This window comes from Eublepharis macularius, chromosome 6 (assembly GCF_028583425.1).
Source record: "Eublepharis macularius isolate TG4126 chromosome 6, MPM_Emac_v1.0, whole genome shotgun sequence".
Classification (NCBI taxonomy): Eukaryota; Metazoa; Chordata; class Lepidosauria; order Squamata; family Eublepharidae; genus Eublepharis; species Eublepharis macularius.
In genome coordinates, this window is record NC_072795.1 from 23,389,771 (window position 1) to 23,533,949 (window position 144,179).

Sequence of the window (144,179 nt, forward strand, 5' to 3'; positions counted from 1 at the left end):
AGTGGCTTGGCCTAACTTGACTGGGAAAGTGGAGCAAATGTGCCTGTGTGTGAATGAATGAGGCCTCTTTAAGCATAAGTAGATTTTCAAAAATGGTAATGCATTTTATAGGCCTTTAATATACTGTTTATTGCAAACGGAGGAGTAAAAGAAATATTTAGAGGGGAAAGTCTTGTTCCTCTTACAGTCATTTCTACCCTGCCCTTCTGCAGAATGTGTTGGCCTGTTTGCATGGAGGCCTGAGTTTGTACAAAGAGTACCTCCATCTGATTTGGGTCATGAACCTGCTGTTGGCCCTTCATACCCTCCTCAAAGGCAACTGCATTGAGCTGCCAGACATACATTCTTCCTTCTAATCAGAGCCCTCGTTAGGGGAAATTACCTACTGGAAAAACAGAGTTTAAAAAAAGGCCCCAACATGTCTTGCCTCAAACTCGAAGACAAAAGGAAGTTCTTAACAATGGGTCACTGGAGATGCATTTCCGCCGCATTCTTGAAAACAAGCTACTGTCCAGTGATGAGTGGGATAAGCAAGCCAGCGTCTTTGATGAGACATCTCCTGCTTCCTGAGATTGTGACCCCCTTCACAAACGCGGCAAGCTAAAATCAGCAGGCCTTCAGAGTACCACCTATCTGAGACGGGCTATCTAAAGAGATGCCTCATTCTCAGGATATGGTTGAAATCCTGTTTTGAGTCAGGTTTACATCCTTGCCTCTGAAATAATATTTTCTTACTGCAAATGCAAGCGGTAAGAAACCTGTGGGCAGGTCTTCAAAATGTGTACACAGTTTAACTTTTGATGTAGTAATCTTCAGCTGGCTTTGTCTGAAGGCACAGCCGAGGGCTTGGGTGTTTGATTTTTCATGTAGGCCTTTTTTCAATACTCCAAAAGGCTTTTTAAAATAAAACAATATATATGATGGGGATACATCATGGCTTTCAGGTCAAATACTTTGTTTTAACTTCTTTCCTAATGGAGCAAAAGTGTTGATCAAGAGGGCAGAGAGTCCTGCAAGAGACGGTGTTGGACTAGGGTTGCCAACTGCAAGTTGGGCTATTCCTGCAGGTTTAGAGGTAGAAAATGGGGGGGGGGGGGGGAATGGAGTTTGAAGAGGAGAAGGACCTCAGTTTTTTCTTATATTCTACGTTATACCATAGATTCCACCCTCCAAAGCAGCTGTTTTCTCTAGGAGGACATGATCTCTGTAGTTTGGAAATCAGGCCTAGATCCTGGAGATCTCCAGGTCCCACATGGAAGTTGGCAACCCTATGCTGGTCTCGCCAACCCCTAATATTGCTGTTAGTTCCCATTCTTCTCCTAGCCTGTCACCCATTTTACTAGCCTTTCTCATCACCAAACCTGACAAAATGTCTGTATGGGCTAAGAATGAAGCAACATCTGGCAGTGATTGCAGTGGGAAGCTTGAAGGGAGATTGAAATGAATTTTTTGGGGGGGGGGGAAGAGTGGGCAGAGTAAAACTGTGGCTCTGTTTCAGTTGGACCTAGGAGGGACCTCAGTGTGTGAATATGATCTCAAAACTCATGGATGGACAGATGATATCATGATGACTGATTGGAATCTACAGTTTCAGAGCTTCCGGTGTTTGCTATTTTATATAGCTTTCTTCCCTCTCACCTCTCCCACTTCTGGGCCAATAGTAAAGAGGAGGGGTCATCAGAGGGCACTTGAAGGTGACACCCCCCCCCACATAACCCTGAACCTCATAGTGGGTAATTCCTGGTATGTATGCTGGTTCTTTTTGTTAGCTGAGTGCAAACAGAGCAGAGAAGTTACGCTGTGCTGATTAAAGAGGCAATAAAGTTTATTTGGGGAAATACATACTTGATAGTGAAGAAGAGAGATAGAGATAGGTTCCTTGCTATCTGATTACATCTTGCAGAGAGAGTGAAGTGAAGCAGGATATTGCCTTTAGCCCAATAGGAGACAAGACAAGGAAATGACCCCCAGGAAACAAGAGAGATGCTGCTCTCACTGTCCTAACTAAGTGATCCGTGTGGCCCCCTGCATAGAAGGCTCATCTTCCCATTGCTGCTGCAGTACACCAGACATTGCTATTTCCAACACTTTTGTGCAGTACAATAAAAGAGGTGGTGCTGGATTTTTCAGGCTCCACCATGGTTCTCCCTCTACAACTTCCCTGGACCAGCATAGTTATAGTCCTGTGTTTTTTGCTGGAACACATGAAGCTACATTATATGGAGTCAGACCATTGGTCTATCAAGGTCAGGATTATCTCTGACCGGCAGCAGCTCTTTAGGGTTTCAGGCACAGGTCTTTCACATTGTAGTGCTCCTTTTGTAATGCATACAATAAATACACCACACACATCAACTCTTACTTCATCTCTTTTGACTGGAGATGCTGGAAATTAAACTTGGGACCTTCTACACGCAAAGCAGATGCTCCGCTGCTAAGCTACAGCTGCTCCCTTGGGCTACTTTAGTTTAGGCCTTGACTGTCTGGCCTGGCAGCTACCATTCCCCGACTTCTCTGCCATCTCCCTGCGTCCCACATTCCACTGAGAGCTCAGCATTGACTTTAGCAGGTGAACAACCTCCTCGAGGCAATGGTTAGCGAACATTACAGGAAGCGGTGCTCCTGGATCCTCCTAATATTTCCGCTTGGCTGTGCCTTGACTAATTACAGTCCAGTACGGAGTGCTGTGAGTTATAAATTATTTGGAATCCTCTATAAATTCATCATGGAGAGATGTCCAGTTATTCTTTTTCAAGTAGTTGATTCCTTCTTCAGCACATGGCCACACAATTTAAAGATGCCTTCCAGAATTCTTCATGAGAATCCAGCCCGGGAACAAGGTGCCGTAGAATGATTTTTTTAAAAAAATATGAAGCTGCCTTTTAGGAAACAGTTTGTAAATTGGGTTGCTTTGTGCCGATCTAAATTGAAAAGGGAGAGCAAAGGGTGGGGAGGGGGCAGCTGAGAGGGGAAAATGTTGATTAGCTGAAACACAACTGCACATAACTCGGATGTAATTATGTTTGCAATACATCACAGGGTTATGGGGGAGGCTGATGCTTTCCGATTTGCAGCCTATGTACCTGGTAGCATATGGCTGTGCAGAAAATGTTTTGATTCAGCGCCCGCAGTAGCATATGGCATAAAAACCGCCCCTAAAGTCAAATTGAAAGTGTAGGCCAGCCTTGGTCCCCCCCAGGACCTCCCGTCTACTGCCAGCCAGCCAGGCTGGAATCTGAATTGGTGTCACTGTTTCACTCATCATGAAGAGTTTACATTTGGTTTGGGACTCTGGTGCGTGAGGTTATGGATGTAAAAGTCAGAAGAGATATGGCTCCTGCAATGTCTGCGGAGATTCTTGTGTCGATAAGGTCAGCAGCGAGTTAATAGATTTTTATCTTCTCATCACATGAACTTAATATAGTGCAACTGTGCGAGGGAATGAAGTCCCCCCCCCTCCCATTTCTCCTCCTCCTATTGTTTCCCAATATGTTTAGGGTGAGCCTTGTATTTTAAGGTTTCATTTCTTTAGAGTGCTTTTGTGATTAAAACAAAAATCAATAACTTAAATATTAATCAACGCTCAGAGGATGCACATCTAGCCAGTACTGGAGCCAGCAAGATTATTTAGCTCTCTGATGTCTGAGCACCAGATCAGTCATGTATGTCCGCCATCCTTTTCCCACAATGCTTTGCAATTATGGCCACAAGTATCACCTCTTTTAAACTGACATTGCCCAATGGCAACAACAGATACACAATGGCAGAATTTGATCCATAAACCACTTCAGGGGCACCATTTCAAAGAACGCTAAAGTGGAGTTCAGACTCTCATGGTATACAGGATATAATCCTTGGAGGTAGTCAGTTTTTGGGGGCCAAACCGGATATGAAGGGAAAGAGTCACTGGGGGAGGAAGTGAACATATAGTCCTTTCTTCTTCCAGGATTCGAATAGCGCATGCTAAGGTTGTCAACTCTGGGTGGGGAAATGCCTGGAGATTTGTGGGTGTAGCCTGGGGAAGGCAGAGCTTGAGGAGATGAGAGACCTCAGCATAGAATCCACCCTCCAAGGAGGTCATTTGCCCCAGGGGGATTGATCTCTGTACCCTGAAGATCAGTTGCAATTCTGAGAGATCTCCAGCCCCCACCTAGAAGTTGGAGATCATAAACCCTCCAAACTGTAGAGGGACAGTTAGAAGTGTATGATCCTGTATTTTGTCTACACATGGAGAGATTTACAGCTTCAGAAGGGCTATTTAAATTTTGAAAGTCATGAAAGGAGAAGGTTACAGGGACCCTTCCACAGGCCTCAAAGCAGTCACAAGGTTAGAGAGGTTTTGTAAAGAAAAAACCCTGCAGATCTTTCACACTGTGTCCCATTTGGACCGAAGCAAAGACAACCATAATGAAATCCAATGTATTTTAAGAACATTTGTTACAGCAGCTTTGAAAATACCTGACCGCAAAGCTACCAATGCCAATCACCTTTTCTTTTAAAGAAAAAAAAAGCTTTTGACATGCAGACCTAATGTACAGAACAATTAAAATGTTTATAATGATTGTCATTTTCAAATGAGCTACTTGGCCAGAAATGTGGATGCTCGTCTTGACACATAACCACAAAAATCTGAGAGACAAAAGGGAGGAGGACAGAGATTCCCCTTGCTGTACCCAAATGACTGCCCTGGTCTTGCTTCTTGCCAAGAACTCCAGCTTCACTAATTATGCAGGATCCAAATTAGCTTATTGCCATGTGAAGATCTCCTTTTGCATATACTATATACTGCTTAAAGTACCTCTGCATAATATCACTTTATTAAAAGATACACCCTGGAAGACAGAACTGTGTAGAGGTTAGAGCACTGGACTACAATCACGTTCCAATCCCTGCTCTACCACGGCAGCTCAATGGGTGACCTTAAGGGCAGTCACTTTCTCTCAGCCTAACCTGCCACACAGGGTTGTTGTTGTTGTGAGGATAAACAGGAAGTGGGGGGAATGAAGTAGTTTGCTTTGGGCCTCCACTGGGGAGAGAAGCCAGGCATAAATATCTAAATCTGCATTGACTGCCCATTTATTTCTGGGCACAACTCAAAGTTTTGATTCTTACCTTTACTGGTGTACAGGGCACAGGACTAGGGCACTTGAAAGACCTTGGTCGAATCCACATTCACCCATTACCCGCATGTTTATCGGATATCTTCCGTTTGCCTCCAATCCGCGATTTTTTCCTCTTCGTTCACATTCCTGCTTCCAATCCGTCTTTCTCGCGCGTCCCTCCAGTCACACAGCCGCTTGAAAGCTGCTTTTTTGGGCGGGACCTTTTTTTCCCGCCCATTTTTTAAAATTTTTTTGAACTGACTTTTCCGTTATTTTGATCTTGCCTTATAAGGAAACATCAATGTCTTGTCTCTCTGATGCATTGACGGAGACCCAACAGTGTGCCCGCATGTCTCGCGCCCCATTTTCCTTGTGTGAGGTTATAGAACATCATCTCTGACAGTTTTCGAGGAAATGTAAAATGTCATTGGGGACCGATTATAACTTGGGGGAAACATGGAGGAGTGATGGAGGTCCTGCTCTGTGTTTTCTTTATTTCGAATGATTGATTCACCGTAATTTCGATATTACAGTAATATAAAATAAGAAAATAAAAAACAGTTAAAAAGGAAGTTTCGCAAGTCCATTCTGAGGATGGATTCACCCCAAAATGATTTTTCAAACTACCAGATTTGATTCAGAAACAGCATAATCAATAAATCCAATGCTATGAAGTCAAAACAGTCTTTTGCAGACTACGGAGCACTTGCAAGTTGAATCAGCCAATAGGAACTCTCGGAACGGCCGGAGAGACAGGAAGGGGGGGGGGTTAAAAAAACCGCGTAAATTGTGCATTGGCCTGTTCACGGCCACCGTGAAACTCCTGTTGAAAACCTGTGACCACATATTCGGGAGAAATGCGAATGAAATGCGTCTGTTTAATGAGGTAATGTGACCGGCACTCGGGATTGCGTGGGGAATGCGGGGAACATGCGACTTAGAATGAGTAACGTGGATTCGCCCCTTGTCCCATGCCTGCCAGTTAAGATCTTCACCCCAAGAGCTGTTTTGTGTGTTCCCCATCCACGGAAGGAAGTTGGATGGAAACTAAAGATTGGACTTTTTGGATAGTGGTTTTCCCATCTGTGGAATGCTTTCTGCCTTGAATCTTACCTACCACTGACTGGCTTTTATGTTTCAGATTTAGACCTTTTTATTTGGCCAGGCTTTTACTTGTGTGGATTTTTTCCCTCTTGATCATCTTTTAGTGATTTTTAGTGGCTATTAAAAGTTTGTTTGGGGTGCTGAATATGATTCTTTTTTTATTTTACAGTTTTTCTGCTTTGGGATATGGCTTGGATTTATTGGGACTGGTTACATTGTTGCTTTATTGAGTTCTCTGCAGATGAATTCTGATTTTATTTGGGCTGATCTTCGTTTTTCAAAACTTACTGCTGCTGGGTTTGGGTTATTTAGGGAATGGTCATTCTAATTGTTGATTGCCTTTAAAATTTGGTATTGTTTTGTTCTCGAGCGAGGCAGTTTGATCAGCTGCAGAAAGCAACAAAAGAAATATACTAAATAGCTTGATGCTCAAAGCACCCAAGTTTTACAACGAATCCCAGGTTCACAAGGCACAGCAAGAAAAAAGCGAGGTTAAACTAGGCACCACTGTTGGTTAAAGACTTTGAAGGAGCAAAGATATCATTGTGCTTGTTCAGTCAAATGTTTTCACATTAATGGTCGGTATGTAATTGACAAAAGCTGTATCTTGATTTCCCTGTTTTGTTTTTAAGAACAGCAACATGTACAGTTTTCAGAATGGCTGCCTGAACAGTTTTCTGGGTTAACCTAGCACCTTCCAGTATCTTTAATCAATCACCTGCTTCTATGTAACTTTCCTTGCAAATGGACGTAGTAAGTTCATTTTTTTGTTTATTAATTTATTTGTTGAATTTTGTATCTTATGATGAACCCTCAGGGCTACTTAAGACACTTAAAACCTAGAGCCGGTGCGATTTAGTAGTTAGAGTGTTGGACTAGGATAGGATATGGGACACCCAGGTCTGAATCCCCACATCTACCATGGAAGCTTGCTAGGTGACCCTGGGAGAGTCAGATCTTCTCATCCTAACCTACCTCAACGGTTTGCTGTGGAGGAGAAGAGAACAATGTAAGTTGCTTTGGGTCTCTACTGGCAAGAAAGACAGGGTATGAGGTTTGCTATAGATCTAATTTTGGCTACAGTTGGGAAAAAAGGATAATCTCTGTTGCCATTGGTTCATCAGGTATTGCTGCAACTCTTTAGTCAGGAGTCAGAACTGCTAATTCAGTATTCAAGCTAATGTTAAATATGGAGATTGGAGTGAGTGGGTGCATCTCTAGTGAGCAATGAATAAAAATACACATCAATAAAAATCACATTGCGCAAGAAGAAAAAGCATCATTATAGTATTAATTGAAGAAATATGCAGCTGTTTGAATAAATATACAACAGGCTCTGCTGCACTCTGTTTGCACCAAAGAAAGCAACCTGAAATGGATATCCAGCAAACCCCCCCCCCCCCCAGAACTTTATGGGGAAGAAAGCATCTTTGGGAGTGAAAGTGGACTGAGCTAGGTTAGGAAACTGGTGCCAGGAAAGGGATTAAAGGTTCCTTCCCCAGTGCATTTTCCCTGCCCAGGTCCTCCTCCTGTAGTTGCTTTGAACTTCAAGACTAAAAAAAGCAAGCCTTCATGATGATGATTAGGGGTCTTCTGCATTATACCTAGTTAAATCTTGAACCATTTGTTTCAGGGCAGGATATATGTGTTCAAAGTACTTTCACCCGAATGTCTGTCCGTCTTCACCCTCAGAAAGTATTTCTGTCTTCAACCATGTGGATTTTTGAGCAAACTTTAGCTGCCTGCTTTCAAGAGCTAGTTTGGTGTAGTGGTTAAGAGCAGCAGGACTCCAATCTGGAGAGCTAGGTTTGATTTCCCATTCCTCCGCTTGAAGCCAGCTGGGTGACCTTGGGTCAGTCACAGCTCTTCCAGAGCTCTCTCAGCCCCACCCACTTCACAGGGCAATTGTTGTGAGGATAATGATAACACACTTTGTAAACTGCTCTGAGTGGGCATTGTTATCCTGAAGGGTGGTATATAAATTGAATGTTATTATTATTATCTTCTCAGTCATAAGTGCTAGAAAGGTTTTGTGTGTGTGTGTGTGTGTTTAAATTTTTAAGTAAAAGATAGATTCTTGGGAAGCTGAATTCTGTCACCAGCGCCACATTCTGCAACTTCCCTGCACTCCCACAAAGATTTGTTTGTTTGTTTGTTTGTTTGTTTGTTTATCTGCATCACATCTTGCTGAGACTCAAGGTGGATTATATAGAATAAGTCAATACGATAAATGGCTGGGATGTTCAATAAACAATATAGTAGGTAAAGATAGCAGAAATTTGATATCCAGCAGAAATAGAGTTGTGATATACAACCTTTCCTAAAGATGGACTTCAGGTCATAAATCTTCCATCCAAAATGTAAGATTCTATAGCTCATATAGTCTTTAGCCAAATAGCCAATTCTACATTTCCCTTTTCCATAGCTGGGCCGATTCCAGACGGCCCTCCCCATCCCGAAACGTTGCGCGTCGTCACGCGGAAAACGCGAAATATCGCGACGTCGCGCAAAACTCGCGTGAGAAAACGCGATATTTCACGTTTTCCGCGCGACGACGCGCGACGTTTCGGGATGGGGAGGGCCGTCTGGAATCGGCCCTGGTCTATACAAGAAAGCAAAACAAACATCACATTTACAACTTCCAACAAATACATTTACAGTGCAATCCAATGTAGACTGAGATGGACTAAGAAGTAGCAATTTTGCTTTGGACTATACTGGCATTGAAGAGGTGCCAAGAAAATATTGAGTCTTCTGCTGTTCTATGTACAAGCCCAAAGCACAAGCTTCAGTGGTGAAAAACAAAACTATCAATGTTTGGTTCTTTGTGTGCTGGCACATGGGAAGAAACTGAGGACCTATGTGAGAACTGGCACATGTCATACACACACACTGTTGGCACAAGAGAGACAATGGTGATGAATGGGAAAGCAACTGGCTAGGGTGAGAAAGAACACAGAAGAGCAAGGGAGATGAGAAAAACGGAATAGACAGAAGCCTTGAGGCTGAAAAGAGCATTTGCAAATCCAGTTTTGAACCAGTAGAGAGACATTAATGCAGGACTGTTCATGTTGACATATTTTAGTTGTTTCAGTAGTCTGACTGCACCAATTGGTTGATTTCATTCAAATAAATGATAAGTACTATAAAAATATATAATTGCTTTTATAATTTCATTGCTTTTCTAAGAATGACTGGTATGACTTACAACCAAACAAAAGTTTTCCTTCATTGACAGAAGGGAAGCACCACCTTTTAAAGATTTTCTTTTTCATTTGTCATACACCTGTGGTTGCCATCTGCCTGGAGAAAAATGCCCTGTCCCATTAACAGAAGCTTAATGAGCTCTTATTTACCAGATAATATTATTTATCTCCACGTGAAAAGGCTCACTTAAAGGAACAGGACATTTTTCTCCAGGCCTGTTAGCAATCCTAGACTCACTCATCACAGACAAAATGGCTTCCCAAATGAACAAATGTTCCTTTCATCCTTGGGGCAAAAAACATGTTGACCAAGACCGCAGTCGTAAAATATCAGTTGCACATTCATGCTGCTGTGATTCAGATCAGGGCCATATGGGAAAGCGAGCTGGGGTGGGTCGGTGGCGGGTAGGTCTAACGCTTCAGGTCTTGCTTAGTTTTTCTGACTGAAATTAGGCTTCGTATGGTTTTTATTAGCATATGTGTTTTTTTTTAAAAGGGACACTTCTTTTTGTCTTTAAAATGCTAACAACACTGTGGCAAAATAACTGTTCATAAAGATTTCATGGGAAACTTACCCCAAACTGTACTCCCAAGAAAGTATTCTCAAGATTGCACTGTTAGAAGTATGAATGCCTTAGTTTCCACAAGCACAAACTGTGAATATACCTGGTCAGGGCTTTTTTTCAGCTGGAACATGGTGGAACGGAGTTCTGGAACCTCTTGAAAATGATCACATGGCTGGTGGCCCCGCCCCCTGATCTCCAGACAGAGGGGAGTTTAGATTGCCCTCCATGCCACTGAGCTGCGCAGAGGGCAATCTAAACTCCCTTCTGTCTGAAGATCAGGGGGCGGGGCCACCAGCCATGTGATCATTTTCTCCGAGGGCAACCCACTGAGTTCCACCACCTCTTTTCCCAGAAAAAAAGCCCTGTACCCGGTACTTAAGAGAGAATGCAGCAAACTGCTGTACCCTATGCTACATTAGCAAGTATACTGTAGTTTTTGCCACTTGGAAGGTAGGGAAAATAAGTTGAAAATATGAAACAACTTTTTATGGCACTATTAATTCCATGAGCATGCCAAATATTGAAATTGTGCAATTTATGCCATTAACGCAGTAAAATTAAGTTTAGATTTGATTAAAAAAAGTGTTGCATAAATTTGATTTTTCTCCAAAAAACCCCCCTTACTTCATTCCATGGTTTTAAAATTTCCAGAAATTTTACATTTCTTGTATAAGCTAAAAAGATGTAATGTGTTAATTGAAATGGGTCCCCTCCTTTTCCCAGTCTAGACTGTTCCTGAGATCTGCGCCTTCTCTTTTCACTGTCCATATTCCATCTTGCTTTTCTGCCTCCGGTGGCAGCAGTTGGACAGTTTTGCTAGGCTGAGATGGCCAAGAACATCTGAACGACACTTTCTTTTTTCCCTCTTGTATCAATTGGTTGTTATTCCCTTGAGACAAAGTCTTCTTTTAGCCCAAGGATGGGCTGAAGAACATAATACGGATAAGGTCCCTCCTCCTCTGTTTCCAGCAGATCAGATACATCCCAAACTTTGTGGCAATCAGTGCTTGGTGCATTTCAGACCCAGTGCTGAAATCCACCATCTCTTGTCATCAGTAAAATCCATGAAAGGGACACTGCTGGGTCAGACTGACTGGTAGGCCTCAGTGATCAAACGTGTCACACCTGTCTTGGCCACTAGTGCAGGTGTTCTAGGTCAGCTCTCACTGTGGTTATCAATCGCTGACAGTTGACAGTTTAATTTTACACCACAAGTACCTCATTACTTGTGTAGGCACTTGAAGAACATGTGGGCACTGGATTGGATCAGTGATCAATGACAAAGGTTGCAGAGGGTGCAAGTGGTAGCTGTAAAAGTGAAGGTCTCCGTGCATGAGTTGGCAGTGGTAGGGATACATGACAAGGGGAGTTTAACTGACAAACAGTCTGTCAGGGAGAAAGGAATGGAGATTTGCCAGAGAGCTGGCTGCACATTATAAAATACAACTCCGTGTTTTCAAAGGAAGAAGAAAGAGAAAGGCCTTGCTTGGGGGTGGAGGGAATGGGACGATCGTGTTAAACAAATGTAATGTGATGGAAAGGTCTGCATTTCCCCCCTTAAATTCAACCACCATCATTCATTTTATGACATGGAGGCATCCAGGTGTTTGAAGGATTTTGCTTGCCTGCTGGCCATTTTTATAAGGAGCTAGATGATCTGGAAGGAAATGGAACTTGTGTTGTTTGGGGACAGGACAAGAAGCCACAGGGATACCGTAAAAAAAAAATTCTTTTGTGACTACTGACTCCCATGCCCTAGAGATTTTGCGGTGAACACGTTTGATTCTCAAACATTCCTTATTCGACAGCCACTCTAACCTGTAAGCCAAATGTCTGATCTGTCTATCGACTGCTTCAAACAGCTATTGAACAGCTTTACAACTGCACAGTTGGGGTTTCATGAATCCTGGCACTGGGATGGATCCTTCCCTTAACCACCCACTCCAGTGAGCAAAGTTGGAAGCCTCCCTTCCCACTAAGGAACCTCCTTCCAACTTAAGTGGCTCTTCTGCTGCAGTGGAGGAAAGCCCCTTGGAGGATGGTTGGATCCACTCCATGGTTACACTGGATCAATTCAGAAGTTAATGGTAAAAAAGAGACATTAATTGAAACATAGGCTGTTTTCACACTGCTTACTGGCCACAGAACATTGCGCTGAGCTCCCGGAATGTCGGCGTCTTCTGTTCACCCGCGAAATCACACAATTTCTGTTCCGTGAAATTGCACCAGAAAGACGCTGCCGTTCCGGGAGCTCGGCGCGATGTTCTGTGGCCGGTAAGCAGTGTGAAAACGGCCATAGTTTAATTAAACCAGCTATGGTCAGTGTGATCCTCTGAACATGGGCCACCCCACTATAAGGTTGCCAATCTCTGTGCAGGGCTTGGAGATTTCCCTGAATTAAAATTGGTCTCCAGACAACAAAGATCAGCTCCCCTGGAGGAAATGGCTGCTTTGTAGGGTGGACTCCATGGCATTATATCCCACTGAGGTCCCTTCCCTGCCCAAACTCCTGCCCTCTCCAGGTTCTGTCCCCAGACTTCCTGGAATTCCCAACTTGGAATTCCCGACCTCTGTAAGTATGGTTAGTTCGGGTATAAAAAATTGTAACAGACATTTTGGCCCAAGCAAAATCCAAAAACAAGAATTAAATCTGTGTAATCCTTTATTAAGACCAACCAACGGGATACAAAGAATTGTGTAAACTTTTGAGCTTTTAAGCTTGTGGTATTTCATGTCGGTTTGGCTGGTCATTCTTGTCAGCTAGGATCCAAAACCATGGTATCATTAACCATCATTAATCTTAACTTTTTCATGGCAGGCATATAGTTTTGTATGTAGACATCCTTGCCACTGTCACGGAGTACACTGCATTTGCTTGAACCTAGATCCTAGATATCATTGGCTTTCCATTGTCCTCTGCAAGAGGAGGATGCTGGATAGGTTTTTGGGGGGAGGGGCTTGATCCATTCATTCATTGTCACATCACTTTTCTTCCCTATTGGGACCCAAAGTGGCATAAAGCATCATTTCCCCATTTTCCATTTTATCCTCAAAGCAACCCTTGATTAGAGGCAGTTCTGTGGAATGTTTGGGTCAGTTAAGACTCTTGTACATTAGGGAGCATCATAGAGGAACATAACATGAATGAGAAATAAGATAAAAAAAAATTGTTCCTAAACATATAGCTATTCGTTATGTATCCAGGATAGTTTATGTAAAATGTCTTCCTCTACACACTTTGGCTATCTTTGGGCACATATGTGCATGTTCAACCATAATGAGGGAACCAGAACATCACTGTTTATGGCCACCTTGGGTCAGTTTACATATACATGAACATTATCCTTGGCAGTGCCATCCTAAGCAGAGTTTCACCTTTCCCAGTCCACTGAAGTCAATGGGCTTAGAAAGGGCTAACTCTGTTTAGGATGGCATTGTTAATTACTCAAAATTTAGGCCAAGTCTACAAATGCTGTCAAATAAAACAGCAATAAAGTAGAAGAACACATGATGCGAGTGGTTCTCAACCTTTTTGGTATGGTGACCCACAAGTCCAAATTTACTTCATATGGTGACCCATCCAGGGCTGGCCCAAGAGATTGAGATGATGTGGGGGGGGGGCACTGGTTTGAGGAGATGTGGGAAGATGGCAGATGTCGGCAAAGAGGTGGGTTGCAAATAGTGCATTACATCTCCCACAGCAGATAGAAGGCAAGAGGTTGGAATGCTGAAGGAGCAGCATCAAGATTAGAGATGGGCATGAACAGAAAAAAACCCGAACATGATGTCCGTTATTCGTTGCCATCCACGAACAGGGACTCACGAACAACCACGAACATGGCCCTGTTCACAAACATGTTCATGGTTGGCTGTTTGTAGGGGCTAGCAGGCTCTCCTCCAGCCATCATCCAAGTCAAGATCCCTACTGCACCACTCCCAGAAACCTGACCTGAGCAGGCACCAGGAAAGGTACCAATAATAAATAATAGCTTGGCCCCAGAGCCTGGCAGCAGCCCTGGAACTTGAAGGGGTAGAGCCCTACCGCATCACACACAAAGAAAATTCAAGCTCCAATGCACTCTATCAAAATGCCAACAGCAACTGTCTCTCTCTCTCTCCACTGTCTGCAAAGTCAGAGCTGGGAGACCCCTCCCCCCTGCTCTTTGCTCCCTTGTTGTAACAACTTTGGAGCTCCACACTTGAAAGGAAGACCTGCCTCTCAAGCTAAATTGGTCTTAGATTGGGGTTTCCAGGGCAACAGCAGGAGTTCAGACAGAGTTCAGACAATCCCTCCCTAAGTTGCCAAGGGAATTGATTGCAGGTGCCAGACTGTCTGGCTTGACGAACAGCAAGACATACAGCAACGAACGAGGCTTGCGACGACCACCTGTTCATTTAGAATGGGGCCTCACAAACAGCTTGTTCACAAATAGCAGATTGGACTGCTTGTGGCTTTTTTTTTGTTCGTATTGCTGTTTGTGCCCATCTCTAGTCAAGATACAGCTTATGAACACACATGCCCTTTCCTCTTCTTTTCACACTTTTCCATGTGCTGAACAGCTCCCACCCACTCTCCAGCCTTCCTCCCTTTTCCCACCTACTATTGTAAAGTTACGAGAGTCAGTTTTATGTAGTGGTTAAGAGTGGCAGAACTCTAATCTGGAGAACTGGGTTTGATTCCCCGCTCCTCCGCTTGAAGCCAGCTGGTCGACCTTGGGTCAGTCACAGCTTATCGGAGCTCTCAGCCTCACTCACCTCACAGGGTGATTGTTGTGAGGATAATAAATAACATACTTTGTAAACCACTCTGAGTGGGGCCGATTCCAGACGGCCCTCTGCATTCCGAAACGTTGCGCGTCGTTGCGCGGAAAACGCGAAATATCGTGTTTTCTCGCACGAGTTTTGCGCGACCTCGCGCAAAACTCGCGCGAGAAAACGCTATTTTTTGCGTTTTCCACGCGACGACGCGCAACGTTTCAGAATGCAGAGGGCCGTCTGGAATCGGCCTGGGTGTTAAGTTGCCCTGAAGGGTGGTAAAAGGAGCCCCATTACTCCCGCTGGAGCAGGAGGAGGAGGAGAACGACCACTGGAACCGGCTTCCCCACTAGTCCCTCCACCCACGACACAAGCGAACCAGCCTCCAAGCCTACCGGTAGGGACCACACCGCAAGGAGCGGGCAGGCCTCTCCCAACGCCGCGAGGGGATACAGTTCCTCTTCAACCCATCTCTCCTCACCCATCTCCGTTGCGGCCGGCTCCCACTCCCCGTCAACCAGTGCCCAGAGGCCCACCGCGGGGGGGGGGGCGGCACCTTTGCGGCCAATGCAACCAGCACCGAGAGGGACTCCCCAGCCGATTCCGAGAGCGCCTCCACCGCACCAACCTCAACCCTACCCTCAGCAACCTCCGCCACATATAAATCAAATGTTATTGTTATTATTATTACTAGTTGCCAGATAGCTGTTTCCCCCTTATTATTGTCGCAAAGGGAGAGGGTGGGGCAAGATTGTGAGAAGCTGGAAAGGAAGAAGAGGAGAGAAAGAGAAGGGTGCAAAGGCCGGGAGCCACCATTAGGGATGGCTGACCTGTGACTCGCTTTCAGAGGCTTCTTGACTCTCTTTTGGGTCCCAACCCACAGGCTGGGAAAGATTGGACTATCCGGCTTCAGATTGCAGGGGAGGAATTACATTTTTCAAAGCTCTCCTGTGTTAATAATTCCCTGTAAGAGGAAAAGTAGCACAGCATGGAAAGAGGTGGACCTTAGCTCAACCTTTCACCCTGATGTGTTTTTTTTTAAAAAAAAAATTCCAGGGAGTTATTTACATGGGGGAGAATTTAAAAATGACCTTTCCCACAAACCTGGGACTGAAGCAGTACAGCGCATCCTACCAGTTCAGGATTCTCCTACCTCATTCGGCTACAAGGATAAATGAGACCTCTAGGGACTCCCATGTGAACTGTGCCATTGAAAAGGCATACGCTTGAAGTGATTTGGGATAGTATGAAAGCATATGTGGCGTACAAACTGTGGCAAAACCTGGCGAAAGCTTTCAAGTGAGGGTTCTGCATCAGGGAAGATGATTGTGGGGAATGCTGCTGTTTGTGTGTAGAATTTCCCAATAATAACTGTCTATTATGCTCTGACCTGGATAGCCTAGGTGAACCTGTTTCTCAGGTCTCAGATGCTAAGCAGGGCCGGCCTTGGTTAGTCATTAGATGGGAGACCTTCAACAAAGACCAGGGTTGCAGAGGCAGGCAATGGCAAACCACCTCTCTTAGTCTTTTGCCATGAAAACCTTGACAGGAGTTGCCATAAGTTAGCTATGACCTGAGGGCACTGTCCACCAACTGTCCATTATAAATACAGACTTTGGAAGAAAAGAACAACTCAGTGGCTGGATCCTGTCAACTTTTCTGCTGTTGCAAGAGTAAAATGGGGGTATTGTTGACACTCATTGTGGAACTCATGTGGATTAAAAGCCATGGGGAATAGTTCTGCAGAAAGGAGAGGGATCAAGTGAGTTTATCTTTCCTCCCTCTTGTACCAGCCAAAAAACTGGTAGGATTCAATCCTAGGTTAATTTGTCATATCTATCTTGCATATTTTTATCCCACCCTTGGTTCAAGGAGCCTAGGGCGGTATACATAGTTCTCTGAACCCTAGTTTATCTTTACAACAATTCTGTGAGGTAAGTCAGGCTGAGAGAGAGAGAGAGAGAGAGAGAGAGAGAGAGAGAGAGAGAGAGAGAGAGAGTCCCTGATCAAAGGTCACTCAGGCAGGTGCAGGAATGGCACCTGCATCTGCCTGGTTTTAGTCTAATGCTGCTTTCACACGTGTTGGATAATGCACTTTCAATCCATTTCCAATGCACTTTAGCCATTATTTGCAACTGGATTTTCCTGTTTCATACTGGAGAATATACTAACGCTCTGCAGGTCCATTGTAGATAAGAGTTCTGCAACATTTCCACCATAAACCACATTTTTCTTTCTTTTAAAAATAATATTTATTGATTTTTTAAGTATACATTTGAAATAAAAAAAAAAAAGAATTTCACAAGTTAAAGGGGCGGAGGGGGGGAGTCCAGTAGATCAAAGTAACAAAATTACATGGAAGAACACAGGAGGGAAGTTCTGTATGTTGCTCTGTTTACAATAGCATCTAATATATCCTTCAGTCTTCTTGATAAGTACTTATAATAAAACATATACATAAACCACATTTTTCAAGGGATATTCTTGGATGCCAATGGAGCACACAACTTCTTCAACTGGAAATGCAGAAGGGGAGGAAAATCCAGTTGCAAACAATCGCTAAAATGTATTAAAATGCATTATCCAATGCATGTGAAAGCAGCCTAACACTCTAACCACTACGCCACAGTGTGATGTGTTGGCCTTTCTGACATCCCATTCAACATCATGATTGTGTGAATATGGGAGAAGCGATTGTTTTAACTTAATGTACACTTTGACTTAGCAGTGAGTGTGGAAGCAGAATGGTCATTTTTCCAACTGAAATATCTCAGCTGTTACTCTAAATAAATGGAATTTTATGCTCATTATTCAAAGAGAAAAAGTGATTTTTTCCTCGGTTGTAGCTTTTCCCCTCCCTTTCGCAAAAGTTTGCAATTTCTGCTCAGCAGATCTATATATCTCACCTGGAATTTTGAGAACTTTATGTGTTTTGCACAAAGAAGCCAAACTGATTAAAGGTGAGGGAAAGGGACCAAACACCCCCTCCCCTTCTTCATTTCCAGTTGAAGAAGTTGTGTGCTCCATTGGAATCCAAGATATCCCTTGAAAAATGTGGTTTATGACGGAAATGCTGCGGGACTCTTAGCTACAGTGGGCCTGCGGAGCTCCAGTATATTACTTGCTCCAGAGCACTTCTCCCTTTATAAGGAGATGACATGTTAATCATTAAGTTGGGGCAATTTATGCTTCCTAATGTTTGAAATTGGAGATAGCCTTCTGGGCATTGAAAGAATGTGCTTGTGTGAGTGTGCGCCAGTGATATGCCAGCAGTGAGTGTGAAATATTTTCTTAAATATAATCTTTCAGGTTTTCCCGGAGCTGGCTTTGTAGCCAAGGTAAAGCATTCTAGCACCACCAGTTCCAGTACTGTTTCGGCACCCGCAGAAAACAAGTTTTGTTTAAAGTAATAGTGCAAAAGTAGCCCCGTCCTCCAACATATCTCAAGATTGCAAATTAGGGATTGTCAGCTAGAGGCCCCGAGGCCAAATTGAAACTTTCCCCGTGGGTAATATTACTCCCTCAGTAACTCACATTGAAGAAGAGAACTATGTCAAAGGGATGGTGGCAGAACTTGTCACATCTTCACTGTGGCCTAAAACGAATAGCCAATCAGAGGATTCATGATAAATCATCAAACAAGCTAGCAAAGGGTGGCAAACAATGTACGAGGTCCCCTAAAATGTGAATTGCTGTACTGTTCATGTGTACTATAGTCAGGGCTTTTATTTAGCTGGAATGTGGTGGAACGGAGTTCCGGAACCTCTTGAAAATAGTCACATGGCTGGTGCCCCCACCCCCTGATCTCCAGACAGAGGGGAGTTTAGATTGCCCCGGCGCGGAGGGCAATCTAAACTCCCCTCTGTCTGGAGATCAGGGGGCGGGGCCACCAGCCATGTGACCATTTTCTCCAAGGGCAACCCACTGAGTTCCACCACCTCTTTTCCTAGAAAAAAAGCCCTGACTATAGTACTATGGGGCTAAGAGAGCAAGCGGTGAGAAGCTTTTGGTTCCAGTCTCCCCTCTGCCATGAACTCACTGGGTTGCTTAGGGCAAGTGTATATTTCTGAATTTCAGCAATATCTGCAATATAGGGATAACACTGGCTTACCTTAACGGAGTATTATGAGGTTTACTAATGTAGTACTTTAAATACTTGAAATGTGCTACATAAATTTTGAGATTTATGATAAAATGTGAGATTTATATGTATGCAAGACATCACATTTCTACCATAGCATTCTGGTTTTGATTTTTTAGATCTCTTGCTGTATAAAAATCAGACAATATAGAGATTAGATGGTATCATATACACTACATAAACACTTCGCAGGGGAAATCTTGGCTTGAATCCCCTATATAAATAATTCTGTGGAGAACAGAATGAGAGGGGTGAATTGAATTGCTTGAAGTTCAGCAAAATTACATTTAGCAACAGAAACGGGGAAGAGACCCCTTAGGCCCCTATCCAGAACGCACACTGGATCACAGTTGTCACGCATTCCTGCGGTGACAATCATTGTGTTTGCCGCCCCAAGGAAAGCGCTAGCCTCTTTGTTTTTAGATTGTACAGTAACCTCTGGTCTCTTTCCCCCACAGCAACAGCACCATCTTATTTATAGGAACCTAAAGCAATAAATAAGAGTCCCAGGAAAAAAGAAGGAGTAAAGTGAGGGCAGAATGAGGATTGGGGAGTGTTCAGTGGAAGCCTAGCAAGCAAGAATTGTGCTCCTTTAAATCAATGGCTTTCAAACTGTGTTCCAAAAAATCCTGGGTTTCCTAGGAAATGTATCAGAGGTATCTCAAGGAGAAAATGGGGAATGGCAAACAGATGCCCCTGAAAAACAAACTGCCTGTCGCTGCAATTTCCCCCTGCCATACACAGCCACTGAGAAATGTTTTCTAGGTGCTCGAGGGGTCACGGGGAGCAGTGGTGAGGCCTTACAGGACATGACATGACAGAGGTTTATAAAATTATGCACAAGGTGGAGAAAGTGGAGAGAAAACTTTTTTCTGCCTCTCCCATAATAGTAAAACTTGGCGGCACCCAATTGAGATGATAGATTCAGGACAGGCAAAAGGAAATATGTCTTTACTCAAAGAGTCATTAACTTGTGGAATTTACTGCTGGAGGATGTAGTGATGGTCACGACCGTGGTTGGATTTAAAAGGGAATTAGACAGATTCATGGAGGAGAGGTCCATCAATAGATACTGGCCATGATGAAGAAAGAGAAACTTCACATTCAGAGGTAGCAAACCTCTGAATACCAGTGGTAGGAGTAGGGTTGCCAAGCAACAGTAGGAGTTGAGGGGGGGGAATGGAGAAGGTGATGTTGGGTAATGCATTGACAGTGCTTCCAGGTAAAGACCTGGAAGTGACATCACCGTGTCAAGCAACACTCTAGTAATTTCTCTGTTTTAAAGACCATAGAGATTGGAGGAATTCCTAGCACATAGCTTGACGTGATGATGTCACTTCTGGTTCTTCACCTAGAAGTGATGTCATGCATTAAGTGATGTTGCTTCCCCCATCCCCTCCATCCACAGCTCCATGGAGCGAAGATAGGGGATAAAGACTGCTAGCTGTGGTTTGCCTGCTATCACAGGCAAATAACAACCCTAGCAAAGACAAAAAATCAGCGGAAGGCATTTGCCTCTATGCCCTGTCTGTTGGCCCTCTGGGGCAACTGGTGGGGCACTGTGTAAAACACGATGCTGGAATAAATGAACCACTGGTATGATACAATAGGACATCTTTTAAGTATTTACGTACACTGCCCTGAACTCCTTATGGGAAAGGTGGTAGACAGATTCAATTTTTTATTTCCTGGCATTTAAAAAAGCTCAAAAAACAGAAGGTATCAACTGTGATTGCCAAGCAAAACAATTTAACGTGCCACTGTTTGACATGCAAGCTGGTGGCTGCCTACACTTGCTTTAGATTTTTTTTTTTAAAAAGTTCTGCCTTGGGTAGTATGGACCAAAAGAACTCTGTACACTCTCCAAGATACCTAGTTCTCTATGAGTGACATATATTTCATAGGCCACTATGGAAAGGTGAGATATAAAATTAACAACAAACACTGTTGCCAGAATGTTGAGAGGGGGACCACTTTCCCCCTTAGGGGAGCCAGGTGTCAGGGAGAGATTATTTATTTATTTGTTTTGTTTTACAAAATTACATTTCCTGGATGGGGGCTCTTTCTTATCATAGCCAACTCTTTGGGAACTATAATGTGGATGCTAAATTTGAGTGCAGGATCCAGAACAGAGGATTATGTAGTTATGGATTTGCAAATGTCATGCCACCCCACGAGTCAGGAGAAAGGCTGTTACTCCAGTGGCTGGCTTCCTCTTTTCATGCTGGAGTTTCTAGAAGTGGGGGAAATGAATTTTATGATGCCAGGCCCATCCATAAAAGCATCAGGAATGCCAGCATCTTGAGAAAGAGGACTGCCCTCATGTAACAATTTAGATCCACTTCAGTCTGGCTTCAAGCCAAGTATTGGAATGGAAATTGCATCGGTTGCCTTAAGGGATTACTTATACTAGGAAAGCTTGATTCTTCTGTACCTCTTTAGTGCTTTCAGTCCATTGGTCATGGTATCCTTGTGGATCACCCAGGAGAATCACATTACTGTAGATCCAGTCACATTTACACTGGTTCCAAGAAGTCCCGTGGGGAGCTACAGGTCTACTACATGGATACTGTCCTATGGAATGTTACAAAGTTCTATCCCTTGACCATCTGGTCTTTAACATATCCATGAATATGTAGAGAAAGGTTATCAGAAGGCTTGAGGTCAACCTCATGCTCCGTGGTGCTGGCATTGCTTCAAGAGAGCCAGTTTGGTGTAGTGGTTAAGAGCAGCAGGACTCTAATCCAGAGAACCAGGTTTGATTCCCCACTACTCTGCTTGAAGTCAGCTGGGTGACCTTGGGTTAGTCACTGCTTCTTGGAGCTCTCTCAGCCCCACCCACCTCACAAGGCGATTATCTTGAGGATAATAACTAGACACTTTGTAAACCACTCTTAGTGGGCATTGTCTTGAAGGACAGCATATAAATTAAATGTTATTATTGTTATATTATTAAGGGGCCCTTGACTCAGATCCATGACAACAATGGCCAAAAGGTGAAAACCTATTGTCTTCTCATGTGCCTAGGGTTGCCAGCTCCTGGTTGGGAAATTCCTGGAGATTTGGGGGGCGGGGGTGGGGTGGAGCCTGGAGAGGGCAGGGTTTGGGAGGGAGTGAGACTTCAGCTGGCTATAATGCCATAGAGTCCACCTTCCAAGACAGTGATTTTCTCCAGGGGAACTGATCTCTGTCACCTGGAGATCAGTTGTAATCCTGGGAGATCTCCAGCCAACCCTACCTGTGCCATCACTGACCAGTAGAACATCTCCTGTGCAGGAACCACTCGGATACAACCTGGCCAACAGGTAATAAGCAACCCATCCTCATCATCGTCACTGCAAGCTGAGTCTTGAGCTGAGTATATGCTTCTCGGCTTGGCTTCTCAGGTCATTTTTATGGTCATTTCCCTGCTCTGCTGCAAGCTCTTTTGTATTTGGAAATCAGAAAGTAAAAGTGTTCTTTCGTTTCTTTAAACATTTATACCCTGCTTTTCCCCTTGAGGTTCAAAGTGGCTTACAAGTCCAAGATTTAAAAAACAACAACCAGATACAATAAAACCCCATTAACCCAAATGCCAAGAAAATGCACTCAGCTTAAGTCTTATTAAGCCCTTGCATATAAAGCAGTACTACAGAAACTCCTGAAAGCTTCTAAAGATGCCTCTCTCCTCAATAAGCTTGTTCTTCAAAAGTGGGAGCCTCTATAGAAACGGAGTCAGCTCAGGTAGATGCCCTGACTGAAAAAGAGGGCTACACAGGAACCAAACCTACCCCAAAGGAATCCAAAATGCTCAGCAAGCCTCCTTAAGTGGGGGAATGGCTAAAATTTGGCAACCAGGAGATCATACGTAATGCATGTGGACACATAGAGAGCAACAGTTTTCAGCTGGACTTTGCAGCACTGGGTTTTAAGAGTTGCTCATAACTCGATACGTTGCGATAGGCTTTTTATGCTGGTTGGCTACTGATGCATTGTTTTCTCAATATAAATGTGTGTGTTTAAATCGATACTGTCTTTTATATATTGTTATTGCTATTTTTATCACATTGTTAGCTGCCATAAGTGCTCTGTAGAACTTCATATACATTTTGGATATAAATTCAAAAAAGAAAAATAATTCAGCGCTTCAACAACAATGGCAAAAATCTTTTTATGTCACAAGACATGGCACATAAACTGCCAGCAACACCCCCCCCCCCAAACCAGAAGGATCCTTGGCAAATCCTCCTTCCCCTGCACTTGGGGAGTGGCTGATTCACACATGCATGTATGTAACTTGAGCACTATCATCATTCATTGACTTGCAATTGAATTTGTGAATTGCTTCCATTCAAAATAAATATTGCGTTTAAGGCACCATAAATTGCCATCTGTGGCATCTTGATCTGAGACAGCTGTTTCATTGACAGAAGTTATCATTTGACTGCGCCATCCTGCTGAGCGATTCATACTGGTGTGTGAAATTATCTTTGTTGCTAGGGCTGCAGAGACATAATCAAGGGCCTAGGGAAAATCATAATGTTCGACCTTTTCTCCTGCATTTCTTACCAAATGTTGACGTTTAATAACATGGAATATTTAAGTGCATGGGGAAAAAAGGAATATATTATACAATTTAGTAATTCTCATGTTTGTTAAGAGCCATGAATGACAATTCACTAGACAGGCAAATAGGCAATGTAAGCCATTGCTCTGAAGGTCAAAGATCAGATGGGTACAACCTTAATTGGTCACTAATCTTCAGTAGCACAAACCGGTATGCTGTGGTCCCTCAACCTTGTGGGTTTTGGGCACCATAAACAAGGGCATCGCACTGTGACAAACTAACAAAGAGAATACTGAAAAATATCTTTTTAAGGGTTATTCTAGTAACATTCCATATGGAATTCCATATGGAATGTTACTAGAATAACCCTTAAAAAATATTTTTCAATGTACTTTATTCTAGTTACAATTTTTTTCTTTTAGTTAGTTTGTCACGGTGGCAGTACGCTTGTTGTTGGTGTCTTTACTGTGACTTTCTCACGTTTGTTGTGGGTTCTGGCAGCAATTTGCACCCCTCTCTGCCCCCTTGTTTGTTGCAGCGCCGGATCCAGACGCGCAGGCGCCCGGGGCAAACCTTGCCTGGGTGCCCCGCGCGCGCTCCCGGCTCTGCGTGACGACGTCACTTTTGCGACACCATCACGCAGGGCGGGAACCACGCCCGCCTGCGCAGCAAGCCGGCCACTCCAGCGCCCGGTGAGCTGAGGAACTAGCGGCGACGCTGGAGTGCACTGGGGCGGCTGGCTGGCTTGCCGTGCGCGCAGGACCTCCCAGCCCTGCGCTCAGCCACCCGCGCGACAAGCCAGCTGCTCCAGTGCATGCTCTCACTGCCGCCAGCTCCGTGGCTCACCAGGTGCTGGGGTGGCCGGCGTGCTGCGTGGCTAGCTGAGCGCAGGGCTAGGAGGCCCTCCGCGCAGTTAGCGTGCCCCACTGCCCTGTGCTGCCCACGCAGCAAGTTGGCTGCCCCAGTGCACGGTGAGCTGTGGAGCTGGCGGCAGCAAGGGCGTGCGCTGGGGCAGCTGGCTTGCCGCGCTGGTGGCTGAGTGCAGGGCTGGGAGGTCCTGCGCGCGCGGCAAGCCAGCCAGCCACCCCATTGGCGGGGCTGGCGAGGGTCTCCCAACCCTGTACCCAGCCTCCCGGGAGGCTTGCAGCCGCACCCGGCGCCCCCTCTTTGGCGGCGCCGGGGGCAGGCTACCCCCCCTGGCCCCTCGATCCGGCCCTGGTTTGTTGCAACATGTGATGTGATAGAGACATTGTCATGATAAGAATAGCAACATAATAACAGTGTGCTTATATAGATAGATGAGTGCCCCACTCAGAGCTGTGAACAAAATATTATTATTATCCCCACAATACAGCTGGGGAGCTGAGGCTGAGAGGAGTGGCTTACCCAGGACTTTTTTTCTGGGAAAAGAGGTGGTGGAACTCAGTGGTAGAACTCAGGAGGACTGCACAATGACGTCACTTTGGGTCAGCTGGAACAAGGGGGGAGTTTTTAAAAGTTTAAATCGCCCTCAGTGAAAAAGGTCACATGGCCAGTGGCCCCGCCCCCTGATCTCCAGACAGAGGGGAGTTTAGATTGCCTTCCGTGCCAGAGTGGCGCGGAGGGCAATCTAAACTCCCCTCTGTCTGGAGATCACAGGGCGGGGCGACCATTTTCAAGAGATGCTGGAACTCCGTTCCACCACGTTCCAGCTGAAAAAAAGCCCTGGGCTTACCCCAGGCTGCCTACTAAGCTTATGGCAATAGTGGGATATGAAAACCAGTCGATCACCTGTCTCTCTAACACAAAAGGGCATATGCACAGGTCCCTTTAAAAGCCTGAAAGTCAAACAAAGACATTGTAGTCGTTATAGTAAAAGAATTGGAGATTAATTTTAGTTAAAGCGTCAACGGAAGCTGAATTGCCAGGTAATATTAACTAGAAGTTGAGAAATCCCATTGGAGCAGGATGATCAAGAACTGACAAGATGTTAAAAATGGCAATAAGAAAATGCAATCACAATCCATTCTTGATCATTTAATCTGTTGTGGTGCTACTTGGCGTACCATAAAACAAAATGGGCTTGTGAATGGCAACCTTTTGATTTGACAGAGGCAGAAAAAGCGAAGATCTGGGTGGGGGCAGCAGGGCTGGAGTGTCATCATTATGCTTTCATAAGAACTGTTGGTTTTAATTTGTATCCACCTTCTCTGTTTTACAGCTTTCTAGATTCCTTCTGCCCCTGAAAAATGCTTTTATTGAAGCTTTCATTGTTGAGACATGTTTAATGTTTTGCACCATATTGATTGTATTTATAAAGTTAACAGCATACAAAAATACAACTTATCTTAAAAAAACTCCCATTAAAAATATAAAGATCCTCTTGTTTTACTTGTATACAATCGCTTTATCAGATTGCCAGCAACATTCTGTGTTCAAAAGGCAGCAAAGGCCTTTGAAACGAATCACATTTTGAAAGAAAAAAAAAAAGAGTAAGATCCAAGTCCTCAAAGGGTGGTCAGTAAAGCTCTGAAGCAGACGGCCCCGTGGCTGTTCCTCCCTCTGAGCCCCCCCCCCCACTGCATTTTAAAAGCTCAAGTTGTAGAGAAGAACAGTGATTTGAATTGCAAGGCAAAGTGGTCTCCTGAATGTGGCAAATACATCTGACCTGCAGTTGCTCTGATGCTGCCCATATTTGGTGGTCTTTAATTTGGCATTACATACACTGTGCGTGTCTTTAGCTCCTCTGCTTCAAAATTCTCCATGGGGTCTAATGTACAAGGCTTGGCCTGTTTTCCTTGCGTTTCCTGAGCACTCCTTCATTTTCCCCCGTGTCGCAAATACAAAGACACTTTTGTCAGCCGAGGTTGGACTCTCCTCAAAATCCAAGCTCTTTCAGGAAAGGACTTGGAAGTCTATCTTCTCAGTTTCCACATCCCTTTGCCCTCTGCTCTGGCATTTCAGTTTGATTGGTTGTAGAGCCCCCCCCCCACTTTTTTAAAGAAGTTAATCTGTCTGTTTCAGAGTCTGTCTTAAAAGAAGTGTCAAAAATCCACCGGACATCTTTTGCTGAATTGGGGCGTGTTTGGAGAGCCTTTAACTCTTTCTTACTCCTCTAAAATAAGGTCTTAAGACAAAAAAAAAGCCGTGATAGGAACGTCAACCGATTATTACTATATTTTATGTTCTTTGCCACAAGTCTAGTAAGAAATTTAATCCCTCCAGGGGGAAAGAAAAAAGAAGCTGGCAGAAAACCTTCCATTTGTCTTGGCAACTTTTAAACTCCTGCAATCTGATATACTATACTTGAATGTGTAATGTGCTAATGTTTCAGAAGAGGGTGGCTTTGTATTAATAAAGCATTGTGTGTGTGTGTAACATGCATTGCTATTAAATGGTTAGTTCTGTGAAGTTGTAGCTTATTTAGAATTGTAATGATAGAGTGGAATGTAGAGGTTTAATATTGGAAAATATATTTGGTTTGATGTGTGAAGGATGCCAGGAAATACTCCTGTTTATGAAGCTATACAGCTGTTCAAAAATTAAGAACAGAGGAGGAAAAAACCCCTAATAATCAAATAAGGAAATCCAGCCACTAAATTCAGACTGGAATCCATTTTTACAATATAGGGTAGTCATTTCCAAATTGTATGCACACAAATGTAACTTGAGAGAAGTGTTAGCGTGCTTTGAGAAATAAGTTGATTAAATAATTAAAGATCCCTCTAAGGTTGTGAGCATGGCTGCTAAGACAGGAGGTAAATCCATTGTGTGTCTGCACTGGGAGTGACTGATTGAGCCTCACCTGATGAGGAGACATACCAAGTAATACTCGCTTCCATATGAGGTCATGAGTTGTGACTCTGTGTGAGTCACTACTTTGGATATATAATAGTGAATTTCGGGGTGTGTGAAATGTGCTTCCAATTTTAACTCAGAGAAATAGTATGCCTCCGGTATCGGAAGTTTTGGAAACACAGCTGTTGGAGCACATTTTCCCAATATTTTTGTTTATTACCACATTGCATGCATATGTGACAACAGTTGCCAAGATTTTGTGTGAATATTAATAGGCATGCGTTGAATTCTGATAATCCTGGCTGAATTTAGTGAATATTCAAAAACAGGTATCTTTCCCCCAACTGCTTGGACATACATGGGAATACTGACAGTTACATTTATTAGTAGTCACCATTTCATTTCTGAGTTGGCAGACATTTACCAAATTTGTCTGAAATTGTCAGCATTTACACACAAATTTAATGGTCAAAAGATTTTGAGCACGTGCTGCAGCATGTACAGAAAAGCTTACAGAATGTCAATTTTAGACAAAATTGTTATTTACTGTTTTCCAGGAGATTGTCCATTACTTTTAAAAAGTTTTTTAAAAAAATCTTTGTTGTATCTATGGGAAAAAACAGATTATTTTGATAGCCACTATAACACAATCTCAGTGTTTCACTTCATAAAATGCTCTCAGGGATAGTAGTAAAGTATACTAGAAGGTGGATTTCTAGCTTCACTCTAGCTTCTGTTCTCTGTTGTTTTATTTTCCTGTGTAATACAGTAGGTTCTCTTTGTACAGTTGTCAAGAGATCAACATTCAATGAAAACAGTGGATTTTTGCATTGATTTAGTTGATTTTAAAGGCACCTGCCTGGGCACTTCCTCTCCTTTTCTCCTTGTAACATTTCACACCTACTTCTTGCTTGTTAACATGTCAGGGCAATAAATGCAGAACCAAAAGAATGCAGAAGCCAGTTTTTGCATTTTCCTCTCCTCTTTTACAATTGCTGGGAAATTAACAAGAATGCAACACTTCATTCCAGTAAATATTTTGCATTGCATTCAATAAATCGTTTTATATTTTCAAAATTCTTGACAGAGCATAAAACAGGGGATGGAATGCTGGAGAAGAAAGCATTTGGTTTATGCAGATAAAATGAGAGATCCGTTCTAGAATTCAACAGAAAGCACTCTTGAAGACCAGACCAGTTTTGTTAGAAATAAAGCTTATTTTAAAAAGCTGCTTCTCTTTGGCCTCGGCATTCTGCCCTTCTTGTTGAAATAGGTTTTTTTCCCAGTAGCATACATACCGTATACCAAAGTAACTGAATTTATATATTGTTGTAAATGTTTGAGATTGGATTCTTGAGTTTTGAAATGAAATGACTACAGTTAACTGTATTAAGTGTAGACTTGAATTTGACAGAAAATAACAAAAGTACTTATGACAACCTCTGCAAATGCTTAAATACTTTAGTTGTGATTGTAAGCAATAAATTGTATTAAAAAGAGGCAACCTTGAGCAGATACATTCCTCGGGGACAGCCTGGACTTTGGGGAGGTTGGAAAAAAATCGTGTGGTAATGAAATTCTGCACGATTTTGATTTAATAGATAGTTCTTTAAAGAACATGCAAACTAATTCTAAACCATGCTGAATGTACATTTACACATTCTTCTATATAATGTGTAAAATTGCTTGTAGAAACTATTTAACTTTAATGGGGCATTTCTTGAGCGCATAATAGGTATGGTAACAGCTTTAATTATGATTTATACAGCCAAGAGCTAATATATTCTGCTAAATTAGGTAACTGTTGGTGGGTAGTATACTTTTAAAAAAAGTAATTAAGGACCTGATCCTGAAACCATTTAATCGGAGAAGCAGCCCTCATTCATGAAAGAAGTTCCAATGATTTTTTAGCCGGGCTTCTCATGTGTGTAAGAAGAACTCTTAAATGTTCAGTTTTAAATGATTAACTTAATATTATTCTGTAGTTTTTGAGGGAAGAAATTTGACCTCTTTTACCAGTCCTTAGAAATCCTAAATAATTGCCAGTTCTGCCAAACCTACTGTTCCTCCCCCCCCCTATTTTTTTTACACTGGGGACTTTTTCTCATAGTGGCAATGTAAGCTACCTGCTACCAACAAAGTGCCTGGGAAGAATCCAGCTTCCATGTTTTGCAAACACTTCTCCACTTCACATCTAGTCAGCAATGACCACAGGCACTCTAAGCTTACATAATGGGAGAGATCTCACTACCCACAATCCCCCTCAATACACATGGTCATCATTTTGTGTGACTAGGGCAATATGCATATTTTCCTAGTTTGATACATGTAAACACGTATCCTCAGAAATCTGGGTTTCCAGTCACACATACTGGAACTGGAACATATGTGTGTTGCCCTGTTCACATACAATGGCGACTGCTCATATTGAAAGGATCACACAATTTCCTCTTAGGCATGATTGAACTGACAAAATCCTAATGACTGAACAGGGCTCCTGTAAGTGTATCATCAACTTTCTTTTCATATAAATGTCTCTCTGGTGGATCAGAAACCAAACACTATTGGCTGTCGTTCATGTACCTTTTAATTGTTATTGTTGATGTCTTCTCCTCTGGCTGGTGAAATAATATCTGTAGTTCTTCTGTTACATAAGCCTGTCAGTGTGCTCCTCTACCCCTTTTCATTGGTGAAGCAAGTAGGTACTACTTTCTACCACATGCATGGAACTGTATCTATTGCCAGGGCTTGAGGTACAGGCCCAAATAAAATGATTGCTTCTCCCACCATTTTGGAGAGGACAGAAAGAATCATGTACGTTGATTTTTTTCACCCTAGGCATAAAGTCCTCCCATCAGATGGTTTCTGTTGTATGTGGAGGAAGGCATAGCCCTGAAAGATGTGTGAATTTGGTTGCAGTCTTCAGAAATCCTTCCAAGATGAAGTAGCAGCAGGTACTCTACAGTTATATCCATCTCAAGGGGACGTGTGCAAGAAAAGAATGCGTAAGCAGCACTGCAGGGATTTTTCACCTTGTGGCGACATTTCAGTGTACAATTGATTATGTGAAGTTCACCCAGGAACAGAATTGTGGGCTATCACAGAATCGAAATTGAAACCATCTTTTAATTTTTTTTTAAAAAAGTATCCCCTTGTGATGAGTCATGATTTGGACACATTTTTAATCCTTCCCAATGACATGCAAAAATCCCCCGAAAAACAGGGCTGTCTTTGCACATGTCTGGGATTGCTGTTCTTCTACGGCTCCCGTTATTCCCAGGAATGTACGAAAGCCTCCCCCTGTTCTTTGCCTTCATCTGGTGTTTATATAACAAGGAAAAATACACAAGCTCTTTGAAAGACCATTACTAATACACTATGTAAATGTGCAAGGAAGCACAACCACAGGAGTGGAAGTTTTCATACATTCCTGGGGCTGACAGTGGAACTACCATAAAAGCCGTGAAAGCCACATTGCAAGGACATCTAAGATGGTGGATTACAGCACTGTAGGAAAGATGTTGTAGTTGTTAGAGTGACAGGACCTGGGAGAGCCAGGTTCAAATCCCTATTCCACCAGGATGAGGTCTGGGTGACGATTTAATTTTTAAAAATTCATTTATAGCTTGTCTTTCTCACTGAGACTCAAGGAGGATTACAAAATTTAAAAACAGTTCAGTCATACAGCAGGTACCTCCCGTAAACATTGCAGCAGGACTAGGATTACATAATTGGAAAAACAATGCCAACAACAGCAAAACCAACAATAGGGGAAAAAACCCTATCTAGGCATGGAATGCATAATGCAGAAAGTGGGTTAGAAAGGTAGAAGTCAATGCAGTAAAGGAAGGTGATACATACAATAGACAATGCAATAAACTACAATCCTCTCCCAAATGAAGTGATCTCCTAAGCTGTTCTATTTACTACAGTTCTAATCTTTTTGTTAAAATGCCCTCCTGAACATTTCTGTTTTCACATTTTGCAAAATGATAAAAGTGTGGGATCCTTCCTAACCTCTTCAGGCAGGCCATATGACAAGGTAGGGGCACCATCACAGAGAATGCGTATGAATGGGCAGTTGCTGATCTCATCCATTTGTAGGATATCTTTTGGACCAGTCAAATACTCTCCTAGTCTAACCTACTACACAGAGATGCTGTGAGATAAAATGGAAGAAGAGTGATATATACTATCCTGAGGTATTTGGAGGAAGAGTGGGATAAAAATGTACTAAATAAATAAATAAATTTAAACATTGATAGTCTTTCCTCTACCTGGGTTCAAGGCATCTAACAGTCAGTTCAGCAATCATTGGGTACTTAGGAAAGTATCTATAAAATAGTAATTTTTTTTTTCTCTCCCGCCCTGAATACGACCCATTTGTAGCATATGGAAGCTACAAACATACATTCGCTTTTGGAAAAGAATTACAAGAAATACACATCTGCCACTGAAAATGGAAGACCTGTGTTAATTCCTCTTGCTGATACGTATTACAGTTTATTTTGTTTTCTGAAGGCATCACCTGGCCTCTGTTCAATGTCATTGGCTGCTGCTGCCAGGGGTGGGGAAACACACAATATAAAGACAATATAAAGGACATGAGAATACATCGTGCTACACACGATGACATGGAGCTGTTGTTTTCAGCATAAGCCCTGTGTTTCTAATAACAATCTTGCCTTCAAAGACTGTTGCATTAGATTGAGTATTTGTAAATTGCAATAGTTTCATTCCAAAACAGCAAACCATCTAATATAGGATTTATGCTGTACATTGGAAGGGAGGAGGCAGAGGAAGGGGAGGAAAGAGGACATAACAGTTGCTTTTCCTGAATTTCAGAATGGCAGAATGTGGCAATACTAAATGGTAAATAAACATTTTTTTTCTGCAATGTTAACTTAGTTCCTGTAACAACAACAAAAGCCCTGGGAACAAAGAGAAAAATAGATGTTGTAGAATGAGAGAAAAGAAAAATAAAAGGGGATGATAATGGTGATCCAGAATAAAACCCTCTTTGCATCTGTTGCACCAAACTCATAAGATACTTACAGAAGGTATAGACAGATGTTACAAGCGTAGAGGAAATGGTCTGAATATGTATTTTGAATAAGTATTTGCTGCCCTTAAAAATGTCTCTAAATGTGCATCACATCACTTCTATCAGACCTTAGAATGTCTGTCTATTTTCATCCATAGAAGCTACGTTTTAATATCCTACTAGCATCCTGTTATAGCCACTGAAAATATTTAAATGGTAGACTTTTGACCCTAAGAATGGTAAGCAGTACCCTGCAAGGTCAGAACAGTGATCCTTCTGTTCCAGCATCCTGTTTCACACAGTAGACAACCAGTTGCCCTGGAGTGCCAACAAACAGGACAGGGCACAGGCTTGGATCCTATACCTTAGCTCTTTCAGTGTGGAGTCCTCTGCTGAGGAGCGTCTTCCTCTTGCACTAGGAACTTTGCAGCTCATGAGTGGAAGTGCCTGGCACCCGAGAAGTGAGCTCAGTAGTAGAGGACAGCCTCTGCAGTGCTTGGGGAGAAGCAGGTGTGAAGCAAAGGTACAGGATCCAAGCTTCAGAGTCCCAGGCCATTCCCTGATGTTGCACTCTCTTCCCATGTATACTTATGGATGAAAAGGAAATTCTGTTGTAATCTAAGTTCATGGAGGGCTAATTCTCTACTTTGGCAATGGTAGATTCAACCATGGGATTCAAGTAATGGCTTGGGCACTTTTACACACCTTCAGAAGCTCAATTAGACAATAAATGATACACGCATGATCAAGGGCCTAACTATACATTACATTTTCCTCATGTCCTCCCTGGCCCTGCATGATCAGATGTGCATTGTGAGATCTATGGTGAGAGAACTTATTTCCCTGGGAGTTAAGTTCTCAACATGGACATTGCAATGAATGTCTGATTGTGAGGACCTGGAAAAGATACGAGAAAAATGTAACACAAGTAGTTAGAACCTAGGTCTATAGCAAAAGCCCCGTGACCACTTCACCGGTGCCATCTTGGCTGAGTAAAGGAAATCGTTGTAAGAACAGTGGCCACAGTGGATCACTGGGTAGCACCTTCCTGTTTTATGAGACCGTAAAATCTTTCATCTTGCTTTCTGCTGCATATCAGCAAGATTTCCAGACTCCGGGTTAAGAGGAACATTGGGAAAAATAGAAGAGTTCCTTAAAGTTAGTACTGCATTTGGAATTGATGTATCTATTCAGTGTCAGTTGTAGTGTTTTGTTGACCTGTAATGGGCTTCCTGGCAAACTAAGAATTTGCTCACACTGCACCTGACCTCAGGTGCTCCATGAAATGTGAGAAGGGAAATTTCTTGGGGTTACAGGCCTTGTTGTTCATCTTGAAAATTTTTTAAATGCTTAGTGAAGAGATGGCCTTGGATCTATAGACAGAATCACACAGCCATGTTCTCCCCCATTGATGCTAACTTTGTATTTGCCAGAATAAGTTATGGACTTGGCAGGTGGCAATCATTGAACAATACAGATTTTGCAGGGAACTGTGGTTGTAGAACTCAGAAAGTATTCTAAAATACTGAAATGAATAACCATACTGAAGCCTTTACATTAGTTATAATTTTAAAAGCATCAGATAGCCCTTTTATTTTTATTTTTGCTGACCCAGAGCAAACGGATATGGAAAACTCACTGAGGTAGAGTATACATTACTCTTTGCCTTAGGATGTGGTAAATAATTCACTCTTTAAACTAAAAAAAAATCTATGTACATTTTTTCAAATGCCCATATTTTATGTATAATCACAAAGAATGCCCTCTTTGACTTGATCCTCATTTGCAATCGTGCCCTTTCCATGAGACGGGTCCATTTGTCATGTGGGAAAAAAGGGGTTTAATTAATGATGGAAAATGTACATAAAGTGGAAACTCTGAGCTTTGGCAACCTTTCTATATAAAGTGCATGAAAAACAAGGATAGGTGAGCCAAGGCCCTTTTAAAAAATTAGATAGATACACACATACATATTTATCTATGTATATAATTTTAGGTTTCTTGCCTTCTAAAGCCAAAAAACCCACCCCATATATTCCAGATTCCTGACTGTCTTACACAGACACTGCCATGGAATGTGCTTTCCTCCCTATAAACGATGCATGTCTGAACTTCAGCTCTGTACTCTTAAGTAAAAGAAACCATGTCACAGAGTTTTTTTTTAAAACTAGCTCAAGGCTAGTTCATGTGCTAGTTCACGAAGATCCTCTGCATGTGGTAGAGGAGAGGGAATGTGATGATGTGGGTTGAGCACATGAGAACTTTCTGCGCATGCTGAAAAGGAATGTGATTTGTTTGCCATGCATGCATCTTGAATACAACTGTCACACGGCATCAAGAAGAGCCAGTATAGTGGGTAGCATGTTACAGCAAGAATGGAGGGACCTGTATTAAAAGCCCTGCGCTGCCAAGAAGCTTGTCAAGCAACCTTAGGATAGTCCCTTGCCTGCCAAATCTACCTCACAAGATTGTTGTGAGGATAAAAAAGGCCACTCTCAGCTCCTTGGAAGAAGGGTGGAGTGAAAATGTACAGCAAGTTAGAAAATGACATGCTTTAATCAGCTTTTTAGTGATACGGTAAACTTGCATTGGATTACAGATTGTGAACAAACCCCATAACGAGTTCTTCAACACAAGCAGAACCCAATCCAAACTATCTGGAAACTACAAATAATTCAGGACAAGGTAGCCAGGTTACCTGTCACTCTGGTCATACCTCATCAGGGTTTAAAGATCTTCCCTGGCTTCCCCGAGAGCCAGTTTGGTGTAGTGGTTAAGAGCGCGGGACTCTAATCTGGAGAGCCAGGTTTGATTCCCCACTCCTCGGTTTGAAGCCAGCTGGGTGACCTTGGCCTAGTCACAGCTCTCTGGAGCTCTCTCAGCCCCACCCACCTCACAGGGTGTTTTGTTGTAGGGATAATAATGGCATACTTTGTAAACCACTCTGAGTGGGCATTAAGTTGTCCTGAAGGGCGGTATATAAATCGAATATTGTTGTTGTTGTTGTTGTTATTCGATTCTGTTCTGGACTTACAAAGTAGTGGGTCCTCACTCAGCGTTTTGTGTAACAATCAGATGTGACTTGCAGGTTCTTCTCAATTCTGGTGTACATAGGGTTGCCAACTGTGGTGTGGGAAATCCCTGGAGAATTGGAGGCAGTGCCTAGGGAGGGTGGAGTTTGGGAAGGGAGATCAGTGGAGGTGTGATGTTATGTACTGTGCTGTCACAGTCAGGACAAACATCAGCTCCTCCAACTCCTTGCCTTCCTGCGAGGTCACTTCCTCCCACCAAAATTCATATGTTTAATTTAAATTTCCGGTCTCATATCATTCAACCTAAAAAAACTAACAAAATTGGATTTTTTTCTCCTTAACACTGAGGGGGAATAGTATGTGAAGGGGGAACAGCAGGAGGAGAAATGTTATTTCTCCTCCCTTGTCAATCTTTGTGGGTCTCCCAGACATCTCTCTCTGTTTTTAAGGGCCCTTTCTTGAACATCTTAGAGCGGAAGTCTTTAGAGCCAAAGGGGAGAGATCTATTCCATGAACCCCTTCTCCTTACCACACAGGGTTGTTGTGAAAAGCCTGTGGGCACCTTTGGAATTCTGACACAGGGTGGTAATAGCAGCACAAAATGGCTGCCACAAAAGACAGAAGCAGCCATACAATGGCTGCCACAGCAGTCACACAGTGAAGATCCTTGTGCTGTGTTGGCAGCTGCTGCAGAGACAACATTTTAAAGAATCTATATAGTCCATCAAATCTCCAGTGGCCAGTCAAAAGCCTTGCTGGGCAGAAGTCCCATCTGGCCCTGCCCATTTTATAAAAACATTTGGTGGGCACCAGAAAAGGTGTCAAAAGGGTGCCATGGCACCCACGAGCACCATATTGGGGACCCCTGCAACAATGTTAAGGATCTTCTGTGTTGCTTTCCATTGCTAATTTGTCATTGTTGCTCTGTCCTTTCTATTGTATTTAATACTTGGATTGTAATCATTTTATTGAATATTAGGTTTCACTTATATATTATACTGGTTTTAATGTTTGGACTGTAAGCTGCCTAGGAGGAAAGGCAGGGTATAAATATTTTAAATAAATATTTTTTCCTTACCCAGGTTTCCTAAGCATGCTGATTTGGCTATGTAAATTGGCTCTAGGAGGCAGGATTTCCAGGTCAGAGGCATCAGCCTTAGCACTGCTCTTTTAAGAAATTAATCACTGGTTATAAGAGCAAAAGAAAAAAAAATTACTACTCATAGCGACCCAAGTAAAGTGCCAAGAACTGGCTGGGAATAAACAGCAGTGAATCAAACTGGGGGGGGGGGGGCAGGGACTATCAAAGCAACATGTTTAAGTTGCTGGAAACTTAGGCAGTGAAGTGTTTGTGTTCAAGCCAACAATGCTTAGTTATTTCAGTTTTACACAGCATTGCTGTTGACTTACTAGTCAATAAAGCTTAAATGCCTAACTACAGTATATGTGAAAATGGAAGCATGTATGCATATGTAGCTGCTCACATGTTACAGTGAGTGCATGTACATCCTTCATGTACATCTGTTTGTAGGAAAGAGCCCACATGCATTTACTTTACAAATGAAACTGGGGACCAGTACCTGGATAAATGTGTGGTTTCAATCACATGTTTAGCTGTACATGCGTTGAATATAACATGTTATTCACTCAATAAAAAACCTAAGTGTACACTGTTTCACACACCTTCCTAAACGCACCAAGTGAAGGCACCTTCCGCACCAATTTTGGAACAAGGTTCTAGAGGAGTGGGCCTATCACAGAAAAAAATTGGGACCTAGCTATGACAATATGGGCAACCTGAAGAGAGGGCACCAGAAGGAGAAGGCTCTCTGAAGAATATAGAAGGCATTTAGGAATATACAGTTTGATAAGTAAGAGGGCCCTAGGCACTGAAAGGCTTTAAAGGTATTAACCAGCACTTTGAAATAGGCCCAAAAGCTAATAGGTAACTGGTGTAATTGATACAGCACCAGAGTTATGTGTTCTGGGCGGCTGACCCAAGAATGGCAGAAGGCTCACAGTCACACATTATGCCAGTTGAAGCTTCCAAGATGTCTTCAAATGCAGCTCTGTGTACAGCATTTCTGTAATCTAGTCTGAAGGTGACAGTAGCATAGGGTTGCCAGCTTATGGTTTGGAAATTCCTGGAGATTTGGAAGGTGGAGCCTGGAGTGGGAAGAGGGACCTCAGCTGGGTATAATGCCATAGAGTCCACCTTCTAAGGCAGCCATTATCTCCTGGGGAACAGATCTCCGTTGCGTGGCGATCAGTTGTAATTCTGGGAGATCTCCAGCCACCACATGGACTGGAGGCTGGCAAGTTCAAGTAGCATGGTTCTGTGTGGTTTAGGGTTGCCACCCTCCAGGTGGACCTGGAGATCTCATTACAACTTACAACTGAGCAAGAGATCAGTTTCCTTGGAGAAAATGTCTGCTTTGGAGGATGGAATCTATGGCAATACACCTGCTGAACTCCCTCCCCTCCCCAATCCCCTCCCTCTCCAGGCTCCACCCCCAAGTCCCTAACCCAGAGCTGGCAACCCTAGGTCAGCAGAGTCTAGCTTACAGGCCAGTTTATGAGCTAGATGTCATTGAAAGAAGGCATTCCTAGCAATAATACTGACTTGTTTTCCATCAACAAGAGCAGGTTCCAGAGTATTCCCAACTAGTTCTTAACTTGATCTACCAAAGACTGCTTAACCCCACCCAGCCAACATCAGCCAATGGATCCAGCCACATCTTAAAGACAGCATCCTGTATCAAAGGTTCCTACTAGTTCTTGGGAGAGATTTGCATGACCCACAAATGCACACACCCACTATTATAAAATATTTTAGCCTTGACCTCAATGGGCTTTTATAGGAACTTCTCCATTTAATGCATTTTAAAGAAACAGAAAGAGCAATTGTTCATGAAATCCAGGGCAGGGTTTAAATTTACAGGAAGACAGATTTGGGTTAAGCAGTCAGAAGTACATCCTGATTAATAAGACTGGTACAGTAACACTACAACCTGGATGCTTGAGAATCACTTTCCAGGGAAGTTTCCAAGGAAAGGCTGGGCAGTCGTCTGTCTGTTCCAGCAAAGGAGACAGAGGGTGTTTTCACATGTGAAACTTAAGTTGGCTTTTGCTTAAACCAGCCTGTAATGTAAATGTAAAACCTACATCGACTACAGGGAATGTTCAGATTTGCTTCTGTGTACCATCCTGTATTTACAAGATTCTCTCACATATTACACACACACCGGGAGAGGCTCAGAGTCATTTTAAAAATTGGAATCAGAGACTTGCCTTGATACGCTCTGCCCCAGCTCTCAAATGAGGTTTCCTGGAGCATTCACATGACATTGTCTTCCACCCATGCTCCTCCCAAGGTTTCTCAGGGTTTTCACCAATGTTTCTGGATCCTGCTTTGCTCTGAACTTTCAGGAAACAGCAGAGTCAAACCAAATTTTCCCGTACTGTGGACAGGAAAGTCTGAATTTCCAAACCTCCCTCCCTCCCTCTGTCACCTGTTCCCCTCCTGATCCCCTTGTGTCCGCTATTCCCCTCCCACACTCTTTGCTGGCTTAAAAAGAAAGCAGTAGTAGGTATATTGCTATAATATTGTAGTGATATAACCACTTTTTTAAAAGAAACAGAAAAAAGCCTTCTAATGGTGGCAGGGGGGGAATGGTGGTCATGAGGGGACTGGGAGGAAAGAGCAGAAAATTGCTCAGCTGTGGGTCCTCTGTTGCCAGAGTCTCTGCATTCACAGCAGCAATAAATCTACTCATGTAGAAGCAGCTGTGGTTGTGGCTAAAAACAACAGCTGGTCCTCTAGTCTGAAGTATCAAGAAGCCTGTCCTGATGTCAATGTTGTGGTCCACCACAACTAAGTGCAGCTATCAATGTAGCAGAAAACATGTCAGGGAAGTGCAGAATGTAGTGACAGTAAATTGTTCTCAAGATTATGGAGGAGGCTCTGACTTCCTCTGATCTCCGAAGTTAAGTGGGGTCAGCCTTGCTTAGTAATTAGATGGGGGACACCCAAAGACGACCTGGGTTGCAGAAGCAGACAATGGCAAACCACTTCTGTTAGTCTCTTGTGTGAAAGCCCTAGCAGGGGTCACTATGAATCAGCTATGACCTGATGGCACTTTCCACCACCTTTATGGAGGAGCAAGGGGAACATACATGCTGCAGTGTGTGTGTGTGTGTGTGTAGGAACATGTCAAAATCACTTTAATTGTCTTGCAGCACTTTTAAAGACTGTACTATTGCAATGTGAAACTTCATTAGGAAACCTCAAATGTAGTTGCAGGACTCTTGGCTTTCTTTGCAAACTCTCGTTCTATGTGGACAGAAGTAAATCTTGTATAGATTTTAGAATAAAAAAAATCAGTGAAAGAAATCATGGATATCTTACATGGTTTGCACGCACCTTCTAAAGTAAGTCTTTTCCCCATTGTCTTCTAGGAGACCAATCTCATTTTCCAGAATGGTCTACGATCTTTCCTGAGTACCAATTTCCCTGTCTTTTTTTTTTTAAAAATGATAAATTATTTAGGAGCATAAAGAGCAAGGAAGATTATTTAATCTCTTTAATGATGGAAAGATGGTCTGAATAGGATAAGGATTCCTCTTGCTTGGCTCCCCAATATGGTGGGGCCTCTGATGCCTTGCTCAGATGATGGACTAATTTTTTTTTTAACCCAAGACTTCCCCAAGGAGATATGCAGATGTGAAAGGGTCAATCCAGCAAATGGAGACTAGGACAACCTCCCCCAGAGAAAACAGAATGAGATGATGGAAAAGTCTGCATCACCTTTTTGATCTTCAGGAACATTCAGTAGAAATCAAATACTTGATATTTTTTTCCCACCATCACTTTGCATATAATTGTCCTGCATTCTGAGTAGTAGCAAAATAGGCCTCTTGACCTCACAAGAAGAGCTGTTACTCTGCATTTAACAAAAAACAAGGCATTATGTATTAGCCTACACGTCCCGCAATAGCTCCAGCCATTTAGTAGCAACAGACCAATTTAAGGTATGCCCGGAGGCAACCAAAATTGCATGAAATGGCAGCTAATTTATAGAAAGGAGACTGAGAGAGGAAATATTTGGAGGTCTAGTCCTTGGAGCCATCTGATTCGTATTATTGACTCGTTTAGAAAACAGAAAGTGAGCAGAGACAACTTTTTAAGGAGTTTGGTTTCACGCAAATGACTTGCAATTGCAGCCCATTATTTTTATACCAAGACTTCATTAGTCATATCCCCCGTCAAAGCTTCAACCCATGTCAAATGTTTTCAGAAAACACACCAGGACAGGTATGGAACTCATCAACTTCGGTCAAAGGTCGGCCTCATTAAGGAGTCAAAATGAAAACTTTCAATGTCTCCAACACATTGCCCAGACTTCTCTGCCCCCACTTTTGAAATCCAGGGCCCACTAAGCACCTTCTGCTCCCCAGACATTCAAATGTGATCAAGATGACAGGGGAAGCAAATGAATAGGATTCTTAACTGGCTGGACTTTATAATAAGGGAGTGATTGAAACGACCAGAAACCTGTTTGCCGTATCTATAACGCCGTTTCCTGAGGTTAAACATAACGTCTCAAGACAATACAATTAGGTCTGCTTTGGAGGGGGATGTTTTAAATACCCATTTGGAACCGTGGCTGGAGTGGTAACCCAAATACAATAAATGGCAGGGCGCTGACTAGGCAAATGAGATTGAATCTGATACACAGAAGATTTCCTTGGTCTAGCTTGTCTGTTCCTGGGAGGTCAGTATCTTTCAGTGAGATAGGGAAGTTGCTGCACAGAAGTTGTTAGCAACTGGTTATCGTGCTGTGCTGTGACAGATGTGTTGTGAGGAATGTTGGGGCCCTGAGATAAGAATAACAAAAAGCCATTCACTGAAGAAGTGCCGTTTCATGGGCTGAGTAGGAAGCAGGAAGATAAAAAATGGCAATCTTATCTTGTGTTAGGTACTGAATTTCCACAGCTTGGCTACTAGCATTTAAAAAGTAATCTGGGGATTGTTACTAACTGATATGGGAGGATCATCTATCTGTTGGGTTGTCATTCTGGATTTGAGATGCAGAGAAGGGAGAGACTTTAGTGGCAGTTAGAGACGATTCATGGTAAGGTGCAAAGTCCCTCTTTTATCTTTTTAAATATATCTATATCCCACCTTATCTCCTTAGACTCAAGGCAGCTAATAAAATAACAAAAAGTTGTATGGACTTGGGGTTGCCGGGTCATGTCTGGCAACGAGCTTGGGTACTGGGGACATGGAGTGCCATGATATAACTTCTGGGAACACTGGAAGTGATATGTCACTCTAGGAAGTGTTGGAAACTCTATGGTAAAACCATAATGTTTCTGCCGATTCCTGGAGCTAGCTACCTGATGTCACTTTTGGGTTTCCCCCAGAAGTGACATCATGCTGCATGCAACACCAGTCAGTATTTTCCTGCTACCACCACTCAGAATGGTGGAGGGCAATGAGGGTTACTGGCAGAAGGCCTCCCATCATAGCAGGAGGTCTGGCAGCCTTAGATGGACAGGAAAACCATAACAGTCCATTGACAAGATAAAAACAGTACACATTTTAAAAACCCACCGCTTAAAAGCACACAGATTAAAAATGCAGGCAGGTCTGTCAGAACAGTTTGCCCTTGGCCAAATTTGCTCTGAAGTAAAACTGTATCACACAGCTTCCTGAAGCCAGCAAGTGAAGGAGCCCTGCACACCATCCCACAGCCATCCCAGAGGACTGAATTTTCTTTTTTTATATACCAACTTGTAGCAGTGTTATTCACACAAATCAAAGAGTCACCCAAATAGATTTTGCATGTATGCCTAGATAATAAAATTATTTGTTTACAACAACATATACAGAACTGGCAAACGAGCTATGGATATAATTACATAACTTACACAGAAGGAATTCCCACCTCACAGTTTCTAAATAGTGTCCTGTTACTAAAATGGGGGAAGGAATTAGCCATAGAGAATGTGCATCTTTAGACTGGCATCCTCCAAGTCCAATTCCTTTTCCTCAGCAGGGACTTTGAACTGACTGCCCTTCTACAGCATAAAGGACAGGAAGGGAAACAATTTTATTGGCTGAATCTTGGTCAGCGCTCTATCCTTGGGCTCAGTCCAACATGACTCTCCCAGGTCGCCTTGTCTGCCACCTTCATGGAACAGCTAGGCAAGAGGCCTCAGTCAAGCAGTAGTTGTGTCCACATTCTCAAGACATAGATGCCATCTAGAATATATCACTCCTCAGCTCCATGGAAATGCCAGCAAGGTGAGACTTTGCCAGTCGGCAGCTAAAACCCCTGATCCTGGGGAGTTGCTATCACCTCTTGTCTGCCAGGTCCATAGAGTCACTGGCCAAGTGAACAGTATGGCAGGTCAGTAGGCAACCTACTAAGTTATGAGGGGAAGTCTCTCTTAGTATATTTTCATAATCCAGCTTCCCCACAAAGCATTTGACCCTGGGTGAATGAAATACCTATGTAAATGTGCATCTCAAAATGAACATGTGCCATTGGTCAATGAAAGTCAGGACTGTCTACTCTGACTGGCAAAGGCTCTTTAGTAGGATTCCCAGGCTGACCTGGTGTGTGGGCTGGGCTGGGGACAAGGAGGCACGGGCAAGTTGTAGAGATGTCAGTGACATCACTGTTTTTTTTTTTTAAATCATCCACTGCTACCGGTTGGAGGCCTGGCAAGCCTACTCTTTAGGGCCCCTGAGGGAGGTCTTTCACACCCCCAATTCTTTTTAAATCAATATGCCAGGGATTGAAACCTGGACCTTCTGCATGCCAAGCAGATGCTCTGCTACTGAGCCTTCCTCAGACAGTACAGATAATAGAGCTGCATGGCATTGCTTTCAGTGGAAAATGTACCATGCGTGTATTCTGCTGATAGCCGTGCAGTGCAGACTGAGATGCACATTTGGAAGGGCTTCCTTACAACAATTAGGACAAATTTGCATGCATGTAGTACAGCTGTGAGTTCAACTTTGCTCAAAATTGTGCTGTATCTTTAGAAAGCCTGAGTTATGGATTCCTTTTTCTGTCAGACTCAGTGTGTGTCTCAGAACATAGTGGCATCTTGTGGGGAAACATATTTTTCCTTCCTGAAGTAGTCCTCAAAACACCAACTGTTTGGGTTTATCTAGTCCCTTGGGAAAGGAAGTCCCACAGTTGTGAGGCAACTCTCAGAATGGCCTCTCTGCGAGAAAGCAGAGGAATGCTCAGGCATAGGCCTTACCTACTGCTGCGATCCTAGATTTTTTTAGCTAGATTTTTGTAGATATGCTCCGTAACTGAGCAATGGTCTTAAGATACCCTATAGGACAACTCTATCTGTATGGAGAGCTTGTCTGGAGAAACAGAGGAGAAACAAAGGAGGGGGGAGATCGTTTATATGTTTGTTTAAAATACATGGCCATCGTCACACGGCCATAAATTTAGCGCCAAACTAGCGCCATCTCCCACTGAATGCTCACTTTATTCCGGCTCTCTTGCGATTTCACCATTCTCCCCAATTCATGTTTAGTGACTCTTTATGTCGTCTTTATCCACTTCCATGTGAATGCCCTGGATCGACTATGAACGCTTTGCAACACCAAAACGCTCACTCTCCCCGATCATCTGTCTCACCTAACACTGATTCTCCTGCCCTACACTCCCACAAGCCCCAGCGCGACCCGCAATTAAGCCTCAAAGTAATTTTTTTTTTAAAAACGTCAGCCTTATAGCGCTATAGCACTATTCTGCCATGGGAGGGAAACCTCTGCTACCTATCACAGTTGGCTTTTGGGTTGGCCCAGCACAACGTTGGTATAATAGAAGAGTGATATAGCGCAAATATGCGAAATTTTTTTTTTAAAAAAGGGCCGGATTTTTAGGGGCCCGTTTCCAGAGGAACTTTGATTGACCATCAAATTGCGCTTATCCCTTTTAATGTGACTGACTGGAAGCGCAAGCAGTCATCAAAAGATGGGAGAATCCGTTCTAATAACGATAACAGAAGAAACGATTTCTAGTGCAAAACTGACGAAATATGGGCCTGTGTGACGACGGCCCTTGTCTCCTGCTCTCTAAATTAAAAATACATTATCAAGGCAGATTACAACATTCTGACTGATTAAAGCAGTCCACTTGAGCCATGAGGAAAGCAAGGATATAGATATTGTAAAAAAATAATTAAAAGCAACTAAAAATGCAAAAGCTTAAGATAAGTGCAACGGTGTTCTGCTTAAAATCGTCAATAAATACTTTAATACTAAACCAGAATAGATTAAAATACACAATAATTTAAAAGTGCAGGTAAATGCAAATGTTTTTGCCTTGACTGTAAATGGCAACAGAAATGATATCGGGGGGATCTGGCAAAGGGGGGGGGGGGAAGAAAGAGTTTCAGAATACTGGTGCCCAAACCAAAAAGGCTCTGTCCCTGGGGTTAACCCACTTCACTTCTGAAAGTAGAGGCATGCAGATCAGGGCCTCTAAGGAAGATCTTAACTGACAACTAGAGTTGCCAACTCTGGATTGGGTAATGGGGGGGGGGGATGCTGGGGAAGGGATCTCAAGTATAATGTCATAAAGCCCACCCTCCAAAGCAGCTATTTTCTTCAGAGGAAATGACCTTTGTAGTCTGGCGATGACTTGTAATTCTGGGAGATTTCCAGTCCCCTCCCGGATGCTTTTCTACTGTCAGCTGTATTTATTTATTTTATTCATGTCATTTCTAGTCCGCCTTTCTCAGAGACTCAAGGCATATTACTCAGTGTGAGATTAGTACAGTCAGTATTAAGGACATTTCTATAAACAATGCCATAGGGTAAATAAAAACAAGTTGTCAACAGTTTGTGCCCAAATCCATTCCCCTAGCTATTGCCTCTGACTGCCCTACAGCCGACCCCAACAGCAGAAGAAGGGAGCTCTTTCAGCAATCTCCTTGATGTAAATGGGATTTGGGCCTATTCCATTAAGAAACAGAGAGATTTGGTCTGCTGCCCTCTTTTTAAAGTCACCCTCTTGCTGGCCCACAGTAGTACAGTAGCAGGCAGCTCTTCAGAAAGCTAGGGCCTTCAAGTGGCTAGTTCTCAGTGAGGCATGATATGGAACACTTAATATGCATCTAGATATGGAACACCATACCTACAGCAACTCTTGGTCAGAAATTTCGAGGGCTTAAGTGAGGAGAGAGTTTCTAAGGCTGGCAGGAAATCATTCTTTGAAAAACTAGCAGCCCTATTCCTGACCTAGGTGCAAGCCATGTCTTGATATCATTTCCCACCTTTGACCAGACCTTACCGTTAATGAGAGTTCCAGATGATAATGCTTGTCGCTACTTATAATATAACGCTGAAGGAATCTTTTCATTATGTCTGCATCTTTTATCTTCAAAGATAACACCAAACTTACTTTGCCAGGGTCATGCCCTTCATACCCTCACCTTTGCCAGCCTGTTACACCACATCTGATAAACCAGAAGCATCCTGATTGTGAATCTGTGATTGATGTACTTGGCCTAGAACTTCCCTCGTCCCCATTCAGGAAACAGGAGGGTCGGAGAGATAGCGCTCAGTTTTCTTTCACAGTCCCTGTTTCCTTACTCTAATCACCTTCTGCTGTGGGAAAAGAGATGAGATGCGGCCTTAAAAACAGATCATAGTCCGCCTCCTAGATTAATGCAGAGAAAGCAGTATTGTCTGTTGAATGGATAAACCTTCCTGCCGTCACTCAAAACCTATATTCAACCCTACTTCACTTCTAAGAGGCTTATCTTCTCTGAATAGACCCTTGCAGCTCAAGTAAGAGGCGATGTAATGAAGCGTGTTTTTTTTCTTAAGTGAGAAACCTGCTCCAAAGAAGGGGTGAAGTCTGTGCAGCTGTTCGAAAGGGCCTTTGCAGACTCTCGAAATACTTGTCATTTATCTGGTCTTGCATGACATCAAATGGGAGAAGATCAAGTTCAAAATCTGCCACCGCAGCCTTTTTTGAAGGGGGCTTCTTCATCTGTTAATTAAATACTGCTTATTAACATGCCCGGCTTCTCCTCAAGCAGTGGGTACAAAGATGGAAGATAACAGAGTGGTTTTGGTTTGCTTGTTTATTAATAATTAGTTTTCTGGTTTGGTGGTGAATGGTTGGTTTGCAGCTTTCTTGTAGTGGGTTAGATGAATGATAAGTAAGGCAGGTGCTAAGAGTTATCAGGCATTTAATATGGATTGGCACGCTGGAGTCTTTTTAAATGTACCCTAGTAATTAATTCAGTGCTTTCTCACAAAGCTGTCTCTAGTGAAACACGTTTGGGTTCAGCCCCCCCCCCCCCGCATAAATAACTTTCTGTTTCCTTGACTTTCCTAAGATATGTTCCAAAGGGTATCTTGCAGCAAAATGAACAGAGAGTCTAGTGGCACCTTAAAGACAAACTTTAAGAATCTTTCGCAATGTGGAACCCATTTTGCCAGATACAGCAAGTGGACAGGATTTTAGGAGCTTATGGCATAGTAAATGTAACCTTTAATTTGCCACAGGACTCTTAGTTGCCTTTTGCAAAAACATACTCAGGCATCTGGGTTTTTTCTTTACACTTTGATATATATGGAGGATGCAGACTCAGATAGCAGTCATGATTATTGGAATGCACATGGATAGTAGTTGAAATAACAAAAGCAAACGTAGAAGGGGCTTGAGAAGAACTGGCCATGTGTGGGTTATTGTGAGAACTCCTGCGGTTCTTGTATTTAAAAAACAAGCCCTTACCTTCACTTTTGAAACATATTCATGTTCTGCAGCCAGATCCCGTCTGAAAATGCTGGCCTTAAGAAGATAAATTCAGCCTATCAATCTTACCTGTATGTATGTGTGTGCAACATTGCATTGACAGCTCTTGAGTGGGAATGCCTGGAGATTTGGGGGTGGAGCCTGCAGAGGGTGGGGTTTGGGGAGGGGCTTCAGTGGGTCATAATACAGTCCACCCTCCAAAGTAGCCATTTTCTCTGGAAATCAGGAATATTGCATTAGCGTTGCCAAACTCCAAATGGGGCCTGGAACCCTTGTGGAATTACATTGTAATCCCACAGGTTCTCCACAATAGGAGGTGGGGAGTCTTGATTTATACATATATAACTGATGTATTGAAATACTACTCTCATCGATTTGTCTGGGTGATGGCTTAATCTGGATCAAAGATTGACAGGGTTTACCCTCTGCTTCCAAAATGCTTTTTAATGCCAGGACTCGGCATTAATATGAGAAGCAAAAGTCAAAACAATCATATTCAGGAGCACGTTCAGAGGGTGGCCATTAAAAAAAAAGAGGATGAGTCCTCAAAAAAGAGAAAAAATTGTACAGTATTAATTTACATCCATAAATGCAAATAAAAACAGAATTATACTTTAAATACCACTCGCCATAGTGCCAGCTTTGGGGCAGCAAGCGGAACACAGCTGCTTGAGTGATAGCCTGTCAGTCAAAGGTTTATAAAAGAAAACTCTTCAGCTGATTTTATGCAGATGATGGAAGTTTCTGAGGAAAGGTCTCAAAAAAGGAGGATGGTTCTCTGGGGGAAAAAGGACATCTAGCAATCCTGTGAGTCATAATCACATTTAACCTTCATATTATCTACAATTAGAAATATAAATAATCTAGAGCTGCAGAGTGTATTATCCAGACCAGGGTACTTCGGAAGTTGTAGACTGAAGGGTAGCGAGAAGTTCCTTCTTTGTTAGGGAAAAAGGTGAGCTCCTAGTATTTATAGTAGGCCTGGCCAACCTGGAGCCTTCATACTATCTGCTGGGTCCATGTTGCAGGCCCTGTTCTCTGCTTTTGAAGAGGCCTGAGGCCGGCACAGATGGATAGTTCACTTACCTGGCCTGGGACCTCAGAACATGAGGCTTCTGACTGAAACACCCAATTAAGTTCTTGACCAAAGTGTATCTTACTTTAGATTGGGGAAAAAAAAGATTGGTTTGAAGTGGGACTTAATAAAAGGAGAGTGCCTGGCAAGCTTGTACATAACATTTGGGTTGTCTGATACAGAAAGAGATAGCAGCCTGGCCTAGAAGCAGAGAGAACTGAGCAAAGTACAGTTGCCAGGTCCCAGTAGAAAAATTCCTGGAGATTTGGGGGGCGGGGTAGAGGGACCTCAGCAGGGCATAATACTATAGAGTCCACACTCCAAAACAACCATTTTCTCCAAGGGAAGAGTATGGAGATCAGTTGTAATTCTAGGAGACCTCCAGGCCTCACTTGGAGGTTGGTAACCCTAGCGCAGGGCCTATTGCCTACATTTCTAAAGTGTAGGGACATCAGATCTCCTGGTTCCTGTGTCAATGGATATCTAGGATTTCCCCAGCAGTGGTACAACACATTCCTCAGTCATATCTGTATCTCTAGAGACTATACTTTGTATGGAGCAGAAGCAGCTGTGAGGTACCTTTTAAAATCTAACACTTAGAGTTACCAGCCTCAAGGTGGAGCCTAAAGTTCTTCCTGAATTACAACTGACTTCCAGACTACAAAAATCAGTTCTAGAGGAAATGGCAAATTTGGAGGTCGGATGCCAAGGCCCCTGGGTTCCTTCCCCTCTCCCAACTCTGCCTTCCTCATATTTCCAGGAATTTTCCAAGGTGGAGTTGTAGGGTTGCCAACCTCCAAGTGGGGCTTTGACATTTCCCAGAAATCTCCAGACAAGTGAGATCAGTTCCCCTGGAGAAAATGGCTGCTTTGGACAGTGGGATCGGACTCCATGGCATTATGCCCTCCTGAGTGCTTTTCCCTCCCCAAACCCCTCCTTAACAAGTATCCCCTCCAAAATCTCCAGGAATTTCCCAGCCTGGATTTGGCAACCATAGGAGGTGGCATCCCTACTTATGCCACTGCTATTTTAGTTTCATGGTGTCACGACCCCCTCTGACCAGCCCAGTGACTCTGACTCAGTGTGCTCAGAGGAAGAGCCTGTGTAGCCAAGGCCAGGGAACCAGGAGGGCCAGAGAAACCAGGGATGCCCGAGGCAGCAAAACCACCAGTTGACTGTATTCCAGCAGTGACAGAGGCCAGCCGGCCAAAGCTTTCAAGGGAGATCTTGTTGCAGCGATAGCCATCAAGCCTCTGGGCAGGGCATGAACCCTGGCCCACAGTACCTCAGAACCTGCTCCCATTCCACAAGAGCAATGTTGGCAAACACCTGGGCTGAGGTAGTGCAAAGGAGGTGAAGTGCCAGACTGGTAGTGCACAATCCCAGCCTGGATCCAGAACAAAGTTATGAGAGTAGTACTTCCTCACAGGATCCTGGCCAGAGCATAGTGCAGCCTCAAGTTCCAGTACCTGCCAACAGGGCAGCTGAGCTGAATTACCTTTCGTCTTACTTTAGCTGAGGCCTGGAAGGGCTGCCTTGCTGGATCAACTGGGCCACTAGGTGCAAGTTCTGTGTTCCAAGCTCCTGCCTCCAGTTCCAGTTGATGCTCCCAAGTCTCACTAGTCAGGCCTGAAGCCCTGCTCCAGGGGAGACTTGACCAGGCCAAGTGCGGGACACATAGGTTCAGCTTGAATCTATTATATTATCTTCAGCATAGGGTTGCCAGCTCCCCCTCCCAGTGTGAGCACAGATCCCTCACCTTCAGCTGATGATTCCTCCTGCTGCTCTGAGTGGCGGCAGGAGAAAAATAAAATTAAGACAAAGGCCATTGGTTGACAGCATGGCACCACTTCTGGGGAAACCAGGATGCAACAACACCTCTCTAGGAATTGGTCAAAACTTTATTGTAAAACCCCAAATTAATGTCAGTCCCCTCTAGGAATCACAGAAAACACTGTGTATTTACCATAGAGTTTTGGCCAAATTCTGAGAAGGGTACAACCCCTGCCCATATTCTCATGCTTTATAGCATATGAGGGAAACCAGTGACAAATTTCAGCTGCTTGATTTATTTATTTAGATATTTATACCATACTCTTCAGGACTCAAAGTGGATTGCAACATTGTTCTTTTCTGTTTTATCCTTACAACAGCAACCCTGTGAGTTAAGTTAGAGAGAAAGAGACTGGCTGGCCAAAGTCACCCAGCAAGCTTCCGTGGCAGAGCAGAGATTCAAAATTGGAACTCCCAGATCCTAGTCCAACATGCTAACCTGAAGTCATGGAAAACACAGTGTAGCAAAATGTTTTAAGGAGTGTGGTCAAAACAACAGAACAGTATGGTCAACTGTTAACCCACAGGCAAGATTTGGTCCCTGATCCTTTTTAAAAATCTGGCCTCTGATGACCTTGACAAACTTTGGTCAAGGCAAAGTAAAAAGTTGCTCATAATGTAAGTCATAAGGAAAAGAAAATGTTTTCTTGTTGTAAGAAACAGAGGTATTCCCTGCTTTCATCCCACTTTTGGATTTTGCATGTAATATGTACTGTCTGCATGTGCTCCAGAATTGGGAATCCCTTAACTTCTAGACTGTGGTGATTTTATTATGGAGCAGGGCTATAACTCACCCCAGGTGCGCAGGTTAGTTTGTATTGGAAAATAAATACGTTTACAGACCCCTGTGTGAAGAATAGAGTGTTTGCCCTTCCCGAGAATACAGAGCTTTTCTGTTTGTCCACCCCACCCTCGCTTTCAGGGATGTCATAAACGGTTCTCCCCTCCTTCATTATATCCTTGTGGCAACTTTGTAAAGTAGTTTAGACTAAGATAATGTGACTGTCCCAACATCACACAGTAAGCCTTGTAAGCGAGGATGATGGGGGAGGGACTGATTTGACACTATCTCTTTTTTTGAGCCACTGCAGTGATTCCATGGCATCTGTTAGACATCATCTGTTAGACAGGAGTGCAATCAGAGCAGGGTAACTGTTCTGGGCGCTGAGTTGCTTTGTGTGTGTGTTGTAATATATGTTCGGCTGTGAGAGACAGACTTGTGTCTTCCAAATGTCCCAGGAGCCTGCCACATTCAGTTTTGCACATGTGAATAGTGTTGATCAAATATTGAGGAAAAGTAAGCTGTGGCCCATTCCTCACAGCACACTTTAAGCCCACAATACTGAGTATTCACATCGATTAGCGCTGAATCAGCTTGGGCGCCCAGCATTCCATACTGCACAAACTGGAGACAATTTGGTGTCTGCTTTCTTATTCCAGGGCCGTTGTCACACGGGCATCTGTTCCGTTAAATTTACAGCATATAGCATCATCGCTGATATCGGCACTGTAACGTTTCTTTGGGTCACCTCACGTTCCTTCGTGCTCCCAGCTGTCCACACCTAAGCGCTCTGTTCCGTTCTCTCTAATGGGCGCAGAAGCAGCTCCTCCTCCCCCTTTTAAATTTTTTTTTGGTGTTTAATTCTACTACAACGGAATAACATTAGCTTCCTAATCTACTGCTGTTTCCTGAATAATCCGAAATCCGTGTGCACAACTGAAGTTGTTGTCAGCTGGATGAGGCTGCAGTCTTCCGCGCCTAAGATCCTCTTGGTAACGCAAAACTGAAAGCGGAAGTCGGATAGAACGGTTGCGGAGTTTAAAATTTTCTCGCGCAAAAAAAATAAAGGCATTATATCGCTATAACATCGTAATTAAAAAAAAAACCAGAAAATGACTGAACACGGCCATTTTTAGCGAGGTGTGGTTTTGGGTTAAAATAAAAATTTCTCTAATGGCAATTCAGTCATTTTTACTTGTTTTCTTCAGCAGAAAATTTTCATTGTGTGATGTCGTTATAGCGATATAAGGACATTATTACAAAAAAAAGGGGAGTCGCGGGAGAAATGGATTCTGGGATTGAGGAGAGAAAAAAAGGGTGGGCCTATGGTGTGGCGAGGCGAAAAACATCGATGTGAGGCATTCACACTGAGGCGCAAAATATTGCGACTATCAAGCACAAAGCAGAAGAGAGAAAATCGCATCAGTGTTGGAATAAGGTGGGTGTTTACCGGGAAATTGCGCCATTTTCGCGCTAAATAGAAGCCCGTGTGATGTCGGCCCAGATGAGTTGAGAAGTGTCTGTTTCAAGGTGCCTTTTGTGGGGGCTGGAGCTGACATCATTTTTTTAAAAAAATTCAGAGCTTGCATAGTAACGTTGCAATGTTGGAGCCCAGTTTGTTCACCCCCCCTTCTCCTTGTCCCTGTATTCACTGATTGGACAGTCTTGTGCTCATCAATTTTTAAATTTTTGAACATGAGCCCTAATTGTAGAGAAGGGAAATTTAAAAAAGTAAACCCAAGAAGTGATCAGTGGGGAATGTGGATTGCCATCAGGGAATAGGACACACATTGTGCCTAAAGGGGTAGAATGCAGGTATGTTTCATAGCTTTGTGACTCTCCCCTAATTACAAAAGAGGGGGGAGGTTGGATGTTCATTTGCTTGGGGCTCATTTCAGGCTTCTCCTAATGCCAAAGAGGAAAAAAATAAAGATGCATGTGGAGAGGTTTGAAGGGGGGGAGCAGTTTCCGCAGCTGAGAGGAGGACACAGCACTATGATCCTTCTCTGAAAACTTCCCTGTGTGCCAGCCAAGATGAGTTTTTTAGATTAAGAATTTAGAAATTAGAAAGAATATTACTGCTGTAACATTTCAGCGTTATTACTCTATTTGTTTGATTTTTTAAAAAGGCAGAAAAAGAATTCGGAGAGCTGAAGAGGGAGAGAGAAGTTTCCATAGCTGTTTGAGAGAGGAAGATGCGGCTCTATGACCCTTCTCTGTAAACTTCGCTGTGTGCTAGCCAAGATTTAGATGGAGTTTTTTTAGATTTAGAATTTACAAATTAGAAGGAATATAAGTGCAGTAACATTCCAGCATTAGTGCCCTTTTGAAAAAGAAAAAAATGATGAAGGAAAGTTTGTGGAGCTGAGGAGGGTAGGTATGGTTGTCAACGGACAGACAAATCAGCTCCTGGGGGAAAGGAAGTGGGGGGACGAGAAGCAGAACGGGAGTATGGTGTTTCACACAGACATAACATGCAGCAGCATTGACTAGTTGCGCAGGGAAAAAACAGGGAAAAGATGAACAAATGTCATATCTGCGTACTGACTCCCTTGTACGTATGGAACTCTGGAGAATGTGGGAAGCAGAATGGGATATGAAACACTGTAAAATGACTGTGCGGAAAGAGCCTGTAAAAGATGGAAATGCCAAGCATGTGTGCCTAGCCCCCCACCCAATCTTTGTGCCATCACTGTGTCTATACATGCAGGTTTATTGGTAATGTCTGTTTGAGTTAGTTATTCAAAGTTTTATTTTATTGTATGTGGTAGCCAGATACTACTAATTTATTTAGTGCATTACAAAAAACCTTAACTTTCCTCCCAGGATCTTGGGGCAGCATACATGAATCTCTTCCCCTCCATTTTACCCTCACAACCACTCTATGAGGCAGGTTAGGCTGAGTATGTGTGATTGGCCTAAGATCACCAAGCAAGCTTCCACACAGGGTCTCCTGCTATGGCAGGAAACTTCTTGCTGGCAATTCAAGCTTTCCATTTCCACTACTTTGGGTGAAAGGAGAAAAAACCACCACTGGCTGTGTACAATGTGATGTCACTTCTGGGGACAACTTTGATGTGGCATTATATCACTCTAGGAATCAGCAGAAACTCTATGGTTTTATGTATTGCTGGTAATTTCTAGAGAGATGTGATGTCACAGTGGTTTCTCCCTCTGCCCCCATCTGCTACTGTGGGCCAGCCACCTTAATTCCATGGCAGCCTGGGGGTTTGAACCTGGGTCACCAAGATCCTAGCCCAACACTATAACCACTATACAACATTGTCTTGGTGTTTCTTATGGCCAAACCCAGTAGAACACAACTGCCCCATAAACTGTGAAGTGGCTGAGCACTTCGTGTGTATAAAAAACAACCTTTTGCAGATTTCTCTCTTTTTTAAAAAAATCCCCCTTAGCTGATGTCTTCATCTGTAAAGGAGACACCTGCATCCGTACTATTAAAGCTCAAGTTGAGCAACACAACACTTCAGTACTTCCTCTTCATTCACAGCTGGATGGGACCCATGACACACACAGCCTCTACAACATGCCAGAAAGGCCTGATATTCCACGCAAGAGGTGTTTGTATAAGATAACAAAAGGGACAATCTTGCACCCACGTACAACTCATCTGTTTACACGTCACTGGCTTTGCCGGCTCTGATTAAGCCTTGTTCGCAGGAGGCAGGAAGACACGCAATCAGGTTTTTATGATTCATCAGTTCTGCTCCCTGTTAAGGAGACAATGTTAAAACTTCTGCCAATCCTTGAAGAAGTTTTTTCAATACCCTGAGGACATTTTTTGAAAAACAGATATGTATTCTCGAACGCCACTTTGCTAACTAGCAGAAAAAGCAAGACTACTCTGTTACGATCGGCCTCTTCCTTTACAAAAAATTATTTTCAGACTGCTTCTCCCCCACCCGCAAAAGTGTTTTTGTATCAGCATCAAATTTTAAATGTTACCAAATAGGTATTATTTGGTTGTACAGAAAGCAAATATACGTTTTCGTAAGTTAAATAGGTGCCATTCTCTGTTAGTGACCTTGATTTTATTCCCCTTGTTTTGTTTAGCTATATTCTCTCCTACACATGCTTCTGGAAGTATTCTTCTTCACCCAACCAATTACCATTTCTATCAGGTTTTCAGAAAGATTATGCTTTTTGGGTGTTCTTCTGTAGATGTCTTTCCAGTGGCTTCACTTGATGAATGTGACAAGTTTTGTGCTTTCTCCCTCCCCCTCATTGAATTGAAAAGTTTTTTTTTTTAATAAATACAGGCCCAATAAGTGGCCAAAGGCAGTATTTCAATGGCTGCTAAATCTTTCAAGGTTAGGACTTAACCTTCCTTCTCCCTAATTCGACTGCAACCTTCAGTCTGGAGCCAATCAAGAATATCAGATGATACTTAAACAATGAAGGATTTCTGATATTCAGGTACAGCCTCCCTTCAATAGGATTGCAAATTCTTTGTGTGAAGAAAGTCGGGTTTGCTCTAAAGTGCTGTCACAAAAAGTGAAATTACCATTTGCTTGGACTGATGCCATTCATCATTGTCAGAATACTAAGCATTGTAAGAGGCTAGGCCTCTTCAAATTAATGCCTTGTTTTGCATCAGCTAAATTTTCCCAAATCCTCCAGGATGGCTCATGTAAAAACTCATCTTGCCGTTTTAATTTATCAATCCAGTATGAGTGTGGGGGGAAAGGAGCTTCATTCCATCTCAGTGTTTTTTTTTTAAAATTTACAGTCTAATTCGAAAAGAAAAGGAAATAAGATATGAAAATAAGTTGGGGAAACAAGATAAATCTCTCTGTGAAAATCACAAGATCGACTCAGTCCCATAGCCGAACCTCCATAATTCATTTGTAGGTCAGCTCCAGGGATTAGCCATGACGTATTAGGAAATTCATTTATTTTTATTTTATTTTGCTGTTTCTTATGCATAAGTGTAATGCTGTCCCAAAGGCTTTTCAGGTAGCCCTCAAATCTTGACAACATTTGCCGTCTCGGAGCCCTAAGCCAAAATTAATTTTCAAATAAACAGCATAAAAATGTATGGACTTGTATAAATTTTAATATAAAACACATTTGTTCTCCTTGCTTACATACATGCATACATACATACATATTGTTTTGGACAAAAATGACATTGGAATTAACAGCCCTGTGTACATCATGAAAGTCCAAGAAGTTGTTTTCTTAGCTTTAGAAAAAAAGCATATCACATTGTATATTAGTACGCTTTGTGAAATTTATGTAGCAGAACCATGTATGTATTCACTAAAAGGAAAATGATCCAAAGTTTAAATGGCAACAACTTTAATCAGAGTGACTCAAGCAGGTATCTAATTCTCCCATGGAAATCAATGACTGGATGGGTCCAGTATATTGCCTTTTGTAAAAATAAAGCAGTCAGAGACAGAAAGGCCTGGAGGGATATGATCTACAGAGTAGCCAAGGATCGGACACGATTAAATGGCTAGGATTGGATTGGGAAAAATATTATCAGCCAGTGTCTCCTCCATCCCCTTAGCACAAAACATTCATTGACAGTAGATGGTTACCTTCCTTTTTAGCAGGATGCTTCTTGGATCAAAAAGGTCCACAAGCTTAGCCCTGCCCATGTGGCTGGAGTAGTTGCATACATTCCCCAGTCGTGTAAGATTATGCCGGGTGGTTCTTAGTATGTCGATTATATGATGAGCATAGATCATTTCATTTAACACCATCTAGCTTTGTACTGTCTGTCATGACCAACAACAACTCTGGAGAAAAATCTTTTCCAACCCTTACTACTCTTTAACTGAAGATACCATGAACTGGCCCCTGACTTGGCTCATCCTGCACTGGACAGGGGGTTGGACTAGAAGGTCTGTATGGCCCCTTCCAACTCTGTGATTCTGTAACTTGGATAGCCCAGTTGAGCCTGATCTCATCAGATCTTGGAAGCTAAGCAGGGTTGACCTTGGTTAGCCATTGGATGGGGGACCTCCAATGAAGACAAAGGTTGCAGAGGTAGGCAATGGCAAACCATCTCTGTTGCCATGGAAACCCCACCAGGGGTCGCCATAAGTCAGCTATGACTTGACGGCACTCTCCACCACCACCATCACCACCACCAAGGACTGGATCTGGGAACTTTTGCTTAACAAACAAGTGTTCTACTGTTGAACCACAACCTCTCTCTAAATGTGTGAAGATTAACTTTTTCAGGGTTATCCATATTGGAGATCTGAGCAACTCCCTCATTATCCCTGTGCTCAACAAAGTATTTAAATTGTTATTTTTTAACATGCTAATTAACAATTCTTGTTATGGTTCTGCCATCTTCTTCTGTGATTGGTGAAGTTAAATAGTGCAACATCTGAAGCTATCTTGTTGCATGTGGAAAATAGCCCCATTGTTCCTGTATGTGAGAACCCACATGGGATACCACTGTCTACAAGTAATAAGGAATCTTGGCAGAGCTCTTCGGCAAGGTGTTGTATTTGCAGTAATAAACACAGTGATGGTGCTGTGTGAATAACTAGTGTGTCCTATCAGCGCGGGTCTATCGGTATTGTGGTTGGCTATCCGTTGATTATAATGGTAGCCACTTGCTGTATCATTTTGCCATACCCTTTTGAATATTGTTGGCTACAGGTTTACACAGACTGTTAATTCAGCTGTCTCCACACTGATGGTACTACATGCATGCATAATTGTAGCAGAGCACTCCTACTAACTGATCCTCAAAACCAACAAGATGTGGTTGATGCACAACCAGTCTATTCCCTTCTGTGAGACTTATTCCAGCATTTTCTTTCGAAAAAGTAGGATTTTCAGCAAATTTGTTTGTATACATTTTGTTTCAAGATACTTGACAAAGCATGCTCCAGACATGGTACTACTTGATGCTAATGTCAAGACAGCATGTGATCCTTGGATTTAGATGACCAGTACCTTCCACCCCATTTATTTCTGCTGTTGATAGTCAAAGTTCAACACAGTCATGTTCCATTGATCTTGCTGGCACAGCAAAGCACATGCTTCAGTTACTCTCTCATGAAAATCCACAAGACTCCAAAAATGCTTAAGTTTAAGTTGTGGCTGTTATATGTAAACAGTGATAGCTAAGATCAAGATGGGTAGCTGTGTTAGTCTGTTGGTAGCAGTGGAAAATAGCCAGAGTCCAGTAGCACCTATAAGACTAACGAAATTAGTGGTAGGGTATGAGCTTTCATGAACCACAGCTCACTTCTTCAGATACTGTATCTGAAGAACTGAACTGTGTCTCACAAAAGTTCATACCCTACCACTAATTTTGTTAGTCTTAAAGGTGCTACTGAACTCTGGCTCTTTTCCAATGGTAGGTAAGTGACTGACAGTGCAATCCTAAACAGGGTTACACTCTTCTAAGCCAATGAATTAAGAAGAGTGAAACTCTGTTTAGGATCACCCTGTGAGTTATGATTCAGGAAGTTTTCAGCTCAGGAACTCTTTAGGCAAGTCACTCTTTCCTGGCCTCCTCCTTCCCTTGTCTGCCAACACTGACCCACCTTACAAGGTTGTTGTAAGGATTACAACAAAATATGAATGTAAAACGTTTTTAAAAGGTGGTATATACCATTATTAAGTATTATCAGGGCTTTTTTTCAGTTGGAACGCGGTGGAACGGAGTTCCGGCACCTCTTGAAAGTGGTCACATGGCTGGTGGCCCCGCCCCCTGATCTCCAGAGAGAGGGGAGTTTAGATTGCTCTCTGCGCCACTGAGCGGCGCAGGGGGCAATCTAAACTCTCCTCTCTCTGGAGATCAGGGGGGAGACCACCGGCCATGTGATCATTTTCGCCAAGGGCTATCTAAACTTTAAAAAACTCCCCCCTTGTTCCAGCTGACCCAAAGTGACATCATTGTGTGGTCCTGAGTTCCACCACTGAGTTCCACCACCTCTTTTCCCAGAAAAAAAGCCCTGAGTATTATTATACCTATTTTCTAACATAGCAAACCATGAAAATTAAATCTTGAACAGGTCTATTCTTTATGGACGTATGAACTTAAAACTCTGATACTCTGAATTTTTAATTCTGAGGCAGAGAGCAAAAAAGTCTACCAGATTTCAGAACATTATTGCTGCTTTTCAGTAGATTTTAACCAGATTTCTCATGAGAGTTTGCCCACTTTGGGGAATACAAAAGGATATTTTGACCCCCCCCCCATGAAGATAGTGCTGGCGATATACTACCTTCACATTTTAAGATTTTCTTTTTTTTTAAAAAAGAAATATTTTCCAATTGGATTTCATGAAAACTACACAGGGAAAAAGTGCATATATATGCTGGAGATTTCCGAAAGTAGACAAAGCGTGCGTGTGTGTGTGCGTGCGTGTGTGTGAGAAATAGTTACTTCCCTCTCAAATATTAAAAGCCCTTCTATGTAAAAGTAGGAAGACAAGATTACTAGAATTTTAAACACAGAGACTTGTATCACAGTGCTTACGGTTCTGTTTTCATCCTCCTGCATAATAATTCTGTTAGTCTTCTTCACTATTCTCTGTCTCTTACAGACTGTTCCACAAGCCAGTTAACCTGAAGTAATTGGATTTGGGACGATTTTGTCCCATTAAATCAATGGCACAAAATCAGCTTAATGCAAAATCTTTTGGCTTAACTGGGTTGTAGTGCTGTTTGTTGGACAGTAAATTAAAAAACAACAACCCTAGAGCAGTGAACAAGATAAAAGTTTTTCTAAAATGCTCGGCATATTAAATGTATAGTAAGTGATTGCAATGACAACAGCCCTCTCAGAGTTCAATGAAATCTACATCTCTTCAAAATAGTTTCATTCCACAAGGGGGCTTCAAGTTCACATTCAGTGTTTTGATAGCTATGCCTTCATTCATAAATGCTAAGCTGCGCTTGTGAGCAGAGGATGTTAAATTCTATTAAGTGTACACTGCCTTGCCATGTTGCAGATAGAATTGCTATTTAGAAATGCAAAGGGCTTCAGGGGAAGATGAACTTGTTTCAAGAGCGAGATCAATTAGGATCCTCACACCAACCTTAATACAAGCAAATATCCAATATAAGCATCAGCATGAACTTTATCACACCCTAAGAAAATATACACCTGGGCGTAAGGACCAATTGCAGCTTTCCAAAGCAAGATGATGTGATATACTTCTCCTCTCCTGTTTGCTTTGTGTACTCAGGAATCTACCTGGAAACCTTCATCACCATCTTTTCCCCTGGTCCCCATAATTAAAGGTCTGGTGGCATCACTTCCTGAAAGCTCAGGCCCAGACTTGGGAGAATTTCAGGGTCAAAAAAATGCATCATACCTTGTCTCTGTATAGTGCTTAAAACACGGGACATACATTATCTTGTAAATTACAGGAAACCCATCAGGCAGGTCAATGTTATGCTTAGAGTTACTCTGAGAGTGCATGGTAGAGGCAAGATTCAGTCCAGAGCTTCCCTGTTTCATAACATGGGCCATTATTCTACATTGCTGCACTAGAAATCTTAGCATGATCAACTGTTAATATTCTTTTTTAATTACAGTAGAAGATTTTGTTCTCTTGACGTCCTTACAGAACCTTGGTTCCCTTCTTTTGACTTCCTAGGTCTCTTCTTAGGTTGGCATTTGCTCATCTCTTCCCATTCAATCCTGCCAGAATCCTAAAAAGAGATACATCCTTCTGAGCCCATTGAAGTCAACGGATTTAGAAGAGTGTAACTCTGCTTAGGATCTCATTGTTTTTTTCTACTGCATACTCCCATTTAGTAAATGACCCCTAACTTATCTCTATGATGGTCTTCCCCCACAAGGCCTGCATGGTAAGTCTCAGTGTGACCTGTAGTGCTATATATTCACAACTGTTCTGGTTCTGTTGAGATTGCTGCCAGGGGCATCTGTATGCATACACCGTGTACTTAGCCAAAAGAAGCAGCAGCAGCAGCCTATCAGAGATAAAAGATCTCATCTAGTCTTCCATAATTATCTCCCTGAAATGTGTGAATGGAGGGTTTTTTTGGTTTTGTTTTTAAACCATGGGGGCAGAAATGAAAATCCTGCTCCTAGAGTCTGGATTGTTACCGCCCCAACAGAGCTTTACTGGATGTAGTTCAGCTCCGAATGTATAGATCAGCTCTTACTCTGGCTCTCTTGCCTATGGCCCATTATTCCATATTTTCTCATCCAAGAAGGTCTTCATTTCTACCCACCCCTACAACAAGGGCTTTATTTGAGCCAGGGAGCACCTCTTTTGAAGGTCAGGCATTGACCCTCAAATATTTGAGCCACGGTGAAGAAGTGTTCCTTTGATCATGTGCAGTCTGCTTTCTCTTGATACAAAGAACTGGTTCCCACACCTGGTGAATAATACTGGCAATCTTTCTCTTGATACAAAGAACTGGTTCCCACACCTGGTGAATAATACTGGCAATTATGGCCAAAGCATACAGGATTGTTGTTGGACTTGTGGCTGGAAGGCAACATCTGTATCAATTGACACTTGCTGAGATCATGTGTGAAGGAGATGGTTCATACAAAAAGTGCCTTTGCACAAATGCTTCCTGGGAGCATTTGTGGGGGGGGGGATGTATGGATGTATGAATGGGCCCTAAGTAACATCATACATTCTCACACATCTGGGATTGCAGGGTGGGGCTGCCAGGCCATGGACTGTGGCTTCCAGACCTGGAACCTTTCCTTGAGACCAGCGATTGCCATCGTGGCAGCCCTGGGAACCCTGGTACTTTCCGCTGGGCTTCCTGGCATCCATTTTCCTCTTCAACAAAGCAGAACCAGAGAGCCAGCTGTGGATTTCTGGTACCTCATTGGAGTAGGTGCTTCAGAAGAACACAGGAGATATCACCTTTGTGTTTGCACAGAATGTCAGCTCAAAAACTCTTGCCACCATCATAGACAGATGTTTGGCTTATGGACTCCCAACATTTCATGACTTGCCTCAGCACCCCTATGGCAGCCATTTTGTGGTGGTGCACTGCCCACTCCATGTTTTCAAAATTCCAAAAGTGCCCACAGGCTCAACAAGATTGGGGACTTCTGCTTCAGATGTGATGGTCTCCTTCCCGCTGATCTACCTGCTCTTTTGCCCTCCACTTATCTTAAGGCTCATCCTAGTTTGATTTTTTAGTGGAGGCCTCCAACAACAACCAAGCAGAACATGACATAGGTTCCTGCTTCTCCCTCATCCTACTGCAGCTCACTAATCTCTCAAAAATGTTACTCCTGGGGGACAGAGAGGAATAGCATGGGAGACAAATTGGGGGTCTGCAGCAGGAAGAGGGATTTGGTGGAAATTACATCATACCTTCAGTTACTGGAAAAATTTCGTCTGGAGCCGATCTATAGGAAGCTGCCTGAGTTTACCTAGCTCAATATAGTCTATTCTGGGTGGCAGCAATTCTCCAGGGTCTCATGTCTTTCCCAGCACCTGTCCTCTAAGGTGTTGGGGATTGAACCTGGGACCTTTTGCATGCAAAAGAAGCACTCTACCATTGAGCCACAACCTCTCCCCATAAAGTGTTCATATGCAAGGAGAAAGTAGTGGAGGGTGAAAAGACCAGAGCTGCTGTCTTGGATCCAGCTGTTGTCTCAAAAGAGCCTGTCATCAGTCTTGCTTTGATCAAAGCTGTGCTGTTTTTCATTTCTTTTGTTCTTTGGAACTTAAACAATGGCTACCATTATATTTTTTACATTTCTTTAAAGAAATCCACAGAATAATGCAATGAAAAAAGAGAAGCAATTGGATACTTACAGTACAATTCTCCATTATCCATGGCATGGAGAATATGACGTTTGTCCACAAGGTGCAGTGTCTTGAACGGAGAGGGACAAACAGCCAATAAACTTGTAACGGTAGTAGATAAATGAGTGCTGCATTAGTTCAATTAGTTTAATTAATTAGTGTAATTGCATTGCCTTTTTGTAAATGCAAACTGCCATGTAAATGCTGTTGTTATTATAATTGTTCTAAGTGTTAGCATTAATTAAACAGACTTCAAAGGAATTCATTGGATTCACAAGCAGTATTATGCAAAATGAACAACATCTATCACCAACGGGGTGGCTGCCAGATGTCCTACATTTTAGGGGACATCATATTATACAGAGACCTTTTCAGGAGGAGAGGAAGGAGTGGCTGCAAGCGCAGAGCCATTGTCGAGAGAAATCGGCAATGAAATTGCTGCTGCCATCTTAGAATTTTAAAAGTTGCTATCACTGCAGAGGCTAAATTAATATTCAGTATGGCTGATGCACAGTTTCATCAGTTTACATCATGGACATCAACCTGATGCGCCCTTTTCATCCAGGTGATGCATATGGGCTGCAGCCATCTTTTTCACAAAGCAGTTCTCTGTTTTTGATGAGTGGAACGCGGGGAAAGCAAGATCTTACCCAGTCTCAATGTGCCTCTCTAGTACATCTGACTTGGCCGATTCTTTTCATCTGTACCATCACTGCCTCCACTCTCCAGTTCCACCTTTGCAGGCATGAACAACCCACGCTGGTTAAACCCTTAGCGGAGTTACACCCTTCTCATTGAAGTCAATGGGGTTTGAAGGGTATAACTCTGCTTAGGATTTCTCCGTAAGTCCCCCTTCCCACATGGCCTCTTTGTACTTCCATTTCAAGTATCATAACAGGTCCTCCAATTCACACTGCCAACCTAAACATCACTGTCATCCAAGTCTTCTTCTCTGCAAACCATCTGCACTCCTTCCCCACCCCTTCCCCTTGGCTGCAAGGACTGGAAAATTGCAAATTCCATACTCCACACTCCCGTATTCACTACATTCTATGACAACTTATGTTGCTGGCATAAAGGGAATGGTGGGAGGGTTTTGTGCTAAGCCATGTGTAGGATTAGATCCATACATAGGGATACATCCAGGGGTTTTTTGCTGGTGAAAGAGACGAAGTGGAGTTCCCCCTTGACCATCAAAAAGGCTATGCTGGGGATCATAGGACATGCATGAACAAAAGCCGCATAAGCTGTGGGCTGTGATAAGGACGGGAATGGGGAAAGATCAAGCAAAAAACCTGGCTGGACCCAATCCATAGTAACCATGAGCAAGTCAGCCCTTCTGAGGGCAATAACAAATCATGGTGTTTAACAGGCAACTTAACTGATAGCGTATACATCAGCTAGAAGCTTTTTAGGTCACAAACTGTAGCAGTCCTGCACTGGATGATCAATTGGATCAGTTCCACCTTTGTAGTAAAATACTTGGATCTCATTTCACACTGAAGTGAGGCAGAAAGAAATGGAGATCGGGGATATGAAGGCCCACTATTTGACTTGTGACTTAAGAGGAAGAGAACCTCAAGGAAACAAAATTGTGTACACACATAAAATGCACAGGAAGATGCTTAATACGGAGTCAGACGAAAGCCCCCTCTAGCGCGGCATGGTGTACTGTGGCTGATAGAGGCGCTCGGGCAGAGAAAAAGGTCTTTGGTGGTCTGCTGTCCAAGGTCATGAGATGCCAGACATTGAATTTGGATCCTTCTTCATACAAGTTGCCTACTCCAACACAATTACAAGCCTCTTTGAAAACATCGGGGGGTGGGGGGGGTGGCGGGGTGGTGGCAGGGAGAAATCCCTTAAGAAAACAATAGAGGGTGCTTTCTTAAAACTCACCTCAAGATTTGTGACACAATGTTTCAAGGGCACCTTGACATTTTCTTTTCACTGACTGAGGAGTTCAGTCAAAACTCCACTTCTTTAGTCAATCACCACACAAAAACAGGGACTGAAAGGGTGGATGATGCGAAAGACCTCAGCTCGCAGCACTGGGAAGCTGCTGCCAGTCGGAGTAAGCAATACTGACGTTGATAGACTGATGATCTGACTCAGTGGACAGAAACTTCATGTGTTCATCAAAAAGTTCGGTCGCTCGCTTCTTCTCTTTCGACAGGCCTGCCTGATTATTTTACTGCTTCCAGAGAAAGTCTCTTGATTTTGAGAAAAGGAGGATGTATCCCCTCAACTTTGTGAAAATCCCTTGAAATAAACTGGGGATGCTTTTTGAAAGTAAAGTATATTCTCCTTGTTCCTATGAGAAATGTGGTATATGTGTGTGTATGTGGGTGTGGGTGGGGAGAACTTTGAAGCATTTCATAAGCTTGGATGCTGAGACCGCTTTCAATAACTCGGAATGATTGGTGTTAATCTTTTGATAGGAAGACAGTTTTGAGAACAAACCCTGTCTCTCCTCCTTTTACATCTTAAAGAAAAAAACACCTGCACATGCAGCAAAACAGTCTATGAATCCTTGTGTCTGCCATTCCCTTATTGTCTCGTCTAGTGCACTCCACGTTGGAACTAATCAACTGCCTTGAATGAAGCTCAGTTCAGCAGGGGAATTCCTGAAAGCCCCTGAAGTATTCAGTGGTGAGAAGCAATCTTATAGTATGATTTGCTCCACATTCAAAAATCCCATTGTCGAAGGAGCATAGGTGATTAACAGCAGGCTGAGGGATGCAGATTGAGAAATTATTTGCTCTGACCTGCCCTCGGTTTCCTCTCCCTGCCCGCCCCAGCGAATGCACCATAATAAGAAGACTTCAAGGAATGGTACAGCAAGACGCTGTTTAAGTCCACCTGGCCCATTTGATTTATTAGCTTTAATGAGGAAAGCTGCTACTTTAATCATAGAGGGAAAGAAAAGGTCTCACGCTGCTCTGACAAATCACTGATGCATTTGCAGGGAAACAGGGGAAGGTTGTGTGATCACAAATAACGCCATTTGCCATCCCCTTTAGCTCTCCGCAGTATGAAATGCCAGTCTGGTTTTGTGGCTCTTCCTGTTGTGATCCTTACCTGTGGAGACTGGGCTTTCTTCCAGGGAGCACCCTCTGTGGGAAGGCAGGGGGAGAAAACAATTGCTTCCACTTGGAAAACTTTGCCGTTGCAGTCTTTCTCCTTTCAAAGCTGTCAAAGCCAAGGCCCTTTTAAAAAGACAGCCACTTACCTGATTGCAAGAGGGATAAGCATCAAATGTCATCGGGCATCTCAACCATATTGGGAGACTGCAGGGACTTTCAAGTAATCTTTATCCAGGGTTAAAAAAGCACATTGCCAGTGGCTGATATTAAGTTCTTATCTGTGGCTAATATGTAATCGAAAGTTTCCTAATCAAGATCAAATTGGGACCTTGCTCATCGGTCTATGTTTCACATGCTCTGTATCCAAACATGGCTGGCTGGTTGAGACAAAGTCGGCTGAAATTGAATCCCGTGAAGACGGAGATCCTGTACTTGAGTCGTGGGGAGGTGGCTTCGGGACTCCGGCTTCCTACACTTGATGGGGCAATACTTACACTGGCCCCGAGAGTTAGGAGCCTGGGGGTGATTCTGGATTCTTCCTTGAAGATGGAGGACCAGATCACTGCAGTTACCAGGTTGTCCTTTTATTATCTCCGGCAGGCCAGGCAGCTTGCTCCCTATCTGTCCCCCCACGACCTGACCACAGTGGTCCAAGCAATGGTCACCTCTAGGCTGGACTACTGTAATGCGCTCTACGCTGGGCTTTCCATGGGCCTGATCCGGCGGTTACAGCTGGTGCAGAATGCAGCAGCGCGGGTCATCGCTGGAGCACTGGTGTGGGAGCATATTGCACCAGTGCTACACCAGCTGCATTGGTTACTGGTGGAGTACCGAATCAGGTTCAAGGTTTTGGTGCTAACCTATAAAGCCCTATGCAGACTGGGACCGACGTATCTGTGGAACCGTCTCTCTCCATATGAGCCCCGGAGGACTCTCTGTTCAGGTGGGAAACAACTTTTAAGGGTCCCTGGCCCTAGGGAGGCCCGCCTGGCATCGACCAGGGCCAGGGCCTTTTTGGTCCTGGCCCCGGCCTGGTGGAATGCTGTCGTACGAGACTAGGGCCCGGTAAGATTTGCTTGCATTTCGCTGGGCCTGTAAGATGGAGCTATTCTGCCAGGCATATGGTTGATGCTGGGCGGTGCCCCCCCTGTGGAGGGGGGGGGGTTAAACCATTTCACCCATATGCGAATGCAGATGCTGTGGTCCACACTTAATACTGCATGTATTGCTCTGGAAGAACCGCTGTGCGGAACATCAAATCTAAACTATGTGCTGCTTTTTAAATTATTTTAATTATCTATATGTAAATATATGACATTTATATGCTTGTATAGTTATAATTTAATCGATTAGATGTAGTGTTTTAAAGTTTTAATGGTATTTGATACTTGTAATTTTGTTATCCGCCCTGAGCCTGCGAAAGCGGGGAGGGCGGAATAAAAATGAAATAAATTAAATTAAATTAAATTTCGGACATTTGGAAGCAGTTGGAAACGTGCAGTCTGATGGCTTATTCTGGTGCCTTGCTGTCTAGTTTCATTTCCCCAGGCAACAAAGGGTGAGACTTACTAGTCATCAGCAGCAACAAGGATGTTGAGAACAAGACTATATTGACATGTTTTTGTGCTCAGCATTTTCACTTTCTGCCAGTCTTGCACACCTCTACTTGGGAATGCACCTGCTTAGGCCCTAGTGAAGAGTGTGCTTTGGGACTTCTATTTAACAAGGGCAAAGAAGGCATTGCACACACACCCTGCATTTCAAACTACATGTGATTATTTCTTAGGCGTACCTGTAAAGTATATATGTACTTGTGACTGAGTTAACATTTCTACACATTAACCAAGCAATTAACAGGGCAGTCCTATGCAGTATTACTCCACTCCTATCCCACTGATTTCAATGGCATTAAACTGGACTAACTTTGTGTAGGCTTGCGCTGTAAATGGCCATTATTAGGCATACGTGCCAAAGGCTCACATTCCTTTACTTAAAAAAAGAAGAAGGGGTGATTGCTTCAGCTCAGTTAGTAACGCTGCTATTGTTATTAGGAGGAATTAAAAATGACCTGAAGAAATGTTCTTATGATACTTTCTTTTTTCATAGATAGGCCCAATAAGGGGCTTTTGAGAGATTCTTCCTGAGAATCTCACTGCAACTTCCACTGAAATCTCTTTGCCTTCACTTCTGCAAATAGAGCACCCAAAGGGCAACATTTCATTCTTATGGTGCTTTGGCAAAACAAAGAGTTGTTGCCAGCTGTTATTAGGCAGTAAACCTTTGAACAGTACTGCTAGTGAGAGGTCTTGGTCTTATGCCCTCTTTATTTGTTTGACCCATCGGGGCCAACTGGTTGGCCACAGAGTGAAACAGGATGCTGATTAGATGGACCAATGTTCTGATCCAGCCTGGCTTTTGTATTATAGCTTGAGGCAATGTCCTTCTATGACAGAGTCACTTAAATGTCTTTAGGAAGCCACTTCTAGTAACAAAGGATTAGTCTCTAAACCAGGGGTCTTTGAAATTAAAGAACCAAAGTACATAAAAATTCAGAGCAAGAGATCCATCAAGAGCCAGTTGAAGAAAGCCTATTTACGTAACTGAAAATATACAGCTTAACATTATTAATTGGCATGTTGGTTAATAATCCATACATTTACGTAGCCCAAACACTGGTTATTGTGAGTCCTTTATTAGGAGTTACCCATGAGATATGGGTAACTGCCAAGTTTTTATGGCATCCAATTCTCTTGGATAATCATAGCAAATACTTGTAGCTAGAGATGGGCACAAGCCAGAAAAAAATGAACCATGCGGTTCGTGGTTTGTCATGCTTCATGAACCAGGAACTTTCATGAACCTGCCTCAGTTCACGAATCAGTTCGTTTTGGTTCATGAAAATATCACTTCCGGGTCAGCAGAAGGTCTGCAGGAAGTCCATCCCCTGTTGCCTAGGAAACTGATTGATTGGCGCCAGGCTATCTGCAGTGATGGACTGAAAAATGAAGTAAACCAACCAGCCTACAGTTCGTGGTGGTTTGTCAGAAATGGGATCTGCCGAACCACGAACCGGCCTGGTTCGTCACGAATTTTGGTTTGTATTTTGGTTTGTGCCCATCTCTACTTGTAGCCAAACCTCAATGGAGTGGGGAGGGAAAGGGGCATGGTAAGCCCTGTATCCTTTTGTTTTGTTTTTATATATTTTATTTCAATTTACAAACAAACTTAAAATTTAATGAGTCTTTTATCCTCTTGATACTTCTGCCCTCAGAAATGTCTCTTCCTAAAGCCATTTTCCTGAAAGTAAAAAGGGTTATCAGGTTTGCTTAAACACATCTACGAGCAATGTGTTGTTCGTCCCATAAACTCATAGACAGGAATGCTTTCCCCCTGAAATTGCTTTGAAATAGGAAGAACAGAGAATTCACATTTGTAAGGTAAATAATTCAGTTGGTCTTCAAATGAAATAGGAAGGTTTTTTTGCATTCTGAATGGAATGCAGGAGGTACAGACAATAAAATCCAAGTTATCAACCCCAAAGTTTTATTTATTCATTATTTAAAGCACTGATTGATCACCTGTCTGTCACGTTCCCCCCCACCCCGCCTTGAAGGAAAATGGAAATGTAGTTAGTTCATTGGAATAGAAAGTGGAATAGATAGTTCATTGCAACCAGAAAGAACCCCTTGTTATCCCCCTGCAGCTGAGACATCCTTGTGATACAAGTGCCACGTGGGCCAATTCACACAAAATCCTTCTATTCCCTTTATCGCTCCTGGATTTTATTGGATCCTGCACTGTTAGAAGAAGATCAAATAACCACATTAAAAAAATTTGATGTAGTAACCAGTTCCCCTCCTTGATTCTGCTGACCTGGCCACTCTGTTCCATGCTTCTGTAACTTCAAGGCAACATGCGCTATATGGAGCTACCCTTAAAAAGTTTGCAAGCTTCAGTTGCACCTTTTCCTGGGAGCCTTGAGGGGCTGAGCACATTGATACGATTTGCTTTCTGTTTATGGCCTTATATGAATTGGAAGCTGCCTGCTTGAAGGAACACCTCTCCTGATAGCGACCTCTGTGCCACTTCAGATAGTCTCTCTGGCCATCATAGTCCTATTTAAAATCTACAGGTTAACCTGGGCCTGCTCTGGAACAGTTTGCAGGAAAAAGTGTGGAGGATTACTACATTAGCCCAGTTTCATAGGCCATGTAAGGCTTTGCTTTTCAGGTGGGCCTTTGATGGACATCATTTCAGGATGGCGGTGGATTTTCGGTGCGGCTATAAGGGAGCTGTTGTTGCTGTTTTACGTTTGGTGAAACATTTGATTTTCATGGCTTGTGGCTAGCATTGTACCTTGTGGCAGTCTACAGTGAGAAAGGCGGGATATGAATGTTCAAATATATAATTTTTTTGCTCCCTTTTCTGTTTCCTTGCCCCTCCATTTATCCTGTTAAATTTACCCAGATTTAAATGTTATTTTTATTGTGTGTGTTTATAAATGGCGTATTGGGTATAAAATGGCATTAAAGTGGGGTAATATGATGCAAAAGAAACCAACATACAGGGAACATCAATAACGAAAATGGTTGAAACCAAAAGACTCAAGTTGACAAACTAGAAAGAAAACACTAAGAACACAACACACAGTGCAATCTTAAACAGAGTTATTCCAGTCTAAGACAATTGTATCCTGAGCTGGTGTCAGTAGCTGCTGGGCATGTGCAGGACTGACATGAAGGTGCCCACATGGTCAGGCCAGACTAGAGATGGGCACGATCCGCATTACGATCGAAAAAACCCCACGATAATGGTGATCGCGCGATCGTGACCCGGCAGATCGTGCTCATCCACGGCCAACGATCCAGCGATCGGGAGGGGCCTGGATTGGGGCGATTGGGCTTGGATCGGGGATCCAGACACTCAGGTGCCAGCAATCTATTCCCCTGGCAACAGAGCCAGGGGAATGCCTGAGCTCTGTTTGCCCTCCTTCTGTCGCCCTGGAAACCCGAATGGAAGCCCAGCTTTCCTTGATCAGCAGGGCTTCCTTCCAACCACGGAGCAGCAAAGCAGTCACAAGTTGGGAGAAGACACCCAGGGGAGGGAGGGGGAAGGGGGTGTTCTGTAGCCATGGGCACTCCAATCTCGTCCCTGCAAACCCTGATAAGCAGCTCTGGTGGCCAAACACAGACCTCCTGTGTTGCTGAATGGGACCCATGCCATGGGCTTCCAGGCTGGATTTCACTTTCTGCGAGCAGTGGAGTGGGACAGAGCTCTTGCTTGCTACTTGCTAGCCTTTGGAGAGAGAGAGAGAGACTGAGGGAGTCGGCCGCCACCACAACCCACCTTCCCACATAGTTGGGAATACCAGCGTGCCCCGCTGTGGCATCCACGATCCACGATCCACGGTTCGGGAACAGGAGATGATCGGTGTGGATCGTTAATTCGGGATCGTCGCCGGCGCTGATCCATGATCAGCTGCATCGTTAATTTTTTTGGGATCGTGCCCATCTCTAGGCCAGACCCCAGAGGGGAAGCCTTCTTTGTGCAGCAAAAACATACAGGGGACTAGTAACAATTTAAAGACTAACAAAATTATATTCCAGCATAAGTTTCTATGGACTAGGCCCACTGGTATGGTAATATTCATAAAAAGAACTCTCATGTGATGTGTTGAAGGTGTGATGCCTGGAAATAGATTTCAGTGGCATTTTCATGCAGGTCCTAACATTTGAATTTTGATTGAGCATGGTGAAACAAAAAGCAGGGGGAGAAAAAGAGAGAGATGAGTTAAGACTCTTTCAAAACAATTGGGATAAAAGAAATATGTTTTAAAATCACCAGCCCATCCATTTCCCTTCCCTGTTTCCTAGCTTTTTATTCTTCCACTTTTATTAGAAATAATACAAAACAAATTAAAATCTATGGAATGACAAGCATAGCTTATCGGAGCAGGAAAATAAACTGTTCACTTCGGCTTTTTGATTTCCTGCAAATGACAGGATTATTCACCTTGGTGAATTAAGGCACAATAATATTGCTTGAAAATACTATTTTTGAAGTTAAATTACCATATGTAGAATAAATAAAAATGGTCTTCGTTCTTCTCTTTTAAACATTGGTTTTAATACCACTTGGCTTTTATATTTACCATTGTAAAGAACTTTTGGGGTGGTTTGACAGGGTGGCTGCCACAAGATTTAAGAGGGATTTTTAGGACCCCCTCCAGTATTTTTTCAGTCTCTTCTAAAATTCCATACAAGGTGCTGCATGTTTATTCTTCCTTCCCCCAGTCAAAATGATCTTTTTTTTTTTTTTTTAGAACCACAATTGCTGTTGAATGTGCTGTTTGGGATCCTGACTTGCTCATTTGAACTTTTGTGGGGCACATTTATCCACTTTCTAGTCAAACCTGATGTGTTAGTGCAACTGTTTGAGCCTGGTCAATCACAAAAAGACCTTCTTCTCAAAAGATGTACAAAAACATGACCAGAATGACAAATTAAACCTTAGGCAGAAAGACTGTAGCTCAGAGGTACAGTACATGATTTACATGTCCAAGGCCCCATGTTCAGTCCCTGGTCTTCCCAATGCAGGGATGTCAGGTAGCAGGTATTAGGAAATACTTTTCTTTGCCTCAAGGCCTTGGACAGCTGTTGCCAGTCAACAGTAGGCATTGCTGAACTAGATGGGCCTATAGCCATACTTAATATCAGGCAGCTTCATCTGTATCTATTGTTGCAAGCATGGGATTTGTGACTAGGCCAAGCCTCAGAAGACACTCAAAGTGGTGTATCGTGGGGGAGCCAGACCCTGTGACTGAAAAATGGTAATGTCTCTTAACAAAGTCTAATTAGTGCACTTTAATTGTTAGGAGATGGCTCTGTCCAAGCACTCTTTGAGGCTTTGAAGGGGGGATTTCTCCCTCCATGTTGAAGGGAGGGGGTGGATCTGTGTCTGTGTAGAAAGAAAGCAGTGTGTGGATTCAAGAAGAGACAGAAAGAGAAGCAGACCAGCATGCCCTTTAAGCTGGCCGAAGCACCTTTGGGGCATTGGATAGCTCTCTCTCTCTGATCTAATGTGGGTAGCAAATTGGCTCTCCTTTAGAAGCACCTCTTTGCCTACAAAAATGGCGTAAGTCTCCAGTGATTTTTCCTCCGGAGGGAACCAGCCCAGATAAAACCTGTAATGTCTTGCTGCTTGTAGAAGTGGGGTGTACATAACAATACATTCAAGGAGCCTTGAAGCTTAGCCTCTGTGATGTGGGACTTCTCAAAGTGTTCTGATCAAGATGAGATTCAGCCCATGGTGGGTCGGGAAGAACTGAATGGAATTATATCAGTCCCCCCCCATAGATCAGTGCTAGTTGGTGACATTCTTTAGCCATAGATCCAGAGGAGTTAGCCGTGTTAGTCTGTAGTAGCAAAATAGTAAAGAGTCCAGTAGTGGAAAACAGCCCGGAAAACCCACAACCATAGTCCAGTAGTGCCTTTACAATAAAGTTGCTACAATGCTACAATAAAGTCCGTTAGTCTTAAAGCTGCTACTGGACTCTTTACAATTTTGTTCTTTAGCCATGTGTACACATATAAATATTTTGGTCCATTCATCCAGAATTTAGTACATTAACCAACCTTTCTCTTGATTACACTACAAGTTAACTTGCTGTTTTTTGGCACGGGGTTGGTTTGCACAAATATTTCCCTGCTTGTCCTACCAGTCAACCTATTTTTCACTGATATTGGGTTATTCTGAGACAATGGATGGCTGGTAGCAGTTTGGCTTCCATCATCCTCTTAGGATCTCTTCTCTCACCATTGCTCTTGAGGTGTCCATTTCTGGATAACAGTCATATATGTTTGTTATCAACCACTGGTATTTTTCATCATGGAGCATTTGTGTGTTTATTAGTGAATGTATGGTGGTGCGGTGGTTAGAGTGTCAGACTAGGATCTGGGAGACCCAAGTTCAAATCCCTGCTCTGCCATGGAAGCTCACTGGATGACTTTGGGCCAGTCACAAACTCTCAGCCTAACCTACCTCACAGAGTTGTTGTGAGGATAAATGGAGGAGAATGATGTAAGCTGCTTTGGGTCCCCATTGGGGAGAAGAGGTGGGTTATAAATAAAGTAAATGAATACCAAAAATAGCATCAGATAATAGTTATTGAGTGCCCTCAGAAGTGCCATATTCTTGGGCTCGAGGGGTCTCTGATCTGTAAAGTATATTTTTTCATCTGCTCACATTTACATGGAAAAGCCAGCAAGCCTGCACATAACTAGCTCACCTTACTGGCTCAGGCTCCCATTCTCCTAACTGTGCTGTAACTCGACACCTTCTGCAATCTAAAGAATATTATGTTGCTTGTACTGACCTAGTTATCAGTGTTTATCTTCTTCAGCTATGCACAAGTCTACCGTTGACTATTATTTCACTCAGTGGCAGAGCACATGTTTTGCATTCACAAGGTCCTAGGTTCAGTCTCTGGTATCTTCAGTGACAAAGGATCTTGCACAGCAGGGCTGAGAAATACCTCTGCCTGAGGCCTTGGAAAACTGCTGTCAGTCAGGATAGGAAATACTGGACAAGATGGGCCAATGGCCTAATTCAATATACGGCAGCTTCATATGTTTATACCATACCGGGGCCTCCTTTGGCTGGAGTGCTGCTCTGTAGCATATAATGAATAATGATTAATCCAGCCCTGTGACCCATGGAAAAACTCTGGTGCAGACAAGATGTTAGAGTGATGGATAATCCTGGCTCATTAAGTCATGGGCATCGTATCAACAAGTGTCTTATTTTTGGATCCCACCTATTCTCTGGGAATCTACTGCTGTGCGGAATGATCTCCCTTACCTCATTTACCTTGTTTGTTGTTCCTGAGCCATAGACTGTCATGGCTCATGCATGAGGCAATCGTCCTGTGGAGCGGAGAGCTTGCCAGAATGTTTTCATTGCCATCTGAACCGCAGCAATGGCTGGCACCTGCGTGTTATTTCAGACGAGTGTGCAAACGCCTGTGTTCTTCTTAGTAATGTTTAAACTATGGACCAAACTAACATCAGGAAGGAAATTCAGCTTGATTGACGTGCTGTCCTTGGATTGCTCCTTGGCTGCTCTGTGGAACATCAACATCAATGGACCATTGGATACGCCTCAATTCTTTGGGGAGAGGTGCCACAACAAATGTCAGGAAGTCATTCCATCAACTCTCGTACTGACTTCCCAAGCTGGTTAGGTGGTTGCTGAGTGAAAAGGGTTAAACACTTTGTACAGACTCAGAGGTACCTTGGCATCTTGTATCATAGTACCCTAAGGCTGAGCCTTGTGATTTATGGATTAGTTTGTTGTATTATTTGTAAGCTGCTCTTGAAGGCTGTTCATGAGAATTTTAAAAAGTTGGAGATAAACAAGCAAATGAATGAACAAACAGAATTGACTCCCATTGTGGAGAAACCATGCAACTACCTTGGACTTGCAGTGTAGCTAAAAAGGGAATAGCAATATTATTACTAGGGTGTGCAATTTTAATTTTGCTGTTTTAGATTCGGATCCGTGGTTTCAAAATGAAAACACTGCTGTTGTTGTTTCATTTTCAGTGACCTTAGGGCTGTTTTGGGTTTTGTCTGTTTCATTACTGTTATATATAATGAATTTTGGCAGTGGCCACACATGCGCTTTGCTGCTTCCCCAACTGTCCTTGCTGAGGAGTAGGTGGGAGAGGGGGAAATGGTGCTCTGGGGCAGCTGGCTTTGCTTAGAACGACCCCCAAATGGCACCAAGCGCACTCCTCCTCCTCCTCCTTCCCACTAAGTTTTGTGCACTGCACAATTATCTTTGCATCCTGCTGTGTTATTTCCTGTTACTGCTTTGGAGGAACTCCTGCTTGCTCTACTGGGGGCCCAATTCTCCCCCCCAACCCCCCCATCCCGCAAAAAAAGTTTGCCTTCCCCCCTTCCCTCCAAGGCAATAGGCTGGAAAGAGTAGAGGCAGTTCTCCTCCGAGTTTTCATTAGCTGAAAGAAAATGCTGTTTCTTGGAACCAGCCCCCCTCCCCAAAGTTCACCTTCCCCCCTCCCCTCCAACAGACAACTTTGTTTTCAATTGGCTCATTCCCCTTCCCTCCACAATGACGTTGGCCTGCCTGCTTTCCAGCCCACAGGTAAGAACTGAGCTGAAACGCACAGCATGAAAACACACGAAGAGACGAAGTGGTTGTTTCGTTACAACTCAGGGTCAAGCTACAAGTGACGAATGACACTTGAACGGCAAGTGGATTGAGTGGAGTGCAAGTGAACAGGGAGAAATACACTTGCCGTTCAAGTGCCATTCGTCACTTGTAGCTTGGCCCTCAGTTTCCCGAATTTGGTACAGTGTTCCAGAATCCACTATAACGAGCCAAACTAGCAAAATTTGTTTGTAATTTCAGCTCGGTTTCCCCATAATGCACACCCCTCATTATTACTGTGCGATCTAGAATTGTGAGTTGTATTGATGAATGCATTAATGCTTTAGTTATGACCCTAGATTTTTTTAAAATAAGGTCCCTGCTAACTCCTTTGCACCTTTATATAGTAAAAGGACAGGTAACTTTGATGGGATGCTTGACATGAGCAAGGGAAAGAGGGGCAGCGACTAGTTCTTAATGTAATATTATGACTTGTTTTCATGCTGTGGTTTTTATGGCTGGTTTTTATGTTGTGCTTTTATACCAATGGCTAGGAGGCAATGGGTGATGCCCTATTTGTTGGCCCTGCAACGCAACTGGTTGGCAACTGTGTAAAACAGGATGTTGGGCCAGATGAACCACTGGTCTGATCCAGAAGGGCTCTTCGGAAGTTCTTATGTTTTTGATTTGACTTTGCTCTGAGCAGACTCGAGTAGGTCTCTTGAACAGATAGCATATATATTTTCTAAATAAATAATCATCAAGTTCCATTTCATAGGGTAGGATGCAAAGAGGTGTAAGCAGATCTTCCCATGGAAGACCTTTGAGGCAGTCCTGCATCTTATCCCCACCCCACCCCTTTTGCAGAAGTTGGATGAACTTCTGCTATGACTTTGGGTGCAGTTTAAGGATCTGCAGTTGACAGGGGAAATCCAGAGAGACCTGGTGTGCATGTGGATGTGTTTTGGGCACATACCCAAGACACATTGGACCACAGCCTCTATATTTATACCTTGTTGGATCAGGCTAAAGGTCTATCTAGTCTGCCTCCAGCTGCACTCAGCTTTCCTCCAACATGAAGGTTCTTTCCCTCCCCCAAAAGCATCATGAAGTGTATGTTTTAAAAGCTGACCTTAGGTATGTTTGGGCAGAACTCTCAGCTGTGATTAAGCTGAGTTTCCTCTGTTCTGTTATGCGCCAGAGTTAACAGTGCCTTCGCTCAGAATGTGGCATGCTCCGCACTTCTAGCTCATATATACGCCCACATTATCTTACATCCCGGGCAGCCCAACTTGTCAGTAGGCAATTATGGGTTTTGCTTGGTTTATTTGGATTGGCCTGAGCTCAGCTTTCCAGAGAGGGACTCTGTTTGTAAAAACGGATCATTAATGATAACAACAGATGACATGTGTCTGAAATATTGGGTGGATAAGGGAGGCTTTTTCACACACCCCCCTTTTCTGAATGTCTGCACTTTAGAAGCATGCTTGCCAGCCAGCCACTACATAGAGAGATCCACAGGATTAAGACCTTCATTGTTTAAATGTTTTTATAGCAATTGCTGTAATAAAGCAGATCCCAGTAAGCAAAGTAACTAGTCTGGGCTGCCCATTACATTTAACCCCCTGGTTTTGTTGCCAAGAGGTAATTGTTGGTTTTGTCTCTAGGACAATTCCCCAAATTACTGATTACTGAGGCACCTTTCATTCTGAAATAAAATTGGAGGTACATTTACTCAGATAGCCAAAAACAACTACTTATAGCGTGTTAGGTATTCCCTCTCTATTTTTTCTTCATGTCTGACTGCTTTCTAATTGTAAGGAGGTAAATCCAGAACAGTGACTTATGCATAGACACAATGGATAAGTAACTCTGCTATGGCTCTTCATCATGTTGATTTACCTTGTACAGCTTACTACCATGGGCCATAGTGCTGGTGACTAGTTCACATGGCTTTAAATGTTGATTGGACAAATTCATAGAGGTTCATCAGTCGGTATTAGCCATGCTGGCTAAGTGGAACCTCCATGTTCAATATATACCTTGTTTGGTGATTATTCCACTTGCTGGGGAATAACAACAGTGGGAGGAGTCGGTCGCCACGCTCTGCTTGTAGGTAACATGGGAATATCTGTTCGGCCACTGTGGGAATCAGGACATTGGGGTAGTTGGACCATTGGTTTTGGTGTTATGAATGATGCCATCACATTTGAGACACAACAGAATGCCCCACCACAGCAGAGGCTGACTGTGAGAATGGAAAGAAGGAAGGAAGGAATTCTGGCTTGTTTGCCAACTCAAGATCTTCCTCAAAAGCTATGAACTGGCCACAGTGGGCAATGCTCTGATCACATCCAGGTTAGATTACTGTAATGAGCCACATGTAGCTGCTTTTGAGAACGTTTCAGAAACTTCATTTGGTCCCAAATGTGGGGGTTGGTTAAAGGGCCCTTATCACTGCTGTGCTGAAAGAACTGCACTGGCTACCCGTCCGTTTCCAGGCACAATTCAAAGTGCTGGTTCTTACCTTTAAGGCCCTAAATGGCTTGGGGCTAGAGTATTTGAAGGACCCTCTCCTCCTATACTGTCCAGCCGCCAATTAAAACTTGCCTCTCAAGCCCTGCTGTCTGTGCCCCTGCCTTTGGAGGTAAGAGCCAAAACACACGTTAAGAAATACCTAGGTTCAGCACGTGTTCTCTTACCTCAAGGTTTGCCGGGATCTGTAGGAGTCCTGGAAGCTTAAAGTAGGTGTCCTGGAAGCTTAAAGATCTGTAGGGGTCCTGGAAGCTTAAAGTCCTGGAAGCTTAAAGGATCTGTAAGCGTCCTGGAAGCTTAAAGGCGTCCTGGAAGCTTAAAGCTTAAAATACAGGCGCCTGTATTTCCCTTCCCCTTTTTGCTGCTCTGTAAATGCTAAACTTTAAGTTTCCAGGACTCCTACAGATCCCGGCAAACCTTGAGGTAAGAGAACACGTGCTGAACCTAGGTATTTCTTAACGTGTGTTTTGGCTCTAAGATGAGTGGCAATGAGAGAGGGTGCATTTTCGGTAGCGGCACCTCTCCTTTGGAATGGCCTCCCCCATGAGGCTCACCTGATGCTTACTTCGGCAGGCTAAAACACATCCTTCAACCCAGGCTTTCAATTGGGGGTTTATCTTATCTGCTTTTTAATAATAGTCTGTTCTGTTTTATGGATAGATTTTATATTGTTTATGTCTAATAGCTTGTGTTTTGTACTGTGATTTTTAACTGTAAGCTGCTTATGGTTACCATTCCTCTGCTGGAGGCAGGGGACCCCCCCCCATCCTGGCACGCAACCCCCACTGCCACTCACCTGGCTGGTGAGGGAAGAAATGGGGGACTTACCCCCATCATAGTGGGCTTTTCCAGGTGATGTTGCAATGTCACCTGTGAAGTGACGATGTCACTTCCTGTACGTACAGAAGCTGAGTGAAGCCTGGAATTTGAGCAAAAAGCATAGTTTTTGCCCAAATACCAGAGTGGTTCCAACACAATGACATCACTAATGGAAGAGATGTTATGATGTCACTGGAGCGCATGCACTGACACATACACGAAGGTAAGACTCCTCCCTGCCACCCACCATCTCCCCATACCCCTGCTGGTTGCTGGGCGACCTGGCAATTCTAAAGATGCCTTGAACAGGACTCTGTAGAAGAAATACAGAAATATTCCAAATACATAAATTAAATAATAAATAAGGAAAGGGTAATGTTGTGAAGCATAACTGATTTGGCCATTTACCTCATGAAGAGACTGATACCCAAGTTTACAGAATCCTAAACATGTTGGGGGTGCTCTGCAGGTTTTTTGAAATTATTTTGTGGATTTCAGGCTGAGGAGACTGGAAATTAGGGTTGCCAGGTCTTCCTGACAACTGGCAGAGGGACTTACTGGGTCGGAGGGAGGCTCATCAGTGACATCATTACATTGGTGGTGACATTCTCATGTCACTCTCTGTGTTCCTGGAAGTGACATCAGCACATTACAGGGGGATGCTGGGAATGCTCTGGCATATGGGTAAAACTTTATGGTTAAACCATAGAGTTTCCCATAGAGTTAAACTATAGAGTTAATCCACACATTTCCTGCCATTTCCCCCCTGTCATCCAGCTGAGAGGCAGCAGGAAATGCCCACTGGTGGTGCAGGATCCCCCCCCCCACCAGTGTAGGATCGATACAATAAGTACAGTGAACAATGTGACTGTAGAATTTTTTGTTTTAATGAATGAATTTTGTTGCAAGGGTTTAAGAAATTAATGAAAAGACATTATTGGGTATACTATTATTTTGCATATATTAATAAATTTTGCATATGTTAATAAATATGATTTCTATAGATTGGCTTGGGTGGGAGAGGGTTTTTTTTAATGATACAAGGAGTGTGCAGTGAATCTGAAAGAGACCAAGCAGGTAGCCTCCTTTGGGTGGGTATGTTGGGACCACAGATAGGGTTGCCAGATGGGGTCTAGAATAATGCCCCAGTGAGAGGAGGAGTGACCCTAACCTTTTATTTTTACATTCATGCACACACAGTTCACGTGCACTCCTGCTGGAGCAATGACATCATTACTGGAAGTGACATCATCACACTGATCCACTTCCAGCACCCGAGATGGCTGGCCACTCCCGTTGGTTCTGTGCAAGAGGCTGGCTCCCCGGGCTGACTGGCCACTTCCATGGACCAGCAGCAGCATGCATCTGCAGGAGGCTGGGCAGCTGGGCTAGGTGATGAAATGGGGGGAAGGGAGGAACCAGGTGTCTGGTATTTGGGGGACATTTCCCCACACAGTCCAGATGAAAACCAGACACCAGGCAACACTCCTCACAGGTGATTTTAATTGTTTAATTACTGCATTTCTCATGGAAAACCAAGAGTTCCCTCATGGCACACTAGTACACAAACAATTTGCAAAATATTAAAGAGTCCAGTAGCCCCTTTAAGACTAACCAACTTGATTGTAGCATAAGCTTTCGAGAATCACAGCTCTCTTTGTCAGATGCATCTGACAAAGAGAGCTGTGGTTCTCGAAAGCTTATGCTACAATCAAGTTGGTTAGTCTTAAAGGGGCTACTGGACTCTTTACTATTTTGCAACTACAGACTAACTCCTCTGGATCTACAAACAGTTTGAGAATTGTTACCAGGTCCTTCCAGCATATAATTAATTAGTGGCAAGAAAGAACCCATAGGGAGTGACTGTGCCATTATACTAATGTTACATGGGAAAAATGTTCAAATATATGGGGGAGAAAATTAAAATCTGGACTGAGTAGATATCAAAGAAGGGCACTCTCTCAATTCAGAATGTGCTCCCCCCACCCGAGCTTTTCCAGATAATTTTAAAGAAGTTTTTCAGAGGGTACCCATTCTCCCTTCTGTGACAGCAGAAAAGCTGGTAACATACCACCTAATATTTCTTGCAAATAAATAAGGAAGGTTTTACAAAAGTATACATTATAGCATGAACTATGTTATCAATCATTTCTTTCAAAAATGGAAATTGATAGAGGAAGTGCTCAGTAAGCTTAGTTAATGGAAGGTATTTGGAGGTGAAGGCTATTGCTGTCTGGAAGTGATTTCTTTCACTGTTAATTTATTTGTTTATTAAACTATTTATACGCTGCTTTTCCTTTGTGGTGCAAGGCAGCTTACAATTCCAAAAATGAAAAAAATACCAAATACTGTAAAATTTCATTTACCCTCCTCCTCAATAAAATGCCTGCAGTTTAAACCCCATGAAAAGCTCTACTGTATAAAACAGCCTTGTAGCGCCTCCTAAAAATATCTAAAGATGGAGCACCCCTCAACTCCTCAAGGACTGTCCCTCACTTCAAGGAGTGCCCCTCACCTCCTCAAGGAGCACCCCTCACCTCCTCAAGGAGAGCCCCTCACCTCCTAAGGAGCACCACTCACCTCCTCAAGGAGAGCCCCTCACCTCCTCAAGGAGCACCCCTAACCTCCTCAAGGAGCACCCTTACCTCAAGAAGTGGCCCTCACCTCCTCAAGGAGAGCCCCTCACCTCCTAAGGCGCACCACTCACCTCCTCGAGGAGCACCCTTACCTCAAGAAGTGGCCCTCACCTCCTCAAGGAGAGCCCCTCACCTCCTAAGGCGCGCACCGCTCACCTCCTCGAGGAGCACCCTTACCTCAAGAAGTGGCCCTCACCTCCTCAAGGAGCACCCCTCACCTCCTCAAGGAGAGCCCCTCACCTCCTAAGGCGCACCACTCACCTCCTCGAGGAGCGCCCTTACCTCAAGAAGTGGCCCTCACCTCCTCAAGGAGCACCACTCACCTCCTCAAGGAGAGCCCCTCACCTCCTCAAAGAGCGGCCCTCGCCTCATCAAGGAGCACCCTTCACAGCCTCAAGGAGTCCTTCCACAAAGTGAGAGCCACCCTCTGGATGGGAACTGTCTCTAGCAGATGCCAAGTGGGCCACCTTAAACAAGAGAACAACTCAAAGGAGGCAACCAGAAGTCTGTAGTGGATGTATAGGGACATATGGGGAATGTGGTCCTTCAGAAAGAGTTCCCATTGATCAGCAACCCATGATTCTTTTTCCAGCCAAGGTAATTATGATGTGCTTTAATACTGCAGATGTTGCAGCTGTGCTGTCATCATAGGCATTTTCGGAATAGTCATCATGACATCACTGAGAATGATGTCATACACTCTATCCCACCTACTGTTCATTCACCTTCAGACATGACACACTATCCTTCTTCAGAGCAGGGCACCTCTTTCTTATAACACCTGTCCCTGCAAGCGCACTCTTTTCCAGACCACTTTCTGCAACATGGTGGCTAGAAACTTGCTGCATTCATCTCTATGCATGTGTTACTAGCTTTTTGACTTTGGGGGATCATCTTTTTAAACAGGTCAGCTAGGACTCCCAACATTCTAAGGATCTGGTGCGCCTCTTGTCCTGTAATCACTCAGGGCCGAAATACATGACATGTGTGACACAGAATGGAACACGGTTGCCTGACCCATCTTGTCACAAGGAGGATCAAGCGTGTTGTTGCTTTGTGCAGCACCGAACTCCGCAAGGGGGGAAGAGGTGCTTCAGGCTTCCATCTAAGGCACTTTTTCCCAGCAGAAACAGCTGCATGGAGAGCTCCTATTTGCCCCTTCCTTGGCCTCCAGTTGTCCATCCCAGCACTTGAGAACTCATCAAATGAAATGTATTAATTGCCTTCTTTGTCTAAGGCTCCTTCCTCCTATCTCTCCACATTGTATTGCATGTTTCTCTGAGCTCCACTAAATGGCTACTGCTAGAAACTTGTAATGCAGCACCATCCTGCCATGCAATTTGCCTTAGATATTACTGGGGAGCAAGGAAGAGCAGACATGGGGCTGCTGCTTTCAGTGGTAATCATGCCTCAGCGATAACGTGTACCTCTCGTTTTTCGAGTTGACATTGAATGATAGAAATGTTCTAGCTATGGTCCTTAATCTGTGATTGCTTTCCTTCACTTTAAAGTCCTCTTTCAAAAGCTATCGTCCGTGATAGATGAATATACACATGTCTAAAACAGCCAGGGCTGTTTTGGGGTTGGACACTTGCAAAGTTCCATGGTCCAGCAGAGAGTCTACAACCCATCAGAGATATTTTCTTACCTGCTCCCACCAGGAAGCCGCACACTGCTGCAAGAGCCACTGGGATGGTTTCCCAGTTCCTGGATGGAGAGATGCTGGTGGGAGCAGAGAAGCTCTCTTTGACTCCCTCTACCCTTGTCAGCAGTGACTCCAGAGGGTATGGAGACTGGGTGAGGAGATGATGAAGTGGCGGCATCAGCAGCGTGCTCAGTACACAGCCACTGGACTGTATCTTGTTCGGAGCCCTGGACTTGGTCCTGGAACCAATTCTCTAAGAGCTGCTCCAAAGTACGGGAGGCGAGACATGTTGATTTTTTTGGCCTGCCCCTGAATTAATGCATCGCACATCAGCACGTTCACTCATCTAGCACAGAGAGATGTCCCCTCTTATCCACACTAGACAAAAATGCAATGATGTAGCGTAGGAAAGCACTAAAATTGGCACCCTTTGTCCCTGGCTGTAGCCAGCACAGTCTCGTGGGGATTGTTTACAATGATTATTCTTCCATTATGATGTTATTGCCTAGGATAGGGGTGGTAGCTAGACTGAAAATAATCTTTTTCTCTTTTCCTCTCCAAAACTCTTGGCTGCGTTGACAAAAGCACAACAGAAACAACAGCTACAAAAAGGTCAGATGGTTACAGTGCTCTAGTGTTTAACGGGTAAATATTTCTTTTTAAAGAAGTATTTCTAATATTTTATCCGTTGGAAGGATTTCAATGCATTTTGGGTCCAGAGTGACTCAATCAATGTTAGTTGCCCTGGTCCCCTCTGGGAATCTTTTACAATGGCTGCATTATATAAGCCGTTGCCGTTTCTACCCCTAATTGGACCAAGCACGTTTCAATAATACAATACTGCCAGTTGTACAAAAATCTATTTTGGGGGAAACATTTTGCATCTCTCCATATGTAAATACAGATGTTTAGCTAAAGATAACAAGTCTCTTAAATGGCCTTGAAAACTACTCTTGGCATTATAGCAGCTTCTGAGAAGACTGGGAATTCAGGGAAAATTTCTCAAGGGGATTCTCCTGACATTTTTTTTAATGTACTGCAAATCAAAGAGGGGGGTAGAGGTTGGGGGGGTCCATAACAAGCTACTGTCAGACAAATATAAAATACACTGAAGTTGGTGAAAGTTTCCCTGGGTAAACTATGGAGCCAGAGGCAAAGTGAAAACATCTTAAAAAGCAAGCATAGCTGTTTTAAAAAGTAACACATTGTCTGACATGAAGCCAAATCCAATTGATTTAAAACAGGGCACAGAATTTGATCACAACCTAATCTAGTAGGAGAACCCTGGTAAGCAGAGCTTTGGACCATATGTTCTTGTTTATGAATGACTGGGAAGGCCAATAAACAAAGCATTACAGTAATCAAAACAGGAAGGCGCAGGTAGGCACATGGACACAGCTGCGTAAAGGAAAAGGCCAAAATGGCGGCCTTTCAGAATTTGTATTTTTTTAAACGAGAAATGTGCTGTTTCATTACATTACACATTTTTGATATAGGATTCATAGGTTACCTTTATGGTAATCTGTGGGTTTCAAAGATATAGCATGTAATGATTACCAACAGTAGGGTTGCCAACTCCAGACTGTGACATTCCTGGAGATTTAACAAGAGCCCTTCACAGAATATAATGCCCTCCAAAGCAGCCATTTGCTCCAGAGGATCTCATCTCTGCAGTCTGGAGATCAGTTGTAATTCTGGGAGATCTCCAGGCCCCATGTGGAGGTTGGCAACCCTAGCCAATGGCGTAATCTAGCCTAGAAAAGGACTAAGACAATTCCTTTTAAAAAATCGATGTGTATTGGGGCTAGAACAATATCTGAGTCCAGTAGCAACTTAAAGACCAACAAAAATTTTTCCAGGGTATCAGCTTTCATGAGCCAAAGCTCATATCATCAGCTTCGGCTCATGCAAGCTTATACCCTGGAAAATTTTGTCCCAAAGACCATCTATCATACAGACTAACTATACTACTACATAAACTATCAGTAGGACATAACTACATGTTGTACTCAAGTGTATATAACTGAACCATGACAACATTTTTTTTTAAAAAAATGAAAAACTGTTTCTGGAAGGAGAAAGTAGATCTGAGAATAGATAATGTTGCCAACGTCCAGGTGGGGACTGGAGAGCTTCAGAACTACAACTGATGTCCAAACTATTGAAATCAGATCGCCCAGAACAAAATGTTGTTTTGGAGGATGAACTCCATGGAATTATACCCCACTGAAGTCCCTTTCCAAAACACACCCTCCCCAGATTCCACAGCCAGATCTCCAGGAATTTTTTAACCTGGAATTGGCCACCCCAGCTATGGAGCAGGCACTTTACTTGTGCCCTGCCATCACCACGTCTCTCTGCTCCACTTTAGCTTGGGCAAATATGCTTTTGGAACCATGCAAGAGAAATGTCCTGGGGGAGGGGATAATTCGGAATGGGGAATCAAAGGGTGGAGGAAGGGCCCTCTCCTATACTGCTTCCCTGCTCTAAACTAGCCCATCCTAAAGTGGCTTTTCATTTTAAAAGCAGAGTCAAGGTTTCGAAATGTACTTTTTTGTTTTCTTTTGTAAAGTGTACTTGCGTGTTAGTGATGACCTACGACTACTAAGGACCTTCCAAAATCATGGGCCAGGTGCTCTTGGGAAACACATGGCAATGATGAGAGTTGAAAAGAAACTAGTGGCTTCCCCGATTCAGCCTTCAGATTTGACAATCCTTCTTAGGAAAACTTTTATGAGGCTACAGTATTTCCCTGAAAATTAGGAAGTTCAAAGAGGGTTTTATGTTGTTTTTTGTTAAGGTCTTTCTATTGTCTGTCAAAACAAGACTCGTTGGAGGGTTTTTTTATTTTTAAAAGTCTGCTAGGTGAGAGATAGCTACAAAATTTTCAAAGGTAAAGATCAGGGGAAAAGTGATGGAGGAAGAGTTAATCTGAACATGACCAAACACTGGCTAGAGTATAACTTCACATCTATTCAGTGGAGATGAGGGTGTACGTGGGCTCATTTCTCTGCCTTCTAAGTGACAAAGGAGCTTTTATATCTTGCCTTGATGTGAACATTAAAAAATACTCTGTGCCATGTTTGTGAAATTTTTGCAGATAAAAATTGCTCAGATCTAGTGCCTCTTAGATTCCACAATGTTGCAGTTATGTTTCAGAATGGTACCTGAGTGCTCTCTCTGGTTGCAGTTGGTTCAGACAAATTTCAGTTATTATGGCTAAAGAATGTGGGCAAGTTGCTTGGAGGAGGTGGCCATGAAATTTCTGTGGCCCAAGGTGTTTTAACGTGGTAGCAAATATCTCCTTTTTGGGCAAGGTGCTTAAATAAGTAATGCCTCAACAAATCCAGGCTAGGATATGACTACTTATCTGGTTTCAAACCTGGTTTTGGAACGGAAACTAGATTGGGCAACCTGATGAATGACATTTGCTGAGAAAGAAACAGGAAGAGTCCGGCCTCATTGATTCTTCTAGATGTCTGAGTGCCTTTTGATACCATCTATCATTGCATCTTTCTAGACTGGTTGGTGCGGAAGTGTAGGGGCAGTTCATATTACCAGTTCTGTTTCTCTCTTGCTAACCAGTACCGGAAAATGACACTGGCAAATAGTTAATCAGATACATAACATTTATGCTATGGATTTCCCTAAGGCTCTGTTCTATCTCCCTATTTTATTTAACATCTACATGAAACTGGTGAAGATTAAGAGTTGTGCCATCAGTAGGCTGAAGATATTCAGCTGTTTCTCCTTTTCAGTAGGTCAGGTGAGTTAGTGGATATTTTAAACAAGTTTCTGAAGGTGACCATCTAGTCCAGTGAAGAAACAGCGTAAAGCATCCCCAACAAGTATTCGTTCCTTGAAGACTGCCAATGACGGGGAACCCACCACATACCTAGACAGCCGATTCCACTGTTGAATTACTCTTAATGTGAAGTTTTTCCTAATGTCTAGCAGGTACTTTCCTTCCTATTGTTTAAACCCATTGTTTCAAGTCCTATCATCTGTTGTCAACAAGAACAGCTCCCTTCCATCTCCTAAATGACAGCCATTTAAATACTTAAAGAGATCAATCATGGCCGTCGTCACATGGGCTTTTATTTAGCACTAAAATGGCGCTATTTCCCGGCAAACACCCACCTTATTTCAACACTGTAGCGATTTTCTCTCTTCTGCTTTGTGCTTGATAGTCGCGCTATTTTGTGCCTCAGTGTGAATGCCTCACATCGATGTATTTCGCCTTGCAACGTCCTATGCCCTCCCTTCAATCCCAGAATCCATTTCTTCCTGCGACTCCCCTTTTTTATTTTATTATGTCCTTATAACGCCATAACGACATAACACAATGCAAACTTTCTGCTGAAGTAAAAATGACTCAGTCACCATGGCAGAGTCTTCAGCGATGGGGATCACGTCAGACAGGGAGTTTTCTGCGGGCAAAGGGCTATTTATATAATTTCAAAGTTGGAAAAACAAAAGGGTCGTAATATTTTGCTCTAACGGAATGTTTATATGCTGTTATTCCGTTATAGCAGAATTAAACGCCAGAATAATAAAAAAAAGGGGGAGGAGCTGCTTCTGCGCGGTTAGAGAGAACAGAACAGAGTGCTTCGGTGTGGACAGCTGGTGGCGCGATGAGCCGTTAGGTGACCCAAAGAAACGTTACTGTGCCGATAACAGGTAGGATGCTATATGCTGTAAATTTAATGGAAGAGATGCCCGTGTGACGACGGCCCATGTCTCTCCTCAACCTCCTCTTCTCCAAACTGGACATTCCCAACTTCCTCAGTCTTTCCTTTTAGGGCTAGGTCTTCAGGCCCTTGATGATCCTGGTTGCTCTCTTCTGTAGCTGTTCTAATTTGTCCACATCCTTTTTGAAACAAGGACTCCAGAACTGCACACAGATGACCCCTTCAGATGGGGCTGGACCAAAATGGTATATAGTGGGACAATGACATCTTGCGATTTGGATGTTATGCCTTTGTTGATACACCTGACGACTGCATTTGCCTTGTTTGCTGCTACATCACACTGACTGCTCATATTTAGCTTCCCATCTGCCCATGTCCCAAGATCATGCTCATACATACTGCTAAGTATGCTTTGCATTTTTGTTACCCAAGTGCAGAACCTGGCACTTATCCATGTTAAATGGCATTTTATTCAAATCTGCTCACTTTTCCAGTGTGTCCAGATCGTGTTGAATTTTATCCCTATCTTCAAGAGTGTTTGCTACTCCTCCCAGTTTGGTGTCATCAGCAGATTTAATGAAGAATACCTTCACATCCTTGTCCAGATCATTTATAAAAATATTGAAAAGCACTGGGTCCAGAACCAAGCTCTGTGGCACTTCACTAGACACCTCCCTCAAATCAGATGTGATGCCATTGACAACTACTCTTTGGGTGCAGTTATCTAGCTGGTTCCCCATCCATCTAACCACCCTAGAGTCCAGTCCACAGTCCTCCAGTTTATCCATCAGAACATTTTGAGGAACCTTGTCAAAAGCTTTACTGAAATCCTGATAAACTACATCGACAGCATTCCCACAATCCAGTAAGCCTGTCAGTCGGTCACAGAAGGAGATCTGGTTGGTCTGGCAGGACCTGCTGGAGAAAAAAAAATCTGTGCTTACTTCCCCATATCACCATGTTGTCTGTCAGATGCTTCAGACTGATGCTTTTAATATCTGCTCCAGTATCTTCCCTGGAACAGAGGTCAGGCTGACTTGCCTGTTGTTCCCAGGATCATCCTTTTCCCCTTTCTTGAAGATTGGGATGACATTTGCCCTCCTCCAATCTTCCACCATATCACCTGTCCTCCAAGAGACGTGGAAGATGATCAACCCAGGCCCTACAAGCTCTTTTGAAAGTTCTTTAAGCACTCTTGGGTGCACCCCATCTAGCCATCAGCCTTATACATGTTGGCTCCAGTAGAATCCAAAGATGTTGTTGGGAGTTTGCCTTTCTGCATTCAGCGCACTCCTGATATGGATAGAGCAAGACTAGAGTCCAGTAGAACCTTGAAGACCAATAAGATTTCCAAGGTATAAGCTTTTAAGAGTCAAGCTCTCTTCATCAAATACAATTTGACAAAGGGAGTTTTGACTCTTGAAAACTTCTATTCTGCAAATCTTGTTGGTCTTTGAGGTGCTAATGGACTTGAATCTTGCTCCTTCCACTGCAGACCAACATAGCTACCCACCTACTATCTGATATGGATAGGGCTCATTCCACTAAATTCAAGAGCCCAAATATAATTTTCATGGGCCCTATACAAACCTATGTTTCCTTACACTACAATTTAACTTTATACACACATAATTCATGAAAGAAAAATCTATTTTATTTCTGAAATGATAGGAATGGAATATATCATGCTAATGGACCGACAGCCCAGGCCATCCACCCCTTTGATCCATGTACCCTGAAGAGTATATTCCCCCTCCCTATTTCCTGGAGGTCAGCTGGCAAGGTCTTGGATGTTATCACTATGCATGATGAACCCTCAGTCATGGGAGCTCCCATGATATCAAGTATCCCTTTATATATATATATATAAAGGGATATATATACACCCATCCACATTGCTCTTCTACCTTCTCTGCCTATAAGCAGCACAGATCAGGGCAAAAGGGATCATGGTCTTTGGCTTTTGTCTTGAAAGTCATAACTTAGAGCTGGAGGAAGGGAGAGACCTACTGTGCATTTAGAATCCGCCCCCCCCATTCTCCTGTTTGTCTGTTCCTGTTGTAATTTTGTTCCCTTTTATCTTCATATTATAAGCTATTTTGCATTCCTATTGGGGGAGAAAATGTGGGATGTATATGATCTCATAAATAAATAATCTGGAAAAGCTAGATAAACTGCCAGATACTTTTCAGACATCTTGTTGACCGGATTAATTATGAACTGGGGCTACATACCAGCTAAATGAGTTCTCTGCCTCAGCTGGTGGAAGGAATATGTTCCTGGATCCGAAAGACAGAAGTTCTAGTTCTTGGGTCAGTTACAGCTTCTTAGAGCTCTCTCAGCTCCACCCACCTCACAGGGTGATTGTCGTGAGGATAATAATAACATACTTTGTAAACTGCTCTGAGCGGACATTAAATTGTCCTAAAGGGTGGTATATAAATCAAATGTTGTTGTTGTTGTTAGTTCAGCTCCACTTCAGGTGCACCACAGTGTCTTCAACAAGCCAATTTCCTACCACTCCTACCTCAGGGAGAATAATTCTGCTCGCCCTCCCAGCGAATTTCTCAGCCCATCCCTGCTAATAGAAGTGTGACTGCATTAATGAGGAATGGCATTTGATGGTGTAAGATGGGGAACAGCTTCTTTGCAGACCCACCCATGATTCCTAATGCCACTCTAAATTCAGACAGCCTTGCACATGCAAATGAAAAGCCTGCACAGATGCGATGCTTCCCCAGTCCCTGGAATGCAGAGAAAGAAAGCAATGCACATACTAGCTATGCGTTTCCAAAAGCCTTCACTCAGCCTTGGCACAATACAGGCTCTGTCGAAGAAGACATTAGGAACAAAAAATAAAGCTTCAAGCTACAGGCACAGGCTGCCAGAATGATTAAGAAAAACATCAAAATGATGCCATTAAAAACAGATGGGGATTCTATAAAGTATTGAAAAAGAAAATGTTTAATTATGAGCCTTATGCAAAACCCATCAAAGTTGGATTAATATTACGGTGCTGTTGCTGCATAAGGTTTTAAGGAGTCCACGGTGAAACATTAATCTTTCACTCCTTTAAAAATAATGTTTTCCTTTACCAGATGACAAATTCCATCTCTTCACTGCTGAAATCATACACCCAGATTAATAGCGTTTAACATAATGAAATCAAAAACGCCAGGTAACGTGCATTAGCTGACAAAAATCTGCCCAGGCTAATTTTGTAAGCGTTTGCTGTATTTTATCCTTCTAATCTTTTACAGTGATAGGTTAATCTGTGCTGAAAAAACATTCCATCCCATTACAGATGTATTGAAGAGCCACAATCTTGCAACATTAAAACAACACCAACCCAATAAAACCTTCCTTTCATAACTTAAAGGAAGTCGGTGAGGATTTTGTTCTTTCAGTGTTGCATTTACTTAGGATTTCCTATTACTTTGTAAGCTGATAACAAGGATATTTATAAAAAACAAACCACAAAGATTTCTTTCTCTCTTAAACCTCCTTGTTGGGCCAGCGTTGGATTTATTGTATGGATCTGGGCTAGGAGGCAAAGACATCTGTGCTGTAGTGTGGGTCAGTACGGAACAGCTCGGCCAAATGGAAAGAGTTGCTTTGCTTGTTGATTAAAAAGTCCAAAAACGTGGGGGACGAGGACCTGTTGCCTCACCACACTATTTCCTCTTTCCTTCTTACTGGTAACTCCCATATCCTTTCCCTGCTTCCTTTTTTCCTTCCCAATTTACCTTCTATCTGCCTCCTCATCTTTAGCTATATTTATTACTTCATTTAAATGCCACCTTTCTATGCAACGAGGACCCAAAGCAGCCTATATCCTCTACTCTATTTGATCCTCTCAACATCCTTGTTGAGGCAGAGTGTGTGTGACTGTCCCAAATCACTCAGTGAGCTTCTATACCAGATTGAGGTCTCCCAGATCCTAGTCTGAAACTCTAACCACACTGGCTTTTGTGGGATGACTGCTATTGAACATTAACAAGCAGCCGGGCATGGGTGGGTCATGCAAGTTGTATGGTAGCAAGTTGCTCAGTGGTTGTTGTGGGGCTTGATCCCAATGAGATCCTCAAAGGCCAAAACAATCTTGGAAAGGGCTCTGCCTCTCACCTTGTTTTTTACTGACAGAAACCAAGACGGGAAGGCTAGCAATACTGTTGTGGTTGCCTAGCAACAGCCACTGTGGGCATTTGTTACTTAAAGCTACAGGATCTCCTTTTATCATAGGGGAAGGGTTTTAACACCCCCAGGTTTTTTTTTAAAGATTTCAGTTATTTCTGCAGGTTTACAGAAAGATCTGTCTTGTCAGTCCATGGCTCCATTCTCATCCACAGATGAGGCCTCATTGAGAATTAGATATATTGATGAGGCTGATGCTATGATAATTTTAAAGTTTATTCCATTTGCTTGCTTTTGGGGGAGATGCCATAGCTCAGTGCTGTAGCAGAAGGTCTCATGTTCATCCCCAGCATGTCCAGTTGGAAGGATCTGGCAGTAGGTGATGTGAAGGACCTGGATAAAAAGACAATACTGACCTTGGTCTGACACGATATAAGGCAGTTTTGTGTTATGTGAGTTCTGGATAAAAAGATTCTGTCTAGAGTTAAGGAATCAGTGTGTAGTTTTGATCAATGTCACCTCTAATGGTATTTGGTCCCTGGAGAGAAGACTGTGGTGGCCAAATACATGTGATGATGAACGCGGATCTCCATCAGTCTGTAAAAGGTAAATTGCACCTGTGCACTCCTGTGATTTACAATGGGATCATACCATGCATATTTAGTTTTGCTAATTGAACATCATTTCCCCTTGCTTTTATTACCATTTTAAGGTTACAGCACAGGTTTTATAAAGGCATGTCTAAGAACATCACGGAAAGCTCACTTTTAATTAGCAAAGCTGTAGCTGCTTCCACATGGAGGTTTTGCTCCAGTTTGGTGAGCATCCACATTAGCATCCATATGATGTTCCCTTCAATCATCTTTCCCCACCATGTTTTCCTCCACTTTATTGCAATGTTTCCCAAACTTGGTTTTGTGTGATCTTTTCAGAAAGATTATACACAAAGTATGCATGTACACTGTGCAGATGGAAAACTGTGCATTTCTGCAGGTTCTGTTTACATTGGCACCATTTGCCTTGCCTTAACCTCCCACTTGCTGCTATCGTTTCCCCTCACACCATCAGAGGGCTTTTTGGACTTTTTAAAAAAAATCACTTGACATAATGCTGTAGAGTTACAGAGCTAGTTCCTCTGAATTTCTAGATTTCATTTTGAAAAGAAGAACTACGTCTCTAGCCCTTTTCATTGCAGGGAGATGCTTTTCCCCTCATATCTCCACAATGAAAGTGGTGGAAATGTACTCTTTTAAAAAACAAAACCTGGGAAATTAAAGGACTTGGTAGAAAGATTGCTAATATACTATAGTGGTATGTCAGTTGCCAGTAAAAAACACAACCTGAAAAGCCTTCTGGTAGTGCATATAGGGGAGAATGGTATCTATGGGGGCTAAGGCAAGGAAAGTGCAGAGGTAGCAGGTGTGTAGATGCTTTATTGCCACTGCAAGCTTCTCAGAGAATCATCACCATGTGGAAGCACCCTAAACAGGAATTGGAGGGTTACATTCCCTCTCTCATCTCTGTGTAGCTCTGATCTGGGGCTGCTCCTGCATGCAATTTATTTTTACAGACAGACTAAAGTTCTGTCATTACCAGGTCACATGAAGCTTGATGTTCTTCATGAGAGTGAGATGTGAGTCACCACTCAGGTACTACTAGCATGACTACTGTCAATCAAACAACTTTTGAATGTGAGCTACAACTGATCAGAATGGAATACTGCTCAGATTCTTAGGTGCATCAGTAGATCCAGGGAGATAGATCAAGATGGGTAGCCGTGTTGGTCTGTCTGGAGCTGTGGCTTATGAAAGCTCATACCTTACCACTAATTTTGTTAGTCTTATAGGTGCTACTGGACTCTTGCTCTTTTCTACTGCAGTAGATCCAGGGTTTCAGACTGGAACACTCCCAAGACCACTGTCCTGTTAGTCAAAGCAATGGTCATATATGGTTTTCATTCTGACTCATAATTAGAACACTTAAGAAGCACTGATATGTTCAGGGGAAGTGTCCGGGGGGTGGGCACATGACATGCACATTCATGTTTAATGCTTCCTGGGGAATGCCCAAAATGGTAGCATGCATCTCTTTTCCTCATCCAGATGTGCTTTACTTCATAACTTAAACTATAGAAGGTATTGTGTTGAGTCACTTCTCCAGAGGATTCACTGGAAGTGTGAAAGGAGGATGCGAAAGTCACTCACATATCCTCACTGGCCACTTCTTCATCATGTGCGAAAGAATCACACCTCCCATTCCTGGAAACATATGAGTCATATAATGGAGAAGGGACTAAATGAGGAATGCTGATGTTACTGGCTGCAGAAATAAAGGAACTCCTATGAGTTGCTAGCATGTCCATTTATATCTGGCTATTTGCTTTTGGGGAAGAAGCAAGCAGGCACCAGGAACCCAGTTGCGCTCCAGACTACCACCCGGCTTTTGGAAGCTTGCAACTTTTATATCTGAAAAAGAGTTAGCTGGAGGTATTGTTCATGCTTATAGGATGCTTGCAGCCCTAGGAATGGCTAGGGATAAAGCATGCTATTTCTACAACAAAAATACTCTTTAGAGAAACTGCATTCCCTGAAGCGAATTCCTTCCCCGGGCTCCCGTACTTTCATTAAGAGAGGAGACTGCCCTTCATAATTTAAGGAATTATATTTCCTGCCTCCATAATCATCATCTCTGTTTCCAATATATTTGTAAGGTTTGAATCCAATAGCACCTTAAAGACCAACAATATTTTCAGAGAATAAGCTTTTGAGAGTCAAGCTCCCCTTGTCAGATACCTGGTATCTGATGAAGGGAGCTTTGATTCTGAAAATCTTGTTTGTCTTTAAGGTGCTACTGGACTCAGTTTTGCTGTTCTACTGCAGAGCAACATGGCTACTCACCTGAAGATATTTATGTCGCTTCTTCTAGGACTATAACCAAAAACTTTTATACAGCAGCAATTCTGGTTTTTCAATCAAGCGTATGCTCAACAGCGAGCAACAGCTGATCTTTGAAAGAAATACCTGTATGGTTCATCAAAACCATCTTAAAAGTGCAACTAAAAAGCAAGAGGTGTGAAGAGGCCCAGAGCTTCTTACAATCTTATGCCACAGTCCCTAAGATTATATGCACAGGATCTTTCTGAATTCATCAACTAACTGGAGTCACCAACTTTAACTCTAGGGTAGTTTTTAAAAAGAGTACACACCTTCTGATTTGTATCTCATGACAGTCCATTCAAACATTCGGCCAGGCACCTGGCACAGTCTGTACTGTCCTAGATAGGCATAGGTACATATGCACAGTGTACTTATATCACATTCTGTCTGTCCATGCCAACCTAGTAAGCCGAAGAAGGGTTTAGCCCAGAAAGTGAACACATATAACATTGAACCTACGAAGCTGCCTTATACTAGAATAGATAATGGGTGATATAATTGTATTCACTTAGTGCAAGCAGACTGCAAGGAGGAATTTCACCTCTTCTACTTGGGCAAGAATTGTTTTGCACACAGAAATGTTCTGTTTGGGATCCAACCCATAAGTCATCTGTTCTAGTATTTGAAACAAAATAAATCTAATATTAGTTCAGTGTCTTGCAGCACAATCCTAAACAGTGTTATGCTGTTCTAAATCCATTGAAGGGATTAAGATTGCACTGTAAATAGCAGATGATGCCACAGCTTTAATGCCAGAAGCCGCTCTGATAATTCTGGGTGGCAACAGCACATATGTAGGCCCGAACTAGAGAACATTTTGGCATTGTCAATCAATTCATTTATCACAAAGCATTCAACCTTTACTGGATTGGCAACTAGCTTCTTAGTGTTGCCAAGCTGTAGTCCATGCGTTGTTTATGCAATACGAGGGGATCAATTTAATTACTTACCTTTTTTCTTAAAGAACAATTGTAAACGGGAATTCATGGGATGCTACGCACTAGCTCCTACTTTAAAGGAAATGCCAACGCTGATGGCTCAGGCACATTGAAAGAACTCATTTTAAAAAATTGTCTTGGGCTTTAAGAATAAAGCACTTCCAGACCGGACAAATGGTTGTTCTGTACATTGGCCTTTATTTTGGGTTGTTATTTACAGTATGTTTCAGGATTTAGAATTACCATGAAAGATTTACTCATATTGCAGTTCATGTAAAATTTAAAATCAATAAAGTAAATAAATTTAGCTTGTCGTCTTGGATCAATCTCAGACTAGGGCAACGTACAGTCTTGTGTTTCTCTACTTGCTTATCTCCAATGTCATCCTCCTGTGATAATTTCAGGGCTGCTTTTCTGCTATGTTATCATCTTCTCTCGGCAGCCTACTATACCTCTGAGCCAAATATGGCTTCCATAATTCACGCTGGGGTTTATGAATGCAATCTTCTTTCTGAATGTATAACTAGTCACTGGTTTCAAAGAGAGCTTCACTATGCTCAGTTTTCATCTGAAAATAGTGTCTTGTGTGATGGCGATGCCCCGTCTGCTTGATGAATCTTTTTCTTCTTGGACTAAACCAATGATGATATTGTGTAGTGGGAGGAATGCAAGGTGACGTTTTCCAATGAAAAGAAGAGAACTGGAATGGATTTAACAAAAGATGGTCATCGGTTTTGATTAAGGATGACACCAGTGGCAAGGAATATCGTTTCTACTGAACCAGCAGGCCTTGTTAGTGATGAAAAACATATCAAATAGAGGATCAGCCCTGAACCTGGGATGTGAGCATATTGTTTATATGTGTTGTATATTAAGCACAGCAAAACAAATTGCACAGCAAATGTACTCTCAGATGAAAAAGTCTCAGTGCAAACAATGAGATTTCTTTGTGATCATATTTAGAAGTGGGGCCATAGATTGCAGAATCATTCCAATAATGGCACAAAACCTGGGCAGCTTGCTTAATTAAGGGCCAGTTATATTGCAGAAATGTGGTGTTGGTAGAAATGGCTGTACTTTACCGGGGCACAGAGGACAAAATGAAAGCTCATTACCATGATACAGTCTATTTATATTATTGCAGAAATGAAATAGAAATTTGTGCTCTGTTATCCAGGAGATTGTATTTATGAGTTCGGTTTGGGACTGTGAGTGATGTGTTAATAACTTGTACGAGGCCCAGAGAAATTATACACTTGGGTTTGGAAGTTACTTATATTTGAAGTAAAAATAAAATGTAACACTTTCTCTGTAGAAGTAAAAATAAAGTCAGGCTGCCATGTTTACAGGCCTTCTGCTATGGTGGGAGGGCTTCTGTAAGTCACTGCTATTGCCCAGCCTCTGTGCTAGCGCATCGCTTCTCGGTACATGGTAAAACCATATAGTTTCCTGTGATTCCTAGAGCTACCCATTGTCACTTCTGAGTTGTACCCAGAAGTTATGAGGTGATGTCGGTGTTGTTGCCATCATCTCTCTACCCATGTCATCACTCCCACAACCCTTCTGTTGAGCCAGGCAACTCTATAGGTAGGTTAGGCTGAGGAAGAGTGACTGGACTAAAGTTACCCAATGAACTTCATGGCTAAATACTCTTTAATAAGTGTGCAACACAATCCTATGCATATTTTCTCAGAAGGAAGCCTCACTATGGCTTAGTCTGTTATGTATATAAAAGGCTGCAGCTTTAATTTCTGTCCTCTCTCTGGGCTTTCCCACGCTATAAATTTAAACTAGTTTAACAGTCATTTGTTTAGTTAGGAAGTTTTATGCAAGTTGAAGTCATGACTTTCCACAAAGAATACTAAAGACTTTAAGGGCTTCCTAGCGGTGGGTTTCTTAACACAAAACTAGAGATGGGCACGAACCGAAAAAACTCCAAACCGTGCAGTTCGTGGTTTGTCAAATTTCACGAACCACAAACCACGAACTTTCACAAACCTGCCCCTGGTTCATGAACCGGTTTGTTTGGTTCATGAAAACATCACATCCAGGCCAGAAAATCATCACTTCCAGGCCAGCAGAAGGTCACTTCTGGGTCAGCAGAAGGTCTGCAGGAAGTCCATCCTCTGTTGCCTAGGAAACTGATTGATTGGCACCAGGCTATCTGCAGTCACGAACCAAAAAACTAACCAAATGAACCAGCCTAAAGTTCGTGGCGGTTCATCAGAAATGGGATCTGACGAACCATGGTTCACGAACCATGAACCGGTCTGGTTCATGCTTCATTTTGGTTCGTATTTCGGTTCGTGCCCATCTCTACTATTAACATACATTCACCAGACTACAATACCCAGGCTTCTTTGGAGGCAAACTTGACAGCTAAACTGGGATAAAAACTCCTGGGGAGATGTTTCCAGATTCCTACACTGAAGGCACATTTGTGTTTGTTGGGGATTTTAATAATAATAACAACAACAACATTGGATTTATATACCACCCTTCAGGACAACTTAACACCCACTCAGAGCAGTTTACAAAGTATGTTATTATCCCTACAACAATCACCCTGTGGGATGGGCGGAGCTGAGAGAGCTCTGAGAGAGTTGTGACTGACCCAGCTGGCTTCAAGTGGAGGAGTGGGGATGGGAAATCAAACCTGCATTTGTGACAGGTCACTATAGTAAAAAGTTAGATTTACCAATCTCTATTTTCCAAAAAAATTTTTTTCCCCTGAAGTTTAGGTATTCTTAGGAAAAAATGTATGCTAAATAAAACAGCGGCTACTCTGTGTGTACATAAGACTATGTTTAAGAGAGAGCACCTTTATATTATCATTTAAATTAAATATAATAATCCATATAATATTCAATTTTGATGCCCAATCAGGCTGAATAACCATTTTAAAGAGTTCTGTTTATAGTTAAACAAAACTTTTTGTAAGAACAACTTTTTAAGACTGCATTCTGATTTCCCATGTTGTGGGATTATTATGGAGTCTTGAAAGACTAACAAGTTTGAACTCTGGCATAAACATTTGTGAGCTGGAGCACACTCCATCAGATGCATGCTTATACTGGAATAAAATCCTGTTAGTCTTTAAGGTGTCCCAAGACTCCTATTCATGTTTGCTACAACAGACTAACACAGCCACCCCTCTGGAATTACTCTGCTTTTATTAGTTGTGAAAAAGGGGAGGGCTGTGAAATTGTGCCTGGTCTTTCATTATAGTGTCATGTATAAGACGGAGCACCCTTCCTGTTGCAGCTATGAGGATGTCTATAAAATGTAAGGCATGCTGGAAAAAAGAAAAATGGAAAATAATAAAAAAGATTCTGGCCCTCAATTACACCTATCTATACATCTGGATTAAATCTGTTACATTCAGCAAATGCTTTCTATGTTCACCATTACATCAAAGCAGAATTGCTTTTGGCTTCTCCACTCCACCTTATGACGCAAAAATATTTGCAAGAGAATGTTTATTATTTAGCCCAATGCGCACATCACATTTTCCCCCAGATATGATGTGGCTGCTGTGTTTGATTTCTATTGCTGGGAAATATGTGCAGTTAATGCCCGTGACTGAAAAGATCATCACAAGTGTATTTTCATTGGTGCAGTCAAAGAAAGGCAAAGCATATTCCACTCTAATAAGATACGATTTTTGTGAATTCTTCTGCATTCCCATTCAGTTCCAGTTCAGTTATTGGGTCCACAATCACATTTCCCCCCAGATATGATGTGGCTGCTGTGTTTGATTTCTATTGCTGGGAAATATGTGCAGTTAATGCCCGTGACTGAAAAGATCATCACAAGTGTATTTTCATTGGTGCAGTCAAAGAAAGGCAAAGCATATTCCACTCTAATAAGATACGATTTTTGTGAATTCTTCTGCATTCCCATTCAGTTCCAGTTCAGTTATTGGGTCCACAATTGATCACAAGTATCTCTAAGGGGTGAGTACTTAGGATGCCTTGCCTTCCATCAGGGTTAGTAGGATGGAGGAAAGCAGGAAGCATGTATGCAGTCAAACATATATATGGTAGTTGGCAGTCTGAGAGCTCTAGCTGTGCCGGTGTGACAAGTTGCTCAGGTAGAGGAGCCTGGCTAGAATCAGCAACTTTATAAGATTTGAGGAAACCTATTGGCCATTTATGTCACTTCACTGCTAGCGAGTCAGTAGCTGCAATAGCATCTGCTGTCCATCTACACTGGTGGGGTACAAGAGCAGGAAGTGAGGAGCAGCTGCTAGTCTTGGAAGCAAAGAAGAAGATGACCACTGGATCCCATTGCCAGAACTGCTATTTATTTATTTAACTTCACTTACATTCCACTATTCTCTCCAACGGGGACTCAAAGCAGCTAATATTTTTCTCCTCTCCTCCATTTTTCCTCACAAGAAACCCTGTGAGGTAGGGTAGGCTGAGCGTTTGTGACTGGCCAAAGGTCACCCAGTAAGCTTCCAATGCAAAGTGGGTATTCGAACCTGAGTTGCTCATATCTCCTAGTCTGTCACTCTTACCACACTGGCTGTCAATTCTGATACTTTACACAGCATGTAAAGACTCAAATCAGCAGGATTCGAGCTCAGTGGCACCTTAGAGACCAACAAGATTTTCAGGGTGTAATCTTTCAAGAGTCAGGGGGGCTCCCTTCTTCAGACACTGTTCTGCTGCAGACCAGCATGACTACCCAACTAAAACTATTCTTAACGCCTCAATGTCCATGTTACATTTTGGCAAACAGTCCCATACTTTACAATGGTAAGAACCAGAATTAGGACTAAGTCACCTTATACATCTTTATTGGTGGCCCTTGAACAGAACTTGTTTAATCATTTAGGTTGATCTAACAAAATATGGTCTTTTTATTTAAGATTTTGGCCACCTTTTCAAACTTATGCTTAATGTGACATAGAGAACAAATGATCCCTTATCTTTATGACAAAGAACAAGAGTTCAGTTCACATGTGAACATGCATACATCCTGCATGTTTTTATTAACACCAGTTTGTAAGAAAGAGCCAGCTTCTGTTAACTTTCCAAATGAAATTGGAAACCACTATCAGATACCTGAAGAAGTGAGCTGTAACTCACAAAAGCTCATACCCTACCACAAATTTTGTTAGTCTGATAGGTGCTACTGGACTCTTGCTCTTTTATACTGCTATGGGCAGACTAACACGGCTACCCATCTGCATAAATGAAGATAGTTTTTGGTGAGTAGCTGTGTTGGTCTGCAGTGGAACAGCAGGATTTTAGAGACCAACAAGATTTTCAGAGTGTAAGCTTTTGAGAGTTAGAGCTCCCTTCTTTAGACTTTAAAAAATCCTGCTGGATAAGTGAGGGGTTTAAATCATATGTTTAACTGTAAATGTATAGAATGTAACATGAGAATTACGCAACACACACATAAAGAAAAATCAAGTGGTAGACTGACTGTACATGGACTCTAACCTGTGAACAGGGTTTAGAATGTATTGTCGAAGGCTTTCACGGCTGGAGAACGATGGTTGTTGTGGGTTTTCCGGGCTGTATTGCCGTGGTCTTGGCATTGTAGTTCCTGACGTTTCGCCAGCAGCTGTGGCCGGCATCTTCAGAGGTGTGGCACCAAAAGACAGAGATCTCTCAGTGTCACAGTGTGGAAAAGATGTTGGCAGGTCATTTATATCTACTCAGGAGGGGTGGGGTTGAGCTGAGTCATCCTGTAAGAGTTTCCCAGGGTGTGGAATGCTAATGGCGGGAGTCTTCACTGTATCCTGAGGAGGTTCTTTTGCATATGGATTGGTGCTTATCACCTATCAAGCATCAAGCACCAATCCATATGCAAAAGAACCTCCTCAGGATACAGTGAAGACTCCCGCCATTAGCATTCCACACCCTGGGAAACTCTTACAGGATGACTCAGCTCAACCCCACCCCTCCTGAGTAGATATAAATGACCTGCCAACATCTTTTCCACACTGTGACACTGAGAGATCTCTGTCTTTTGGTGCCACACCTCTGAAGATGCCGGCCACAGCTGCTGGCGAAACGTCAGGAACTACAATGCCAAGACCACGGCAATACAGCCCGGAAAACCCACAACAACCAGGGATTAGAATGTATATGCAGTCAATATAATGTGTACAGAACTAAGGATAAAAGATTTCAGAGCAGAAAGGCAAGGGTAGAAATGGAAGAATGAGAGAAATAAAGTAACCAGAGTCATGCAATGGTTAAGGGTATTGAACTAGAAATAGGTAGTTCAAATGTCCCAATTTCCATGAATACGGTTGCCAGCTTCAGGTTGAGAATTTCATGGAGAATGGGGTATAATGCCATACAGTCCATCCTCCAAAGCAGCTGTTTTCTCCAAGGGAACTGATCTTCGAAGTCTGGAGGTCAGTTGTAATTCCAAGAGATCCCCCCCACCTTCAGATTGGCAATCCTATCCATAAAGCTTACTGGATGACTTTGGGTCAGTTGATTTCTCTCAGGCCAATTTACCTCACAGAGTTGTTGTGAGGATAAAATGGAGGAGGAGAGAACTAGGCTTTACCCCCTGATTTCCTTGGAGGAAGAATAAGGTAAAAATGTAATAAATAATATTTAGGCTTTTTTTCTGGTTAGGCATCGGAATAAAGGCAGAACTTTTCTAAAAAAAATCTCAGTGCCCTTGGGCTGAATATTCAGTTCAGCCCTCCCTCCTTTCAGTGAACCCTGTGTCAATGTTGTTGTTTTTCTCAATTGGGGAAAAAATAGATATATGCATGTAATCTTTCCAAAAGTGACATATACAACTTGACATCAGTATTTCTTATTACAGCGTGTTAAGGTTTTATAACTCAAAAACAGAAAAAGAAACACACTCTGTTGGATTTACTTGTAAAAATCACCACTCCTTCAACAAATGGGATCCTCCCATTGTATAGAGGTTTTGGGATTTAAAGTTAATGGGACTCTGGGGTGGGGGGCAGCAGAGTTTGCAACACTCCCTATCAGGAACTGGAGAGGAGCCAATAAGTATTCCATTCTGTTATTGGCGGCAGTGATGGCTCTGGGCAGCCAGCCTATGAGATATTGGTGCGCCTGGGCTGTCAGAGAAGGAAGAGGAAGGAGTGAATAGACAATGTGTGGATTGAATCTGCAGACCAAACAAGACGATAAGACTTGATCCCTCCACTGGAGTCTCTAACCCAGAATATGGAGGGCAGAGCAAACCCATTATGTTCTGAAACAGCTCCCACACATTTTCACTGAACCCAAGCTGATTACATATATCAGGAGCCTGCCAACCATATATGTATCAGAAGTGCACACTATCTGCAATCCTCCTCATATGTGCAGTCGCCATAGTTCTTCCATGTTGAACATCACTTGGCAATGAAAGGATATACCAGTTGATGCTCTGTGATCAGTGATGTCCCTGGAGTGTCCTGATCACAGGAAGGGAGAGTTCAAGCAGCTACTTTCTCCGCCCAATCGCTGATGCAGACGATCAGGCGGGCAATTGCATGGAAGCAGTGCCCTCCCTCCCATTCTCCTTCTTTGTGCATTCAGTGGACACGTAGCTGTTGTGTAACAGGCTGCTGTGGAATTAGTTCTAGTGTGGATGGTAAGGTGCGGAATTCTCCGTTTCCCATGGCTCCTGCCACCACCATCCTGTCACAGATGGGCTTTTTGCTGGTTGGTTTAATTGATGGTAGATGTGCTTCTATAAAATCCTAACACTATAGTGATATACCTATTACTGATTTTAAAAAGGTAAAAAGCATTCCGGGAATCAGGGAGGAATGAGAAGTAGGAGGGGGAAGGGACAGAGAAAATCCTTATGTAGGGGCTCCGTTGCAACAGCCAGGAGAGCAAAACAAGGAATCATTCCAATGTGGTATCAACCTCAGTCTACTTTTTACATAGTGAATCTTAACAATAACAACAACAAGAACTGTGCTTATATGCAGCTCTTCTCGAAAGATCAGTGCCCCACTCAGAGTTATTATTACCCCAACAATACAGGTAGTGAGCTAGGGCTGAGAGAATTGGCTTACTCAAGGCCACCTACTGAGCTCATGGTAGTAGTGGGATTTGAACCAGCAGAGCATTGATTTGCAACCCAACCACGTAACCACTATGCTACACCAGCTCTTCCACACAGTCCCCCCTTTCCTTCTCTCCTCAGCTTTTGAAAAACTTGGGTCCTGTATACTTAACAGTTAACAGCCTGCTCCTATTCAATAAACTTTTTGGTCAACATATTTTCTCTTCAAACTGACAATTTGCTTTAATTTATTTATCTGTAGATTGTCATATTTGTCACGAGTTAAAAAAAAAAAGCTGTACAAATTATTGGTTCAGAGAAGTTCAGTGGGACTACATCAATCTAAGTGGTAGGTGAATGAATCCAAAAACGAGGACTGTGAGGGCTGAAATGTCAGATTCTATTTCAACGGTTAAACATTTGACTGCCTCAGCAATAAAAACAATGTAGGTACGGGTGAATTCCAAGCAAGAGATTGGCCACAGTTTCTCTTTTTCAGCTTTCAGTCCCCCACTGCCCCGCTTTTTAAAATTGGATTTTCTTGTTTGGGTTAGTTAAGTGTGGTGCTGCAGACATGGTGTAGAACTGTTGTGAAATATTAGTTTTATGTATCTGGAGTCTTTGGCCTCTTGCACTACCCTGTTTCAGATTGGAGAGTGAGTGGAAGTGATGATTGATAACACTTGTGAAGGGAATGAGCAATAACCCTGTTTCACGGGTTTTATTGTTTTCTTTTCTTTTGATTTCTAGAAGTAGAGACCTTTTTATCACTTACTAGCTTATTCTCACGTTTCTGTCTGCCAATGAGTTTGGAGCGAAATATCTGGCCTCCATTTCACAAGAAATCTGTGAGGTAGAGAGACAGTGACTGGCTCAAGGTGATTTTTATAGTTAGGTATGAAACTTTTGAAGCCATGTCTTCCCTGCCCAGCTAGGGTTGCCAACCAGTGCCAGGCAACTGGCTGGAATCTGAGGCGGGGGCACCATCAACATAATAGTGGTCTTTCATTTCCAGGGAAAACCTGGAAGTGACATCATGAATCTCTAGGAATCACTGGAAAAAACCATAGTTTCCAGCAATTCCTAGAGAGGCTTGACATCATACTTCCAGGTTTCTCCTGGAAATGATGCAACACCATTGTGCGGATGGCAATTTTTTAGTTTATTTTCTCCAACCAGCCAACAGGGAGGCAGCGGGCAGTAGGAGTTGCCAATGGGAGGTCTCCCTGACAACCCTATGTCCAACACTATCAATGCCATCCTAAGAAGAGTTACTCCAGTCTAAGCCCATTGAGTAACTCTTCTTAGGATTGCCCTGTATAATCATGATACCGTGAAATTACCTGATCTTTTCTTAATCGTTGAGAAAATATTTAGCAAATGAAAAAGTGATGAAAAAGTGACAGCAATGTGAGCTGTCACTTCCAGTCAGACAATCACAAGCTAGGGGTGTTTTGAAGCATGTGGACCACTTCACCCTGGCACAGATTCACCATCTTCCATTCAACTCACATTCTCAGCACACCAATTTGGGCTTTTCAATCAGAACCAGAATGCATACTGTTCAATCAGCTCTAGAAAATTGCTGTGCTTTTACTATACCACAGTACAAAAAACCCTTTGGCCTTGGCAATTTCCTCAGGAGATCTCACTGGGTAGGGATGACCCAATGTAGCTGTAGCTATTGTGGTATAATGATTAGACATTTTGGACAGGGATGTGGGAAACCTGGGTTCAAATCCCCACGCTGGCTTGGATCTTCTGAACAAATTGTGTGTGTGCTAGATAGTCTCTGCTATGGAATACGCTTCCTCTTGCTCTAGCACTTCTATTCACACAAGGGCTCTTTCAAAACTATTGGTTTCATGCAATGACCTAGTGCAAGAGGAAACACATACAGAACTTATTCAGAGAATCCAAGCCTCTGTCAGGAAACTCACTGAGTTACCTTGGAGTTATAGGTGGGTAGTCGTACTGATCTGCAATTGAAGAACAAGATCAAGATCCAATAGAACCTTAAAAACCAACTAGATTTTCATGGTATGATCTTTTGAGAGTCAAAGCTCCCTTTGTCAGATACCCAACAGCACCTTAACAACCCACTAGATTTCCAAGGTATGAGCTTCCGAGAATCACTGTCTCCACATAACCTACCTCACAGGATTGTTGTGAGGATAAAATGAGGAACTGAGAACTATGTATGCTGCTCTGAGCTCCTCGGAGAAAGGCTGGGATAAAAACGTACAAGACAGATACTTCCTGTTTTCACCGTTGACTGGGAACAGGAATCCCACATTCCAGAAGCGTAAACCTAAAACCACACCTACAAATCTGAAAAGCTACTTTTCAGAGCAGCCTTCAGACATTCCCATGCTTTCAGATTTTTCTTTTCTTTTTTTTAATCTGCCCAAGTTATCACCCCAAGTCATCTCTGATCCTCCTCCTCCTTTATCAGTAGGAGCACACAGACAGATAACATCCTTGTGAGGTGACCCTGACCTTTGTCAACCTTTGTTAAGACTTCATCTGAAGTCAGGCCTAATGTTTGTAAACAGGATGTAATTAAGGCTGGGAACTGACAGAGCCTGACAGTAAGACAATGTGGAGCTGGCAGAGAAAGGTCTGTCAGATGTCAGCTCTCATTGTGTTCTAAGTGCCTTCATAATAATTAGGGCCCTCAGTATTAAGGAAGTTCACTCAACTTGGATTAATCTGTCACAGTGTGGAGGCCATCCTTTAGAGTGCAAGTGTTTCCTCCGATAAACCTTCAAGCGAGTCTGAGGGGGGAAAAGAAAACAACAAGAACCCAAGAGAAAAACTGTAAAAGTCAGGACTCTCTCTGGTGACAGGTGCTGAAAATTGGTAACCAGAGAAAGTGGGTGGGGAGGTGGAGGGCAGGAGGGAAGTGAGAAATTCTTCGCAGGCTGTGTTATCACAAAGCGAACATAAGAGGTCACAGAGTTATCATGTTTGGGTGCAGTCTGAGCAAGTGGACAGGCTGGCATGAATGAATACAGGAAAACGAATGTGCAGAAAAGTCTACCGATAAACACATTGTTACCAGTCGGCGTTATCTCGTGGTATGCGGGCGTAGGAGGATGCAGATTCAAATGGGAACCTTGAATGGGATTTTATCAGGTCAGATTAAGTTTCCCAGTTGTGCAGATGGCAAGTCTGAAGGAAGTTCCAAATCTTGGAGTGAATTTATAAGGGGGTAAAAGACACTGAAAGACAGGATTTCATTTTTAAAGAACATGGAGTCCCTATAATGGATGAAATAGGCTTCTTGGTCGAGGAGGCCCTTGCCCCATTCTTGCCTCTTAGGCCTGCCTCCACAACCACCTTTTCTCATGTTCTTTCCATCGTTCTCCTCCACATTCCTCTTTTCCATAAGGTGATTCTTCCAACTCCCATTCCTTAACAGAGCCACTCGGGGCTTTTTTTCAGGGGGAACGCTGTGGAACGGAGTTCCGGCACCTCTTGAAAATACTCGGCAATAGTGCTTGAAAATGATATTATTTCAAAGAATCCTGTGTGTTTCTTCTTGAGAGTTCCACCACCTCTTTTCCCAGAAAAAAAACCCTGGAGCCACTTAATACATTACAAAGTCCGTGTGTCCCCCCACTTTTTCTAACAACGCATTTATTCTGGTCGGTCAATGCTGGGAAATTAAATTCACTGGTACACATAGGCCAGTTCAAATTGGAGACTACAGCATGCAGGGAAAGGGGATTTAGCCTGCCTCTGTACCATTTTTTTGACTTGAGACATCCGGTATTTGATCTCCTGGTGAAACCTCGTGTTCAGATGGGCTACACTTAAGTTTCCCCAGTAGGACAAAAGCAGCTTCCCAGGGCCATTTCACGTCAGGAAAATTGTGTAGGGAGGGAAAGCATAAGACCCTCCCCCCCACCTCCATGTCATGGTACTGATGTGAATCAGACCTATCCACAAGCATAAGTTCCAAGCATGCAACTCCCAGAACATGTCTGATCCACTGGATCAGGGCGATCACCGGGGAGGAGGGAGGACAAGAACTTTGTAACAAGATTTAATTGTTTGTAAGCTCCATGGGGAAGGGGTCTGTCCTCTTGGCTTTCTGTAAAAATGTTGTGCATATTGATGATCCTAAACAAACAAACAAACAAACAAACAAACAAATAAATAAATAGCCATTGCGTTTGAAATTTTCTTGCCTAATCAGGGAATAGTCCAGGAATGCTGCATGTTTGCAGAGGAAATGCATAGTTCTCGCTGTGTGGATCTCCATGTGCTTTTTCATGTCTTCCAGAGCTATTATAGTACTGAAGACGGAGTTGATTTTATTTATTTATTTCTGTAATTTATAGTCCATCTTTCTTGCTAAGACTCAAGTTGGATTAACAGTGTAGTGCACATATTGCACCAGTACTGCACCAGCAGCATTGGTTACCAGTGAAGTACTGAATCAAATTCAAGGTTTTGGTATTAACCTATAAAGCCCTATGCGGATTGGGACCTGTGTATCTTCGGGACCGCCTCTCTCAATATGTGCCCGAGAGGATGTTTTGATCTAGTGAAAAACAACTATTAACGGTCCCTGGCCCCAGGGAGGCCCACCTAGCGTCGACCAGAGCCAGGGCCTTTTCGGTCCTGGCTCCAACCTGGTGGAACGCTCTGTCTAATGAGACCAGGGCCCAGTAGGATCTTCTATCGTTCCGCCAGGCATACGGTTGATGCTGGGTCGGGCCTCTGCTGGCTGAATAGGGTAGAACGGAGCCCTCCCTATCAAAACATCTACCTCCAAAGAAACTTTAGTGACAGTGGAAATGGTTTAACTGAATTAATTTAATGTTGTGCTGTATTTGTATTTTAAATATTTATATTGTATTTATTGTATTTTTAACTGTAAATTTTTAATGTGCATAAATGTAATCCGCCCTGACCCTGCTAATGTGGGGAGGGCGGAATAGAAATCGAAACAAACAAATAAATAAATAGGTCAATACGATCAACAACAAGGAAAATCAATGAACAATATAACAGGGTAAGGATTGCAGAAATTTGAAAACAAGCAGAAAACAACGTTTAATAAAACATAAGCAAATTGACATGACATATTACATGATGCAATACTATCCAAAAGGAACACACTTACAGTATCAGACAGTATGCAGTAGTAGAGTCTACAGTCCCTGTCTTTTTACCAGAGCGTCTCTTTCCTTACAGCACAGTTCTATTACCTGTGTACAAAACCCCCTCCTGAACAATTCAGTTTTGCATAGTTTGCAGACATCCAGGAAAGTGGGAGCTTTCCGGGCCTCTACAGGCAGGCCATTCCACAGAGGATGACTGTGTGTAGGAAAGTGTTGATTTTGCCCATTTGCAGGGTGGCACCTACAGAAGGCCTTATTCATATGAGTGAAGCTGATGTGGTGGGGCATAGGGAGAGAAGTAGATATGAGGGACCAAGGCCACGAAGAGCTTGTATGAAGGACAGACTTTTACAGGATCAGTTTTCTCCAGGGAGCCGTATGATGAAAGATGACAGGCTTAGGCTATTCCTCACTCACTCCTTGCACCTTAAAACATACGGGAGCCACCTTTTAAACTGTCAGCTATTCCAGCAATTTCCAAACAGCCTGACACACACCCCCTCCCAGTCAACTTCAAAATGGGAAAAACCTCACTGTTCCTACACTCCCCCCAGTAAGGCAGGTAGAATGTGATGCAAATTCCTAAAGCGCAATATAGCCCCTGGCCACCAAAGGCCATTCATCAGGACTCTTGAATTTTTCATACCAATATGTGGTGGGGGCAGGTCTGGACTGTGGGTGTTGCCTCTGCTGCCAGTCTCTGTGCATTTATCTGCACGTCCAAAGGAACTTTATGCACATAAAAATTGTTTTGGCGCCTGTTTGTATTCCCTTCATGATCAGTGTTTCAAAATGTGTTATCTTTATATTAAACACACTCAGTCTTTGAACAAACTGTAAACTTTATAGTAATAACATATTTACAGAACTCTCCCAATCTCAGCCGTCACTCTTCCTATACAGGCTAGGCAGGGCTTCTTTTCTGTGAAAAGAGGTGGTGGAACTCAGTGGTGGAACTCAGGACCACGCAATGACTTTGGGTCAGCTGGAACAAGGGGGGAGTTTTTTAAAGTTTAAATCGCCCTAGGCGAAAATAGTCATATGGCAGGTGGCCCTGCCGGTGGCACGGAGGGCAATGTAAACTCCCCTCTGTCTGGAGATCAGGGGGTGGGGCCACCGGTCATGTGACCATTTTCAAGAGGCGCCGGAACTCTGTTCCACCGTGTTCCTGTTGAAAGAAAGCCCTGAGGCTAGGCTTGCCAGTCTCCAGGTGGTAGCTGGAGAGCTCTTATAACTGAACTCCAGATCAGTTCCATTGGGGAAAATGGCTGCTTTAGAGGGTGGACTCTATGGCATTATAACCTGCTGAGGTCCTTCCCCTCCGAAAACCTGCCCTCTCCAGGCTTCACCCCCTCCCCCAAATCTCTAAGAATTCCTCAACCTGGAGTTGGCAACCCTAATACAGGCCCCAACTGAGGAGATACAGAAAGTGGGCATTACTCTTGCCTACTTCCTGGCTTCTCCCAGGAGAAGCTACAAGTGACTTCTTTCACGATGAGAACACTTGATTCTCGCAAGTTTTCCTGGGAAGTGAAGTCCGAGTGTCCTTCCCCTCTCTGTGAGAATCGCTGGCTGAACAGCCAGAGAAAGCCAGCAGCAGCTTCTGCAAATTGTTCCTCCAGTCACAAGCCTGTGGGACAAGAGGGCTCCCAACGATTGTTTGGGGGCGGGCAGCTGCTACTTTCTCCCAGAGCGTCTTGCGGGCTGCCTCCTCCCGGGGAGCTGCTCTGGAGAAAACCACCGCATTGGTGAAGCTCCAGCCGCAGCAACAGCAGAGGGATCTGCTGCTGCTCTAACATGCCCTTCCCCTGCTCCTGCGTTCCCGGAGAAAAACTGGAATGAGGAGCTTCATTCTCCAGAGCAGCTCCCCAGGAGGAGGCAGCCCGCAGGACGCCCTGGGGGAAAGTAGCAGCTGCCCACCTCCAAACAATCATTGGGAGCCCTCTTGTCCAACAGGCTAAGTTGTGACTGGAGGAACGATTTGCAAAAGCTGCTGCTGCTGCTGGCTTTCTCTGGCTCTTCAGGCAGCGATTCTAACAGAGAGGGGAAGGACACTCGGACTTCACTTCCCAGGAAAACTTGCGAAAACAATCAAGTGTTCTCCATGTGAAGAAAGTCACTTGTAGCTTGGCTCTTAATCCATTCTTTCTATATCGATACACTCGGAACCTTCACAATTCACAGGTCGACTTTCTGTACTGAACATATTTTGTTTGTTTGTTTGTTTATTAGATTTATATCCCACCCTCCCCACAAGCGGGCTCAGAGTGGGTCACAACAACAAATAAGCATAGGTACAGCAATATATAAAACACAATAAAATGTTATAAAATACAGCTTAAACGGTATAAAACAGTAAAACAGTAAAGCAGATGCCCAGCAGAACCTCCAGAATGTGGCTTAAACCCAGTACATCAGATACAAATTACTGTGGGTAGATCAAGGTGGTTAGCCATGTTAGTTAGCCTGTAATAGTAGAAAAGAGCAAGAGTCCAGTAGCATCTATAAGGTATGGCAGATCTGCTTACAGCGGTGGATGCAGGGTAGACCAGGCAAGGGACCAGCAGGAGAGTTCAGCAGCTCCTCAGCCATAGTCATAGGCCTGGTGGAACAAATCCTAGGTACAAAACAGTTGTCTCAAAGTCAGAGAAGGAGTCAGCAAGCACAATGCCTCTCCCTTCTCAATCCATTCAATGAATGCTTGCTAGATTTGTGAACAGGCCTTGGATTTTACCATGCAAGGCTATGCAAACCCCTAGAGGGAGCCATTTTGAATAACCAAAGGAATGTATTGTCGAAGACTTTCACGGCCGGAGAACGATGGTTGTTGTGGATTTTTCGGGCTGTATAGCCGTGGTCTTGGCGTTGTAGTTCCTGACGTTTTGCCAGCAGCTGTGACTGGCATCTTCAGAGGTGAAGCACCAAAAGACAGAGATCTCTCAGTGTCACAGTCTCAGTGTCTCAGTCTCAGTGTCACAGTGTCACAGTGTCACTATATAGCCCGGAAAATCCACAACAACCAACCAAAGGAATGTGTACAAAAATGTGTACCCAGCCACATTTCAAAGACTTAGAGGCACGTCTTTTCTTAGGAGGGGTGGGTGGGGATTTCTGCTGATCCCCCTGCCCCACACCCACTGCAGGTCTTCCCTGTTCTGTTCTTGAGAGCTGCTGTAGCACTACTGTTAAGTGGATGGGCTGCAAATCAGCACTCTACCGGTTCAAATCCCACTACTGCCATAATCTCAGCAGGTGGCCTCAGGTAAACCACTCCTCTCAGCCCCAGCTCACCAGCTGTATTGTGGGGATAATAATAACACTAACTTGTTCACCACTCTGGGTGAGGCACTACTCTGTCTAGAAGAGCGGTATATAAGCACTGTTGTTGTTGTTGTTGTTGTTGACCATCAGGAACAAAATGCAATTGACAGAGATTGCCCCCTGCCCCTGCCGGAAATCTTACTCAAGTTTTCTAAACTGTGTGGTTGGATACAAGCCACTAACCTCCTAGTTCACTCACATAACAACTAACCACAGTATGAAACATGCCATTGTGGATTTACTTGGGCGACATTTGGTAATCAGTTTAATCAGTAGATTAAAAAACTAAACCGTTGAATGATCAAATGCTGGGGGCAAATTTTAATTGAAAGGCGATTGCAATTGTGCTAGTATGCATATTTATGTAAATTAATCAAATTAATTAATCATTCAAATACCAGATGCTTAATGAATTCACAAATTTTAATCAATGGGTAGCTGCAGTATTCACTTCAATAAAGTCAATAAATTTTTGTTGACCTTTCCACCCTCCCGTCCAGTTCAGTAAGTGCTTCACTGTCATGTTAAACTGGGGATAATTTGATTGATTTACTTTATTTATAGCCCACTTTTTCACTAAGACTCAAGGTGGATTATGCAATGCAGAATAATGCCAACAAATAGCAAGAGACAATTTTGTAAAATAATGCAGGAAATGATAGTTTCAAAGTGAAGTATGGCAAGGCATCACGCCAAATTTAAACATTTATACTGCTCTTCAATTTCAAGTGAAAAAGTATGCAGCACAAAAGTCCTAAATATGTTTATTCAGAAATATTCCTTGTTATGGGTGGGGGTTGGGGGCAGGGGGGCACCAGGTACTTACCTGTTGCATGCCAACCCATTGGCGTGCTAACTCATTGCACTAGAAGGTGATGTAATTTTCTGGTGCAGCATAAAAGCTGCATGTCACGTGGGGGGATCATGTTGCTAAAAATCAGCACCAAACACAGGCCCACCCCAGCTCAACCCATAGCTTCCACGTACTGGAAAATGGTGCAATGGGTGGGTGTGCCTCTCCCCCAAGTGCCTTTCTCTCCCATCAGCTAGGTGAGTGGAGGTGGGGGATTGGGGGCTGGAGGCAGGGAATCCCCCACCCCGGCAGAGGTGGTGGCATTCCTATTCCATGGACTTTAATAGGCTTTTCCCGTAATAATTGTGTAAAGGATTTTAGACTTTAGCTAATACTTTACTCTCTGATTGAAATCAATAGGATCTTAAAGTGTTTAACTGTGACTGGATCACGTCCAATCTGCTATATTTTAGGACATCTTGTAGTGGTCACTGGAGCACTTTTCAGGCATTACCACCCATATGTATTGTTTCTAGATCCTCCCGATATATATTGTCACCATGTTGTTTGAAAGTAGGGTTGCTAGCCCCCAGCAGGGGACCCCCCTCTCCTTGCTCTTGTTTCCTGCTGCCACCCAGAGCAGCAGGAGAAAAATAAACAATGGCTGTCAAGCTGACAGCATGACATCACTTCTGGGGAAAACCTGGAAGTTACGTTAGTCTTCTCTAGAAATTGCTGGAAAATTTATGGTATACCATAGAGTTTCTGGCAATTCCTAGAGAAGTCTGATATCACTTCTCAATTTTACTTTGGAAGTGATGTCACACTGTCACCGATGGTTGTCCCCTATATCCCTGCCCCCCATCTCCTGCTAGTTTAAAAGGTTAAAAGCATGGACTTTCAGCTTTCATACAGACCCAGAACCCTGAAAGAGCTTTGTGTAGGATCTACACATGAGAAACTCTGCTTGTTGCCTCTTTCAGACAACATGTCAACTGCACACATTCAGAGGATCTAAAAGGGGCTTGGCTGTTCTGTCTTTCTGCTTGTCAGCATTTGTTTTATGGCAGTTTTGCAACAGTTTGCAAAACGTTGAGTCCGCAAAAGAAAGACCGCTTTCAGGATTCAGCTGGTTTGTTGCAATCCTCTGTAGATTTTGGGAGAACATTAGATCCCCTATCAAGCTGAACATAGAAAAATTTCCCTATATATTATTGTTAGTTTGTTTGGTTAATAACTGTTTTACAGAAAATGAGGAATGGAGAACTACATATGTATGTGTTAAGGACTCCTTCTTGTGTTGTTATCATGACACAGTTGTGACTAGAGATGTTAGTAACAAAGACAAAAAATGTAAAGAAATATCTAGAGCATAGAAATTCGGAGTGCCCCTTTGCTTATATTATATTCTAAAATATTTTTTCTAGCATCAGGTCACTACAGATAACCAGTTTACCACTTGGTAAAGTTTTCAGCCAAGTGTTTTCTTGGTTAGCTGAATTTCTACAAGTATAGGGGTATTTTCTGCTTTCTCTTTTTATGAGTAAGGCCGAGGTCTTTATCAAATGGTAAGGCTTCCACATGTTATCCATGGGGTTGGCTGGTCATCAGTGTCGGTAATCTTTGTATGGTGACATGTAATATGGAAGACATTACCTTGGATTGGAGAGATTCATGTCTAGTAACTTCTTTTTGAAGGGGTTAAACCCTTTTCAGACATTGCATCTACGTATACCAGGAGCTCAGAAACCTGTGATGCTTCTATGTGCAGTCACCATGTTGTCTCAACAGGAGAACATGCATGTTTTGCATGTATGAACAACTTTGTTACATGTGAACCAGAACCCTGAAAAATCCATTGAACAGTTTGCATGTACTGAAACTATATCTGTATATAAAATGCACGTTACTTTAGACAACTTGACATCTGCATGTATTGGGGGTGGTGGTGGCAGGTAGTTTGCATTCCTGACAGATTCAGTTGCCAGGTTCCATGTATGCATGAATGTAACATCTGAAAAGGGCTTATGTCCTCCCAGCTTTTTCAACGTAACTAAGAATTTACTATTTACTAAGACTGGTTCAGCTCTCTGTCTACCCTGCACCTGAGACCCTGGGACTGCCTCTGGCCCCCTCACTCTTTTGGCTCCCCCCACTCCAGCTCCAGAGTCCTAGGTAATTGCCCAGGTTTGCCTAGTGGATGTCTTAGTAATAATAACATTATAACAACAACATTCAATTTATATACCACCCTTCAGGACAACTTAATGCCCACTCAGAGCGATTTACAAAGTATGTTATTATTATCCCCACAACAATCACCCTGTGAGGTGGGTGGGGCTGAGAGAGTTCCGAGAACCTGTGGCTGACCCAAGGTCACCCAGCTGGCTTCAAACAGAGGAGTGGGGAATCAAACCCGAATCTCTAGATTAGAGTCCTGCTCTTAACTGCTACACCAAACTGGCTCTCAGGCCTATGAACTGTAGTTTTTTTGTAAAGGTAGGTATCTGCAAAGAGTTGTCTATGAATGTGGAACGGGGACATGTTAAGTAGAAGTTCACTCCCCCCAGGTTTTTTAATGTAGTGGCAAACCATGCTATGCTATTTGAATCCTCATGGCATGGACTTTGGTGTCTTTAATTCCATTAAAATAAAAGGGCCTAAACACATCTAACTAGGGTTGCCATCTTCAAGTTGGGAAATTCCTGGAGATCTGGGGGGTGAAACCTGGAGAAACCTGGAGAAAGTGGGGTTTGTGGAGGGAAAGGACCTTGGCATGGCATAATTCCATAGAGTCCATCCCCAAAGTAGCCATTTTCTCCAGGTGAACTCATCTCTGTGGCCTGGAGACCAGTTGTAATTTCGGGAGATCTCCAGCCACTACCTGGAGGCTGGCAACCCTACATCTAACTGTGCAATGGATTTGGATCCAACAAAACTTGACGAGCTTTACTAATTTCCGCTTTTATAGACACATCTCTTTTCTGATTTGTTCTCCAATGTGAAGCCTGCACATGGCAGAAGCGAATAGGTACTCAACAGGAGAGGGCCAAACACAAGACCTTGCGGAGTCCTATGAGGTATAAAGGAAAAGGTGTATGAACTGAAGCCATAATTGCTCACTGCTGGAGAGAGATGATACAAACCCAGGGAAAAAAATAGCCCCACTTAACCCAAATGCAACCCGCTTAACCAAATAAACTCTTATGCGGAGATGTAGAGTTACTTGCCTTCAAGATAGTTGTCTCTAATGCGTTTTGTAGATAAATGAGTATAAGACTTCTTAAAGTATTAGCACTGATGTTCTGAATACTTTCTCTCCCCCTCCCATAAATAGGATGGTAGAAAAAAGGGGAGGGGGTTGGGACAGAAATGCACAATGCATAGAAAGCCCTTTTAAAGATAGGTAAATCATTTTCTTCTTAAATGAAATTCTGTTTGACTGCATGAAATATGAACAGTAATTAAATGCACAGTCTGTGGCCCTTCCACAATTTAAAGCGCTTTCTTTTCCTTTTCTTCTTCCCCTTCCCCCCCTTTTAAAAAAGTGCTCACCTCAGACAGGCCAATTACCCAAGAATGATGGAGTCAAGAGGAAAGTAGCTAAATTTCTTTACTTGAGTGATCACAACCACCAGCGAATGATTAGTCCCTGCAGCACCAGCAGGGATGTAGTGGGGACGCTCGGCGTTGGAAAGCTTCAAATAGCCATTTTCCTCAGGTTTAAAATAAAATCTGACTGCACTAAATGGACAGTTTTTAATCTCCATTGGACATCTGAAGATTTCGCAAACTGGAGTTGGCCACAGCAGAAACGGATTTTTCTGCTTTGTTGATTAAACCAGTGGTCTCCGCCATTGCTTATCGGCCTGCGACGAGCTGTTCTTTTTAATTAAAACTGAGCCACCACGAGAGAGCAATTAACAGCTAGTAATTACTATGCTCTTCAGAACGGCAACATTTTGCCTTTCATTCCAATTATATAATGGACAAGTGGCTTTTTGATCTTCAAATTAGTGAGCTCTTGTACTATTTGTTTTCGGGCAGATTTGGAAGGTTAATGATGGCCTGTGGTGGCACTCTTTCCACTGACTGATGTAAGACAAGGTGGTGGCAGAGGAAACAAGAGACAGAAACAGGAATAGTCTATCAAGAAATGCTAATGTTGCCTTCATGATAATGAACGAGAGAGGCGTGGAGTTCTTAATATGCAGATTGTTTAATATGAGCGAAACAAGGCCTAGTTTTTGGTTTTTAACTTGCGCTCTGAAATTCTGAAAAAAAAGAAGTTTTAATTAAATGTTCTAATATAGATTGTTTAGAGAGTGACACATAACATTTAACCGCTTGATTCTTAATTGTGTTTGCCTTTGATTGTGGCACCTATAATTTAATGTTTTACCATGGTACAGAGACCTGGAAGCTTCCCTTAGGACGTACAGTGCATTGACTTAATTTTAAAGTCTTTTAAGTCATAAGTCTTAAAATTTATTTAACGGCTGCTCTGTCCTTTGAGTACAAGGACCCTTTCCATCACAAACCCTTGTCTAATTTTAATTAATATTGATTTGCATTTCTTAAAGAGGAAGCATGATTACTACCGCGGCTTATAGCCTAGGAGTCCTCCAAGAGGATGGACTGGCAGAATGTGTCATTGGTGGGTTTTAAAGACAGGTCAATAATACAATATTAGGGTCATCTCTGCACTTGGTGTAAATCAGGAGAGTATAAATTGCCTTAACTGGATTGCTGTCATATTAGGCCCACGGAGTAACTAATCCTCTCTGAGTTCCCTAGCATCTGTTGATTTGAAAGCACAGAAACCTATCAGAATGCAGATGTATCCTGGAAGAAGACAGCAACGTTTTTATTTCCATTTGGAATGCATTCCATCGGAAAGGTTCACATCATTTAACAGCATGCATAAAGATAAATAAAATCTAAAACAGGGTACGATGATAAAGTAAAGTACTGTCTGCGTGCCCGAATTCAGGACTGCTGAGTTACATTACTTTTACTACTGTTTGCAGTGCTTGGATTGGGTTTCACCTACTCATTCACTGACTGGGGAACAAAATTTTGGAGGTATCTCTGCAACAGGTAGAAACCTTAGATTGCAATCTTAAGCAGGTTTATTGGAAGTGAGCCCCATATCATTCCATGTCATTTACTCTCAGTAAAATAATCTTAATTTCATTGATTTGCAGTGCAGTTTTATTCAGAGTTACACCCTTCTGAGTCCATTGAAGCTAGTGAGCTTAGAAGGCTTTTTCTCTGTTTAAGATTGCATCATTAAAGTTGTTGAGCGAAGGTTGTTAGTCCAAATATGATGGGTCAAAAACTCTGATACTTTCACTCTTGCCCAGGTTAGTAAATTAAAGCTAGCTTGAACCAGCTTGAACCTGGTCAGCAAATTAAAGCTGGATTGAACCAATATAATGTTGTCCAAAAGTATTCTTGAATGGCCATCCCATAGGGTGCCGGGCATTGCATGGCAACTAGAAGAAGATGGGAAAGATGGGGTCATGGGGGGGGGGGGGCGCATGCTGTTGGCAATGCCTAGACATCACTTCTGGGAAAAACCTGAAATTGACACCAGTCCACTCTAGGTTTTGTGTTGGAGTCCTGTAATTCATGGTATGCTCATGAAAATTAAAACCTTCTTGCAAATATAGAATCTTTTAATGAGTTATAAAGGTAGTTTTAAAACTTCTTGTTTTTTTAAAGTTCTGTTTTTCTACACATTACACTCAATATAGGACTGTTAGTGAAAATGGCATACTCATGCTAAGAACTCCCTGTATCCCCTGTAACACTTTTAGGATCACTTTTATCATGTTATGATGTCATCAAAACTACATTTCCCCACCACACTCCACATTATTGGCTGCTGTTGGTGAGGGTAAAGAAACTGTCAATATGATGAGATCAAAACAGAGTAAATGATACATGTTGCAAGTGAGATGAGGTCAACTTAGCATAACAATGCTATTTTCATTGGTGGTCCTATTTCAAATATAAGATGTAGTTCTCCCTTCTCAACAAAGTTTCAGAAGTCTTCAAAGACTGGCTGACACTGGCTGGAACTGAGAGTTTGTATGAATGGAGAATGCAAGGCTGGAGTTTGTGCTTTGGAGTTTAGGCCGAACAGGAATCTAGGGCATTAGCATTAGTGTAGCTAAGAAATGAATACTCGAAAAAGCTGATTGGAACGATTTGGAAGAAGTGCATTATTGCAATACTGCCAGATTTATCAGAGTCGATGTTGCTTTAAAAAAATCATTTCATTATCCAGGGAGATGTTTAATTTTTAGTTACAGGTTTGTTAAAAACCTTGGAATATTTTGGCTTACTGTCTAGAATAGTCCTCCTGTCTGGTTCCAAGTTTTGAGATAAATGTGTGTTCTTTGTGTCTGCACACTAGTATGCGATCCATAGTGGTAATTCTTTCCACAGACTGAAATGTCACAGAGCACGATCCCATCTGCTTTGAAGTAATGTGGCAATGATGCTTGTTTTGAATTTTGCAGAGCAGGTGGTTTAATTGTCCATTTAAAGTATTCATAATGTCAACTTCTGGGCAAGGGGATCTCATTGTTCTGTCTTTGGGCCAGGGACCATAAACAATGTTATGATGAATAAACCCCCTTAAACTGAGAATAAAAACTGCTTGACCTTTTTCTAGGCTCCCTTGTTATGGGTGTATCAAGACAGACGATTTCTGTGAAAGTTCTTGCACCTCCATTGATCTAGATAATCATGGTTCTAGCCAATGTTTGAAATGCATATTAAATTCATCTAGTTTCCTTACAGCTTTAGATAATGTTGTGTGTCCCAAATGAGTTAGCCCACAATATGAAGAGACTCTGATTAAGCTCAAGCTGTGCCTAAAAGGCATTTGTGTACGACTGATCCCGCCAGAATGAGTAAGGGGTATGCATTTGAAAGTATGGCTCATTGAAAGCAACATGGTTTGTGCAGAGAACATGAGCACTTGGATGAGCATTTCAGTGCACATTTGGATCGGCATCACATTTATGCCTCGTTGCTCAGTCAACAAATGATCCACACAGTGAAGTCTGCCTACATGCACAGATCTTGACTGGCTTGCATATCCGAAATGCAACAATGTAGCATATCCAAACAGAAAGGAATGAGAGCCAGTTTGGTGTAGTGGTTAAGACCAGCAGGAGTCTAATATGGAGAACCGGGTTTAATTCCCCACTCCTCCTCTTGAAGCTAGCTGGGTGATCTTGATTCAGTTGCAGCTCCCTCAGAGCTCTCTCAGCCCCACCCACCTCACAGGGTGTTTTGTTGTGGGGATAATAATAACACACTTTGTAAACAGCTCTGAGTGGGCATTAAGTTGTCCTGAAAGGCAGTATATAAATCGAATGTTTTCAGTATTATTATGTAGCATGGCTACAGAAAATGGAAAGGAAAAGCAGGTATACAACTAGTTATCAAGAGGTGCTGATTGAGCTATCCAGTACAATGAGGGTGGGGCCTCCATGGTGTGTATAATTATATCCTCCCCTCCCCGCAGCAGTAGAAGTGTAAACACACACACTCATCCTAAGCAGAGTTGTATGCTTAAGCCTCACTGAATTTCGAACGGCGTAATCCTGTTCAAGATTGTACTGTGAGTCCCTTACTCTTTAAAGACTAGATACAGACTAGATACAGAAGATGTGTTTCCTTGGTGTCCTTGGCTTACTCAATGGCTTCCTTGGTTTATTTATTTAAATTTGGCACAACACTGACATGGCCCTGGCAACACAGCCCGCCTCCCCATTTATTTCCACAGGAGAAGGGGCTCTGTGATGACTGAATGCACGTTTCTTTGTACTCTGAGACGTCATAATGTTGGCCTGCATTAGCTGACCCCCCTCCGCGAGTGAGAAGCTGCTCTTGGCTGGCGTAACCCACACTGAGCCTTCCCATTTCTGCAGTAATTGAATCGGATTCTGCTACTTAAAGAACATATGGAGACAGAATAACGCAACCAGATGTGCAGGGAGTAGTCTTGTCAAAAAATGATTAGGAATTTGTTTCCACGTGCAAATACACTGAGAAATATGTTTCTTAAACCAGGAAAAAAAATTAATGTCGTTAAGGGCCGTGATCCTACCAGCCCATTACTTTGTCGCAGTTTTACAGCCTTCAGTGGGACTGCTTCTGAGGCAATGTTCAAGGACAGCGGCCAGTGTCTAGAAATAGCAATGTGTTTCTGAAATGTTTAAATGAGTATTCCAGGACAAGATGAAAATTGGCCTCCGAGGGAATAGCATTTCCCCCCCTGTTTCCTTGCAAGCAGAGAATACAAAATTCCAAGCAGTTCATCGGCATGTATAAAGAGCGTAAATCACATTCTTGTGATATGCTTGGAAAAGCCAGTAGCCATGTATTTTTTCATTTCTGATTTTCTCCTCCTCCCTTTTCAATTCCCCCCTCCCCCATGACAATGCAAAATATCCTATCACCTTGGAAATGTAAAGTTTGTTTCTAATATCACCATAGGCTCGGATCCAAGTAGCCAAGCCCAAGAGTGTGGGTATGCCCAGTGGGATTTTAAATCCCTGCCCCGTGCCATGTTGAAAATGCTTTCAAAAGAAGCTTTGCCATGCCACATGGGGGGCCTGCCATGGCCTTCCCAAACTCCCTTTGGTGCATAGAATAAGTCTGCCGTTTTTTGAGTTTCAGCCAGAGAACCTTACATATTGAAGCTACTAGATATTAATGTTCTTTGAGTCATCCTAGTCAAATAGATCCAAGACAGATGTAAAATCGAAGGTGACTCAGTTGTAACTGGAAATGTAAAGAATCAGTGTTATGAGTCTACGTTTATCTTGGAACCTTGTGCTAAGCCATTAGCGATGCCAACATCGCTGCTTTGTGTGTTGGAAAGAAAACATACATTTATATGAAGAAATGAAGTCAAGTGACCTTCAGCGATACAACCCATCCCGTGGTTGTCAAATTGCAATAATTCAAAAGGGTAAGGCCTGAATGGAAGCTTTCCAAAGGAGTCTAATTTTCATCAGCAGTCCTCATAATTCTCCCATCCAATCTTGTCCTAGGTGTATCAGCACACAGGCGTGTCATGGCTGGCAAGGTTGCCAATCTCCAGGTGGGGCCTGGAAATCTGGAACCTTTACTGATCTCCAGATGAAAATGATCAATTCCTCTTGCGAAAATGGCTGCTTTGGAGGGTGGCTTCTATGACGTTATATCTTGTTGAGATCCCACCTCCCAAATCTACGCCCCAGCTCCACCCTGAAATTTCCCAACCTGGAGTTGGCAACCCTAGTTTCAGAGGCTTACTTCCTCTGAATATGGAGGTTCTCTTTACTCACCACGGCTAATAGCCACGGATGGACCTATCCTCCATGAATCAAAAGACACAGATTGCTACATTGTCATGTGAACATAATGCTTGTTCTGCTGAAACACTTCCTTTAGAATCTCAGAATGTAGGACTGTAGCCAGGTAAAGCAGAGACTCTGTTCCTCACTGCGGAAGAAGAGCTTTGAGAATCACAGAGGAATTGGGCTCATTTATAATTGTGGACATTCCATTCCTGCACAATTTCAAACACAGGGCGATCTTTCAACCTTGCATATTAATCAAAATCGTACCATAGATTCAGGACAGGGTTGGAGTGTGTTGGGGGGGGGGAGTTTTATTTCCAAGGAGGGGCTTTAGCATACTAAAAGAGCAGCTTTGTTTCAAAACCCGTGTTTTGGATAGCTGCTTGAGTTATTTGAATTAATTGTGTGCACGGTTTCAGCATTCTGTGCCAGGATATGACTGTAGAATTAGGAAGACCATGCCGTGATTTATAAGTAAATAGCTTCATTGTGCAAAGTATGGTTTATTCATTGCAAGTCTGCAAAAGAGTCAATGTAGCATTTTCCCTTTCTTCCTTCTTTTCTTCCTTCCTTTTTTCTTCCTCTGAATAATAATTCTTTGGTCGTAATATAGCAATACACTCCTGTGTCAATCCTTCTCAACCCTGCTGTGCCCTTCTATCAGTACCCGTATGCCACACAGGTACCTGTGTATAGTTTCTTAGAAGTAAGTCCCGGTTCGCTCGGTGGGGCTTACTTCCAAGTAAGTTTGCATACATGGCAGCACCACAATGCAATTCTAAGGAACCCTTCCTGGGAGAAAGCTCATTGAATAAAATGACTTACTTCCAAGTAAATCTGTTTAGGATTGCTCCCATAAAGTATTTTTTCCTGTCTAGCTCTTTTCACACAACATTTGAAGGAGACTTAACCTGTGTGTGTGTGTGTTTGGGGGGGGGGGGAGAAATGGCATCACACTATCCAGGCCTGCTCCCTCCTCCCAATATAAGTGCATTCACTTTAAGGTATGTAAAAGTCCTTTGTGTATCCAGGTATTGTGTGTGAACAAGTGAGTTTACAAACTAGGGAAGGGGGAAAGAACCCAACATACGTACACTTATATGCACATAGGACTTCCACACACTCTTAAGGCGGGGCAGAGTTTTTCATTGCAAGGCTTCTCCTTCCATATATCTTCTGTCTCTCTGGAATGTTACATAAACAATTTTTGGTCCTTCCATTGTTGGATTCTCATTCTCCATATTAACAGGATAACTTATCATAGTAAAAGATCCAGAGGAATTAGCCGTGTTAGCCTGTAGTAGCAAAATCAAAAAGAGTCCAGTAGCACCTTTAAGACTAACCAATTTTATTGCAGCATAAGCTTTCGAGAATCAAGTTCTCTTCATCAGATGCATGATACAAACTGGTCAAATACAGAAGAGGAGGGGGGAGAGGGGAGAGAAGGAGAGACTTTCTTCTGTCATTTTCATACACAGAGCAGTTCTTTTCATTGTGCTCACCCCCCTGCCCCCCACAAGCTGGTGCACTTTAGCCTTCAATTCAACCACCATCAACAGATGTGGAAATTTTCACCTATTACCATCTTGCAAGAAGAAGAAATGCTTCCCATACAACAATGTGGATTCAGTCTCACTTTGATGAGTTGACCACATGAAAGACTACAAACTGGAATTCACCTTAAGGACGTTTGCAGCATCAGGTTTGTATGGGTTACTGTCAGGCTGTGGATGACAGGATATGGCAGACAGATCCCTGTACCATTGCAACAAGAAGCTCAAGCTCTTGGTTAAATGGTTTTTATTCAGAAATCAAATCGTTTCCATATATATGTCCATAGGATTACGCAGAAGCAAGAAAGCACCTAAGCAGTACACGCTCCTTGACAGGAATAGAAACTTAGTGAAAGTACATCTCTAAATACCTCATCAATCCACCCCTCCCAACTAAACCACAGGTGTGCGCGGGAAATGTCCTGGGAATTCCAACCTAGACAGGACAAAAAGCATAAAATTAAACTGCAACATTTCAGACAGTGCAAGGTCGCTCCTAGGAGCTTCAAAGGGAAGGGATAAGCCAGCTGTGTTCTCAGGATGCTTGTGAAATGGAAGTGATGGTTCAGTCATTAAGGTATAGTTAAGGCATTTGCAAAATGACATTAAGGTACAGCATAGACAATGATTCAGTAGTAGTATTGGCATGGATGGGGCTCAGACATGACATTCTGCCCCCCTAAAGCCGGCCCTTCTCTTTAAGGGCCAGGCTTATCAGGATATCGCTTAAGGAAGTTCGAAACAAGTCTAGGTGCATTTATATGGGATGGTTCCACCCATTCTTGGTAGGACTCATCAAAGTTCTTCCACCTGACCAGGTAGAAAAGTTTGTTGTATTTTACTTTAGAATCCAAGATTTATTTCACTTCATAATGAACCTGTCCATCTACTAGTATTAGCTAAGGGGCTCCCTGTTCTGGATGCCACTGGTCGGTGGGGGGGGGGGAAAGCTTTTTTCAGAAGGCTGAAGTGGAATATGGGGTGGATTTGTTTTAAATTCTTAGGGAGTTCAATTTCTATAGTTACTTTGTTGATTAATTTCTTTGCAGGAAAAGGTCCTAAAAATCTCTACCCCATTTTTTTACTAGGCTGTTCTCACTTAACGTTTTTGGTGGAAATGTATACAAAGTCTCCTGGTTGTAGTTTCCATTGTTCAGAGCGTTTTTTTGTCAGCAATTTTGTTATAGTCCTCTTTTGCTTTGTCCGAAGTCTTTTGTATGATTCCCCATTGGGAAGTTAAATTAGTCCACCACTCCTCTAGATCTCCTGGCTGTTGAGATCCAGGAGTTATAGCAAAAGGCAAGGTGTTTCCCTCGTATCCATGGACTATTTTAAAAGGGGTGGTTCCTGTAGAGCTGTGTATTGAGTTGTTGTATGCATATTCAGAGAAATCAAGAAAATCAGTCCAATCATCCTGCTGGTAGTTAATGTAGCATCTGAGGAACTGTTCCAGCACTTGATTTGTGCGTTCTGATTGTCCGTCGCTCTCAGGATGATAGGCGAAGCTAATTCCTTGTTCAATTCTAGCAACTTTGAGAAGCTCCTGCCAGAAGTTGGCAACGAACTGTGGACCTCAGTTGGATACTACCTTATTAGGAAAGGAGTGCAGTTTGACCACATGTTTTATGAACAGGCTGGCTAGTTTTTTAGCTGTAGGGATTGTAGTACAAAGAATAAAATGAGTCTGTTTTGAAAACAGATCCACCATGACTAAAATGACGGTGTGTCCTTTTGAGGGGGGAAGATCAGTGATAAAGTCCATTGAGATCACAGCCCACTGTCTAGGAGGGGTTTCTAAGGGTTACAAGAGTACAGGGTTTTTTCCCCTCCTAGATTTTCCCGTTATACACACTGGGCAGGAGGATACATATTGAGAAATATCTTTCCTCATCCCTGGCCACCAAAACTGTCTTTGTACTGTTTTAAGATACCCAAAATGTCCAGCTGTTTTGGCATCGTGACATTGTTGTAAGATTTCTTTTCTTAAACTGGCTGGGACATATAGTTTGTCTATTCTGTACCAGTGGCCATATTTCTCCTGTTTCAGTTTGGCTTTGGGCACATTTCCTCCCTCCTTTTCAGTCTCCGCTTTTATTCTCTCTCCCCATTCTGAGAGATCAGGTTTTGTGCTGGTGAGAAAACTGTATCAATTATCTCCTCCCTCTGGCTGTCATGTTGGGGCATGTGCGAAAGTGCATCCGCTAGGAAATTTGATTGGCCAGGGAGGTACTTCAACATGAAGTTGAATTTGAAAAAATATTCCACCCACCTTAACTGTTTGGCGTTCAGTTTACGGGGAGTGCATAATGCTTCTAAGTTTTTGTGATCAGTCCATACTTCAAAAGGAATTGTAGCCCCTTCTAACCAATGCCGCCAGGTAGTGAGTGCAAATTTTAATGCAAAAGATTCTTTCTCCCATATGCTCCAATTGTGTTCCGTTTCAGAGAAATTTTGGAAATATATGCGCAGGCATACAATTTCCCCTCTCCATTTGGTTGTAGGAGGACCCCCCCCCCCCACGGTGGTGTCACTAGCATCAACCTGGACCACAAATTTCTGGTTCTCGTCTGAGTGTTGGAAAACTGGTTCTGATACAAAAAAGTTTTTTCAGCTTTTCAAAAGCTTCCTGACATTCTTTAGTCCAAATCAATTTAGCACTAGGGTCTGTAAAAGTTAGTGAACCCTAGAAATGATTGCAATTGCCTTCTTGTTTTGGGTGGTTCCCACCCTACTACAGCTCGGATTTTTGCTGGGTCCATTTTAAGTCCTTAATGTGAGACCTGGTACCCCAAGAAATCCAGTTTCTCCTTGTGGAACTCACATTTAGACAATTTTACTGACAGCTTGTGCTTCTTTAAAGCGGTCAGCACCTTTCTGACCAGTTCCACATGCGTTTCTTTATCAGCAGAATAAATCAGCACGTCATCTAGGTAAACAACCACACTGTTGTACAGGTATTCATGCAGCACTTCTTTAATTAAATTCATGAACACACCTGGCACCCCCTGTAGGCTGAAAGGCATTACAACGTATTCAAATTGCCCTAGGGGGGTATTGAAGGCAGTTTTCCATTCATTCCCCTTCCTTATTCTGATCCGGAAGCAGGCATCTTTCAGATCCAGCTTTGAAAATTTTTTCCCTTGTGCCACCACACTGAGTAAGTCTCTGATTAAAGGGAGGGGGTAAGCATTTCACATTGATACAGCATTTATTCCATGATAATCAGTTCACAGTTTCAGTCCCCCATCTTTCTTTTTGCAGAATAACACAGGTGCCGCATGGGCGGAGCTGGCAGGGTGGATGAATCCTCGCTCCAGGCTTTTATCAATGAATTCTCTCAGTTCCCTTCTTTCTGCTGGGCTCATAGAGTACAATTTTCCTTTTGGCAACTTGATCTGCCCTGAGCCTGCGAAAGTGGGGAGGGCGGAATATAAATATAATAAATTAAATTAAATTAAATTAAACTTTCCCCCTGGAATGAGTTCAATAGCACAGTCCATGCCTCTATGAGGGGGAAGCTCATCTGCTTCTTTTTCATCAAACACTCATTTTAAATCTTGGTATTCGGGGGGAATAGCTTTTTCCTCTTCAGCAGTTAATAACACAGTTTCTAACGGGGAGGGTGCTTCCCAGCCCCATACTTTAGTTCATGCGTGTTTTGCACAATGGTCTCCTTTAAAAACTACCATTCCAGTGGACCATTTGATATATGGGTCATGGTCCCACAGCCAACGACTTCCCAGTACCAAGGGGTATTTGACCATATCGCTGACTACATACATTCTATTCTCCCAGTGATCTCCCATCCCCGTTGGGGTAGGCTCAGTTTTATAGGGTGCAGGATTCATACTAGAATCCATTTGTTCAAATACTATAGAGTCCTTGAGTTCTATTAGTTCCAGTCCAACTCCTGTAACCAGGGCTTGTGATATCAAGTCCTGGGAACATCCGGAATCTATTGATGCTTGCACCCACATGTGAGTTCCCTTTTTTGGATTCAGTAACATCATGGGCATAAATAGTATGGCCCCTCTTTCTCTCACCTCTGGTGGTTTGGGCTTCTTAGAGACCTGCCATCGGGGCCTTTTCACGGCAAGTCTGTCTCATTTCCCGACGGTGGGGTAAAATCCTCCTCTGTTTCTTTTTGTCTGGGTTCCTTGGTATTTCTGGGACTCTCGTTGGCATCCAAGCCGGTCTCTGGCATCCCCCGTTTTGGGTCCAGTTTCCGACTGGGTGGTTTAGGGGAGGCTATGGGTTTGGGTGCGCTTTGGCTTCTTCCCCTCTGCGCCGGTCTTACGGGGCATTGTGCTGTGCAATGTCCAACACCCCCACATTGTAAGCATAGTCCTTGTTTCCAACGTAAATCTCTCCCAGTCCCTGGGAAGGAGGGTCTCGGCCCTTGCGGGGTACGTCCTCTGTCTGTGGTGGTTGGCCTCCTCGGCCCTGCATGTTGCTGCATCCTTACAAGTTTCACCACTTGGGTTCTGTTTTCTCACAGACTAATTGGATCCAACCTAACAGAGTCTGGGGCATCCTGCATTAGGGCCCTATCTAGCAGGTCAGCATTCAAGCCATTTCGGAAAAGTTCAATTTTTACTCCTTCATGATAGCCCTGCACTTTGGTGCATATTCTCTTATGGGTCTGGACCCCTGTTTTATGGTTCTGAGCTTTGTTTGAGCCCTTTCTCCCTCCAAGAGGTCTTCAAATTGGGCTTTTAGCACATATACAAAAGCATTCAAGTCATACAGCTCAGGTGCTCCCATGTTATGTAAAATCACATACCATTTGGCTGCCACTCCTCTCAGTCAAGACCCTAAGTGGCTCACTCTACTGTGTTCCGTAGGAAACAAATGTCCCCAATGTTGGAAAAACTCCATGGCTTGTACTATAAAAAAATCCCAAGTTTTTGGGGTTTCCATCAAACTTGTCCTCCAATTTGAACCATCCTCGCGGTAGTCCTGCTCCAGGAGCTCCTGCACCTTGATGCCCTGCCAGCTGTTGGATTGGGTCCGCTCTGAGGGGTGGTTGAATGCGTCCCTGTGCCATGAATGCTATTTGATAGGCTCCATTTGCTCTGTACACCATCAGAGTAGCTTGAGGCACCCCTCTGTATTGCGGGTTAATGGCTTGCACTTGACCTCCTATTTGCAGGTGGCCCATTTGTACTCCTGCCTCCATTGGAACAACGATAGGGGTTCCTTGTGGTTGGCCAATTTGGGGCACCCTCATCCCTATGGTGGCAACCGATGCCCTTGTGCTTGCTGTAGCAGACGGGACCCTCGTTGGCTGTATTCTCCCTTGTTGTGGCCCCCCTCCTCCTTGAGGTGGTAAAATTGGAATTGACATTATGGGTGGGGGAGCTTGAACTGGTGGGTTCCTTGACACTCTCATCCCCGTTGTGACAATTGGCGCCCCTGCGCTGCTCATGACCGGAGGTACGATCAAAGGCTGTGCTCCCCCAGATGGATCCATTCCCACTCCCCGGGAGGGTATATTAGAGGCAGTTACTACGGTGGGAGGTAGACCTGATCTCCCTATTTCTGTAACTATTGGAAATTGTGCAGTCGGGAGAATCACTTGAGCTCCCATAAGGTATTCAGGAGTTACTAAAAATGGCCTTCCCCTTTCTGAAGACGTTGATCCCACTGCATTTATTGGTTCTTGGCCAATCTGCGGAGCTCTCTCTTGCTCCTCTGGCAGCGGTTGTAAAACCAATCCCACCGGCAGGCTCATCATTTCATTTATTAGCTGGGCAGTTTGTCCCAACTCCTCTCACATCAACGCCACTTTGGTCTCGATGGTTTGGTACTTGTTTTCCACTTCTCTTGGTTGCAGCGTCTCGCCCCTGAAAGGGCTGATGGCCCGACCGCATTCCAGTTCAAAGTGTAGGTACCATCATTACTTATGTAATTCTGGGCACTCTGCCTGTGGCCAGGGGGTAATCCAAGGTCCCCTTGTATTTGTACATCCCCCAACACAGGTTGTGTTGTCCTCTCCTGTGGTATGGGTAGCTGTGGCGTCTGGCCCCAATCTTAGTTATTTGGACCAGCCGCAGCTCCCATTTCCCACATATTTAGTGGGTCAGTTGTAAATCCAAGGTACTCTGCAGCATTGTCAGGGGGTAGTCCAGGGTCCCCCATCATTTGTAAATCCGCGGGAGCTAGGGTACGTTGGGCATCCACCATGCCTCTCATCCAACCCGTTAAGTCTGTTAATGCCAACAGGTCGTATTTCATCACTTGGAGCTGTTCACTGAGATAATTCAAACAATCCTCTCCTCTCAACTCCATCCCAACATCTGGTTCTGGTGAGTCTTGGGTGAGGAATAAGCTTCTTTGGCAAATGTTTTTCTATCGCTGGTGGTCTTTTCGTAACTCAGGGCCTCTTTCTAGAGAGAGATCCGGAGGGGGCTCCAAACCCCACGGCAAATAACTCTCCTTCTGCAAAGGGAGAGTTTCATAATGTCCCAGCTTGTCATCCCACCATAAATCTAATCCACTCGCGACTATATTTGCTACTTCTCTCTTGGAAGTGTTTTGGGATGTCCCAAACAAAGGGTCCACCATGGGCGCAATCCCCGGTTCATTCTCCGGAATGGAGGTCAGCTGTGGTTCCATCGAGATGTTAGGTACTCCTGTCTCACTTGGGCAGCATCCAAACAGCGCTCATCTCCACCTCTCTTTCTCCTCACAGGTCCAGGGTGTCCATTGTCTGGGAGTTGGTAAAGTTGTCCATGTAAGATGGGTGACCCCTCTTCTGGGGATTGCCCCCAGTTCCGTAGGAGTCCTTCCAGCATCTGCACCTGATCCCAGATGCAGGACTGGGTGGGAAGTCAGGTGCAGATCCTCTGGCGCTGTCAATACCAGGTCTGGCTCTGACGACGTGAAGCCGGTAGCCATTCCCCAAAGGTTACAGGTACAGAAGAAAATAAAAGGATTTCCTGTCAAAATGTCAGGCTATGGATGACAGGATATGGCAGACAGATCCCTGTACCATTGCAACGAGAAGCTCAAGCTCTTGGTTAAATGGTTTTTATTCAGAAATCAAATCGTTTCCATATATATGTCCATAGGATTACTCAGAAGCAAGAAAGCACCTAAGCAGTACACGCTCCTTGACAGGAATAGAAACTTAGTGAAAGTACATCTCTAAATACCTCATCAATCCACCCCTCCCAACTAAACCACAGGTTTGCGTGGGAAACTTCCTGGGAATTTGAACCTAGACAGGACAAAAAGCATAAGATTAAACAGCAACATTTCAGACAGTGCAAGGTCACTTCTGGGAGCTTCAAAGGGAAGAGATAAGCCAGCTGTATTCTCAGGATGCTTGTGAAATGAAAGTGATGGTTCAGGCATTAAGGCATAGTTAAGGCATTTGCCAAATGACATTAAGATACAGCATAGGCAATGATTCAGTAGTAGTATTGGCATGGATGGGGCTCAGACATGACAGTTACGAGGTAATTTCCTGCCAATTGCCATTATTTTAATCACTTCTGTTCCACTGATACGTACAACCAAACATGTTTGCACAGCAATCCAGCATGGAAGAAGTGCTAGCTGTTTAAGCTGCACTGTGTTTAACTAATGTGCTTGACAGCAGAGAACAGCCAGTTTGCCTTCTCGTTGCCAGTTTGGGGCAGTTAGTTTGAGTTTCCAACTTCTGCTCTAAAACCCTATGGAGCAGCATCTTCAGCTACAACTTTTGGAACATATACATTTCTCCATGGGTGAGATCTGTGAGTCCCACTCTAGGTGTTACATCAGAAGCCCTGCTCATAGTGAGTATCAGAACTGACCTTAATAACAAGAACCCTCTGCCCATGCTGATGGATGTTGTGTAGTGACAAATTTCAGGTCTGTCAAAGACCGAAGACTGCCAGAATCTGGTTTGTGGTGGCATCATCTACCAGAAGTCCCTCCAACACAAGCTATCTTCCTAGTGGACTGTGCCCTCATGTTACTGGCAGCCCTAAGCAAAATTGCATCCTTCTAGGCCCAATAGATTTAGATGGATGCAACTCTGTTTAAGATTGCACTGTTCACTGAAGGAAGAAGACCCAAGGTAACCAAGGTCTTGGACCAACCCTGGATTTCCAATCTAAACTCATTAGCGGTTGGTAATTGGTGAATGAATTTATCTTTCAAGAGCGCCTTCGTCGAAAAATACAAACTTCTCATGTCTGCTCGTGAAATGGCGTTGACATTACTGCATTTTGTTAGTGCCGTTTAGTGCTGTCGGTGTTCTGATTAATTTAGCTACATGTTGCTGTCATGTTGTGCCCATTCATCTTCTGTCGCAGAGCATGTACTCTTCAATCTCTCTCTATCATTCCACCCCTTCAGGCCTTATTTTCATCACATTTAAGGGAACTCTCCCCTGCCTGTCTTTATCTTGTTAGGCTTTCAACAGCTTAAGCTGAATCTTCATTCGTTCAGTCTTCCTGTCAACCTTCCTTTGCTGAGCCTGTCTCGTTTTCTTATTCATAACGCCTAACCTGTTTGGGGTAATATAGAGACATAATTACGTCTCGGTCTTTGTGCATGCCACTTGGTACATCACATCCGATTTTCTGTTCATGGCACTGTCGTGGATTTGATTATCATTATGATTTTAAATTAAGAAGCAAGACTAAATTCAGTTCTGTCTGCTAGTCTGTTCACAACACTGGAAGTTACACTGGTTTTGTGGTAGTCTTTCATTTTGAAGGCTTGAATCTTAATGGTAATTAGAAGGTTCAATTGGAGGCAAAGCAAAAGTGGTGGCAAAATGACACCTATTGTGCATAAGAGGGTGTAGGGAGTGAGCTCTGAAGATACAGGTCAGGAGGACTGTCAGGTGTTGCAGAGTTTGAATTGGGGGCTCTGCATCTTGGGCATCTTTTCAAGCTTGAACATGCATACATGCATACATGCATACATGAAGGCATATGAACACACAAAGCTGCCTTACACTAAGTTAAACCATTGGTCTATCAAGGTCAGTATTTTCTATGTTGATGAGCAGTAGCTATCTCTACAGAGTCTCAGGCAGAGGCCTTTCGCACCATTACTACCTAATCCTTTTAACTAGATATGCCAAAGATTGAACCTGGGACCTTCTCCATGCAAAACAGATGCTCAACCACTGAGCCTTTGAGTCTCCTAATCAGTTTGGACATGTCAGCTATGGTGGTGATCAATTGCCAGTCTGCCCAAGGTACTTCCTGGACCATAGGGCTTGTTGCATCTTTGGGGTGGTGAAAAGAATCATAGAATCATATTTCTAAGACTCTGGATGGGTCAGATCCTGATTTTTGAAGATACTGGGTAAGGTGCCATCCAATGCTCATTACTCAGCATGCTACTCCACCTACTTCTCTTAATTTCATTCCCAAATGCATGCTCACATACAACCTTTCTACCTCTCAGGGATCAGGCTGGTGGAACTAAAGGGGGGCAGAGAGAATTGCTGATCTGCTTCCCCCACATGCAATTCTAACCAGGGCATTAGAGACAATCCCCAGAGCCCTTTGCAGTATCATGGGGCCTCTGGGGCAATCTCTAATTTCCTTATGGGAGTGGGTGGACCAAGTGTCTCTATCAGTGATAGGCCCTCTGCTGGGCCCTCTGCTGGCCCAACCATGCTCACCCTTGACACCAACCCTAGTTGGGTACTTTTCCTATGGGACCTTAAGGGAGAATTCTGCAAGTAGAAGCAGATAGAAGGAAATGCTCAGTTTCTTTTCTTTAGGTCTCTCAGAGATTAGTCTTCTCCTGACCTTTCTATGTGCAAGGAGTTGTTGAGGTGTGGGTGTTGCTTTCAAAAAAGTGGTCCTCCCATGTATTTGTTGAGGTATATGGCTATGGTATCATGCATCCACATCTGAACCCGTTCTTAGATTGCAGCTATCACAGCATTAAACATTCAGTATCCCTTATCATGTACCGAATATCCTTCATTTTCATACAGGGGGAAATTTTGTTGGTAATTGTCCATATGCTCGCAATGTACTCTGGAATATATTTTGGGTCCTCTGTCATAGAAACAGAGAAGGCCTTAATAAGGACAAGTGTAATGTAAATTGTTAATGATAGGAGATTTCGGAGGTCTTTCATTCACAGGGCCACTATAAGTCAGAAGTGAGTGGATGGCAAATAACACACACACACAAATGTAAATTAAATGATATCTTAAATTAACATGTTATTATGTGCACCGTCAAACTAGTCTACTACCAGGAGAGTTTAAAGGCTCTTGTAGCTATTAAGAAAAATCTACATTTATTCATAATACTCTGAAACGTGTACATTTTTGAGTGTGTTGACTTACAGCATCATGCCTTGGGGCTTAGGAGCAGTGAGCAATAAAATATGATTATTATTCATTTTTATTAAACTTCACGTGGCAGCATATTTATAATGTTTTCACTAGTAATAAGCGTTGGTGATTTTCATGGATGACCATCTTTATTGGGGGGACCGGGTGCTTACAGATAAGAGGCCTGGCTTATTTAGTTTCCATAAATTCTCAAAATTTGGGGCTTTTACCCAAACAGCCTAAGAGCAGTGAATAATAATAATACTAATAAAAAAACCCCCAGGACTTAGGAGTGGCATGGAAAATAGTGGGGGCAAAGAAAGGACAAAGTAGATTCTAGGGTAGGCAAGGTTTTTTTCCCTTATATAAGTGCTGGTAGAAGGTTTTTTTTTTTTTAGCTCAGCAACACTTGGCTGTTTCCATATTGCCTTCCCACCAGCTATGGGGGGGGGGGGAGGGTCTCTTGATCATCCTTACCTCTTTCGCACCATCTGTGGGCATTGTTCCGGATAGGTAATGGTCCTAAGCAGACAGAAATCCCATTTTTTAATGTTCTATAGTGAAAAAAATCCAACTCCGTACAAGTTGGGTGGCACAGCAGACTGGCCTGTAACCTCTCTTCCTAACATTTCCCCTGCACTGGCCAGCTGAGCAGTGGTGGGAAGTGCCTGGTGGCAGCAAGGAATCCCTCCCCATCAGCATGGGCTTGGTAACCTATGACTGGTGGATTTGCCATGGTTGGACTCCATGAGCCAAGCAGACTCTGAAGAGGCAGGATTCAAATGACTTAACATAGGGGGGGGAAAAACCTCACAAGGTTGTAATTGAGCATGATTCAGGTCGTGTAGCACCTTAAAGACCAACTAGATTTCCAAAGTATGAGCTTTTGAGAGTCAGAGCTCCATCTGATATCCAACGAAGGGAGTTCTGACAGGAACGATTTCCCTCTGAAGGGAGCTACCTGACAAAGAGAGCTCTGACTCTTGAAAGCTCATACCCTGGAAATCTAGTTGGTCTTTAAGGTGCTACTGGACCCAAATCTTGCTCTTCTACTATAGACCAACATGGCTACTCACCTGAAACTATCTTCGAGGCTGTAATAGTTACCTCAAGTTCTTAATCTTTTTCTAAAAATGTTAGTTGTTGTAAGACCTCAGTGAAGCCAGCAATAAGGTTGGAATTCACCTCAGTGCTATAGAAGTCCACTGGTTAAGAATAAAGGTACATCCTGTACATTGTGAACCAAAGAAGGCCATCCTCCTGACAGAAGCCAGGACTCCATAAAACACTGCAGTTTGACTGAGAAAGGATACAGATCCTGGCGGGAGAGATTAATGTAATAGCTTCTTGAGTAGTTTGCTTGTTGCTGGGTGGTAGTTTCAAAGCGTTAATTCTTGAGCATTGGTTTTATAGCAGCAAGAGGCTTCTGTCATGGAAAGAGCTACTGGTCATCTCTCAGTGTGGACCCCAACCGCTCATCACAGTCCCTTTTGGTCATTCATGGAATGGGTGGGCTCTTTCGTCACCGCTGGTAGCTCTCCTTGCTGTCAGTATTTCCATGACATTCTCCTGAGCCAGGAGAGCATTTGGTTTCTCCAATTCTCTCTGTCAGGTTGTTCATGGTGGCCTCCGAGGCTGCATTGAGGGGCAGGTGATATAAGAGGCTAATTCCTTTTACTGAGAGGTGCATGTTCTTTGGGGGCTGATTGGAGGTGGTCTGGATTTTTTAAAGTGATTTATAATCTGAAAACATTTTGCAGGACTTAACTGGGATTCCTTGGTGGCAAACTGTAAGCGTGTGTTCTGTTTGCTTCATTTCCCCCCTGTTTCCATCCTGATAATCCAGCTGAGCTAGAAAGACTTTTTGTATTTCTGGAAAACTGTTGGTGTTCTGCATTTTTCAATGCCTTTGTGTGCATTAAGACATTCTGGTGAGGCCCGGGCAAATGTACAGTCATTTTCTGTGACATTTCCTTCTTTCCTAAAATGACTTCACTCTTGTAGTTATATGACCATTTATTTATTTATTTGATGCAAAGCAGTGAGAAAAAATTACACATAACATCATGATGCCTGAGCAAAATGTAAAGTTCTGTGGAGAATGATTTAAAATAGCACAGAGATAAAAGGGCCGAAGTAACTTTGAACTTTAAAAAAAACACAGTGATCTATAAAATTGTATAGAATCCAACAACTGCAGTCTCCAAAAAGCTGTAGTTTAAAACCTGTAATGAAAGATATAAACAGCAATATAAAATAATCAATTGCTTTCAAAAGCCTTCCTAAACAAATGGGCCTGTAAAGTCCTATGGAAGGCCAACAGGGAAAATCCTGAATATAACTCCACAAGGAGAGAGTCCCACAATCTGGCTGTGGCCCCTGAGAAAGCTCTCTGGAGCATACTTCTTTCCTACCTGACAGAGCAGACAATAATACTTTTCACCAGGGATTTAAAATGCAAAGCAATCCAATGTTATGCCATGAGAGAAGATTCTAGACAAAAATAGGAGTATTTGAACCTCTGCCAGGCAAAACATCTGAGCAGAAAGGTATTGTTATGTCAGACTCAGAAAACGGAGAGATACAAGAGTTCTATTATTTTTTTTATTGGATCACCTTCTGTTTGTTTGGTTTTTTTGAACTACAATTTTAAAAAAGTTTTTTGTTTAACTTTCAACATCAATATACAGTGAGGTTGCCAACCTCAAGGTGGGCCTGGAGTGCTCCCAGAATTACAACTGATGTCCGTTCTGCAGAGATCAGTTCCCCTGGAGGAATTGGCAGCTTCTGAGGGAAGACTTTACGGTATACCATAGATTCTGGGTGAACTCTGTCCTCAATTCCTCCCCTTCACAGGCACTGCCCCCAATTCTTCAGGAATTTTCTAGGACAGAGTTGGCAACCCTAATACACAGTCAAAGGAATCCAAACAATATAGCATCTTTAGTAACAACGTTGATCTCCATTATGTGTCCTCCTCATTTCCTCCATTTCCAGTCCCCATCCTCCAGGAAATAGCTTCATGTATTCTAACACTTTGTTTGTTTGTTTGTTTACTACATTTTTATTCAGCCGTCCTCTAAAAAACTCAGAGTCTGCTGATACATCATTCTCCCCGCTTCCATTTTATTTTTGCAGCTTCAATCCTGTGAAGTAGGTCAGGCCAAGCGAGAGAATGGCTGGGCTGAAGTGGCAGAGTGAGGATTCAAACCTTGGCGTCCCAATCCTTGTCAGATACTCTTGCACAACACCGTGATGAGTCACTACTAGTACACACAGAACAGACAAAGCGATACCTAATCAGGTGTCATTTGCTACCAGCAAATAGAAGTGTTGAAATCTGGTTCTTCGTATTGTTTTAATCAGCAGTAGGAGGAGAATGTCAACCCAAGAACTTAGGGTATCTCTCCATTACAGACACTAATAATCATTATTCTCTTCCTAAAGAACCCTGGGAACTGTAATACTTAGGGTTGCCAGGTACCTTTAGGCTCAGAGGGAGAATCTTCTTGCATGCACTCCTGATTCCAATGCAATGACATCACTTCCAGAAGTGACATCATCGTGCTGGCTATGGGAGTGCTCCTGTACTTTGTGTTTGGCACCAAAATCGCCCCCATGGCATGCCCATGGCTGACGCGTGACGTTGTCATGCCCTGCTGGGAACTTGCCCACCATGCTGAAATCGGCCCACTGTGGAGCGCAGCACTCCCAGGGGAGGCATGAGGCCCTATGTTATGTCACTCTTGGAAATGACGTCATTGAGTTACCCCGGGAGTGCTTGTGTTGTGCCCGCGCAAAGACCTCCACAAAGGTGAGTGCCAGGCCTCCAGTCTCCCACCCAGAGGGTGAGGGGATCTGGCAACCCTAAGGATCAGTTATAGGCTAAGCAACATACAAACAGATACTCAGCTGTTGGGAGGGGGGATGTCTATATCTGGATAGTCCAGGCTAGCTCTATCTAGTCAGATCTCGGGAGCTAAGCAAGGTCAGCCCTGGTTAGTAGTTGGATGGGAGATCACCAAGAAATTCCAGGGTCACTCTGCAGAGGCAGGCAATGGAAACCATTTCTGAAAGTCTCTTGCCTTGAAAACTCTATGGGCTAACCATAAGCTGGCTGTGTCTTGATGGCACCTTACATAGATATATTTCAGTTTCTGAAAACATTATAAAAATTCCAACAGTGTTCCAAATAAATGTCCAAAATCAAATGACTATGTGGTCCTGAATTTGTGAAGTTATTTATTCCTGAACACCATGTCCCATACTTGTGCAAACCATCTCATCTCTGGAAGCTCTCAACCAATCGCAACCATGGACAGGGGTGATGGTGGTAGTGCTGAATTCAGATTGAAAATGTGGTGCAGGGAGAGGGCAAGTTAACTCTTTCCCTCCATTCCCCTGTCTGGAAATGCCTCCCCACTTCTATGTGCTTCGTTGGGGTAAAGATTCTACTTTGAAACAGTCTCCAAGTCTCACTGAAGTGCAGGGCTCATGCCAAATATGAGAGTAATCTGGCCATTTTGGTTAGGGTTGCCAGGTCCCCTGACTCCCCTGGTGGGAGATCAGGGGCCTGGCACTTATCTTAGCTGCATTTCTGCATCCATGTTTGTGAGCACACTATCGTACTGGTCAAAGGGCAGCCTAGAAGCACTCCTATGCTCACCAGCAGGATGACTGGGCCTGCTGTGGGCCACGATTTGTCCTGAATTGAGCCTGCTGTAGGGTGTGATTCGGCACTAATCGGGCCGCTGTGGGCATGGGAGCGCACTGCACTGCCTGGGGACATGCTGCGCTGCCCAGGGGGAGGGTGCCCCCGGAAGTGCACTCCGCCCCAATAGCTAAGTAAGTGGGACCAGGGGGAAGGGTGGGAGCAGGGGATCCCTTGACACGGGTGGGGAAATGGCACCCCTAGTTTTGGTTGATGATTTTTGCAAATGTGCCTGTCTGTGAGCTGAGGAGTGAATACCACTCCTGTAGGCTTTGCTTGTAGTAAGATACATTTCATTTCTTTGTTTATTCCATTTTTGGAATGTTTGTGAAATCTGTAATCTTCTGAGTGATATGAGTTACACTTCAGAAAACACAATTCTGTTCCTTTTTAAAATGGAGAGACATCATTGCATCATTTTGTACTATTGTATCTCTTAATTACTCAGTGTTTTCATTTTCATGTGACTGAAAAGGGACCTCCGTGTTCTATCAGGTTACTCGGCTCCATTTATTCAGAGGCATTTTTGATACCATCTCACCAAAAGAACAGAAGTATACCTGCTGTTTTGTGTGCATCAGGTGAGTCGAACCTGGGTATTATCTTGGGTAGATGGTATTTTAATGTTTAACGAAGAGATCATTATCATTAAAATTCTGCTTTTTGACCTCTGCACAAAGTAGGCCTCTGACCTTGTAAGTAGCTTCCAAACACACACTTGAAAGTCTGGTAAAATATGTAGGCAAGCCCTGGCAATTAGCTTAGGTTCCTGCCACCACGGTCATCATTTTATTTTTATTTACATTATTGCACCATAATAATAACAGTAACAACAGCAACCTTTGATTTATATACTGCCCTTCAGGACAACTTAATGCCCACTCAGAGCGGTTTACAAAGTATATCATTATTATCCCACAACAATCACCCTGTGAAGTGGATGGAGCTAAAAGAGCTTCTAGAAGCTGTGACTGAGGTCACCCAGCTGGTTTCAAATGGAGGAGTGGGGAATCAAACCCGGTTCTCCAGATTACAGTCCTGCCACTCTTAACCACTAAATCAAACTTTACCAAGTTATAAGGTGGCTAAGATCCAGCACGAGGGAAGGCACAGAGAAGTGGAGGAAAATGGAGTACAGGATAAAGAATGAAATGTTCTTTCCATTCAGTTAGATGTACTTAGTTCCAGGAGCAAATAAGGGCAAAGGAGTTGTACCAAATTCTTCTCACAGAGTTGCAAGGAAGGAATTGAAGGACCAAAGAGAGATGATAAGCCACAAGTATTCTGGGAGGCGGGTCCAGGCTTATGGGGCAACAAGGGACAAATAGATGAGCTTGAGGAAGCAGGAGACATTTAGGTGATGAAGGCTGGTGGAGTCAAAGATAGAGGCAGGGGGACAAATTGCATCCCTCATGATACTGAAGTACATATCCCTTAGTGCTGGCATTACTGTACCTCCTGTTTTCTCACAAAAAAGGAACTTTTTAAATAACCACTAATAGGTCAGATATAAATCTATACTGTTAATGATGAGGGTTGTCAGCATTTGCTTTTTAAAAAATATACTTGGTTCTTGGAGAGGGGCTGGTGAGCAGACTCAACGCAGGGAATCCTGGATAGAACCTGGTGGGTGAGGGAAGAGAAACAGAATCCTGTCCTGACTAGAGATGGGCACGATCTGAATTACTATTTCAAAAATGCCCCGATTTTGGCATTTTCACCATCGTGACTCAGCTGATCGGTTCTGCCCATGGCAACCGATCCAGCCGTCGGGAGTTTGCTAGTTCAGCACTTGATCGGATGGGTCAGTTTCAGTTCACAATTGCAGACTTTCTGGCGCTAGTAATTAATTCCCGGGGCAATGGAGTCAGGGAAATGAGCTGAGTTTGCCTTCCTTCTGTCGCCCTCGAAACACGAATGGAAGCCCAGCTTTCCTTGATTAGCAGGCTTCCTTCCAAACACGGAGCAGCAACCCAGGGGAGGGAGGGAGAAGGGGGTGGGCACAAAGGAAAGGCAAAAGGCAGCGTGGGAGGCTGGGAGGCTGCCCGCGACGTTCACCTTTCCCCAGGACAAGGGGCGCGTGGGCAAGCCAGCCGCCCCTTGTCTTGGGGAAAGGCAAAAGGCAGCGCGGGAGGCTGAGAGGCCACCTGCGCCATTCGTCTTTCCCCAGGACAAGGGGCGCGTGGACAAGCCAGCTGCCCCTTGTCCTGGGGAAAGGCAAGAGGCAGCGCGGGAGGCTGGGAGGCCGCCTGCGCTGTTCGCCTTTCCCCAGGACAAGGGGCGCGTGGACAAGTCGGCCGCCCCTTGTCTTGCGGGGCAGGTGAATGGCGCGGGCAGCCTCCAAGCCACTCGCGCTGCTGCCAGCTCCGCAGCGCACCAGGATGAATGGCTTGCTGTGTGGGCGGGGCGACTCAGGAGCGCGCACGCGTGCATGCGCGCGCACACAACAGTCTGACTATGGTTGCTCTGGGTGCTGGCCTCCCCGATTTCCGATTTTGGACCGGAAACGAGACTTGATCAGTTAGAATCGGGAACCTGCATTCGGCAGCAGCCCTGATCCACGATTGGCTTGATCGGGATTTATTTTTGGATCGTGCCCATGTCTAGTCCTGACTGCTGCCTGGATGGAAGCTGGAGAGTCAGTCCTTAGTGCAGACCAGGGGAGGCCTGGCAGAATGCATAAGCAGTGCCTGTGGACTGTGGCAAGTCCTGGATGGAGTGCCACAGAATCAGAGGCTTACTGGGTTTTCAAACCCCAGTGCTGATTACAGGATAAAATGTAGTTTTACTGGCTGGACTGTAAAGATACTGGTTGGTTGGCAGCCCTGCTGTTTTTTTACAGGGCTGCACATTTTAACCAATCAATGAAAAATAAAAGATATTGCAGATGGTTAAAGTTGTGAGTGCGTACACACCAGTACATTTCCCTCATAGTTGTCCATTGTGAGATGTTCTGACTCGTTACAGAGGGTCCAGGTGATGGATCCTCCTTCAAAAGGAGTAATTCTGTGGTGACTTAAGGTTGGAAGAAGGGTTAATATTTCTCTTTCATGGTAAGGGCAAGAGAGGGGGAACAGTGTAGACAGAAGATAATTAGTACTTTTTATTTATTTTTTTAAACCCTGTAATTTTGGCTATGTTGAGTTCTAGTGTATGTAGCAATTTCCATATTCAACAACCAGATGGCAAGGTAAAGAAAGGTAGACTTTGATTCATAGAAAGGATCATCAGGTTTGTTTTATAAAATTGTAAGTTACTACATGCTTTTTCAATACCCTCAGGGGAAAAAATGAGATTTTGGTCATACATTACTTTATGCAAATGTATTCAGTGTAGTAAATGGTCAAAAGACAGATGATTAATCAACTAAATTCTGTAATTGGTTGACAGCCCTAAGTAATTATAATATTAAGAATGAAAAACTGGCATTTCTTGTTAAAAAGAATCACGGGTAGCAGGTCCTGGCAGAGACCTTTCTTTGCCTGAGAGTGTGGAGAACCTCTTCCAGTCACAGTAGACCACTGATTTTCTACCTTTCCTGACCCAGGGCCCACCTTTATACCTCAGCGGCAGCATCACCCTGCAAGCATGTAGCAGGAAGTCATGTGGCACCACAGTCACCTGACATCAGAGTATCATGTCAAGGAGAGTAGGAGGCAAAGTTAGGATGTCACCAATGTGTGTGTGTGTGTGGGGGGGGGGATGTTGCACCACAAGACTGCAAAAAAACATTGGAGGAGCCACCAGTAAGAATTGGGGGAGACCATGCTGCCCCAGTTGGGAGAGAAGAGAGAGAAGGCAGGGAAGAGTTTTTGAGGGGAGGAGGGTCTCTGAACCTGCCTGTGGTGAAACGGAATCCACCACTGAATGACCTTGCCTCACCATCTTGCTGGCCCTCTCCGCAGGTGGTGAAAGAGAGGGAAGCAGGGCGTTTATCTACACATGCACATTAGCATCAGATCCTTCCAGCAAAAAATGTCAGCTCTAGAAAGGCCTGCAAGCCAACAGGAGTGAGTCTATGACCCACCTGTGGTTTACAAGCTATAGGTTGAAGACCGCTGAAACAGATAATACTGAGTTACGCAGTCTTGGTATAAGGCAGCTTCATATGCCAGCATGTTCACTTAGACTTGTACCTGCCCTGTTCATAGGGCTCTGGGCATTATTACAGGTATATTAATACAGTAATTTAAAAATGAGAGACAGAAATAGGACTCTCTCAAAACAGTTACAATTGTTAGTTGTTGAAGGGGAGGCAATCCAGTCTAAGATGCAGAGGAGTTAGCCGTGTTAGTCTGTGGTAGCAAAATTAAAAAGAGTCCAGTAGCACCTTTAAGACTAACCAAGCTCCCAAAATTACAGAATTGGTTAGTCTTAAAGGTGCTACTGGACTCTTTTTAATCCAGTCAAAGATCATTTTCACTTGAGCTGGATTGAATTTGGTCCCAAAATTTTCCTCAAAATTGGTCATGAATATTCTCTCTGAAAATTTGATATCTGTGTTTGCCACCCAATGATATTTGAAATGATTATACCTCATCTCTCTACATCAATATCTACAAGGTCCTCACAAAATAATAAATCTCAAGAAACCACTAAACAATAATTAAATAATAAAAAAACACAATCAACAACAAAAACAGGATCAGCAACAGCATTTGAAACAATATCAAATGGAAATTAGGATAATTAATGATTTTTAAAAAGTCCTCAAAACACCACAGCATAAAACAAGTGTGTAGTGGGGGGGGCCCTTCCAAAAGCCATTATATAATAATTGTGATCAGGGGTCATTTCGTAGAAAAAGAGCTGCAGGAACTCATGAGCATAACTCATTAGCACAACTCATTAGCGTATGCCA